This window comes from Tetrao urogallus, assembly GCF_951394365.1.
Source record: "Tetrao urogallus genome assembly, chromosome: 6".
Lineage (NCBI taxonomy): Eukaryota > Metazoa > Chordata > Aves > Galliformes > Phasianidae > Tetrao > Tetrao urogallus.
The window spans coordinates 15,057,372-15,201,550 of record NC_136819.1 but is presented as its reverse complement, the minus strand read 5'-3'; the positions used below and the strand labels follow the sequence as shown (position 1 = coordinate 15,201,550).

The window sequence follows — 144,179 nt, the reverse complement described above, 5'->3', positions numbered from 1 at the left end:
TGACTGAGATTACAAGTATCTTCTATTTTACTAAACGATAAAGTTGGATAAATCAGGTATATTTTTGTCCTTCCCAGAAGTTTGGTTTTGCGATTTTAATCCTTGAACTGATGGTAAGTTTAATAAAAAGCAGGAACAAAAGTGTATTTGCATGAGAAATGCAATGAGGACTGACAGATAATTTACAACTTGCAGATGGAATTTGTTTCACTGGTTGAGGGGATGGAAAAATGCAGATGATTTTTCTGTTTGTGGTGGAGATACATAGTCTACCAATGACACATAAATAAGTTCTAGTATTCCAACAAATATTGTGAAAACTTAATTATTGAATGTTCATTATTGAATGCATATCCATATTTTTCATGAAGGGATTCTTGATATGGTGATCACACTTTAATATCTGTAGAAAAATCAGTATGTTTGTGTTCTGATTTAACCTGGCAGGCAGCTCAGCAACTACATAGTTGTTCATTCACTGCACTCTGGAAGAGAGAATTGGGGAAAAAAAGTGAAACTTGTTGATTGAGATTAAAACCTTTTACTAAGACAGAAAACAGGAAGAGAAATAATAGTGATGATAATGTGTGTGTGTATTTACAAAATGAGTGATGCACAGTGCAGTTTTTCACCACCCACTGATCCATACCCAGCCAGTCCCTGAGCAGTGGCAGCCCTGCCCTGGCCAAATCCCCTCATTTGTATGATGTATTCAGATGAGCTCGTATGGTATGGAATATCCCTTTGGTCAGTCCAGGTCATCTGTCCTGGAGCTCTTCACTCCCAGCTTCTTGTGCATCTCTGCCACTTCACTGGCAGGACAGTAGATGAAGCTTCAACAGCCTTGGCTCTGTTCAGTACTGCTGAGCAACAACTAAAACATCAGTTTATTATCAACATTGTTATTCTCCTGACGGCAAAACTAGCATCATATCATACACTGTGAAGTAAGACTACTCTGTCCCAGCTGAAACCAGGACAGTTTTTTTGTGTGTGTGTGTTGAAATTACTGGTTTCCCATACATCATAAAGGTTGCTGCAGTATTTTAAACTAAGAAAAAATATTTCTTGGTTTTCATGAGTAAATTCTTATTTAGTTCTCTCAGTATTATCAATGAGGATTGCTTAAGCCTTTTGAAGAAGCTGAGTGTCCAAGGATTGGTTTTGATTCAGAATTTTTGATCTCTTTAACTATTCCTGGCTCAGTGAGAATCGTTTACTTTCAGAGGATACCCTGCTATTTAGTTAACTCCTCATACTTTTCTTCACTCTGTATTCTGTGCTACTTGCCATTAACAGGTTGCTATCCCAGATGCCCTCATGAAAAGCCCGTTTATAATGAAGAGACAAAAGAATGTGTGGCTGCAGATGAATGCTGGTGTTACCACAACGGTAATCCTGTTATCATTGGTGGAGAAATACCAACAGAAGAGAACTGTACAAAATGGTATGTAAAAATGCAAAAACATTTGAAATAATTCAGGAAATAATTTGTGAATGCTGAGCCCCTCATTTACTTTATTGAGCCTCAAGCGTGTTTTTTAGTAAGTAGAGATGCAACTTATATATTCTGTACAATCTATACAAATATATTGTATAGAATATAATATATTCTATATTATACAATATGTATATGTATGTGTGTGTATATATATATATATATATATATACATATTCCATATATATATATATGGAAGTTCTACTTCCAAATGGAAGTTCTACTTCTACTACATACAAGTTCAAAATTTTTCATCTATAGCTTTACAGATCCATAATAATCCGTATTTCAAGATGATTGTGTCTTTCTGATAGGTTTGTTAGTAGAGTCATTAAATATACTCTTGAAAGTGTCATAAATGATGCAGTGGCAGAAAGCCTAATTGTGTTTCTGGAACAGTCTTTTGATTCTCATGACTTTTTGGAAAGAGGGGGGCTTCTCTGCCCTGTATTCTCATTTAAGACAAAGATTTTGAAGTCACAGTGGTCTGAAATAATCTCTATTATCCTTGAAGGAGGTAATTGACTCCTAATTGTTCATTTCCAGAACCTTACTAATGGTGGAATTGACATTTATGAATCCACATCGTGCTCAGAGACAAAAATAAATACATAAATAAAACACAACTACTCGTAAGAGCAGCTGTTATTACTGTGATATTGCATCTTGCAATACAAAACAGCTCATGATAATTTAAGATGTTGCACTTAAGGAATACAAATGGTGACTTAGTTTGAATGAGGTAATGATAGGCAATATTAGAAGCCGTTACAATCAGAAACATATCCAGTAGTATAAATGAAGATCAAGTGACAAAATTTTACATTTCTGTGCTCTTGGCTCTGCTAGCCATTAAACATTAATCTATAACATTTTAACTTTTGAAATTTTTGCTTTTAGTGTCTGTCGCCCCTCAGGATCCATTGAATGTTCACCAATTCCAGGTAAATAATGTTTTTAGTTTTTTTTAATTAAGAAAGTGGAGGGGGGCAGATTGTGGAGAAACCATGGAACCACTATATCTATCTCTACAAAGGCTTTCTGGAAAAGAAATTTTGACAGCAATTTTGTTGAACCCTGATGCTGGTACTTCTTGTTCAGTCTTTTAATCACACACTATATTTCTTCTTCCTATGTCTCACATCCAAACTTGAGGATTTCACTACAAGAGTTTACAAGACAAATTAATGTGACACTAGATCTAAGCTCCAAGTATAGCACTCAAAGGAGCATGCATGGTACATTTAAATATTTGTATCCTTGGCAAATCCTTCAGTTGGTTTTTTTTTTTTTTTTTTTCCTTTGTCTTCTACTCCTGTTTTGCTTTTTTTGTCTTCTCCAAATAGTCATGGTAGAGAGAGAACATGCATGCTGAACTCTTTCTTGCAGGATGTCCTTGTGTTATCAATGGAACAAGTTATGATGTGGGAGAAACTGTTGCAACAATAAAGGATGGCGACATATGCACAATATATGTTTGTGCAGAAAATGGATCTGTAATTCCTGGAGGTTCTTATCCTTGTCCATTAACTACCTCACCTTCAACCATTACAACCTCTCCTGGTACAAGTACTATTACCACCATAGGTAAGTTTTCAAGAGAGATGCAGATTTTAAAATAACTTTACTTAAGGAAAATACTTTAAAGATTGAATGTACAAGTGTGCAGAGTTATTATAGTTGACAAAGATTGAGTGATACTTGCAAATAATTTTGTTGCGTTTCTCTGAGGAAGATTTTAATGCCCTGAGTTTATTTGCCCCGCATGGAATAAATTGTGACTATAAATGTATAGGATTCTATCTCTTGAGTATTCTGTGGGGATAATAGAAGTTGTCTCAGCAGTCACAGAAAAATTGTAATTAGGATGTTTAAAACTACCATTATATGTTTTTCTGAAACTTGCAGATGATGCAGTAATTTTTTTTCTTTTCTATTTCAGTTACCACAAATCCTCCAGTAACTACAAGTAAGTTTTAAATATAAAAACTAGTTGACCATAAGATGTCAAATGATGAGTAAATTAAAGGTGGCCACTACTGAAAAACATTTTTGAAATAAACCAAAAAAATACTTTGAAAATCTGAAATTGCAAAAAATTGAGATGTATAAAGAGGCTTCAGATTGGTGATTCTGTTTTTATACAAAGCTTCTTGTTGAAGAAACTGATCATATTTAACCAATTTTAGAATTCTTTTCTCTTGCAAAAATGGCAAATTGAAATGCATTATTTCGGTCATTAATGGATCTGAATACAAAATTAACCTTTTCAGAATGTCTTCTGTAAGCTCTGCCACTGAACCTATGTCTTTTTTTGCAGCTCCATGCCTTGGATTAATCTGTGATTGGTCTGAGTGGTTTGATGTTAGTAACCCTGAAGAAGATGGTGGTGACTATGAAACCTATGAAGAAATAAGAAAAGAACATGGAAACAAAATATGTACAGCTCCTGAAAATATTGAATGCAGGGCTAAAGACAGTCCTGATAAAACCTTAGAGGAACTTGGGCAAAAAGTGGAATGCAATGTTACGTATGGACTCATCTGTAAAAATGAGGAGCAAGATGCAAGTATATGGCATCTTTGCTATAATTATGAAATCAGGGTGGACTGTTGTGAATGGCATGAAATTCCTTGTGGGACTGCAAGTACACCAAGTTCAACACCAACTGCATCTTCAGTCACCACTGGAACAACTGTGCCCACTACTACAACCCGGCAGTCAACGACTATTACCACCATACCAACACCCACTGCAACTACCACAAGCCAACCCACATCTTCAGTAACCACACCAGTAACTTCAGCCTCCACGGGTATTTAGCAGACCAATTTTCTCTTTCCTTACCTTGCCGTAAGATAAATAACAGACTGTCAGCTACTTAAAGCAGATATTTAGCAAGCACTTTGCTGATTTTGAGCTCTGTCCTTTTCCTGGAGAGAACATTCTCAGAAAGATAAGTGTGAAATTGGAGTAGGCCTTGATTTGGTATATCATCATTTTAGGTATTGTCTGGCAGAACTGTGCAGAATTTCTTCATTCCACTTTCTCTCTGTCAGTTCTGATACTTGTCTGTGGATGTAGATCTAGGAAGAAAGGATTCCCTTAGAGCCTTTGTGGAATGGTTTCAGCCTTCTAAAAGCCACTTGCCGTGAACCTCTCCCTCAGGCTTCCATTGCAGTATGGAGAGGTGACATAAACTTTAGATAAAAACGTATCCCTGTGCGTATTTCATTCCTTGACCACAGCTTCCTCTCCCAGTTCTTACTCTCTGAGACAGCAAGGTGTTATGAGTGATAGAGCTGAGATGGGAAGAACCATAGGGCTTTTTTTCTCCACCTTATCCACTGGTGGGGGATTTTTCATTTAGTGAGAATCCCTGCAAGGCAATGTAACAAACCTCTTCAGTAGAAAAGAGTGTGTCTTAACCATATCTGTTCAGATTTGGCCCTAGTCTGCTTTCTGGAACTGGGAAGGAAAGGCAAATAATACAGGCCTTTGCTGCAGAAAAACTGGGCTGAGCCAGCTGTGAATTTGTGGCAGTTAACTCCTGTTGTGTCCCACTCATACATATGCTTGCATCTTTACCTGTTGTTTCTGTCCCTGTTGTTCATAATTATTCCTCTTGTTGATGTTTCCCAGTATCAACCGCTGCTCCCACGCCAACTCCATCAGAGTCTGCAACCAGTACTGCCACCACGACACCCTTCAGCAGCAGCACCCAGGGAACTACTCCGACTGTTACTGGCGTATCCTCATCCACTCCGACAGTTACAAGCACAGTCCCACCAACAATAGTAACTCAAACCCACTCTCCTCCACCTTCACTGCCAGGTAATTAATTGCTCTGCGCTGTCATGTCTTGCCTTGGTATGGGAGAAATTGTCTATTGGCACCTTAATGTATGCCTTCACTGCAGTACTCTGAAGAAAACAGTTTATGCAGATGAAAAAAAAAGAATAAAGAAGTCTCCAGAACTGTAGGGTACTGAGCTCTCCATTTAGCAGAGAGAGTGCAGAACATGTTTCTGGATGTCAATTCCTATTCTTTGATTATCCTGAGCGCGAGGATGGTACTTCTGCCTATCTTAGGCCAGTGATGCTGATGGAAAGTCTTAATTATGCTGCTTTTTGGGCTTTGTCCTTCAGCTGGATAGAAAAAACGTACATAGGAGAACATACGGTGTGACATGGCTTGTTTTTTGTGGCAATGTCATTTCATTTCAGGTGCTGTTAGGTCATGGCTTTATTCTATTCCTTCTCTTGTGACTACTTGGGCTGTTTTACAATTCATCTGCAGTTCTAGCTCTCTGAAGGCTGATTTTCCCTAGCAGGGTCTGGGGAAAGATTTCAGCCAATGGCTTACCTCTTGCTATGGAGTGAGACTCTCAGCAGCAAGGTCCTGCCAGAGTTGCTCTCCAGCTTTCTCCAATCTGCTGGAAAGCAGCCCACGATTTTGGCTACAGTGTGCATCAAGTGCCTACTTGCTTTGTGATTGTGATTCTTTCCTGAATTTGGATTTGCCCAAGCGAAAGTTGTGAGAGTCCTTACTTGATTCTGCTCTACCTCATGTGCTGCCCTTAAGGAAGTTTTTTTGCACACAGCAAGCCCCAAACAGAACTTGATATTGTTCTGGGGGGGGAGACACACATAGCTCAACAATGCCTGGGTCCAGATGTTGTCCTGGTTTACTCCATAAGGAAAAGAAAGGGAGGCCTGACCACACTATTGAGCTTTGTTATGGCCAGGGTTGCCTGACTAGTGTAGGTGAGTAGCAGATATCAGGGTGCACCTTTGCTGCAGTGGAGGCCAAGAAAACCACCAGTAACAGTGCTGGAACTAACACTGGTTGTCTCTGTCTCTAATGTTCCTGAATGTTACTCTTGTTGATGTCTCTCAGTGACAAGTTGTGAATGCATCTGGACAGACTGGATTGATTCGAGTCAGCCAGATAGATCTGATGTGAACAGTGGAGACTATGAAATAATTGACAAAATAAACAACTCCTCCTTGGTATGCGTGAAAGCTGAGAACATTACATGCAGAGCAAAGGATTACCCTAACATTTCCCTTGAAGACTTAGGGCAGAAGGTTGAATGCAATGTAAACACTGGGCTTATATGTAACAATAAGGATCAAGAAAACAACAGCAATATTTCATACTGCCATAACTATGAGATCAGTATCTGCTGCACACCAAACAAACCAGAGTGTATACCAACTCCGGAATTTACCACGGCAATCAGCACAACAGTGTCACACCCTACCACTACAACCGTAGTTTTCACTTCAACTGTGTCAAGCACAACTGCCCCGCCCACACCAACCACATCTGCCCCCACTACCACCTCTGGCACGACGCTCTCCAGCAGCACCACCGGCAGCACCGTGAGCACCACATCTGTTGTCCCGTCCACATCCGGCCCGACTTCAGTCAGCACATCCACACCCAGGCCAACACCCACCACCTCCCTAACACCTCCACCCACGACAACGGAAGGTAATTGTCTGGCCATGGCTGTCACGTGTTGCCTTGTAGAGGGAGAGGTGAAGGCGTGTGAGCGCCTGAACTTAGGCTTTGTGTATGGGCTGAGGGCCGGGAGTAATTGCTGAACGTTCGTCAGTGGAGCAGAAGCCCACAGGTAGTCCTGAATCTTGCTGTTTGGAGGCAAGGCGAGTGCGTTTGTCCCGGTCCGAAGGTCCCTTGTTCCCTGACACCGCGTGTCCTAGGGAAAGGTTTTCTCAGCTAGGGGCAGCGGGTTGTCTTAGGCCGCCAGTGGTCGGACTGGAAGTCTTCCTTTTGCTGCTGTGACATCTTGTCCTCAATCTAGAGGGAGCATTCCCTTACGAGGCGTCTCGTGTACGGGCTGTGGGCTTTTGTTTTGGGCACTCTGGTTTCTGGTGCTTGTAGGTCACAGACATTCCGACCTTCTGCCCTTTCTTCCGCTGCGCGGGTGTTCAATTCTTTTTAGTTGCTGCAGGGATTCTCTGTCAGTCATGTGTATGTTCACGTCCTGCTGATGGAGCATAAGCATTTGATTGGAAGGCAGACGTTTCTGTACCATGGGGCGTTTCTAAAATGCTTGTTGAGAGCAGATAGAAGGAGGCAGCCTTTTGACCTGAGGCATGGGCAGCCAAGAAGCGTAGCAAAGCAGTTGGAGATAAATGGCATGGCAAGGAGAAATGCGGTAGAATGGCTTTCAAGACGTGAGAGGGGTATAGAGAAGAGTTTCAGTAGTTGTACTGGAGCCCCAGATGTGCTGGCAGGAAATTAGTTGTGGAGGGAAAACGGGCCTGATAGTTTCCTGCATTGGGAACGGTGGTCTTTCCATGGAATAGAGCGTGACAGCAGAAGGTAAGGAAGAATGAAGCCCAAGGATGATCGGAATGCATTCAGCTGGTTGAAGGGCTGCGGAGTTCTTGTAGCCCGAGCTACAAGCTTTCACTGTGCACACGGTGGTTAGATGCTGCATTGGTGGTAGACGTAGTGTTTGCATGTGTCTCCGAAGCAGGTTTTCGGAAACCTTGGTGTATGATTCCTGAATGACACAAATACTTCTAATGAGACTGTCTCTTCCCCTACACTCGGACCTTCCCGGGCTTGTGGTTGTGGGGCTTGATGAACTCAGTAGAGAAGTGAGGAATGAAAGAGGAAATGCAGTTTGCCTGCTTGCAATGATGAAACCCTGTGTTTCCCCAGGTCCCACTTCCCAGAGCACCACGAGTACAAGCGTGTCGAGTACAAGCGTGTCGAGTAGCAGTGCCCCGCCCACACCAACTGAGTCTGCCCCCACTACCACCTCTGGCACGACGCTCTCCAGCAGCACCGCCGGCAGCACCGTGAGCACCACGCCTGTTACTGGCTCGTCCACATCCGGCCCGACTTCAGTCAGCACATCCACACCCAGGCCAACACCCACCACCTCCCTAACAACTCCATCCACAGCAACGGAAGGTAATGTCTGGTCATCGCGTTATGTTTTTTCTTGTAGCTTTCCCAGCTGCACCTTTGCTTAATTAACGTGTGCCCCACGCCAGTTCTCATGCTTTCTATTTTACCGTGAGAAGAATTTGCTTGTCTTGGGCAGGAAGACCTGCAGATGTAGATAAATGGCATGGCAAGAAAAAATGCGGTAGAATGGTTTTCAAGTCATGAGAGGGTACGGAGTGGAGTTTGCTTACTTGTTCTAGGGCCATATAGCTTGGAAGGATTTAGTTGTGGTGGGAGCGGATTTCCTGCATTGGGAACGGTGGTGTCTCCATGGAATAGAATGTGACAGCAGTAGTGAGGGAGGAGTGAAGCCTAAGGAGGATTGGAATGCATTCAGCTGGCTTAGGGGCTGTGGAGTTCTTGTAGCCTGAGGATTGTTCTCACTGTGCAAACGGTGTTTTGATGCAGTATTGGTCTTAGGTATAGTGTTTACACGTGTCTCCCATGGAGGTTGTACGAAACCTTGGTGTGTAATTGCTGAACGAAAGTAATACCGCTAGTAAGATGTTCTGCTTTCCAATTCTCTGAGCTTGGTGGGTTTCAGGTGGTGGATTTTGATGAAGTCAGTAGAGGAACAGGGAGTTAAGGAGGAATTACGAGGAAATGTTTTTCTGCAATGATGAATCCCTGTGTTACCCCAGGTCCCACTTCCCAGAGCACCACGAGTACAGTTGTGTCAAGCACAACTGCCCCGCCAACACCAACCACGTCTGCCCCCACTACCACCTCTGGCACGACGCTCTCCAGCAGCACCACCGGCAGCACCGTGAGCACCACGCCTGTTACTGGCTCGTCCACATCCGGCCCGACTTCAGTCAGCACATCCACACCCAGGCCAACACCCACCACCTCCCTAACACCTCCACCCACGACAACGGAAGGTAATTGTCTGGCCATGGCTGTCACGTGTTGCCTTGTAGAGGGAGAGGTGAAGGCGTGTGAGCGCCTGAACTTAGGCTTTGTGTATGGGCTGAGGGCCGGGAGTAATTGCTGAACGTTCGTCAGTGGAGCAGAAGCCCACAGGTAGTCCTGAATCTTGCTGTTTGGAGGCAAGGCGAGTGCGTTTGTCCCGGTCCGAAGGTCCCTTGTTCCCTGACACCGCGTGTCCTAGGGAAAGGTTTTCTCAGCTAGGGGCAGCGGGTTGTCTTAGGCCGCCAGTGGTCGGACTGGAAGTCTTTCTTTTGCTGCTGTGACATCTTGTCCTCAATCTAGAGGGAGCATTCCCTTACGAGGCGTCTCGTGTACGGGCTGTGGGCTTTTGTTTTGGGCACTCTGGTTTCTGGTGCTTGTAGGTCACAGACATTCCGACCTTCTGCCCTTTCTTCCGCTGCGCGGGTGTTCAATTCTTTTTAGTTGCTGCAGGGATTCTCTGTCAGTCATGTGTATGTTCACGTCCTGCTGATGGAGCATAAGCATTTGATTGGAAGGCAGACGTTTCTGTACCATGGGGCGTTTCTAAAATGCTTGTTGAGAGCAGATAGAAGGAGGCAGCCTTTTGACCTGAGGCATGGGCAGCCAAGAAGCGTAGCAAAGCAGTTGGAGATAAATGGCATGGCAAGGAGAAATGCGGTAGAATGGCTTTCAAGACGTGAGAGGGGTATAGAGAAGAGTTTCAGTAGTTGTACTGGAGCCCCAGATGTGCTGGCAGGAAATTAGTTGTGGAGGGAAAACGGGCCTGATAGTTTCCTGCATTGGGAACGGTGGTCTTTCCATGGAATAGAGCGTGACAGCAGAAGGTAAGGAAGAATGAAGCCCAAGGATGATCGGAATGCATTCAGCTGGTTGAAGGGCTGCGGAGTTCTTGTAGCCCGAGCTACAAGCTTTCACTGTGCACACGGTGGTTAGATGCTGCATTGGTGGTAGACGTAGTGTTTGCATGTGTCTCCGAAGCAGGTTTTCGGAAACCTTGGTGTATGATTCCTGAATGACACAAATACTTCTAATGAGACTGTCTCTTCCCCTACACTCGGACCTTCCCGGGCTTGTGGTTGTGGGGCTTGATGAACTCAGTAGAGAAGTGAGGAATGAAAGAGGAAATGCAGTTTGCCTGCTTGCAATGATGAAACCCTGTGTTTCCCCAGGTCCCACTTCCCAGAGCACCACGAGTACAAGCGTGTCGAGTACAAGCGTGTCGAGTAGCAGTGCCCCGCCCACACCAACTGAGTCTGCCCCCACTACCACCTCTGGCACGACGCTCTCCAGCAGCACCGCCGGCAGCACCGTGAGCACCACGCCTGTTACTGGCTCGTCCACATCCGGCCCGACTTCAGTCAGCACATCCACACCCAGGCCAACACCCACCACCTCCCTAACAACTCCATCCACAGCAACGGAAGGTAATGTCTGGTCATCGCGTTATGTTTTTTCTTGTAGCTTTCCCAGCTGCACCTTTGCTTAATTAACGTGTGCCCCACGCCAGTTCTCATGCTTTCTATTTTACCGTGAGAAGAATTTGCTTGTCTTGGGCAGGAAGACCTGCAGATGTAGATAAATGGCATGGCAAGAAAAAATGCGGTAGAATGGTTTTCAAGTCATGAGAGGGTACGGAGTGGAGTTTGCTTACTTGTTCTAGGGCCATATAGCTTGGAAGGATTTAGTTGTGGTGGGAGCGGATTTCCTGCATTGGGAACGGTGGTGTCTCCATGGAATAGAATGTGACAGCAGTAGTGAGGGAGGAGTGAAGCCTAAGGAGGATTGGAATGCATTCAGCTGGCTTAGGGGCTGTGGAGTTCTTGTAGCCTGAGGATTGTTCTCACTGTGCAAACGGTGTTTTGATGCAGTATTGGTCTTAGGTATAGTGTTTACACGTGTCTCCCATGGAGGTTGTACGAAACCTTGGTGTGTAATTGCTGAACGAAAGTAATACCGCTAGTAAGATGTTCTGCCTTCCAATTCTCTGAGCTTGGTGGGTTTCAGGTGGTGGATTTTGATGAAGTCAGTAGAGGAACAGGGAGTTAAGGAGGAATTACGAGGAAATGTTTTTCTGCAATGATGAATCCCTGTGTTACCCCAGGTCCCACTTCCCAGAGCACCACGAGTACAGTTGTGTCAAGCACAACTGCCCCGCCCACACCAACCACGTCTGCCCCCACTACCACCTCTGGCACGACGCTCTCCAGCAGCACCACCGGCAGCACCGTGAGCACCACGCCTGTTACTGGCTCGTCCACATCCGGCCCGACTTCAGTCAGCACATCCACACCCAGGCCAACACCCACCACCTCCCTAACGCCTCCACCCACGACAACGGAAGGTAATGTCTGGTCATCGCGTTATGTTTTTTCTTGTAGCTTTCCCAGCTGCACCTTTGTTGAATTAGCGTGTGCCCCATGCTAGTTCTCATGCTTTCTATTTTACTGTGAGAAGAATTTGTTTGTCTTGGGCAGGAAGTCCCTTGGTCCTTTTCTCTGCACAGCTCTTTAGGACTTGTTTAATCCTGTTGCCTGCTACAAGGACTTTGATCAGACAGGATGTCCTTGTTTTGCTGCTTTGAGTTGCTTTCCTTCAGCTGTTGAGGTCCTTCTCTGTGCGAACCCGGTTTCGATATGGCACGGAGCTTATTTTTGTGACACTTTTATTTCAGGTCCTTTTGGGCCATGGCTTTTCTGACCTTCTTCCCTTTTTTCTGCTGCTTGCCTTCGGTGCTTTTCGGGCACTGGCATGCCCTTTTTCTGCTGGGAGAAGCATTTTTTCCCGTTGTGGGTTTCATGGGCTAGTCCTCAGATGGAAGCGTGGCACTTATCGCCATCAACACGTGCGTGATCCTCCCATCTGTTATCATCTCCTCCAAGTGATTGTGTCGTTCCTAACTGTTTACATTTACTGATGTCCAACCGCAGTAGACTGCAGCGTTCCGGAGGACTGCATCTGGACTGACTGGATCGATGTGAGTTACCCACAGTATGGCCCAGGGAATGGTGATGATGAGACGTTCGAAACAATTCAGAATAAGATCCCGTCGTGGAACTGTACGAAGGCTGAGAATATTTCCTGCAGAGCTGAGAAATTTCCAGACACTCCTATAGAAGATTTAGGGCAGAAAGTGGAATGTGATGTTAACACAGGGCTCATCTGTAAAAATGACGATCAGACCGCAGGGGGTGTGATTCCAATGCCAGTCTGCCTGAATTATCAGATCAAAGTGTGCTGTACACCACCATTAAGACCAGAGTGCACAACAGCTATCACGACTACAACCAGAGGAGAAACCAGCACAACGGTGTCCCTCTCACCGACAACAAGCACAATTTACACTCCGAGTGTGTCAAGCACAACTGCCCCGCCAACACCAACCACGTCTGCCCCCACTACCACCTCTGGCACGACGCTCTCCAGCAGCACCACCGGCAGCACCGTGAGCACCACGCCTGTTACTGGCTCGTCCACATCCGGCCCGACTTCAGTCAGCACATCCACACCCAGGCCAACACCCACCACCTCCCTAACACCTCCACCCACGACAACGGAAGGTAATTGTCTGGCCATGGCTGTCACGTGTTGCCTTGTAGAGGGAGAGGTGAAGGCGTGTGAGCGCCTGAACTTAGGCTTTGTGTATGGGCTGAGGGCCGGGAGTAATTGCTGAACGTTCGTCAGTGGAGCAGAAGCCCACAGGTAGTCCTGAATCTTGCTGTTTGGAGGCAAGGCGAGTGCGTTTGTCCCGGTCCGAAGGTCCCTTGTTCCCTGACACCGCGTGTCCTAGGGAAAGGTTTTCTCAGCTAGGGGCAGCGGGTTGTCTTAGGCCGCCAGTGGTCGGACTGGAAGTCTTCCTTTTGCTGCTGTGACATCTTGTCCTCAATCTAGAGGGAGCATTCCCTTACGAGGCGTCTCGTGTACGGGCTGTGGGCTTTTGTTTTGGGCACTCTGGTTTCTGGTGCTTGTAGGTCACAGACATTCCGACCTTCTGCCCTTTCTTCCGCTGCGCGGGTGTTCAATTCTTTTTAGTTGCTGCAGGGATTCTCTGTCAGTCATGTGTATGTTCACGTCCTGCTGATGGAGCATAAGCATTTGATTGGAAGGCAGACGTTTCTGTACCATGGGGCGTTTCTAAAATGCTTGTTGAGAGCAGATAGAAGGAGGCAGCCTTTTGACCTGAGGCATGGGCAGCCAAGAAGCGTAGCAAAGCAGTTGGAGATAAATGGCATGGCAAGGAGAAATGCGGTAGAATGGCTTTCAAGACGTGAGAGGGGTATAGAGAAGAGTTTCAGTAGTTGTACTGGAGCCCCAGATGTGCTGGCAGGAAATTAGTTGTGGAGGGAAAACGGGCCTGATAGTTTCCTGCATTGGGAACGGTGGTCTTTCCATGGAATAGAGCGTGACAGCAGAAGGTAAGGAAGAATGAAGCCCAAGGATGATCGGAATGCATTCAGCTGGTTGAAGGGCTGCGGAGTTCTTGTAGCCCGAGCTACAAGCTTTCACTGTGCACACGGTGGTTAGATGCTGCATTGGTGGTAGACGTAGTGTTTGCATGTGTCTCCGAAGCAGGTTTTCGGAAACCTTGGTGTATGATTCCTGAATGACACAAATACTTCTAATGAGACTGTCTCTTCCCCTACACTCGGACCTTCCCGGGCTTGTGGTTGTGGGGCTTGATGAACTCAGTAGAGAAGTGAGGAATGAAAGAGGAAATGCAGTTTGCCTGCTTGCAATGATGAAACCCTGTGTTTCCCCAGGTCCCACTTCCCAGAGCACCACGAGTACAAGCGTGTCGAGTACAAGCGTGTCGAGTAGCAGTGCCCCGCCCACACCAACTGAGTCTGCCCCCACTACCACCTCTGGCACGACGCTCTCCAGCAGCACCGCCGGCAGCACCGTGAGCACCACGCCTGTTACTGGCTCGTCCACATCCGGCCCGACTTCAGTCAGCACATCCACACCCAGGCCAACACCCACCACCTCCCTAACAACTCCATCCACAGCAACGGAAGGTAATGTCTGGTCATCGCGTTATGTTTTTTCTTGTAGCTTTCCCAGCTGCACCTTTGCTTAATTAACGTGTGCCCCACGCCAGTTCTCATGCTTTCTATTTTACCGTGAGAAGAATTTGCTTGTCTTGGGCAGGAAGACCTGCAGATGTAGATAAATGGCATGGCAAGAAAAAATGCGGTAGAATGGTTTTCAAGTCATGAGAGGGTACGGAGTGGAGTTTGCTTACTTGTTCTAGGGCCATATAGCTTGGAAGGATTTAGTTGTGGTGGGAGCGGATTTCCTGCATTGGGAACGGTGGTGTCTCCATGGAATAGAATGTGACAGCAGTAGTGAGGGAGGAGTGAAGCCTAAGGAGGATTGGAATGCATTCAGCTGGCTTAGGGGCTGTGGAGTTCTTGTAGCCTGAGGATTGTTCTCACTGTGCAAACGGTGTTTTGATGCAGTATTGGTCTTAGGTATAGTGTTTACACGTGTCTCCCATGGAGGTTGTACGAAACCTTGGTGTGTAATTGCTGAACGAAAGTAATACCGCTAGTAAGATGTTCTGCCTTCCAATTCTCTGAGCTTGGTGGGTTTCAGGTGGTGGATTTTGATGAAGTCAGTAGAGGAACAGGGAGTTAAGGAGGAATTACGAGGAAATGTTTTTCTGCAATGATGAATCCCTGTGTTACCCCAGGTCCCACTTCCCAGAGCACCACGAGTACAGTTGTGTCAAGCACAACTGCCCCGCCCACACCAACTGAGTCTGCCCCCACTACCACCTCTGGCACGACGCTCTCCAGCAGCACCACCGGCAGCACCGTGAGCACCACGCCTGTTACTGGCTCGTCCACATCCGGCCCGACTTCAGTCAGCACATCCACACCCAGGCCAACACCCACCACCTCCCTAACGCCTCCACCCACGACAACGGAAGGTAATGTCTGGTCATCGCGTTATGTTTTTTCTTGTAGCTTTCCCAGCTGCACCTTTGTTGAATTAGCGTGTGCCCCATGCTAGTTCTCATGCTTTCTATTTTACTGTGAGAAGAATTTGTTTGTCTTGGGCAGGAAGTCCCTTGGTCCTTTTCTCTGCACAGCTCTTTAGGACTTGTTTAATCCTGTTGCCTGCTACAAGGACTTTGATCAGACAGGATGTCCTTGTTTTGCTGCTTTGAGTTGCTTTCCTTCAGCTGTTGAGGTCCTTCTCTGTGCGAACCCGGTTTCGATATGGCACGGAGCTTATTTTTGTGACACTTTTATTTCAGGTCCTTTTGGGCCATGGCTTTTCTGACCTTCTTCCCTTTTTTCTGCTGCTTGCCTTCGGTGCTTTTCGGGCACTGGCATGCCCTTTTTCTGCTGGGAGAAGCATTTTTTCCCGTTGTGGGTTTCATGGGCTAGTCCTCAGATGGAAGCGTGGCACTTATCGCCATCAACACGTGCGTGATCCTCCCATCTGTTATCATCTCCTCCAAGTGATTGTGTCGTTCCTAACTGTTTACATTTACTGATGTCCAACCGCAGTAGACTGCAGCGTTCCGGAGGACTGCATCTGGACTGACTGGATCGATGTGAGTTACCCACAGTATGGCCCAGGGAATGGTGATGATGAGACGTTCGAAACAATTCAGAATAAGATCCCGTCGTGGAACTGTACGAAGGCTGAGAATATTTCCTGCAGAGCTGAGAAATTTCCAGACACTCCTATAGAAGATTTAGGGCAGAAAGTGGAATGTGATGTTAACACAGGGCTCATCTGTAAAAATGACGATCAGACCGCAGGGGGTGTGATTCCAATGCCAGTCTGCCTGAATTATCAGATCAAAGTGTGCTGTACACCACCATTAAGACCAGAGTGCACAACAGCTATCACGACTACAACCAGAGGAGAAACCAGCACAACGGTGTCCCTCTCACCGACAACAAGCACAATTTACACTCCGAGTGTGTCAAGCACAACTGCCCCGCCAACACCAACCACGTCTGCCCCCACTACCACCTCTGGCACGACGCTCTCCAGCAGCACCACCGGCAGCACCGTGAGCACCACGCCTGTTACTGGCTCGTCCACATCCGGCCCGACTTCAGTCAGCACATCCACACCCAGGCCAACACCCACCACCTCCCTAACACCTCCACCCACGACAACGGAAGGTAATTGTCTGGCCATGGCTGTCACGTGTTGCCTTGTAGAGGGAGAGGTGAAGGCGTGTGAGCGCCTGAACTTAGGCTTTGTGTATGGGCTGAGGGCCGGGAGTAATTGCTGAACGTTCGTCAGTGGAGCAGAAGCCCACAGGTAGTCCTGAATCTTGCTGTTTGGAGGCAAGGCGAGTGCGTTTGTCCCGGTCCGAAGGTCCCTTGTTCCCTGACACCGCGTGTCCTAGGGAAAGGTTTTCTCAGCTAGGGGCAGCGGGTTGTCTTAGGCCGCCAGTGGTCAGACTGGAAGTCTTCCTTTTGCTGCTGTGACATCTTGTCCTCAATCTAGAGGGAGCATTCCCTTACGAGGCGTCTCGTGTACGGGCTGTGGGCTTTTGTTTTGGGCACTCTGGTTTCTGGTGCTTGTAGGTCACAGACATTCCGACCTTCTGCCCTTTCTTCCGCTGCGCGGGTGTTCAATTCTTTTTAGTTGCTGCAGGGATTCTCTGTCAGTCATGTGTATGTTCACGTCCTGCTGATGGAGCATAAGCATTTGATTGGAAGGCAGACGTTTCTGTACCATGGGGCGTTTCTAAAATGCTTGTTGAGAGCAGATAGAAGGAGGCAGCCTTTTGACCTGAGGCATGGGCAGCCAAGAAGCGTAGCAAAGCAGTTGGAGATAAATGGCATGGCAAGGAGAAATGCGGTAGAATGGCTTTCAAGACGTGAGAGGGGTATAGAGAAGAGTTTCAGTAGTTGTACTGGAGCCCCAGATGTGCTGGCAGGAAATTAGTTGTGGAGGGAAAACGGGCCTGATAGTTTCCTGCATTGGGAACGGTGGTCTTTCCATGGAATAGAGCGTGACAGCAGAAGGTAAGGAAGAATGAAGCCCAAGGATGATCGGAATGCATTCAGCTGGTTGAAGGGCTGCGGAGTTCTTGTAGCCCGAGCTACAAGCTTTCACTGTGCACACGGTGGTTAGATGCTGCATTGGTGGTAGACGTAGTGTTTGCATGTGTCTCCGAAGCAGGTTTTCGGAAACCTTGGTGTATGATTCCTGAATGACACAAATACTTCTAATGAGACTGTCTCTTCCCCTACACTCGGACCTTCCCGGGCTTGTGGTTGTGGGGCTTGATGAACTCAGTAGAGAAGTGAGGAATGAAAGAGGAAATGCAGTTTGCCTGCTTGCAATGATGAAACCCTGTGTTTCCCCAGGTCCCACTTCCCAGAGCACCACGAGTACAAGCGTGTCGAGTACAAGCGTGTCGAGTAGCAGTGCCCCGCCCACACCAACCGAGTCTGCCCCCACTACCACCTCTGGCACGACGCTCTCCAGCAGCACCGCCGGCAGCACCGTGAGCACCACGCCTGTTACTGGCTCGTCCACATCCGGCCCGACTTCAGTCAGCACATCCACACCCAGGCCAACACCCACCACCTCCCTAACAACTCCATCCACAGCAACGGAAGGTAATGTCTGGTCATCGCGTTATGTTTTTTCTTGTAGCTTTCCCAGCTGCACCTTTGCTTAATTAACGTGTGCCCCACGCCAGTTCTCATGCTTTCTATTTTACCGTGAGAAGAATTTGCTTGTCTTGGGCAGGAAGACCTGCAGATGTAGATAAATGGCATGGCAAGAAAAAATGCGGTAGAATGGTTTTCAAGTCATGAGAGGGTACGGAGTGGAGTTTGCTTACTTGTTCTAGGGCCATATAGCTTGGAAGGATTTAGTTGTGGTGGGAGCGGATTTCCTGCATTGGGAACGGTGGTGTCTCCATGGAATAGAATGTGACAGCAGTAGTGAGGGAGGAGTGAAGCCTAAGGAGGATTGGAATGCATTCAGCTGGCTTAGGGGCTGTGGAGTTCTTGTAGCCTGAGCCTTGTTCTCACTGTGCAAACGGTGTTTTGATGCAGTATTGGTCTTAGGTATAGTGTTTACACGTGTCTCCCATGGAGGTTGTACGAAACCTTGGTGTGTAATTGCTGAACGAAAGTAATACCGCTAGTAAGATGTTCTGCTTTCCAATTCTCTGAGCTTGGTGGGTTTCAGGTGGTGGATTTTGATGAAGTCAGTAGAGGAACAGGGAGTTAAGGAGGAATTACGAGGAAATGTTTTTCTGCAATGATGAATCCCTGTGTTACCCCAGGTCCCACTTCCCAGAGCACCACGAGTACAGTTGTGTCAAGCACAACTGCCCCGCCCACACCAACTGAGTCTGCCCCCACTACCACCTCTGGCACGACGCTCTCCAGCAGCACCACCGGCAGCACCGTGAGCACCACGCCTGTTACTGGCTCGTCCACATCCGGCCCGACTTCAGTCAGCACATCCACACCCAGGCCAACACCCACCACCTCCCTAACACCTCCACCCACGACAACGGAAGGTAATTGTCTGGCCATGGCTGTCACGTGTTGCCTTGTAGAGGGAGAGGTGAAGGCGTGTGAGCGCCTGAACTTAGGCTTTGTGTATGGGCTGAGGGCCGGGAGTAATTGCTGAACGTTCGTCAGTGGAGCAGAAGCCCACAGGTAGTCCTGAATCTTGCTGTTTGGAGGCAAGGCGAGTGCGTTTGTCCCGGTCCGAAGGTCCCTTGTTCCCTGACACCGCGTGTCCTAGGGAAAGGTTTTCTCAGCTAGGGGCAGCGGGTTGTCTTAGGCCGCCAGTGGTCGGACTGGAAGTCTTCCTTTTGCTGCTGTGACATCTTGTCCTCAATCTAGAGGGAGCATTCCCTTACGAGGCGTCTCGTGTACGGGCTGTGGGCTTTTGTTTTGGGCACTCTGGTTTCTGGTGCTTGTAGGTCACAGACATTCCGACCTTCTGCCCTTTCTTCCGCTGCGCGGGTGTTCAATTCTTTTTAGTTGCTGCAGGGATTCTCTGTCAGTCATGTGTATGTTCACGTCCTGCTGATGGAGCATAAGCATTTGATTGGAAGGCAGACGTTTCTGTACCATGGGGCGTTTCTAAAATGCTTGTTGAGAGCAGATAGAAGGAGGCAGCCTTTTGACCTGAGGCATGGGCAGCCAAGAAGCGTAGCAAAGCAGTTGGAGATAAATGGCATGGCAAGGAGAAATGCGGTAGAATGGCTTTCAAGACGTGAGAGGGGTATAGAGAAGAGTTTCAGTAGTTGTACTGGAGCCCCAGATGTGCTGGCAGGAAATTAGTTGTGGAGGGAAAACGGGCCTGATAGTTTCCTGCATTGGGAACGGTGGTCTTTCCATGGAATAGAGCGTGACAGCAGAAGGTAAGGAAGAATGAAGCCCAAGGATGATCGGAATGCATTCAGCTGGTTGAAGGGCTGCGGAGTTCTTGTAGCCCGAGCTACAAGCTTTCACTGTGCACACGGTGGTTAGATGCTGCATTGGTGGTAGACGTAGTGTTTGCATGTGTCTCCGAAGCAGGTTTTCGGAAACCTTGGTGTATGATTCCTGAATGACACAAATACTTCTAATGAGACTGTCTCTTCCCCTACACTCGGACCTTCCCGGGCTTGTGGTTGTGGGGCTTGATGAACTCAGTAGAGAAGTGAGGAATGAAAGAGGAAATGCAGTTTGCCTGCTTGCAATGATGAAACCCTGTGTTTCCCCAGGTCCCACTTCCCAGAGCACCACGAGTACAAGCGTGTCGAGTACAAGCGTGTCGAGTAGCAGTGCCCCGCCCACACCAACTGAGTCTGCCCCCACTACCACCTCTGGCACGACGCTCTCCAGCAGCACCGCCGGCAGCACCGTGAGCACCACGCCTGTTACTGGCTCGTCCACATCCGGCCCGACTTCAGTCAGCACATCCACACCCAGGCCAACACCCACCACCTCCCTAACAACTCCATCCACAGCAACGGAAGGTAATGTCTGGTCATCGCGTTATGTTTTTTCTTGTAGCTTTCCCAGCTGCACCTTTGCTTAATTAACGTGTGCCCCACGCCAGTTCTCATGCTTTCTATTTTACCGTGAGAAGAATTTGCTTGTCTTGGGCAGGAAGACCTGCAGATGTAGATAAATGGCATGGCAAGAAAAAATGCGGTAGAATGGTTTTCAAGTCATGAGAGGGTACGGAGTGGAGTTTGCTTACTTGTTCTAGGGCCATATAGCTTGGAAGGATTTAGTTGTGGTGGGAGCGGATTTCCTGCATTGGGAACGGTGGTGTCTCCATGGAATAGAATGTGACAGCAGTAGTGAGGGAGGAGTGAAGCCTAAGGAGGATTGGAATGCATTCAGCTGGCTTAGGGGCTGTGGAGTTCTTGTAGCCTGAGGATTGTTCTCACTGTGCAAACGGTGTTTTGATGCAGTATTGGTCTTAGGTATAGTGTTTACACGTGTCTCCCATGGAGGTTGTACGAAACCTTGGTGTGTAATTGCTGAACGAAAGTAATACCGCTAGTAAGATGTTCTGCCTTCCAATTCTCTGAGCTTGGTGGGTTTCAGGTGGTGGATTTTGATGAAGTCAGTAGAGGAACAGGGAGTTAAGGAGGAATTACGAGGAAATGTTTTTCTGCAATGATGAATCCCTGTGTTACCCCAGGTCCCACTTCCCAGAGCACCACGAGTACAGTTGTGTCAAGCACAACTGCCCCGCCCACACCAACTGAGTCTGCCCCCACTACCACCTCTGGCACGACGCTCTCCAGCAGCACCACCGGCAGCACCGTGAGCACCACGCCTGTTACTGGCTCGTCCACATCCGGCCCGACTTCAGTCAGCACATCCACACCCAGGCCAACACCCACCACCTCCCTAACGCCTCCACCCACGACAACGGAAGGTAATGTCTGGTCATCGCGTTATGTTTTTTCTTGTAGCTTTCCCAGCTGCACCTTTGTTGAATTAGCGTGTGCCCCATGCTAGTTCTCATGCTTTCTATTTTACTGTGAGAAGAATTTGTTTGTCTTGGGCAGGAAGTCCCTTGGTCCTTTTCTCTGCACAGCTCTTTAGGACTTGTTTAATCCTGTTGCCTGCTACAAGGACTTTGATCAGACAGGATGTCCTTGTTTTGCTGCTTTGAGTTGCTTTCCTTCAGCTGTTGAGGTCCTTCTCTGTGCGAACCCGGTTTCGATATGGCACGGAGCTTATTTTTGTGACACTTTTATTTCAGGTCCTTTTGGGCCATGGCTTTTCTGACCTTCTTCCCTTTTTTCTGCTGCTTGCCTTCGGTGCTTTTCGGGCACTGGCATGCCCTTTTTCTGCTGGGAGAAGCATTTTTTCCCGTTGTGGGTTTCATGGGCTAGTCCTCAGATGGAAGCGTGGCACTTATCGCCATCAACACGTGCGTGATCCTCCCATCTGTTATCATCTCCTCCAAGTGATTGTGTCGTTCCTAACTGTTTACATTTACTGATGTCCAACCGCAGTAGACTGCAGCGTTCCGGATGACTGCATCTGGACTGACTGGATCGATGTGAGTTACCCACAGTATGGCCCAGGGAATGGTGATGATGAGACGTTCGAAACAATTCAGAATAAGATCCCGTCGTGGAACTGTACGAAGGCTGAGAATATTTCCTGCAGAGCTGAGAAATTTCCAGACACTCCTATAGAAGATTTAGGGCAGAAAGTGGAATGTGATGTTAACACAGGGCTCATCTGTAAAAATGACGATCAGACCGCAGGGGGTGTGATTCCAATGCCAGTCTGCCTGAATTATCAGATCAAAGTGTGCTGTACACCACCATTAAGACCAGAGTGCACAACAGCTATCACGACTACAACCAGAGGAGAAACCAGCACAACGGTGTCCCTCTCACCGACAACAAGCACAATTTACACTCCGAGTGTGTCAAGCACAACTGCCCCGCCAACACCAACCACGTCTGCCCCCACTACCACCTCTGGCACGACGCTCTCCAGCAGCACCACCGGCAGCACCGTGAGCACCACGCCTGTTACTGGCTCGTCCACATCCGGCCCGACTTCAGTCAGCACATCCACACCCAGGCCAACACCCACCACCTCCCTAACACCTCCACCCACGACAACGGAAGGTAATTGTCTGGCCATGGCTGTCACGTGTTGCCTTGTAGAGGGAGAGGTGAAGGCGTGTGAGCGCCTGAACTTAGGCTTTGTGTATGGGCTGAGGGCCGGGAGTAATTGCTGAACGTTCGTCAGTGGAGCAGAAGCCCACAGGTAGTCCTGAATCTTGCTGTTTGGAGGCAAGGCGAGTGCGTTTGTCCCGGTCCGAAGGTCCCTTGTTCCCTGACACCGCGTGTCCTAGGGAAAGGTTTTCTCAGCTAGGGGCAGCGGGTTGTCTTAGGCCGCCAGTGGTCGGACTGGAAGTCTTCCTTTTGCTGCTGTGACATCTTGTCCTCAATCTAGAGGGAGCATTCCCTTACGAGGCGTCTCGTGTACGGGCTGTGGGCTTTTGTTTTGGGCACTCTGGTTTCTGGTGCTTGTAGGTCACAGACATTCCGACCTTCTGCCCTTTCTTCCGCTGCGCGGGTGTTCAATTCTTTTTAGTTGCTGCAGGGATTCTCTGTCAGTCATGTGTATGTTCACGTCCTGCTGATGGAGCATAAGCATTTGATTGGAAGGCAGACGTTTCTGTACCATGGGGCGTTTCTAAAATGCTTGTTGAGAGCAGATAGAAGGAGGCAGCCTTTTGACCTGAGGCATGGGCAGCCAAGAAGCGTAGCAAAGCAGTTGGAGATAAATGGCATGGCAAGGAGAAATGCGGTAGAATGGCTTTCAAGACGTGAGAGGGGTATAGAGAAGAGTTTCAGTAGTTGTACTGGAGCCCCAGATGTGCTGGCAGGAAATTAGTTGTGGAGGGAAAACGGGCCTGATAGTTTCCTGCATTGGGAACGGTGGTCTTTCCATGGAATAGAGCGTGACAGCAGAAGGTAAGGAAGAATGAAGCCCAAGGATGATCGGAATGCATTCAGCTGGTTGAAGGGCTGCGGAGTTCTTGTAGCCCGAGCTACAAGCTTTCACTGTGCACACGGTGGTTAGATGCTGCATTGGTGGTAGACGTAGTGTTTGCATGTGTCTCCGAAGCAGGTTTTCGGAAACCTTGGTGTATGATTCCTGAATGACACAAATACTTCTAATGAGACTGTCTCTTCCCCTACACTCGGACCTTCCCGGGCTTGTGGTTGTGGGGCTTGATGAACTCAGTAGAGAAGTGAGGAATGAAAGAGGAAATGCAGTTTGCCTGCTTGCAATGATGAAACCCTGTGTTTCCCCAGGTCCCACTTCCCAGAGCACCACGAGTACAAGCGTGTCGAGTACAAGCGTGTCGAGTAGCAGTGCCCCGCCCACACCAACTGAGTCTGCCCCCACTACCACCTCTGGCACGACGCTCTCCAGCAGCACCGCCGGCAGCACCGTGAGCACCACGCCTGTTACTGGCTCGTCCACATCCGGCCCGACTTCAGTCAGCACATCCACACCCAGGCCAACACCCACCACCTCCCTAACAACTCCATCCACAGCAACGGAAGGTAATGTCTGGTCATCGCGTTATGTTTTTTCTTGTAGCTTTCCCAGCTGCACCTTTGCTTAATTAACGTGTGCCCCACGCCAGTTCTCATGCTTTCTATTTTACCGTGAGAAGAATTTGCTTGTCTTGGGCAGGAAGACCTGCAGATGTAGATAAATGGCATGGCAAGAAAAAATGCGGTAGAATGGTTTTCAAGTCATGAGAGGGTACGGAGTGGAGTTTGCTTACTTGTTCTAGGGCCATATAGCTTGGAAGGATTTAGTTGTGGTGGGAGCGGATTTCCTGCATTGGGAACGGTGGTGTCTCCATGGAATAGAATGTGACAGCAGTAGTGAGGGAGGAGTGAAGCCTAAGGAGGATTGGAATGCATTCAGCTGGCTTAGGGGCTGTGGAGTTCTTGTAGCCTGAGGATTGTTCTCACTGTGCAAACGGTGTTTTGATGCAGTATTGGTCTTAGGTATAGTGTTTACACGTGTCTCCCATGGAGGTTGTACGAAACCTTGGTGTGTAATTGCTGAACGAAAGTAATACCGCTAGTAAGATGTTCTGCCTTCCAATTCTCTGAGCTTGGTGGGTTTCAGGTGGTGGATTTTGATGAAGTCAGTAGAGGAACAGGGAGTTAAGGAGGAATTACGAGGAAATGTTTTTCTGCAATGATGAATCCCTGTGTTACCCCAGGTCCCACTTCCCAGAGCACCACGAGTACAGTTGTGTCAAGCACAACTGCCCCGCCCACACCAACCACGTCTGCCCCCACTACCACCTCTGGCACGACGCTCTCCAGCAGCACCACCGGCAGCACCGTGAGCACCACGCCTGTTACTGGCTCGTCCACATCCGGCCCGACTTCAGTCAGCACATCCACACCCAGGCCAACACCCACCACCTCCCTAACACCTCCACCCACGACAACGGAAGGTAATTGTCTGGCCATGGCTGTCACGTGTTGCCTTGTAGAGGGAGAGGTGAAGGCGTGTGAGCGCCTGAACTTAGGCTTTGTGTATGGGCTGAGGGCCGGGAGTAATTGCTGAACGTTCGTCAGTGGAGCAGAAGCCCACAGGTAGTCCTGAATCTTGCTGTTTGGAGGCAAGGCGAGTGCGTTTGTCCCGGTCCGAAGGTCCCTTGTTCCCTGACACCGCGTGTCCTAGGGAAAGGTTTTCTCAGCTAGGGGCAGCGGGTTGTCTTAGGCCGCCAGTGGTCGGACTGGAAGTCTTCCTTTTGCTGCTGTGACATCTTGTCCTCAATCTAGAGGGAGCATTCCCTTACGAGGCGTCTCGTGTACGGGCTGTGGGCTTTTGTTTTGGGCACTCTGGTTTCTGGTGCTTGTAGGTCACAGACATTCCGACCTTCTGCCCTTTCTTCCGCTGCGCGGGTGTTCAATTCTTTTTAGTTGCTGCAGGGATTCTCTGTCAGTCATGTGTATGTTCACGTCCTGCTGATGGAGCATAAGCATTTGATTGGAAGGCAGACGTTTCTGTACCATGGGGCGTTTCTAAAATGCTTGTTGAGAGCAGATAGAAGGAGGCAGCCTTTTGACCTGAGGCATGGGCAGCCAAGAAGCGTAGCAAAGCAGTTGGAGATAAATGGCATGGCAAGGAGAAATGCGGTAGAATGGCTTTCAAGACGTGAGAGGGGTATAGAGAAGAGTTTCAGTAGTTGTACTGGAGCCCCAGATGTGCTGGCAGGAAATTAGTTGTGGAGGGAAAACGGGCCTGATAGTTTCCTGCATTGGGAACGGTGGTCTTTCCATGGAATAGAGCGTGACAGCAGAAGGTAAGGAAGAATGAAGCCCAAGGATGATCGGAATGCATTCAGCTGGTTGAAGGGCTGCGGAGTTCTTGTAGCCCGAGCTACAAGCTTTCACTGTGCACACGGTGGTTAGATGCTGCATTGGTGGTAGACGTAGTGTTTGCATGTGTCTCCGAAGCAGGTTTTCGGAAACCTTGGTGTATGATTCCTGAATGACACAAATACTTCTAATGAGACTGTCTCTTCCCCTACACTCGGACCTTCCCGGGCTTGTGGTTGTGGGGCTTGATGAACTCAGTAGAGAAGTGAGGAATGAAAGAGGAAATGCAGTTTGCCTGCTTGCAATGATGAAACCCTGTGTTTCCCCAGGTCCCACTTCCCAGAGCACCACGAGTACAAGCGTGTCGAGTACAAGCGTGTCGAGTAGCAGTGCCCCGCCCACACCAACTGAGTCTGCCCCCACTACCACCTCTGGCACGACGCTCTCCAGCAGCACCGCCGGCAGCACCGTGAGCACCACGCCTGTTACTGGCTCGTCCACATCCGGCCCGACTTCAGTCAGCACATCCACACCCAGGCCAACACCCACCACCTCCCTAACAACTCCATCCACAGCAACGGAAGGTAATGTCTGGTCATCGCGTTATGTTTTTTCTTGTAGCTTTCCCAGCTGCACCTTTGCTTAATTAACGTGTGCCCCACGCCAGTTCTCATGCTTTCTATTTTACCGTGAGAAGAATTTGCTTGTCTTGGGCAGGAAGACCTGCAGATGTAGATAAATGGCATGGCAAGAAAAAATGCGGTAGAATGGTTTTCAAGTCATGAGAGGGTACGGAGTGGAGTTTGCTTACTTGTTCTAGGGCCATATAGCTTGGAAGGATTTAGTTGTGGTGGGAGCGGATTTCCTGCATTGGGAACGGTGGTGTCTCCATGGAATAGAATGTGACAGCAGTAGTGAGGGAGGAGTGAAGCCTAAGGAGGATTGGAATGCATTCAGCTGGCTTAGGGGCTGTGGAGTTCTTGTAGCCTGAGGATTGTTCTCACTGTGCAAACGGTGTTTTGATGCAGTATTGGTCTTAGGTATAGTGTTTACACGTGTCTCCCATGGAGGTTGTACGAAACCTTGGTGTGTAATTGCTGAACGAAAGTAATACCGCTAGTAAGATGTTCTGCCTTCCAATTCTCTGAGCTTGGTGGGTTTCAGGTGGTGGATTTTGATGAAGTCAGTAGAGGAACAGGGAGTTAAGGAGGAATTACGAGGAAATGTTTTTCTGCAATGATGAATCCCTGTGTTACCCCAGGTCCCACTTCCCAGAGCACCACGAGTACAGTTGTGTCAAGCACAACTGCCCCGCCCACACCAACCACGTCTGCCCCCACTACCACCTCTGGCACGACGCTCTCCAGCAGCACCACCGGCAGCACCGTGAGCACCACGCCTGTTACTGGCTCGTCCACATCCGGCCCGACTTCAGTCAGCACATCCACACCCAGGCCAACACCCACCACCTCCCTAACACCTCCACCCACGACAACGGAAGGTAATTGTCTGGCCATGGCTGTCACGTGTTGCCTTGTAGAGGGAGAGGTGAAGGCGTGTGAGCGCCTGAACTTAGGCTTTGTGTATGGGCTGAGGGCCGGGAGTAATTGCTGAACGTTCGTCAGTGGAGCAGAAGCCCACAGGTAGTCCTGAATCTTGCTGTTTGGAGGCAAGGCGAGTGCGTTTGTCCCGGTCCGAAGGTCCCTTGTTCCCTGACACCGCGTGTCCTAGGGAAAGGTTTTCTCAGCTAGGGGCAGCGGGTTGTCTTAGGCCGCCAGTGGTCGGACTGGAAGTCTTCCTTTTGCTGCTGTGACATCTTGTCCTCAATCTAGAGGGAGCATTCCCTTACGAGGCGTCTCGTGTACGGGCTGTGGGCTTTTGTTTTGGGCACTCTGGTTTCTGGTGCTTGTAGGTCACAGACATTCCGACCTTCTGCCCTTTCTTCCGCTGCGCGGGTGTTCAATTCTTTTTAGTTGCTGCAGGGATTCTCTGTCAGTCATGTGTATGTTCACGTCCTGCTGATGGAGCATAAGCATTTGATTGGAAGGCAGACGTTTCTGTACCATGGGGCGTTTCTAAAATGCTTGTTGAGAGCAGATAGAAGGAGGCAGCCTTTTGACCTGAGGCATGGGCAGCCAAGAAGCGTAGCAAAGCAGTTGGAGATAAATGGCATGGCAAGGAGAAATGCGGTAGAATGGCTTTCAAGACGTGAGAGGGGTATAGAGAAGAGTTTCAGTAGTTGTACTGGAGCCCCAGATGTGCTGGCAGGAAATTAGTTGTGGAGGGAAAACGGGCCTGATAGTTTCCTGCATTGGGAACGGTGGTCTTTCCATGGAATAGAGCGTGACAGCAGAAGGTAAGGAAGAATGAAGCCCAAGGATGATCGGAATGCATTCAGCTGGTTGAAGGGCTGCGGAGTTCTTGTAGCCCGAGCTACAAGCTTTCACTGTGCACACGGTGGTTAGATGCTGCATTGGTGGTAGACGTAGTGTTTGCATGTGTCTCCGAAGCAGGTTTTCGGAAACCTTGGTGTATGATTCCTGAATGACACAAATACTTCTAATGAGACTGTCTCTTCCCCTACACTCGGACCTTCCCGGGCTTGTGGTTGTGGGGCTTGATGAACTCAGTAGAGAAGTGAGGAATGAAAGAGGAAATGCAGTTTGCCTGCTTGCAATGATGAAACCCTGTGTTTCCCCAGGTCCCACTTCCCAGAGCACCACGAGTACAAGCGTGTCGAGTACAAGCGTGTCGAGTAGCAGTGCCCCGCCCACACCAACTGAGTCTGCCCCCACTACCACCTCTGGCACGACGCTCTCCAGCAGCACCGCCGGCAGCACCGTGAGCACCACGCCTGTTACTGGCTCGTCCACATCCGGCCCGACTTCAGTCAGCACATCCACACCCAGGCCAACACCCACCACCTCCCTAACAACTCCATCCACAGCAACGGAAGGTAATGTCTGGTCATCGCGTTATGTTTTTTCTTGTAGCTTTCCCAGCTGCACCTTTGCTTAATTAACGTGTGCCCCACGCCAGTTCTCATGCTTTCTATTTTACCGTGAGAAGAATTTGCTTGTCTTGGGCAGGAAGACCTGCAGATGTAGATAAATGGCATGGCAAGAAAAAATGCGGTAGAATGGTTTTCAAGTCATGAGAGGGTACGGAGTGGAGTTTGCTTACTTGTTCTAGGGCCATATAGCTTGGAAGGATTTAGTTGTGGTGGGAGCGGATTTCCTGCATTGGGAACGGTGGTGTCTCCATGGAATAGAATGTGACAGCAGTAGTGAGGGAGGAGTGAAGCCTAAGGAGGATTGGAATGCATTCAGCTGGCTTAGGGGCTGTGGAGTTCTTGTAGCCTGAGGATTGTTCTCACTGTGCAAACGGTGTTTTGATGCAGTATTGGTCTTAGGTATAGTGTTTACACGTGTCTCCCATGGAGGTTGTACGAAACCTTGGTGTGTAATTGCTGAACGAAAGTAATACCGCTAGTAAGATGTTCTGCTTTCCAATTCTCTGAGCTTGGTGGGTTTCAGGTGGTGGATTTTGATGAAGTCAGTAGAGGAACAGGGAGTTAAGGAGGAATTACGAGGAAATGTTTTTCTGCAATGATGAATCCCTGTGTTACCCCAGGTCCCACTTCCCAGAGCACCACGAGTACAGTTGTGTCAAGCACAACTGCCCCGCCAACACCAACCACGTCTGCCCCCACTACCACCTCTGGCACGACGCTCTCCAGCAGCACCACCGGCAGCACCGTGAGCACCACGCCTGTTACTGGCTCGTCCACATCCGGCCCGACTTCAGTCAGCACATCCACACCCAGGCCAACACCCACCACCTCCCTAACACCTCCACCCACGACAACGGAAGGTAATTGTCTGGCCATGGCTGTCACGTGTTGCCTTGTAGAGGGAGAGGTGAAGGCGTGTGAGCGCCTGAACTTAGGCTTTGTGTATGGGCTGAGGGCCGGGAGTAATTGCTGAACGTTCGTCAGTGGAGCAGAAGCCCACAGGTAGTCCTGAATCTTGCTGTTTGGAGGCAAGGCGAGTGCGTTTGTCCCGGTCCGAAGGTCCCTTGTTCCCTGACACCGCGTGTCCTAGGGAAAGGTTTTCTCAGCTAGGGGCAGCGGGTTGTCTTAGGCCGCCAGTGGTCGGACTGGAAGTCTTCCTTTTGCTGCTGTGACATCTTGTCCTCAATCTAGAGGGAGCATTCCCTTACGAGGCGTCTCGTGTACGGGCTGTGGGCTTTTGTTTTGGGCACTCTGGTTTCTGGTGCTTGTAGGTCACAGACATTCCGACCTTCTGCCCTTTCTTCCGCTGCGCGGGTGTTCAATTCTTTTTAGTTGCTGCAGGGATTCTCTGTCAGTCATGTGTATGTTCACGTCCTGCTGATGGAGCATAAGCATTTGATTGGAAGGCAGACGTTTCTGTACCATGGGGCGTTTCTAAAATGCTTGTTGAGAGCAGATAGAAGGAGGCAGCCTTTTGACCTGAGGCATGGGCAGCCAAGAAGCGTAGCAAAGCAGTTGGAGATAAATGGCATGGCAAGGAGAAATGCGGTAGAATGGCTTTCAAGACGTGAGAGGGGTATAGAGAAGAGTTTCAGTAGTTGTACTGGAGCCCCAGATGTGCTGGCAGGAAATTAGTTGTGGAGGGAAAACGGGCCTGATAGTTTCCTGCATTGGGAACGGTGGTCTTTCCATGGAATAGAGCGTGACAGCAAAAGGTAAGGAAGAATGAAGCCCAAGGATGATCGGAATGCATTCAGCTGGTTGAAGGGCTGCGGAGTTCTTGTAGCCCGAGCTACAAGCTTTCACTGTGCACACGGTGGTTAGATGCTGCATTGGTGGTAGACGTAGTGTTTGCATGTGTCTCCGAAGCAGGTTTTCGGAAACCTTGGTGTATGATTCCTGAATGACACAAATACTTCTAATGAGACTGTCTCTTCCCCTACACTCGGACCTTCCCGGGCTTGTGGTTGTGGGGCTTGATGAACTCAGTAGAGAAGTGAGGAATGAAAGAGGAAATGCAGTTTGCCTGCTTGCAATGATGAAACCCTGTGTTTCCCCAGGTCCCACTTCCCAGAGCACCACGAGTACAAGCGTGTCGAGTACAAGCGTGTCGAGTAGCAGTGCCCCGCCCACACCAACTGAGTCTGCCCCCACTACCACCTCTGGCACGACGCTCTCCAGCAGCACCGCCGGCAGCACCGTGAGCACCACGCCTGTTACTGGCTCGTCCACATCCGGCCCGACTTCAGTCAGCACATCCACACCCAGGCCAACACCCACCACCTCCCTAACAACTCCATCCACAGCAACGGAAGGTAATGTCTGGTCATCGCGTTATGTTTTTTCTTGTAGCTTTCCCAGCTGCACCTTTGCTTAATTAACGTGTGCCCCACGCCAGTTCTCATGCTTTCTATTTTACCGTGAGAAGAATTTGCTTGTCTTGGGCAGGAAGACCTGCAGATGTAGATAAATGGCATGGCAAGAAAAAATGCGGTAGAATGGTTTTCAAGTCATGAGAGGGTACGGAGTGGAGTTTGCTTACTTGTTCTAGGGCCATATAGCTTGGAAGGATTTAGTTGTGGTGGGAGCGGATTTCCTGCATTGGGAACGGTGGTGTCTCCATGGAATAGAATGTGACAGCAGTAGTGAGGGAGGAGTGAAGCCTAAGGAGGATTGGAATGCATTCAGCTGGCTTAGGGGCTGTGGAGTTCTTGTAGCCTGAGGATTGTTCTCACTGTGCAAACGGTGTTTTGATGCAGTATTGGTCTTAGGTATAGTGTTTACACGTGTCTCCCATGGAGGTTGTACGAAACCTTGGTGTGTAATTGCTGAACGAAAGTAATACCGCTAGTAAGATGTTCTGCTTTCCAATTCTCTGAGCTTGGTGGGTTTCAGGTGGTGGATTTTGATGAAGTCAGTAGAGGAACAGGGAGTTAAGGAGGAATTACGAGGAAATGTTTTTCTGCAATGATGAATCCCTGTGTTACCCCAGGTCCCACTTCCCAGAGCACCACGAGTACAGTTGTGTCAAGCACAACTGCCCCGCCCACACCAACCACGTCTGCCCCCACTACCACCTCTGGCACGACGCTCTCCAGCAGCACCACCGGCAGCACCGTGAGCACCACGCCTGTTACTGGCTCGTCCACATCCGGCCCGACTTCAGTCAGCACATCCACACCCAGGCCAACACCCACCACCTCCCTAACACCTCCACCCACGACAACGGAAGGTAATTGTCTGGCCATGGCTGTCACGTGTTGCCTTGTAGAGGGAGAGGTGAAGGCGTGTGAGCGCCTGAACTTAGGCTTTGTGTATGGGCTGAGGGCCGGGAGTAATTGCTGAACGTTCGTCAGTGGAGCAGAAGCCCACAGGTAGTCCTGAATCTTGCTGTTTGGAGGCAAGGCGAGTGCGTTTGTCCCGGTCCGAAGGTCCCTTGTTCCCTGACACCGCGTGTCCTAGGGAAAGGTTTTCTCAGCTAGGGGCAGCGGGTTGTCTTAGGCCGCCAGTGGTCGGACTGGAAGTCTTCCTTTTGCTGCTGTGACATCTTGTCCTCAATCTAGAGGGAGCATTCCCTTACGAGGCGTCTCGTGTACGGGCTGTGGGCTTTTGTTTTGGGCACTCTGGTTTCTGGTGCTTGTAGGTCACAGACATTCCGACCTTCTGCCCTTTCTTCCGCTGCGCGGGTGTTCAATTCTTTTTAGTTGCTGCAGGGATTCTCTGTCAGTCATGTGTATGTTCACGTCCTGCTGATGGAGCATAAGCATTTGATTGGAAGGCAGACGTTTCTGTACCATGGGGCGTTTCTAAAATGCTTGTTGAGAGCAGATAGAAGGAGGCAGCCTTTTGACCTGAGGCATGGGCAGCCAAGAAGCGTAGCAAAGCAGTTGGAGATAAATGGCATGGCAAGGAGAAATGCGGTAGAATGGCTTTCAAGACGTGAGAGGGGTATAGAGAAGAGTTTCAGTAGTTGTACTGGAGCCCCAGATGTGCTGGCAGGAAATTAGTTGTGGAGGGAAAACGGGCCTGATAGTTTCCTGCATTGGGAACGGTGGTCTTTCCATGGAATAGAGCGTGACAGCAGAAGGTAAGGAAGAATGAAGCCCAAGGATGATCGGAATGCATTCAGCTGGTTGAAGGGCTGCGGAGTTCTTGTAGCCCGAGCTACAAGCTTTCACTGTGCACACGGTGGTTAGATGCTGCATTGGTGGTAGACGTAGTGTTTGCATGTGTCTCCGAAGCAGGTTTTCGGAAACCTTGGTGTATGATTCCTGAATGACACAAATACTTCTAATGAGACTGTCTCTTCCCCTACACTCGGACCTTCCCGGGCTTGTGGTTGTGGGGCTTGATGAACTCAGTAGAGAAGTGAGGAATGAAAGAGGAAATGCAGTTTGCCTGCTTGCAATGATGAAACCCTGTGTTTCCCCAGGTCCCACTTCCCAGAGCACCACGAGTACAAGCGTGTCGAGTACAAGCGTGTCGAGTAGCAGTGCCCCGCCCACACCAACTGAGTCTGCCCCCACTACCACCTCTGGCACGACGCTCTCCAGCAGCACCGCCGGCAGCACCGTGAGCACCACGCCTGTTACTGGCTCGTCCACATCCGGCCCGACTTCAGTCAGCACATCCACACCCAGGCCAACACCCACCACCTCCCTAACAACTCCATCCACAGCAACGGAAGGTGATGTCTGGTCATCGCGTTATGTTTTTTCTTGTAGCTTTCCCAGCTGCACCTTTGCTTAATTAACGTGTGCCCCACGCCAGTTCTCATGCTTTCTATTTTACCGTGAGAAGAATTTGCTTGTCTTGGGCAGGAAGACCTGCAGATGTAGATAAATGGCATGGCAAGAAAAAATGCGGTAGAATGGTTTTCAAGTCATGAGAGGGTACGGAGTGGAGTTTGCTTACTTGTTCTAGGGCCATATAGCTTGGAAGGATTTAGTTGTGGTGGGAGCGGATTTCCTGCATTGGGAACGGTGGTGTCTCCATGGAATAGAATGTGACAGCAGTAGTGAGGGAGGAGTGAAGCCTAAGGAGGATTGGAATGCATTCAGCTGGCTTAGGGGCTGTGGAGTTCTTGTAGCCTGAGGATTGTTCTCACTGTGCAAACGGTGTTTTGATGCAGTATTGGTCTTAGGTATAGTGTTTACACGTGTCTCCCATGGAGGTTGTACGAAACCTTGGTGTGTAATTGCTGAACGAAAGTAATACCGCTAGTAAGATGTTCTGCTTTCCAATTCTCTGAGCTTGGTGGGTTTCAGGTGGTGGATTTTGATGAAGTCAGTAGAGGAACAGGGAGTTAAGGAGGAATTACGAGGAAATGTTTTTCTGCAATGATGAATCCCTGTGTTACCCCAGGTCCCACTTCCCAGAGCACCACGAGTACAGTTGTGTCAAGCACAACTGCCCCGCCAACACCAACCACGTCTGCCCCCACTACCACCTCTGGCACGACGCTCTCCAGCAGCACCACCGGCAGCACCGTGAGCACCACGCCTGTTACTGGCTCGTCCACATCCGGCCCGACCTCAGTCAGCACATCCACACCCAGGCCAACACCCACCACCTCCCTAACACCTCCACCCACGACAACGGAAGGTAATTGTCTGGCCATGGCTGTCACGTGTTGCCTTGTAGAGGGAGAGGTGAAGGCGTGTGAGCGCCTGAACTTAGGCTTTGTGTATGGGCTGAGGGCCGGGAGTAATTGCTGAACGTTCGTCAGTGGAGCAGAAGCCCACAGGTAGTCCTGAATCTTGCTGTTTGGAGGCAAGGCGAGTGCGTTTGTCCCGGTCCGAAGGTCCCTTGTTCCCTGACACCGCGTGTCCTAGGGAAAGGTTTTCTCAGCTAGGGGCAGCGGGTTGTCTTAGGCCGCCAGTGGTCGGACTGGAAGTCTTCCTTTTGCTGCTGTGACATCTTGTCCTCAATCTAGAGGGAGCATTCCCTTACGAGGCGTCTCGTGTACGGGCTGTGGGCTTTTGTTTTGGGCACTCTGGTTTCTGGTGCTTGTAGGTCACAGACATTCCGACCTTCTGCCCTTTCTTCCGCTGCGCGGGTGTTCAATTCTTTTTAGTTGCTGCAGGGATTCTCTGTCAGTCATGTGTATGTTCACGTCCTGCTGATGGAGCATAAGCATTTGATTGGAAGGCAGACGTTTCTGTACCATGGGGCGTTTCTAAAATGCTTGTTGAGAGCAGATAGAAGGAGGCAGCCTTTTGACCTGAGGCATGGGCAGCCAAGAAGCGTAGCAAAGCAGTTGGAGATAAATGGCATGGCAAGGAGAAATGCGGTAGAATGGCTTTCAAGACGTGAGAGGGGTATAGAGAAGAGTTTCAGTAGTTGTACTGGAGCCCCAGATGTGCTGGCAGGAAATTAGTTGTGGAGGGAAAACGGGCCTGATAGTTTCCTGCATTGGGAACGGTGGTCTTTCCATGGAATAGAGCGTGACAGCAGAAGGTAAGGAAGAATGAAGCCCAAGGATGATCGGAATGCATTCAGCTGGTTGAAGGGCTGCGGAGTTCTTGTAGCCCGAGCTACAAGCTTTCACTGTGCACACGGTGGTTAGATGCTGCATTGGTGGTAGACGTAGTGTTTGCATGTGTCTCCGAAGCAGGTTTTCGGAAACCTTGGTGTATGATTCCTGAATGACACAAATACTTCTAATGAGACTGTCTCTTCCCCTACACTCGGACCTTCCCGGGCTTGTGGTTGTGGGGCTTGATGAACTCAGTAGAGAAGTGAGGAATGAAAGAGGAAATGCAGTTTGCCTGCTTGCAATGATGAAACCCTGTGTTTCCCCAGGTCCCACTTCCCAGAGCACCACGAGTACAAGCGTGTCGAGTACAAGCGTGTCGAGTAGCAGTGCCCCGCCCACACCAACTGAGTCTGCCCCCACTACCACCTCTGGCACGACGCTCTCCAGCAGCACCGCCGGCAGCACCGTGAGCACCACGCCTGTTACTGGCTCGTCCACATCCGGCCCGACTTCAGTCAGCACATCCACACCCAGGCCAACACCCACCACCTCCCTAACAACTCCATCCACAGCAACGGAAGGTAATGTCTGGTCATCGCGTTATGTTTTTTCTTGTAGCTTTCCCAGCTGCACCTTTGCTTAATTAACGTGTGCCCCACGCCAGTTCTCATGCTTTCTATTTTACCGTGAGAAGAATTTGCTTGTCTTGGGCAGGAAGACCTGCAGATGTAGATAAATGGCATGGCAAGAAAAAATGCGGTAGAATGGTTTTCAAGTCATGAGAGGGTACGGAGTGGAGTTTGCTTACTTGTTCTAGGGCCATATAGCTTGGAAGGATTTAGTTGTGGTGGGAGCGGATTTCCTGCATTGGGAACGGTGGTGTCTCCATGGAATAGAATGTGACAGCAGTAGTGAGGGAGGAGTGAAGCCTAAGGAGGATTGGAATGCATTCAGCTGGCTTAGGGGCTGTGGAGTTCTTGTAGCCTGAGGATTGTTCTCACTGTGCAAACGGTGTTTTGATGCAGTATTGGTCTTAGGTATAGTGTTTACACGTGTCTCCCATGGAGGTTGTACGAAACCTTGGTGTGTAATTGCTGAACGAAAGTAATACCGCTAGTAAGATGTTCTGCCTTCCAATTCTCTGAGCTTGGTGGGTTTCAGGTGGTGGATTTTGATGAAGTCAGTAGAGGAACAGGGAGTTAAGGAGGAATTACGAGGAAATGTTTTTCTGCAATGATGAATCCCTGTGTTACCCCAGGTCCCACTTCCCAGAGCACCACGAGTACAGTTGTGTCAAGCACAACTGCCCCGCCCACACCAACTGAGTCTGCCCCCACTACCACCTCTGGCACGACGCTCTCCAGCAGCACCACCGGCAGCACCGTGAGCACCACGCCTGTTACTGGCTCGTCCACATCCGGCCCGACTTCAGTCAGCACATCCACACCCAGGCCAACACCCACCACCTCCCTAACGCCTCCACCCACGACAACGGAAGGTAATGTCTGGTCATCGCGTTATGTTTTTTCTTGTAGCTTTCCCAGCTGCACCTTTGTTGAATTAGCGTGTGCCCCATGCTAGTTCTCATGCTTTCTATTTTACTGTGAGAAGAATTTGTTTGTCTTGGGCAGGAAGTCCCTTGGTCCTTTTCTCTGCACAGCTCTTTAGGACTTGTTTAATCCTGTTGCCTGCTACAAGGACTTTGATCAGACAGGATGTCCTTGTTTTGCTGCTTTGAGTTGCTTTCCTTCAGCTGTTGAGGTCCTTCTCTGTGCGAACCCGGTTTCGATATGGCACGGAGCTTATTTTTGTGACACTTTTATTTCAGGTCCTTTTGGGCCATGGCTTTTCTGACCTTCTTCCCTTTTTTCTGCTGCTTGCCTTCGGTGCTTTTCGGGCACTGGCATGCCCTTTTTCTGCTGGGAGAAGCATTTTTTCCCGTTGTGGGTTTCATGGGCTAGTCCTCAGATGGAAGCGTGGCACTTATCGCCATCAACACGTGCGTGATCCTCCCATCTGTTATCATCTCCTCCAAGTGATTGTGTCGTTCCTAACTGTTTACATTTACTGATGTCCAACCGCAGTAGACTGCAGCGTTCCGGAGGACTGCATCTGGACTGACTGGATCGATGTGAGTTACCCACAGTATGGCCCAGGGAATGGTGATGATGAGACGTTCGAAACAATTCAGAATAAGATCCCGTCGTGGAACTGTACGAAGGCTGAGAATATTTCCTGCAGAGCTGAGAAATTTCCAGACACTCCTATAGAAGATTTAGGGCAGAAAGTGGAATGTGATGTTAACACAGGGCTCATCTGTAAAAATGACGATCAGACCGCAGGGGGTGTGATTCCAATGCCAGTCTGCCTGAATTATCAGATCAAAGTGTGCTGTACACCACCATTAAGACCAGAGTGCACAACAGCTATCACGACTACAACCAGAGGAGAAACCAGCACAACGGTGTCCCTCTCACCGACAACAAGCACAATTTACACTCCGAGTGTGTCAAGCACAACTGCCCCGCCAACACCAACCACGTCTGCCCCCACTACCACCTCTGGCACGACGCTCTCCAGCAGCACCACCGGCAGCACCGTGAGCACCACGCCTGTTACTGGCTCGTCCACATCCGGCCCGACTTCAGTCAGCACATCCACACCCAGGCCAACACCCACCACCTCCCTAACGCCTCCACCCACGACAACGGAAGGTAATGTCTGGTCATCGCGTTATGTTTTTTCTTGTAGCTTTCCCAGCTGCACCTTTGTTGAATTAGCGTGTGCCCCATGCTAGTTCTCATGCTTTCTATTTTACTGTGAGAAGAATTTGTTTGTCTTGGGCAGGAAGTCCCTTGGTCCTTTTCTCTGCACAGCTCTTTAGGACTTGTTTAATCCTGTTGCCTGCTACAAGGACTTTGATCAGACAGGATGTCCTTGTTTTGCTGCTTTGAGTTGCTTTCCTTCAGCTGTTGAGGTCCTTCTCTGTGCGAACCCGGTTTCGATATGGCACGGAGCTTATTTTTGTGACACTTTTATTTCAGGTCCTTTTGGGCCATGGCTTTTCTGACCTTCTTCCCTTTTTTCTGCTGCTTGCCTTCGGTGCTTTTCGGGCACTGGCATGCCCTTTTTCTGCTGGGAGAAGCATTTTTTCCCGTTGTGGGTTTCATGGGCTAGTCCTCAGATGGAAGCGTGGCACTTATCGCCATCAACACGTGCGTGATCCTCCCATCTGTTATCATCTCCTCCAAGTGATTGTGTCGTTCCTAACTGTTTACATTTACTGATGTCCAACCGCAGTAGACTGCAGCGTTCCGGAGGACTGCATCTGGACTGACTGGATCGATGTGAGTTACCCACAGTATGGCCCAGGGAATGGTGATGATGAGACGTTCGAAACAATTCAGAATAAGATCCCGTCGTGGAACTGTACGAAGGCTGAGAATATTTCCTGCAGAGCTGAGAAATTTCCAGACACTCCTATAGAAGATTTAGGGCAGAAAGTGGAATGTGATGTTAACACAGGGCTCATCTGTAAAAATGACGATCAGACCGCAGGGGGTGTGATTCCAATGCCAGTCTGCCTGAATTATCAGATCAAAGTGTGCTGTACACCACCATTAAGACCAGAGTGCACAACAGCTATCACGACTACAACCAGAGGAGAAACCAGCACAACGGTGTCCCTCTCACCGACAACAAGCACAATTTACACTCCGAGTGTGTCAAGCACAACTGCCCCGCCAACACCAACCACGTCTGCCCCCACTACCACCTCTGGCACGACGCTCTCCAGCAGCACCACCGGCAGCACCGTGAGCACCACGCCTGTTACTGGCTCGTCCACATCCGGCCCGACTTCAGTCAGCACATCCACACCCAGGCCAACACCCACCACCTCCCTAACACCTCCACCCACGACAACGGAAGGTAATTGTCTGGCCATGGCTGTCACGTGTTGCCTTGTAGAGGGAGAGGTGAAGGCGTGTGAGCGCCTGAACTTAGGCTTTGTGTATGGGCTGAGGGCCGGGAGTAATTGCTGAACGTTCGTCAGTGGAGCAGAAGCCCACAGGTAGTCCTGAATCTTGCTGTTTGGAGGCAAGGCGAGTGCGTTTGTCCCGGTCCGAAGGTCCCTTGTTCCCTGACACCGCGTGTCCTAGGGAAAGGTTTTCTCAGCTAGGGGCAGCGGGTTGTCTTAGGCCGCCAGTGGTCGGACTGGAAGTCTTCCTTTTGCTGCTGTGACATCTTGTCCTCAATCTAGAGGGAGCATTCCCTTACGAGGCGTCTCGTGTACGGGCTGTGGGCTTTTGTTTTGGGCACTCTGGTTTCTGGTGCTTGTAGGTCACAGACATTCCGACCTTCTGCCCTTTCTTCCGCTGCGCGGGTGTTCAATTCTTTTTAGTTGCTGCAGGGATTCTCTGTCAGTCATGTGTATGTTCACGTCCTGCTGATGGAGCATAAGCATTTGATTGGAAGGCAGACGTTTCTGTACCATGGGGCGTTTCTAAAATGCTTGTTGAGAGCAGATAGAAGGAGGCAGCCTTTTGACCTGAGGCATGGGCAGCCAAGAAGCGTAGCAAAGCAGTTGGAGATAAATGGCATGGCAAGGAGAAATGCGGTAGAATGGCTTTCAAGACGTGAGAGGGGTATAGAGAAGAGTTTCAGTAGTTGTACTGGAGCCCCAGATGTGCTGGCAGGAAATTAGTTGTGGAGGGAAAACGGGCCTGATAGTTTCCTGCATTGGGAACGGTGGTCTTTCCATGGAATAGAGCGTGACAGCAGAAGGTAAGGAAGAATGAAGCCCAAGGATGATCGGAATGCATTCAGCTGGTTGAAGGGCTGCGGAGTTCTTGTAGCCCGAGCTACAAGCTTTCACTGTGCACACGGTGGTTAGATGCTGCATTGGTGGTAGACGTAGTGTTTGCATGTGTCTCCGAAGCAGGTTTTCGGAAACCTTGGTGTATGATTCCTGAATGACACAAATACTTCTAATGAGACTGTCTCTTCCCCTACACTCGGACCTTCCCGGGCTTGTGGTTGTGGGGCTTGATGAACTCAGTAGAGAAGTGAGGAATGAAAGAGGAAATGCAGTTTGCCTGCTTGCAATGATGAAACCCTGTGTTTCCCCAGGTCCCACTTCCCAGAGCACCACGAGTACAAGCGTGTCGAGTACAAGCGTGTCGAGTAGCAGTGCCCCGCCCACACCAACTGAGTCTGCCCCCACTACCACCTCTGGCACGACGCTCTCCAGCAGCACCGCCGGCAGCACCGTGAGCACCACGCCTGTTACTGGCTCGTCCACATCCGGCCCGACTTCAGTCAGCACATCCACACCCAGGCCAACACCCACCACCTCCCTAACAACTCCATCCACAGCAACGGAAGGTGATGTCTGGTCATCGCGTTATGTTTTTTCTTGTAGCTTTCCCAGCTGCACCTTTGCTTAATTAACGTGTGCCCCACGCCAGTTCTCATGCTTTCTATTTTACCGTGAGAAGAATTTGCTTGTCTTGGGCAGGAAGACCTGCAGATGTAGATAAATGGCATGGCAAGAAAAAATGCGGTAGAATGGTTTTCAAGTCATGAGAGGGTACGGAGTGGAGTTTGCTTACTTGTTCTAGGGCCATATAGCTTGGAAGGATTTAGTTGTGGTGGGAGCGGATTTCCTGCATTGGGAACGGTGGTGTCTCCATGGAATAGAATGTGACAGCAGTAGTGAGGGAGGAGTGAAGCCTAAGGAGGATTGGAATGCATTCAGCTGGCTTAGGGGCTGTGGAGTTCTTGTAGCCTGAGGATTGTTCTCACTGTGCAAACGGTGTTTTGATGCAGTATTGGTCTTAGGTATAGTGTTTACACGTGTCTCCCATGGAGGTTGTACGAAACCTTGGTGTGTAATTGCTGAACGAAAGTAATACCGCTAGTAAGATGTTCTGCTTTCCAATTCTCTGAGCTTGGTGGGTTTCAGGTGGTGGATTTTGATGAAGTCAGTAGAGGAACAGGGAGTTAAGGAGGAATTACGAGGAAATGTTTTTCTGCAATGATGAATCCCTGTGTTACCCCAGGTCCCACTTCCCAGAGCACCACGAGTACAGTTGTGTCAAGCACAACTGCCCCGCCAACACCAACCACGTCTGCCCCCACTACCACCTCTGGCACGACGCTCTCCAGCAGCACCACCGGCAGCACCGTGAGCACCACGCCTGTTACTGGCTCGTCCACATCCGGCCCGACCTCAGTCAGCACATCCACACCCAGGCCAACACCCACCACCTCCCTAACACCTCCACCCACGACAACGGAAGGTAATTGTCTGGCCATGGCTGTCACGTGTTGCCTTGTAGAGGGAGAGGTGAAGGCGTGTGAGCGCCTGAACTTAGGCTTTGTGTATGGGCTGAGGGCCGGGAGTAATTGCTGAACGTTCGTCAGTGGAGCAGAAGCCCACAGGTAGTCCTGAATCTTGCTGTTTGGAGGCAAGGCGAGTGCGTTTGTCCCGGTCCGAAGGTCCCTTGTTCCCTGACACCGCGTGTCCTAGGGAAAGGTTTTCTCAGCTAGGGGCAGCGGGTTGTCTTAGGCCGCCAGTGGTCGGACTGGAAGTCTTCCTTTTGCTGCTGTGACATCTTGTCCTCAATCTAGAGGGAGCATTCCCTTACGAGGCGTCTCGTGTACGGGCTGTGGGCTTTTGTTTTGGGCACTCTGGTTTCTGGTGCTTGTAGGTCACAGACATTCCGACCTTCTGCCCTTTCTTCCGCTGCGCGGGTGTTCAATTCTTTTTAGTTGCTGCAGGGATTCTCTGTCAGTCATGTGTATGTTCACGTCCTGCTGATGGAGCATAAGCATTTGATTGGAAGGCAGACGTTTCTGTACCATGGGGCGTTTCTAAAATGCTTGTTGAGAGCAGATAGAAGGAGGCAGCCTTTTGACCTGAGGCATGGGCAGCCAAGAAGCGTAGCAAAGCAGTTGGAGATAAATGGCATGGCAAGGAGAAATGCGGTAGAATGGCTTTCAAGACGTGAGAGGGGTATAGAGAAGAGTTTCAGTAGTTGTACTGGAGCCCCAGATGTGCTGGCAGGAAATTAGTTGTGGAGGGAAAACGGGCCTGATAGTTTCCTGCATTGGGAACGGTGGTCTTTCCATGGAATAGAGCGTGACAGCAGAAGGTAAGGAAGAATGAAGCCCAAGGATGATCGGAATGCATTCAGCTGGTTGAAGGGCTGCGGAGTTCTTGTAGCCCGAGCTACAAGCTTTCACTGTGCACACGGTGGTTAGATGCTGCATTGGTGGTAGACGTAGTGTTTGCATGTGTCTCCGAAGCAGGTTTTCGGAAACCTTGGTGTATGATTCCTGAATGACACAAATACTTCTAATGAGACTGTCTCTTCCCCTACACTCGGACCTTCCCGGGCTTGTGGTTGTGGGGCTTGATGAACTCAGTAGAGAAGTGAGGAATGAAAGAGGAAATGCAGTTTGCCTGCTTGCAATGATGAAACCCTGTGTTTCCCCAGGTCCCACTTCCCAGAGCACCACGAGTACAAGCGTGTCGAGTACAAGCGTGTCGAGTAGCAGTGCCCCGCCCACACCAACTGAGTCTGCCCCCACTACCACCTCTGGCACGACGCTCTCCAGCAGCACCGCCGGCAGCACCGTGAGCACCACGCCTGTTACTGGCTCGTCCACATCCGGCCCGACTTCAGTCAGCACATCCACACCCAGGCCAACACCCACCACCTCCCTAACAACTCCATCCACAGCAACGGAAGGTAATGTCTGGTCATCGCGTTATGTTTTTTCTTGTAGCTTTCCCAGCTGCACCTTTGCTTAATTAACGTGTGCCCCACGCCAGTTCTCATGCTTTCTATTTTACCGTGAGAAGAATTTGCTTGTCTTGGGCAGGAAGACCTGCAGATGTAGATAAATGGCATGGCAAGAAAAAATGCGGTAGAATGGTTTTCAAGTCATGAGAGGGTACGGAGTGGAGTTTGCTTACTTGTTCTAGGGCCATATAGCTTGGAAGGATTTAGTTGTGGTGGGAGCGGATTTCCTGCATTGGGAACGGTGGTGTCTCCATGGAATAGAATGTGACAGCAGTAGTGAGGGAGGAGTGAAGCCTAAGGAGGATTGGAATGCATTCAGCTGGCTTAGGGGCTGTGGAGTTCTTGTAGCCTGAGGATTGTTCTCACTGTGCAAACGGTGTTTTGATGCAGTATTGGTCTTAGGTATAGTGTTTACACGTGTCTCCCATGGAGGTTGTACGAAACCTTGGTGTGTAATTGCTGAACGAAAGTAATACCGCTAGTAAGATGTTCTGCTTTCCAATTCTCTGAGCTTGGTGGGTTTCAGGTGGTGGATTTTGATGAAGTCAGTAGAGGAACAGGGAGTTAAGGAGGAATTACGAGGAAATGTTTTTCTGCAATGATGAATCCCTGTGTTACCCCAGGTCCCACTTCCCAGAGCACCACGAGTACAGTTGTGTCAAGCACAACTGCCCCGCCCACACCAACCACGTCTGCCCCCACTACCACCTCTGGCACGACGCTCTCCAGCAGCACCACCGGCAGCACCGTGAGCACCACGCCTGTTACTGGCTCGTCCACATCCGGCCCGACTTCAGTCAGCACATCCACACCCAGGCCAACACCCACCACCTCCCTAACACCTCCACCCACGACAACGGAAGGTAATTGTCTGGCCATGGCTGTCACGTGTTGCCTTGTAGAGGGAGAGGTGAAGGCGTGTGAGCGCCTGAACTTAGGCTTTGTGTATGGGCTGAGGGCCGGGAGTAATTGCTGAACGTTCGTCAGTGGAGCAGAAGCCCACAGGTAGTCCTGAATCTTGCTGTTTGGAGGCAAGGCGAGTGCGTTTGTCCCGGTCCGAAGGTCCCTTGTTCCCTGACACCGCGTGTCCTAGGGAAAGGTTTTCTCAGCTAGGGGCAGCGGGTTGTCTTAGGCCGCCAGTGGTCGGACTGGAAGTCTTCCTTTTGCTGCTGTGACATCTTGTCCTCAATCTAGAGGGAGCATTCCCTTACGAGGCGTCTCGTGTACGGGCTGTGGGCTTTTGTTTTGGGCACTCTGGTTTCTGGTGCTTGTAGGTCACAGACATTCCGACCTTCTGCCCTTTCTTCCGCTGCGCGGGTGTTCAATTCTTTTTAGTTGCTGCAGGGATTCTCTGTCAGTCATGTGTATGTTCACGTCCTGCTGATGGAGCATAAGCATTTGATTGGAAGGCAGACGTTTCTGTACCATGGGGCGTTTCTAAAATGCTTGTTGAGAGCAGATAGAAGGAGGCAGCCTTTTGACCTGAGGCATGGGCAGCCAAGAAGCGTAGCAAAGCAGTTGGAGATAAATGGCATGGCAAGGAGAAATGCGGTAGAATGGCTTTCAAGACGTGAGAGGGGTATAGAGAAGAGTTTCAGTAGTTGTACTGGAGCCCCAGATGTGCTGGCAGGAAATTAGTTGTGGAGGGAAAACGGGCCTGATAGTTTCCTGCATTGGGAACGGTGGTCTTTCCATGGAATAGAGCGTGACAGCAGAAGGTAAGGAAGAATGAAGCCCAAGGATGATCGGAATGCATTCGCTGGTTGAAGGGCTGCGGAGTTCTTGTAGCCCGAGCTACAAGCTTTCACTGTGCACACGGTGGTTAGATGCTGCATTGGTGGTAGACGTAGTGTTTGCATGTGTCTCCGAAGCAGGTTTTCGGAAACCTTGGTGTATGATTCCTGAATGACACAAATACTTCTAATGAGACTGTCTCTTCCCCTACACTCGGACCTTCCCGGGCTTGTGGTTGTGGGGCTTGATGAACTCAGTAGAGAAGTGAGGAATGAAAGAGGAAATGCAGTTTGCCTGCTTGCAATGATGAAACCCTGTGTTTCCCCAGGTCCCACTTCCCAGAGCACCACGAGTACAAGCGTGTCGAGTACAAGCGTGTCGAGTAGCAGTGCCCCGCCCACACCAACTGAGTCTGCCCCCACTACCACCTCTGGCACGACGCTCTCCAGCAGCACCGCCGGCAGCACCGTGAGCACCACGCCTGTTACTGGCTCGTCCACATCCGGCCCGACTTCAGTCAGCACATCCACACCCAGGCCAACACCCACCACCTCCCTAACAACTCCATCCACAGCAACGGAAGGTAATGTCTGGTCATCGCGTTATGTTTTTTCTTGTAGCTTTCCCAGCTGCACCTTTGCTTAATTAACGTGTGCCCCACGCCAGTTCTCATGCTTTCTATTTTACCGTGAGAAGAATTTGCTTGTCTTGGGCAGGAAGACCTGCAGATGTAGATAAATGGCATGGCAAGAAAAAATGCGGTAGAATGGTTTTCAAGTCATGAGAGGGTACGGAGTGGAGTTTGCTTACTTGTTCTAGGGCCATATAGCTTGGAAGGATTTAGTTGTGGTGGGAGCGGATTTCCTGCATTGGGAACGGTGGTGTCTCCATGGAATAGAATGTGACAGCAGTAGTGAGGGAGGAGTGAAGCCTAAGGAGGATTGGAATGCATTCAGCTGGCTTAGGGGCTGTGGAGTTCTTGTAGCCTGAGGATTGTTCTCACTGTGCAAACGGTGTTTTGATGCAGTATTGGTCTTAGGTATAGTGTTTACACGTGTCTCCCATGGAGGTTGTACGAAACCTTGGTGTGTAATTGCTGAACGAAAGTAATACCGCTAGTAAGATGTTCTGCCTTCCAATTCTCTGAGCTTGGTGGGTTTCAGGTGGTGGATTTTGATGAAGTCAGTAGAGGAACAGGGAGTTAAGGAGGAATTACGAGGAAATGTTTTTCTGCAATGATGAATCCCTGTGTTACCCCAGGTCCCACTTCCCAGAGCACCACGAGTACAGTTGTGTCAAGCACAACTGCCCCGCCCACACCAACCACGTCTGCCCCCACTACCACCTCTGGCACGACGCTCTCCAGCAGCACCACCGGCAGCACCGTGAGCACCACGCCTGTTACTGGCTCGTCCACATCCGGCCCGACTTCAGTCAGCACATCCACACCCAGGCCAACACCCACCACCTCCCTAACACCTCCACCCACGACAACGGAAGGTAATTGTCTGGCCATGGCTGTCACGTGTTGCCTTGTAGAGGGAGAGGTGAAGGCGTGTGAGCGCCTGAACTTAGGCTTTGTGTATGGGCTGAGGGCCGGGAGTAATTGCTGAACGTTCGTCAGTGGAGCAGAAGCCCACAGGTAGTCCTGAATCTTGCTGTTTGGAGGCAAGGCGAGTGCGTTTGTCCCGGTCTGAAGGTCCCTTGTTCCCTGACACCGCGTGTCCTAGGGAAAGGTTTTCTCAGCTAGGGGCAGCGGGTTGTCTTAGGCCGCCAGTGGTCGGACTGGAAGTCTTCCTTTTGCTGCTGTGACATCTTGTCCTCAATCTAGAGGGAGCATTCCCTTACGAGGCGTCTCGTGTACGGGCTGTGGGCTTTTGTTTTGGGCACTCTGGTTTCTGGTGCTTGTAGGTCACAGACATTCCGACCTTCTGCCCTTTCTTCCGCTGCGCGGGTGTTCAATTCTTTTTAGTTGCTGCAGGGATTCTCTGTCAGTCATGTGTATGTTCACGTCCTGCTGATGGAGCATAAGCATTTGATTGGAAGGCAGACGTTTCTGTACCATGGGGCGTTTCTAAAATGCTTGTTGAGAGCAGATAGAAGGAGGCAGCCTTTTGACCTGAGGCATGGGCAGCCAAGAAGCGTAGCAAAGCAGTTGGAGATAAATGGCATGGCAAGGAGAAATGCGGTAGAATGGCTTTCAAGACGTGAGAGGGGTATAGAGAAGAGTTTCAGTAGTTGTACTGGAGCCCCAGATGTGCTGGCAGGAAATTAGTTGTGGAGGGAAAACGGGCCTGATAGTTTCCTGCATTGGGAACGGTGGTCTTTCCATGGAATAGAGCGTGACAGCAGAAGGTAAGGAAGAATGAAGCCCAAGGATGATCGGAATGCATTCAGCTGGTTGAAGGGCTGCGGAGTTCTTGTAGCCCGAGCTACAAGCTTTCACTGTGCACACGGTGGTTAGATGCTGCATTGGTGGTAGACGTAGTGTTTGCATGTGTCTCCGAAGCAGGTTTTCGGAAACCTTGGTGTATGATTCCTGAATGACACAAATACTTCTAATGAGACTGTCTCTTCCCCTACACTCGGACCTTCCCGGGCTTGTGGTTGTGGGGCTTGATGAACTCAGTAGAGAAGTGAGGAATGAAAGAGGAAATGCAGTTTGCCTGCTTGCAATGATGAAACCCTGTGTTTCCCCAGGTCCCACTTCCCAGAGCACCACGAGTACAAGCGTGTCGAGTACAAGCGTGTCGAGTAGCAGTGCCCCGCCCACACCAACTGAGTCTGCCCCCACTACCACCTCTGGCACGACGCTCTCCAGCAGCACCGCCGGCAGCACCGTGAGCACCACGCCTGTTACTGGCTCGTCCACATCCGGCCCGACTTCAGTCAGCACATCCACACCCAGGCCAACACCCACCACCTCCCTAACAACTCCATCCACAGCAACGGAAGGTGATGTCTGGTCATCGCGTTATGTTTTTTCTTGTAGCTTTCCCAGCTGCACCTTTGCTTAATTAACGTGTGCCCCACGCCAGTTCTCATGCTTTCTATTTTACCGTGAGAAGAATTTGCTTGTCTTGGGCAGGAAGACCTGCAGATGTAGATAAATGGCATGGCAAGAAAAAATGCGGTAGAATGGTTTTCAAGTCATGAGAGGGTACGGAGTGGAGTTTGCTTACTTGTTCTAGGGCCATATAGCTTGGAAGGATTTAGTTGTGGTGGGAGCGGATTTCCTGCATTGGGAACGGTGGTGTCTCCATGGAATAGAATGTGACAGCAGTAGTGAGGGAGGAGTGAAGCCTAAGGAGGATTGGAATGCATTCAGCTGGCTTAGGGGCTGTGGAGTTCTTGTAGCCTGAGGATTGTTCTCACTGTGCAAACGGTGTTTTGATGCAGTATTGGTCTTAGGTATAGTGTTTACACGTGTCTCCCATGGAGGTTGTACGAAACCTTGGTGTGTAATTGCTGAACGAAAGTAATACCGCTAGTAAGATGTTCTGCTTTCCAATTCTCTGAGCTTGGTGGGTTTCAGGTGGTGGATTTTGATGAAGTCAGTAGAGGAACAGGGAGTTAAGGAGGAATTACGAGGAAATGTTTTTCTGCAATGATGAATCCCTGTGTTACCCCAGGTCCCACTTCCCAGAGCACCACGAGTACAGTTGTGTCAAGCACAACTGCCCCGCCAACACCAACCACGTCTGCCCCCACTACCACCTCTGGCACGACGCTCTCCAGCAGCACCACCGGCAGCACCGTGAGCACCACGCCTGTTACTGGCTCGTCCACATCCGGCCCGACTTCAGTCAGCACATCCACACCCAGGCCAACACCCACCACCTCCCTAACACCTCCACCCACGACAACGGAAGGTAATTGTCTGGCCATGGCTGTCACGTGTTGCCTTGTAGAGGGAGAGGTGAAGGCGTGTGAGCGCCTGAACTTAGGCTTTGTGTATGGGCTGAGGGCCGGGAGTAATTGCTGAACGTTCGTCAGTGGAGCAGAAGCCCACAGGTAGTCCTGAATCTTGCTGTTTGGAGGCAAGGCGAGTGCGTTTGTCCCGGTCCGAAGGTCCCTTGTTCCCTGACACCGCGTGTCCTAGGGAAAGGTTTTCTCAGCTAGGGGCAGCGGGTTGTCTTAGGCCGCCAGTGGTCGGACTGGAAGTCTTCCTTTTGCTGCTGTGACATCTTGTCCTCAATCTAGAGGGAGCATTCCCTTACGAGGCGTCTCGTGTACGGGCTGTGGGCTTTTGTTTTGGGCACTCTGGTTTCTGGTGCTTGTAGGTCACAGACATTCCGACCTTCTGCCCTTTCTTCCGCTGCGCGGGTGTTCAATTCTTTTTAGTTGCTGCAGGGATTCTCTGTCAGTCATGTGTATGTTCACGTCCTGCTGATGGAGCATAAGCATTTGATTGGAAGGCAGACGTTTCTGTACCATGGGGCGTTTCTAAAATGCTTGTTGAGAGCAGATAGAAGGAGGCAGCCTTTTGACCTGAGGCATGGGCAGCCAAGAAGCGTAGCAAAGCAGTTGGAGATAAATGGCATGGCAAGGAGAAATGCGGTAGAATGGCTTTCAAGACGTGAGAGGGGTATAGAGAAGAGTTTCAGTAGTTGTACTGGAGCCCCAGATGTGCTGGCAGGAAATTAGTTGTGGAGGGAAAACGGGCCTGATAGTTTCCTGCATTGGGAACGGTGGTCTTTCCATGGAATAGAGCGTGACAGCAGAAGGTAAGGAAGAATGAAGCCCAAGGATGATCGGAATGCATTCAGCTGGTTGAAGGGCTGCGGAGTTCTTGTAGCCCGAGCTACAAGCTTTCACTGTGCACACGGTGGTTAGATGCTGCATTGGTGGTAGACGTAGTGTTTGCATGTGTCTCCGAAGCAGGTTTTCGGAAACCTTGGTGTATGATTCCTGAATGACACAAATACTTCTAATGAGACTGTCTCTTCCCCTACACTCGGACCTTCCCGGGCTTGTGGTTGTGGGGCTTGATGAACTCAGTAGAGAAGTGAGGAATGAAAGAGGAAATGCAGTTTGCCTGCTTGCAATGATGAAACCCTGTGTTTCCCCAGGTCCCACTTCCCAGAGCACCACGAGTACAAGCGTGTCGAGTACAAGCGTGTCGAGTAGCAGTGCCCCGCCCACACCAACTGAGTCTGCCCCCACTACCACCTCTGGCACGACGCTCTCCAGCAGCACCGCCGGCAGCACCGTGAGCACCACGCCTGTTACTGGCTCGTCCACATCCGGCCCGACTTCAGTCAGCACATCCACACCCAGGCCAACACCCACCACCTCCCTAACAACTCCATCCACAGCAACGGAAGGTAATGTCTGGTCATCGCGTTATGTTTTTTCTTGTAGCTTTCCCAGCTGCACCTTTGCTTAATTAACGTGTGCCCCACGCCAGTTCTCATGCTTTCTATTTTACCGTGAGAAGAATTTGCTTGTCTTGGGCAGGAAGACCTGCAGATGTAGATAAATGGCATGGCAAGAAAAAATGCGGTAGAATGGTTTTCAAGTCATGAGAGGGTACGGAGTGGAGTTTGCTTACTTGTTCTAGGGCCATATAGCTTGGAAGGATTTAGTTGTGGTGGGAGCGGATTTCCTGCATTGGGAACGGTGGTGTCTCCATGGAATAGAATGTGACAGCAGTAGTGAGGGAGGAGTGAAGCCTAAGGAGGATTGGAATGCATTCAGCTGGCTTAGGGGCTGTGGAGTTCTTGTAGCCTGAGGATTGTTCTCACTGTGCAAACGGTGTTTTGATGCAGTATTGGTCTTAGGTATAGTGTTTACACGTGTCTCCCATGGAGGTTGTACGAAACCTTGGTGTGTAATTGCTGAACGAAAGTAATACCGCTAGTAAGATGTTCTGCTTTCCAATTCTCTGAGCTTGGTGGGTTTCAGGTGGTGGATTTTGATGAAGTCAGTAGAGGAACAGGGAGTTAAGGAGGAATTACGAGGAAATGTTTTTCTGCAATGATGAATCCCTGTGTTACCCCAGGTCCCACTTCCCAGAGCACCACGAGTACAGTTGTGTCAAGCACAACTGCCCCGCCAACACCAACCACGTCTGCCCCCACTACCACCTCTGGCACGACGCTCTCCAGCAGCACCACCGGCAGCACCGTGAGCACCACGCCTGTTACTGGCTCGTCCACATCCGGCCCGACTTCAGTCAGCACATCCACACCCAGGCCAACACCCACCACCTCCCTAACACCTCCACCCACGACAACGGAAGGTAATTGTCTGGCCATGGCTGTCACGTGTTGCCTTGTAGAGGGAGAGGTGAAGGCGTGTGAGCGCCTGAACTTAGGCTTTGTGTATGGGCTGAGGGCCGGGAGTAATTGCTGAACGTTCGTCAGTGGAGCAGAAGCCCACAGGTAGTCCTGAATCTTGCTGTTTGGAGGCAAGGCGAGTGCGTTTGTCCCGGTCCGAAGGTCCCTTGTTCCCTGACACCGCGTGTCCTAGGGAAAGGTTTTCTCAGCTAGGGGCAGCGGGTTGTCTTAGGCCGCCAGTGGTCGGACTGGAAGTCTTCCTTTTGCTGCTGTGACATCTTGTCCTCAATCTAGAGGGAGCATTCCCTTACGAGGCGTCTCGTGTACGGGCTGTGGGCTTTTGTTTTGGGCACTCTGGTTTCTGGTGCTTGTAGGTCACAGACATTCCGACCTTCTGCCCTTTCTTCCGCTGCGCGGGTGTTCAATTCTTTTTAGTTGCTGCAGGGATTCTCTGTCAGTCATGTGTATGTTCACGTCCTGCTGATGGAGCATAAGCATTTGATTGGAAGGCAGACGTTTCTGTACCATGGGGCGTTTCTAAAATGCTTGTTGAGAGCAGATAGAAGGAGGCAGCCTTTTGACCTGAGGCATGGGCAGCCAAGAAGCGTAGCAAAGCAGTTGGAGATAAATGGCATGGCAAGGAGAAATGCGGTAGAATGGCTTTCAAGACGTGAGAGGGGTATAGAGAAGAGTTTCAGTAGTTGTACTGGAGCCCCAGATGTGCTGGCAGGAAATTAGTTGTGGAGGGAAAACGGGCCTGATAGTTTCCTGCATTGGGAACGGTGGTCTTTCCATGGAATAGAGCGTGACAGCAGAAGGTAAGGAAGAATGAAGCCCAAGGATGATCGGAATGCATTCAGCTGGTTGAAGGGCTGCGGAGTTCTTGTAGCCCGAGCTACAAGCTTTCACTGTGCACACGGTGGTTAGATGCTGCATTGGTGGTAGACGTAGTGTTTGCATGTGTCTCCGAAGCAGGTTTTCGGAAACCTTGGTGTATGATTCCTGAATGACACAAATACTTCTAATGAGACTGTCTCTTCCCCTACACTCGGACCTTCCCGGGCTTGTGGTTGTGGGGCTTGATGAACTCAGTAGAGAAGTGAGGAATGAAAGAGGAAATGCAGTTTGCCTGCTTGCAATGATGAAACCCTGTGTTTCCCCAGGTCCCACTTCCCAGAGCACCACGAGTACAAGCGTGTCGAGTACAAGCGTGTCGAGTAGCAGTGCCCCGCCCACACCAACTGAGTCTGCCCCCACTACCACCTCTGGCACGACGCTCTCCAGCAGCACCGCCGGCAGCACCGTGAGCACCACGCCTGTTACTGGCTCGTCCACATCCGGCCCGACTTCAGTCAGCACATCCACACCCAGGCCAACACCCACCACCTCCCTAACAACTCCATCCACAGCAACGGAAGGTAATGTCTGGTCATCGCGTTATGTTTTTTCTTGTAGCTTTCCCAGCTGCACCTTTGCTTAATTAACGTGTGCCCCACGCCAGTTCTCATGCTTTCTATTTTACCGTGAGAAGAATTTGCTTGTCTTGGGCAGGAAGACCTGCAGATGTAGATAAATGGCATGGCAAGAAAAAATGCGGTAGAATGGTTTTCAAGTCATGAGAGGGTACGGAGTGGAGTTTGCTTACTTGTTCTAGGGCCATATAGCTTGGAAGGATTTAGTTGTGGTGGGAGCGGATTTCCTGCATTGGGAACGGTGGTGTCTCCATGGAATAGAATGTGACAGCAGTAGTGAGGGAGGAGTGAAGCCTAAGGAGGATTGGAATGCATTCAGCTGGCTTAGGGGCTGTGGAGTTCTTGTAGCCTGAGGATTGTTCTCACTGTGCAAACGGTGTTTTGATGCAGTATTGGTCTTAGGTATAGTGTTTACACGTGTCTCCCATGGAGGTTGTACGAAACCTTGGTGTGTAATTGCTGAACGAAAGTAATACCGCTAGTAAGATGTTCTGCTTTCCAATTCTCTGAGCTTGGTGGGTTTCAGGTGGTGGATTTTGATGAAGTCAGTAGAGGAACAGGGAGTTAAGGAGGAATTACGAGGAAATGTTTTTCTGCAATGATGAATCCCTGTGTTACCCCAGGTCCCACTTCCCAGAGCACCACGAGTACAGTTGTGTCAAGCACAACTGCCCCGCCAACACCAACCACGTCTGCCCCCACTACCACCTCTGGCACGACGCTCTCCAGCAGCACCACCGGCAGCACCGTGAGCACCACGCCTGTTACTGGCTCGTCCACATCCGGCCCGACTTCAGTCAGCACATCCACACCCAGGCCAACACCCACCACCTCCCTAACACCTCCACCCACGACAACGGAAGGTAATTGTCTGGCCATGGCTGTCACGTGTTGCCTTGTAGAGGGAGAGGTGAAGGCGTGTGAGCGCCTGAACTTAGGCTTTGTGTATGGGCTGAGGGCCGGGAGTAATTGCTGAACGTTCGTCAGTGGAGCAGAAGCCCACAGGTAGTCCTGAATCTTGCTGTTTGGAGGCAAGGCGAGTGCGTTTGTCCCGGTCCGAAGGTCCCTTGTTCCCTGACACCGCGTGTCCTAGGGAAAGGTTTTCTCAGCTAGGGGCAGCGGGTTGTCTTAGGCCGCCAGTGGTCGGACTGGAAGTCTTCCTTTTGCTGCTGTGACATCTTGTCCTCAATCTAGAGGGAGCATTCCCTTACGAGGCGTCTCGTGTACGGGCTGTGGGCTTTTGTTTTGGGCACTCTGGTTTCTGGTGCTTGTAGGTCACAGACATTCCGACCTTCTGCCCTTTCTTCCGCTGCGCGGGTGTTCAATTCTTTTTAGTTGCTGCAGGGATTCTCTGTCAGTCATGTGTATGTTCACGTCCTGCTGATGGAGCATAAGCATTTGATTGGAAGGCAGACGTTTCTGTACCATGGGGCGTTTCTAAAATGCTTGTTGAGAGCAGATAGAAGGAGGCAGCCTTTTGACCTGAGGCATGGGCAGCCAAGAAGCGTAGCAAAGCAGTTGGAGATAAATGGCATGGCAAGGAGAAATGCGGTAGAATGGCTTTCAAGACGTGAGAGGGGTATAGAGAAGAGTTTCAGTAGTTGTACTGGAGCCCCAGATGTGCTGGCAGGAAATTAGTTGTGGAGGGAAAACGGGCCTGATAGTTTCCTGCATTGGGAACGGTGGTCTTTCCATGGAATAGAGCGTGACAGCAGAAGGTAAGGAAGAATGAAGCCCAAGGATGATCGGAATGCATTCAGCTGGTTGAAGGGCTGCGGAGTTCTTGTAGCCCGAGCTACAAGCTTTCACTGTGCACACGGTGGTTAGATGCTGCATTGGTGGTAGACGTAGTGTTTGCATGTGTCTCCGAAGCAGGTTTTCGGAAACCTTGGTGTATGATTCCTGAATGACACAAATACTTCTAATGAGACTGTCTCTTCCCCTACACTCGGACCTTCCCGGGCTTGTGGTTGTGGGGCTTGATGAACTCAGTAGAGAAGTGAGGAATGAAAGAGGAAATGCAGTTTGCCTGCTTGCAATGATGAAACCCTGTGTTTCCCCAGGTCCCACTTCCCAGAGCACCACGAGTACAAGCGTGTCGAGTACAAGCGTGTCGAGTAGCAGTGCCCCGCCCACACCAACTGAGTCTGCCCCCACTACCACCTCTGGCACGACGCTCTCCAGCAGCACCGCCGGCAGCACCGTGAGCACCACGCCTGTTACTGGCTCGTCCACATCCGGCCCGACTTCAGTCAGCACATCCACACCCAGGCCAACACCCACCACCTCCCTGACAACTCCATCCACAGCAACGGAAGGTAATGTCTGGTCATCGCGTTATGTTTTTTCTTGTAGCTTTCCCAGCTGCACCTTTGCTTAATTAACGTGTGCCCCACGCCAGTTCTCATGCTTTCTATTTTACCGTGAGAAGAATTTGCTTGTCTTGGGCAGGAAGACCTGCAGATGTAGATAAATGGCATGGCAAGAAAAAATGCGGTAGAATGGTTTTCAAGTCATGAGAGGGTACGGAGTGGAGTTTGCTTACTTGTTCTAGGGCCATATAGCTTGGAAGGATTTAGTTGTGGTGGGAGCGGATTTCCTGCATTGGGAACGGTGGTGTCTCCATGGAATAGAATGTGACAGCAGTAGTGAGGGAGGAGTGAAGCCTAAGGAGGATTGGAATGCATTCAGCTGGCTTAGGGGCTGTGGAGTTCTTGTAGCCTGAGGATTGTTCTCACTGTGCAAACGGTGTTTTGATGCAGTATTGGTCTTAGGTATAGTGTTTACACGTGTCTCCCATGGAGGTTGTACGAAACCTTGGTGTGTAATTGCTGAACGAAAGTAATACCGCTAGTAAGATGTTCTGCCTTCCAATTCTCTGAGCTTGGTGGGTTTCAGGTGGTGGATTTTGATGAAGTCAGTAGAGGAACAGGGAGTTAAGGAGGAATTACGAGGAAATGTTTTTCTGCAATGATGAATCCCTGTGTTACCCCAGGTCCCACTTCCCAGAGCACCACGAGTACAGTTGTGTCAAGCACAACTGCCCCGCCCACACCAACTGAGTCTGCCCCCACTACCACCTCTGGCACGACGCTCTCCAGCAGCACCACCGGCAGCACCGTGAGCACCACGCCTGTTACTGGCTCGTCCACATCCGGCCCGACTTCAGTCAGCACATCCACACCCAGGCCAACACCCACCACCTCCCTAACACCTCCACCCACGACAACGGAAGGTAATTGTCTGGCCATGGCTGTCACGTGTTGCCTTGTAGAGGGAGAGGTGAAGGCGTGTGAGCGCCTGAACTTAGGCTTTGTGTATGGGCTGAGGGCCGGGAGTAATTGCTGAACGTTCGTCAGTGGAGCAGAAGCCCACAGGTAGTCCTGAATCTTGCTGTTTGGAGGCAAGGCGAGTGCGTTTGTCCCGGTCCGAAGGTCCCTTGTTCCCTGACACCGCGTGTCCTGTCGCCTTTGTTTCTGCGACCCTGATTGAAGTCTCCTTGTGAAAGTGTTCCGACAGCCCCGGTCAGTTTTGCACGCTTCTCATGACACCAATATGATGAGCGGCAAAATGGCGTTAATTGCAAGGAGTACACCCTTCTTAAATCTTTCCCCATGCCTTAGGGCTACTACCCTTGTCTCTGACCAATGGACATGTGGCATGTCTTGTTTCCTCCTTATTTGGTCTAACCTGTACTTCTCTCTTATCTTCAGGTCATTTGTTGCCATGGTTTCCCAGGGGCCAAGGGGCCCCTGGCGACCCTGGCGACTGCCCCAGACTATTCTGTTAACTGCATTTCCCCCTCCCTAAGCACAGGCCGATCTACTATAGCCTGAGAGGACCCTAATCGTGTACACCCCGAAATCCCCGCATTGCGCCTATACATGCCATTGTCCTCTCAGTTAATTGTTGCCCCGTTACATCATAATGCGCCAAATAATCCTACCCTAATAACCCTATAACCTATTAATCTAATAATCCTAATGTCTTAAGCGTGAGTTCTACATAAAGCTATATACTGCTGATTCGTTTGTCTTAGCACACACTATACTTATATATGTAATATACGTATATATCTATATAACTAATATAATATGACTATAAGTGTAAAGCATATTAATGTTAGTCCTAATACAACTATAACTGAATACAGAATAGAGTTAAACATAGTTAAACATCCGTTACAATACGTATGTGAACCCTGTTACAATCTTTCGAGAAGCCTATGGTATTCCAAATGTTGATTGCTTAAACGTTATTGCAGACAGTATTGCAGACATTGCAGACACAAATTAGACGCAGGCTTCACACCACTGAGTAGGGGGAGGTCCTATCCCGTCACATCCCGAGTCCTCGCCTTCTTCGCCTGCCACAAAATCTCTCCCATGCTCAGTGAAACCCTGCTCTGTTATATCGCAAAGCGCCTGATAGTTCTACCCTAACAGTCTAGAATAATGCTAAACATAACACAAATACAACCAGATGCAGTACAGAGTTAAATATCCCTGTCGCTATGGGGGACCATCCAAGAAGTACTTCCCACCAGTGGTGTTCTCCGTCCTTCTTTACTCTCTCTAGGACACGATGTATCTCTTCTGTGTCATGGTGAACGGTGATCAAGGTTTTCTGTCCATTGTCTCTGAAGCGTTTCAGCAATTGGTGCAGGTCATCATGTTGCAAAAGCTTCCTTACCAAGTTCCTTCCTTGGTAAGCCAAAGCGAGATTCATCCCACTTGGAGTAGGTGATAGGTCTTTAATCACTGCGTAATTATCCTGCAAGAACTGATGTGATGTCGCCGACACTTAATAATTAAAGCCACATCCTACAATACTAGTAAGGTTATAGACAGAGAGATTAGAGATTAGACTGACTGCTGATAGCTCTAGTGGCACTATCTGTGCCCAATATATACCAACATTGTCTCAGGTACCTGTTGGAATGTACCTCAAGAATAACAAACGTCTGTTTAATATCAAGGCAGATGTCTCAAGCCTTGAGAGCATTGCTCTCACAAACCAGCCGTATGGAATTGCTTGTTCTCCAGGCCTCAATCTGGCCACCTGTCCATGAAGGGAACCCATTCTGATACCCACAGTGCATACTGCACTGGCTTAAGCACCATGCACATCAGATTTGTTACATGCTGAAAGAGAAGGCCTAATGATGTCAGGACTTCTAATGCATTTAAAGCGAGGAGTGATTTCAATTCCTGTTTCTCTGCACAATCTATCAGGTGTGTGATGTCTTTCGGATCAAGGAGTACCCTCTCTGGGTCTCTGTTATCATTCCCTACTATCGGGAAGGTCTCTAGTGCTCTTCCTTCCTTTATCAGGCTAGATTTAAACTTCCCACAATCTGTTAGTGCATCACTCTTAACTCCCAAATGTGAATTCACCTCTCTCCTTTTGCTATCCTTTTCAGACACAGCTGGAAGCTGCGGGCTCCGCACCGCTCCCACTGTGCCCATCTCCCTTTGATCATGCACTGACTGTTGTAGAGGCTTCTGATTGGTTGCATGCGCACTCAATCTTGTAAAAGGATATGTGGGTCGAGTCAATGGGTCTGAACACTGTGGCAAAGAGTAGGTCCGGAGACTATCGTTATTTCTTTCTCCATCGGGTGCAGCCTGAGCAGAGGGCGCCGGCCGGACGCCACCTACACCTTCAGGTGCAGTCAGGTTGGACAGTGCCGGCCATACACTATCATCTGAGCACCTGTAAGTTACATCGCTTCCCTTTCTCTCTGCTGTTTTTTCTTCTACCACCTCCTTAACTTTTGACCAATCCATACCCGAGCCATGCCCGCAGTTCCCACCCCCCTGGGTGTTACTGCATTCCACCTCCTGAGAGGAGACAGCAAGTGTCCCATCCCCGCTCACTTCTCCCCCTGCCCCCGCAGGGGGCAGATTAAACGGAGACAGCGGTTGTTGTGGATACAGCGGAGGGGTTTCAACGACCTTGCATTCCTGCACTTTAGCCGTTTTGCAAGATAAAAGCGCAGACAGTTGAACGCCTTCTTCTACTTGTTCATGAGATGCTGAAGCCGAGGGGAGGGTGAAGTGGGATGCAGAAGGTGCAGATGAGATGTTAGTCGCTATAGCTGAGGGCATATTTACGGTGTTCTCTTCCTCAGGGGACCTGCAAGAAAGTACGCTCCCCACACACATAAGCATGACCCTGCCCAAGGGGCGCTCTCCCATTCTCATGGTTAACGCCACTGTGGGTGAGGGGCTCACTGAGGTACGGGACCCCGACCTTGGGTAGGCAGAGCCGCATTGTCTGGCCCATCTGGTGTTCTGGGGGAGGGGCCCTGGGCCTAAGGCACCCTCCCATCCTCGTTTCCCTGAGGCACTATGACAAACTTCCGACATTGGCGCGCGGCGTGCCCTGATCTCCCGCAGGCTTGGCAAGTCTGGTCTGGCCCTGCTTCCCCTTTCTGTCTCCCAGGGGCTCGGCATTGGGCTCTGAAGTGACCAAAGTGTCCGCACTTAAAACACAGTCCCCTACTCTGATCCTGTCTCATGGCCATCGCTGCTACTAACGCTGCTGCTAATCCCTCATTGGTGAGGGGTGTTGTTCTCTGTTTCTCCAGTACATACCTAATGATATCTCCTGGAGTATTGAGGTCGTCGGGAGCGGCTCGAATAAGATCCTTAACATTTTTGTGTGATTTCTGTTTAAGACAATCCATGATTACTGCATTATGGGCAATCTTTGGCAGATCTGAGCCTTCTACTGCCCGAATCAATCGATTGGCAAAATCTGAGAATTACTCAGATGGACCCTGGGCTATCTCTGCCCAGGGAGCAGAAGGTTCAGCTGTCCTGGAGAACCTTCTGAAGGCTGTCAGAGCTGCTTCTGTGGCCGCTATCAGCTCTCCTGGGCGAAGGCATCTGAACTGGCCCTTAGGGGACCCTATCATGCCTTCCCCATACCCTAACAACCGTGTCAGATTAGTTACCTCTCCCTGTTCCCTACCATTTGCTGGGTGTTGTGGGTTACGTGTCGCTGCTGCGACTACAGCCCTGAGCTGTGCCAACCACTCTTCCTTCCATAACATATACTGCGCTGGCTCAAGTATCACCTGCATGAGGCTCTCTATATCGTATGGAAGCAAAGGTCCCGGCACCATAATTGCCTCCAGTGCAGAAAGTGTAGCGGGCGATCATAAACCCTTCTTCCCTATTGTCTCAGCGAGGCGAGTTACTACCTTTGGATCTAAAGGAATCCAAACAGGTCCCTGTCCCCTGATCTCTACAGGGAATGCCTTATAATCATCCAAGAGCTCCGCTGCTCTCATCTCCTCCCTTACCTGGCCCCAATCAATAAATAAGGCCCCTTTTCCCAAGTTAGCTGGGACCCTGGCCGTTTGGAAGGGCGGAACGGGTAGCGGGGGCAGAGCCGCAACCATCAATCGCTCAGCCCCTGAGGGCGGAGCCGCAGCCAGCAATACCTCGGCCCCTGCCCCTACCCGTGTAGGATCCTCCCCCTGACGAAAGCCATGCAAAGAGGGGTACTGGAGAGGATACGGTGGCGGAGCTGTCGGTGATGATGGCGACTCTTCCTCCTTCTTTTCCGGTGTTGGTGTTTCTGGCATGGTCGGTGCCTCCGGTGCCATCTTGTCTTGGGGCAGATCCTCGAAGGGGTTAGAGTCTCTCGGCCGCGGTGACCCCCCCCCGCCCGGATCCAAACCCAACAGATCTCTGGCAAGGTTTTTGGCAGTCTTTTCTTCCCTCGCTGCCTTTAAAGCCCCCCGAATCAAACCCCAAAATTTAAGCACCGACGCCCCTTGGGATGACATAGCTCTCTGAGTGATCACTAATGTCAAAGAGTCCCACTTGCTGGAGTCATAAATCTCATAAGGAAAAGAGAGAAGTCCCTCCTTTTCAAGAAAAGAAAGAACGGTGGCCACCTCCTTCTTACAAGGGGCGGTTTTCCCGCAGTACGTTTTACAGGCTTGATATAATACCTTAATGACGGATTCCATCATCGCCCAGGGAAATCAAACCCTCCGCGACCTTCCACCAGCTACCAGCGCTGCTCTTAGCCCCAGGGGATCAGCCCCTCCAGCTCTTCCGCCGCCTTACCACGGCAGGCTCCTGCGTCCGTCCCGCAGCCGGCTGTCACACTTCCACAGGTGAGACTTCCTCACACGGGGCACCATTTGTCGCCTTTGTTTCGGCGACCCTGATTGAAGTCTCCTTGTGAAAGTGTTCCGACAGCCCCGGTCAGTTTTGCACGCTTCTCATGACACCAATATGATGAGCGGCAAAATGGCGTTAATTGCAAGGAGTACACCCTTCTTAAAACTTTCCCCATGCCTTAGGGCTACTACCCTTGTCTCTGACCAATGGACATGTGGCATGTCTTGTTTCCTCCTTATTTGGTCTAACCTGTACTTCTCTCTTATCTTCAGGTCATTTGTTGCCATGGTTTCCCAGGGGCCAAGGGGACCCTGGCGACTGCCCCAGACTATTCAGTTAACTACAGTGTCCTAGGGAAAAGTTTTCTCGGCTAGGGGCAGCGGGTTGTCTTAGGCCGCCAGTGGTCGGACTGGAAGTCTTCCTTTTGCTGCTGTGACATCTTGTCCTCAATCTAGAGGGAGCATTCCCTTACGAGGCGTCTCGTGTACGGGCTGTGGGCTTTTGTTTTGGGCACTCTGGTTTCTGGTGCTTGTAGGTCACAGACATTCCGACCTTCTGCCCTTTCTTCCGCTGCGCGGGTGTTCAATTCTTTTTAGTTGCTGCAGGGATTCTCTGTCAGTCATGTGTATGTTCACGTCCTGCTGATGGAGCATAAGCATTTGATTGGAAGGCAGACGTTTCTGTACCATGGGGCGTTTCTAAAATGCTTGTTGAGAGCAGATAGAAGGAGGCAGCCTTTTGACCTGAGGCATGGGCAGCCAAGAAGCGTAGCAAAGCAGTTGGAGATAAATGGCATGGCAAGGAGAAATGCGGTAGAATGGCTTTCAAGACGTGAGAGGGGTATAGAGAAGAGTTTCAGTAGTTGTACTGGAGCCCCAGATGTGCTGGCAGGAAATTAGTTGTGGAGGGAAAACGGGCCTGATAGTTTCCTGCATTGGGAACGGTGGTCTTTCCATGGAATAGAGCGTGACAGCAGAAGGTAAGGAAGAATGAAGCCCAAGGATGATCGGAATGCATTCAGCTGGTTGAAGGGCTGCGGAGTTCTTGTAGCCCGAGCTACAAGCTTTCACTGTGCACACGGTGGTTAGATGCTGCATTGGTGGTAGACGTAGTGTTTGCATGTGTCTCCGAAGCAGGTTTTCGGAAACCTTGGTGTATGATTCCTGAATGACACAAATACTTCTAATGAGACTGTCTCTTCCCCTACACTCGGACCTTCCCGGGCTTGTGGTTGTGGGGCTTGATGAACTCAGTAGAGAAGTGAGGAATGAAAGAGGAAATGCAGTTTGCCTGCTTGCAATGATGAAACCCTGTGTTTCCCCAGGTCCCACTTCCCAGAGCACCACGAGTACAAGCGTGTCGAGTACAAGCGTGTCGAGTAGCAGTGCCCCGCCCACACCAACTGAGTCTGCCCCCACTACCACCTCTGGCACGACGCTCTCCAGCAGCACCGCCGGCAGCACCGTGAGCACCACGCCTGTTACTGGCTCGTCCACATCCGGCCCGACTTCAGTCAGCACATCCACACCCAGGCCAACACCCACCACCTCCCTGACAACTCCATCCACAGCAACGGAAGGTAATGTCTGGTCATCGCGTTATGTTTTTTCTTGTAGCTTTCCCAGCTGCACCTTTGCTTAATTAACGTGTGCCCCACGCCAGTTCTCATGCTTTCTATTTTACCGTGAGAAGAATTTGCTTGTCTTGGGCAGGAAGACCTGCAGATGTAGATAAATGGCATGGCAAGAAAAAATGCGGTAGAATGGTTTTCAAGTCATGAGAGGGTACGGAGTGGAGTTTGCTTACTTGTTCTAGGGCCATATAGCTTGGAAGGATTTAGTTGTGGTGGGAGCGGATTTCCTGCATTGGGAACGGTGGTGTCTCCATGGAATAGAATGTGACAGCAGTAGTGAGGGAGGAGTGAAGCCTAAGGAGGATTGGAATGCATTCAGCTGGCTTAGGGGCTGTGGAGTTCTTGTAGCCTGAGGATTGTTCTCACTGTGCAAACGGTGTTTTGATGCAGTATTGGTCTTAGGTATAGTGTTTACACGTGTCTCCCATGGAGGTTGTACGAAACCTTGGTGTGTAATTGCTGAACGAAAGTAATACCGCTAGTAAGATGTTCTGCTTTCCAATTCTCTGAGCTTGGTGGGTTTCAGGTGGTGGATTTTGATGAAGTCAGTAGAGGAACAGGGAGTTAAGGAGGAATTACGAGGAAATGTTTTTCTGCAATGATGAATCCCTGTGTTACCCCAGGTCCCACTTCCCAGAGCACCACGAGTACAGTTGTGTCAAGCACAACTGCCCCGCCCACACCAACCACGTCTGCCCCCACTACCACCTCTGGCACGACGCTCTCCAGCAGCACCACCGGCAGCACCGTGAGCACCACGCCTGTTACTGGCTCGTCCACATCCGGCCCGACTTCAGTCAGCACATCCACACCCAGGCCAACACCCACCACCTCCCTAACACCTCCACCCACGACAACGGAAGGTAATTGTCTGGCCATGGCTGTCACGTGTTGCCTTGTAGAGGGAGAGGTGAAGGCGTGTGAGCGCCTGAACTTAGGCTTTGTGTATGGGCTGAGGGCCGGGAGTAATTGCTGAACGTTCGTCAGTGGAGCAGAAGCCCACAGGTAGTCCTGAATCTTGCTGTTTGGAGGCAAGGCGAGTGCGTTTGTCCCGGTCCGAAGGTCCCTTGTTCCCTGACACCGCGTGTCCTAGGGAAAGGTTTTCTCAGCTAGGGGCAGCGGGTTGTCTTAGGCCGCCAGTGGTCGGACTGGAAGTCTTCCTTTTGCTGCTGTGACATCTTGTCCTCAATCTAGAGGGAGCATTCCCTTACGAGGCGTCTCGTGTACGGGCTGTGGGCTTTTGTTTTGGGCACTCTGGTTTCTGGTGCTTGTAGGTCACAGACATTCCGACCTTCTGCCCTTTCTTCCGCTGCGCGGGTGTTCAATTCTTTTTAGTTGCTGCAGGGATTCTCTGTCAGTCATGTGTATGTTCACGTCCTGCTGATGGAGCATAAGCATTTGATTGGAAGGCAGACGTTTCTGTACCATGGGGCGTTTCTAAAATGCTTGTTGAGAGCAGATAGAAGGAGGCAGCCTTTTGACCTGAGGCATGGGCAGCCAAGAAGCGTAGCAAAGCAGTTGGAGATAAATGGCATGGCAAGGAGAAATGCGGTAGAATGGCTTTCAAGACGTGAGAGGGGTATAGAGAAGAGTTTCAGTAGTTGTACTGGAGCCCCAGATGTGCTGGCAGGAAATTAGTTGTGGAGGGAAAACGGGCCTGATAGTTTCCTGCATTGGGAACGGTGGTCTTTCCATGGAATAGAGCGTGACAGCAGAAGGTAAGGAAGAATGAAGCCCAAGGATGATCGGAATGCATTCAGCTGGTTGAAGGGCTGCGGAGTTCTTGTAGCCCGAGCTACAAGCTTTCACTGTGCACACGGTGGTTAGATGCTGCATTGGTGGTAGACGTAGTGTTTGCATGTGTCTCCGAAGCAGGTTTTCGGAAACCTTGGTGTATGATTCCTGAATGACACAAATACTTCTAATGAGACTGTCTCTTCCCCTACACTCGGACCTTCCCGGGCTTGTGGTTGTGGGGCTTGATGAACTCAGTAGAGAAGTGAGGAATGAAAGAGGAAATGCAGTTTGCCTGCTTGCAATGATGAAACCCTGTGTTTCCCCAGGTCCCACTTCCCAGAGCACCACGAGTACAAGCGTGTCGAGTACAAGCGTGTCGAGTAGCAGTGCCCCGCCCACACCAACTGAGTCTGCCCCCACTACCACCTCTGGCACGACGCTCTCCAGCAGCACCGCCGGCAGCACCGTGAGCACCACGCCTGTTACTGGCTCGTCCACATCCGGCCCGACTTCAGTCAGCACATCCACACCCAGGCCAACACCCACCACCTCCCTAACAACTCCATCCACAGCAACGGAAGGTAATGTCTGGTCATCGCGTTATGTTTTTTCTTGTAGCTTTCCCAGCTGCACCTTTGCTTAATTAACGTGTGCCCCACGCCAGTTCTCATGCTTTCTATTTTACCGTGAGAAGAATTTGCTTGTCTTGGGCAGGAAGACCTGCAGATGTAGATAAATGGCATGGCAAGAAAAAATGCGGTAGAATGGTTTTCAAGTCATGAGAGGGTACGGAGTGGAGTTTGCTTACTTGTTCTAGGGCCATATAGCTTGGAAGGATTTAGTTGTGGTGGGAGCGGATTTCCTGCATTGGGAACGGTGGTGTCTCCATGGAATAGAATGTGACAGCAGTAGTGAGGGAGGAGTGAAGCCTAAGGAGGATTGGAATGCATTCAGCTGGCTTAGGGGCTGTGGAGTTCTTGTAGCCTGAGGATTGTTCTCACTGTGCAAACGGTGTTTTGATGCAGTATTGGTCTTAGGTATAGTGTTTACACGTGTCTCCCATGGAGGTTGTACGAAACCTTGGTGTGTAATTGCTGAACGAAAGTAATACCGCTAGTAAGATGTTCTGCTTTCCAATTCTCTGAGCTTGGTGGGTTTCAGGTGGTGGATTTTGATGAAGTCAGTAGAGGAACAGGGAGTTAAGGAGGAATTACGAGGAAATGTTTTTCTGCAATGATGAATCCCTGTGTTACCCCAGGTCCCACTTCCCAGAGCACCACGAGTACAGTTGTGTCAAGCACAACTGCCCCGCCCACACCAACCACGTCTGCCCCCACTACCACCTCTGGCACGACGCTCTCCAGCAGCACCACCGGCAGCACCGTGAGCACCACGCCTGTTACTGGCTCGTCCACATCCGGCCCGACTTCAGTCAGCACATCCACACCCAGGCCAACACCCACCACCTCCCTAACACCTCCACCCACGACAACGGAAGGTAATTGTCTGGCCATGGCTGTCACGTGTTGCCTTGTAGAGGGAGAGGTGAAGGCGTGTGAGCGCCTGAACTTAGGCTTTGTGTATGGGCTGAGGGCCGGGAGTAATTGCTGAACGTTCGTCAGTGGAGCAGAAGCCCACAGGTAGTCCTGAATCTTGCTGTTTGGAGGCAAGGCGAGTGCAAGGAGAAATGCGGTAGAATGGCTTTCAAGACATTGAGAGGGGTATAGAGGAGAGTTTCAGTAGTTGTACTGCAGCCCCAGATGTTCTGGCAGGATATTAGTTGTGGAGGGAAAATGAGCCTGATGGTTTCCTGCATTGGGAACGGTGGTCTTTCCATGGAATAGAGCGTGTCAGCAAAAGGTAAGGAAGAATCTCCCTTGCTTCTTCATTGGCAACTACTGCAGGTAATGTTTTGGTCTTTTTTTCAGGCATTGCATTTTGTTGTTAACAGTGTTTCCATCTGTTAGCCTTTGATTTTATTCTTTCCGTGTGATTCGAGGTTTGTTAAGTCTATCTTTTTGTATTCCTTAAAAGACTGGGTCTTCAGGTGTTGTTTGCAGACTTGGTGTTTTAAGGGTAGGAGCGTGCGTTAGTTAACAGGAGAATGATTATTGTTCATTTATCCAGATGTGGTGGAAATTTTTTGTCAGTCGGAGTCAGCTGATTCATTGATGTATGTAGTGATAATATGTGGAGTATTACTGTTCGTACTGTGAGATCTCATCCTTTAGCTGGAGAGAATATCTTGATTTGTAGGCCTCTTGCATAAAGGAATGGTTCTTGTGACACTTACTTCAAGTTCTGCTAGACCTGGGCTTTTTAGGTCTTCTGTCCTTTTTTCACAGCTTTATTCCTGTACTCTTATGTGCAGGTATTGAATTTTTTATCTGCCATGTGTACCTTCTCTTCATGGTGTTGGAGAGCATACAAGATGTTTCTGATTATGGTCTCTGTCTATCATGGAGAAATTTTAATATTATGCTTGTTGACAACGGTTCTAAAGGTCCTTCCTTAAGGCCTATGGCTTGATCACCTTCAAAGCAGGAAGGCATTTAGGCATTTAATTTTAATGACTATGAAAAGAATGAGAGGGTGGTTTTGGAGACCTGAGTGTTTTATAGAGCAGAGTTTGCTCTTTGATGTTCTCGCTGCCAGTCAGGCCAGTAGCTTGGATCACAGGCATTTCTGTTGGATACAGGCCCTGTGATTTCATGCAGTGTGAACTGTGATCCCTCTTCTTTCACTCTAATGTACTCCACCTCCAAAATTCTTAACATTTCTGTCCAAGCTACCTGAATTTTGTTGTCTAGACATGCTGTCTCCTGTTTCCTTTCAGGGTGAGATGGCTTACGTTGTGCTCTTTGTATGACATCAGGGTGGGTACTAACTGTTCAACTGTCTGTTTTCTCAGGAACTTCTTCGTACAGCACTACAGGTTCTTTTAGCAGTGAAGGTATGACCACAGTGTCTGAGAGCTCTTCAACAGCTTCAGTTTCTACACCCATTAGTACACAAACTACAGCAGCATCCTCTCCATTGTTGACTCCATCTGGCAGTACGTCACCACCTTCAGTTTCAACAGTTCCATCAACAGTCACAACATCTGGAACAACTCCTACGAAGCCCTTTACCACCACTTCAGGAACAACCTCTAGTTCTTCTAGTACTGTCACTGCAACCTCCATTACCACCTCAGAAATTGTTTCTTCTGGTTCAGCAACTACTTCTGGGACAACTCCTATATCAAGTACAGTCACCGTTTCAGGAAGCTCTACATACAGTACAGTTACTACACTCAGTACTTTAAGTTCAACTACCAGTGCCAGCTCTAATTGTACGATTTCACCTGATGAATCTTATGCGGTTAGTGAATTTAATTATGTTTATTTTTATCATTGTGCTTCGGTAGGAGTCTAGGTGAACGTTCAGAGTGCATGTATTAATCTGGATAGAAATTAACTATCAGTCCATTTTGTTTGTCCCCTTTCTGTTGGGTATCAGCCTGACTTCTGGTGAATTCTTATTTTATAGTGTTTATGCTGGCATTAGTTCTTTAATAATAGTTTTAAAAAATCTTTCTTCAAGGTGTTAGATTGCAGCTCAATCCTTCTCTTTCTCATCAAAAAGTTTTCTGAGGAGGTAACCAAGGGCTAAAAGGCAGTAAACTCTCTTTGCTTTTTTCTGCTTTTGAATAGGTCTAGTGTGTGATGAGAAGTTTGTTGTATTCATAGTACAGCCCAAGAAAATTAAGGGCTGAACTAAGTCTGTCTTGGTTGTAGACTGATTTCAAGAGTTAACTTTGGAACAGAACACCACATTCAGTGATTTTTTCACTCCAATTCTAAGGTTTTTGGAAAGTTCTAGTTATGCAGGGATAAAAATTATTGAATGGCTGAGAAACCCAAGCAAGATGGAAAAAAATGCCTACGTTCACAATGTATGCATATAGTGATATAATACATTACACTCCAAGTGGCTTGTTTTCACTGTAGCTTCCATAGACATCTGTGAACAGAGTTGATCATATTCTCTCTTTCCCTGTCTAGGTGGTGAAATTAGATACCTAACTTTTAGACAAATTAAACTTGAAAAAAGCAATTCCCCTTTTTGTTTACTGGCTTAGCGGTTATAATTATGCCTTTCACTCAGCAACTTTGAATAAATCTAGCTTTCAGGCCTTAATGGTGCTGAATGCTGTTCTTCTTTCCCAGTTTCAGACTTCTGGTGGGAAGAAAATTGCCAATAAACACATGGCGTTTTAAAACTTTGTAGAAGATATTCAGGCATAAGTGTTAGTAGTCTGATTCAAACTGACTGCTTCATAAGGCTTTTTTTTTTTTTTAAACTTCTTTCCAAATACAGCCAGGCGAGTCGTGGTGGCTGTGTAACTGCACCAAGGCTATATGTGTAGAAAACAATACTGTTGTGATTGTTCCAGTAATCTGTGAGCCACCTCCTAAACCCACCTGTTCCAATGGGCTCGCTCCTGTGCAAGTCATTGATGATGATCAGTGCTGTTGGCATTGGGAGTGTGATTGTAAGTATAATATTCTGTGTAATATTTTATTTCCTGTGGGAACAGTACAACTGTAAAGAGCAGCACTATTTATTGGGAACAAACATTGTGCAAGATGTGCTCTAAGACTTCCAATGTTGGTCTGTTTAGAGTGCTTCATTGGTTCTTTTTGGCTAACTGGGGGACTTTACTTTGATTTCCATCATTTCTACATAACAGTTTTGCCAGTAGAACAGATTGTTCTCCTAAGGGGTTTTAAATGTCCAGATGCAAACATCTATAGACTGCAAATCTGCATATAGTTGTTTAGGCAATCTGTAATAGTACTTCTAGGGCACGATTAGTCCTATTCTCTTTTGTCATTCAGAAATAAGTTGGATAAACAGTGCCTTGCAAGTCCCTGGATTCTTTTCTATTTTGGGTAAGTTCTAGAAAAGTGCTCGTGCATTGACAGATATACTTTAAATATTTAAATTCTTTCAGTTAGAGTAGGTGAATCTCACACCTACAGATTTTATTTGTAGTCTGATTGGATTCTGGATGTTTCCATAAGTCGCTAACCTGGCTGTATGTTTTCGCAGGTTACTGCACTGGCTGGGGAGACCCACATTATTTGACTTTTGATGGATTGTACTACAGCTATCAAGGGAATTGCACATATGTTCTTGTGGAAGAGATTGAAAAAACAGTTGACAACTTTGGTGTCTACATCGATAACTACCATTGTGACGCAGAAGATGTAGTTTCCTGTCCACGAGCACTCATTGTGAGACATGAGACTCAGGAAGTGCGCATTGAAACACTGAAACCAAATACCCTGGAAGTAGAGGTATTGGAGGAAGTTACCTTTTATTTCTTGACAGAAATATTAATAAGTCATCAACCTCGTAATTATATTCACAGCATTAGGAGAAAATTAGAAACTGAATGTGTGTTTCAGATTTTAAAACGTTTTGGATTATTAACTAGTACTGCATTGAAGGGATCCTTTTCTGAATCTGAATGCTGGGAAAAGTTTCAACAACTCCTTTCCTTTTTTATTACAAATCTTTGCAGTGTGTTCTCTCTCACAAGTGCGTAAATATGGATGAATGGCTAAGAGTTAAGGTTATAAAATAAATTAATTTACAATTGATATTTGTGTAAGAAGGGAAAAGATTAGATTTTGATTGGGAGGATACAATGTAAACTAGACATTGGAATTAAAGAACTGGGCTTACCCATTTTAAAAAACAATTATTACTAGCTTTGATTGGTATTCTTAAATTTTTCAGAGAAAGGACTCTTATGTGTTTAACTGATAAATATCATTCCCAATTTTGGGGATTCAAAATTGAGAGAGAAATGTTTGTTTTTAGACTTGACTTGTCCAGTTTTCATTGAACATTACTGTATAGGAGTATTATGAATTAGTTTGATATAAATGCATCACAGAAGACGGTTGTAAGTATCCTGGATGCATTAGGCAGTACTTAATGCCCTAGTCATCCCAAGAAATCTGTAGAGTGTTTAAACTCCTAAGTATATTCTAATTTATTAATGACTGATAGGACTTTCCGGCTTGGAGAAGGCAAGTTTGGCTTTCCAGTATCATATAAGGAAAAACAGGGACATATCTTATAAACCAAAAGTGTTTACAAATTTATCTCCAATGCAAAGTAATGAACAGTTGATTGTTTTCTAAAGTCAAATGAAATGTATGTCTCTTTTTTGTTTTCTTTTATTTACTAGGTGACTGTAAACAAACAGGCTGTGGCTTTGCCTTATAAGAAATTTGGCTTGAAGATCTATGAGTCAGGCATAAATAGTGTAGTGGAAATTCCTGAGCTTAAAATGAATGTGACCTTCAATGGCTTGTCATTTTCTATCAGAATGCCCTACAGCCTGTTTGGAAACAACACTCAAGGACAGTGTGGTAAGGCTTATTCTTATGTTTTTTTGTACTTTCAGAAAACTACAAACAGGTAAATCACAGCCCTTCCGTAAAGATGAATGGCGTTTGATAATGAATCTGTGAGTGAATTCTTTTTCCTCTTATCCATTTTAGGCACTTGCAATAACAACACAGCAGATGACTGCAGGTTGCCAAACGGAAATATTGCAGAAAACTGTGAAACCGTGGCAGATCACTGGCAAGTTGTTGATCCGTCCAAACCACAGTGCTCTCCAGGCCTAATTCCTACCAAAGCACCTAGCACAACAACAGGGCAGCCTTGCAAAGAATCTTCCCTCTGTGAGCTTCTTTGGGGAAGGTAGGCATGCATTCCTCTGGTGTTTATATAAGCATTTGATTTTCAAGTGTGATGACAGTTTTGGGGTTCATTTCTCAATAAAAATGTTTCTAACTACTCTCCTATCTTCTGCAGTTCTGTGGGTTTCTCGGCTTTCTTCTGTTTCTTTTGCCATTTTAAGATGTCATCCTTTGCTGATAGATTTTACTCACAACCCTCTGGCTGCTACATTAGCCTTACTTGATGCTCTTACATTCTTTTGTGCTGCCTTCCACTCTGGTGGAGTGGTCTTTGTCCATGTTCTCTGAGCAGCAAAGAGACCAACTGAAAAAAAATTTTAGCTTTTTGAACCTAGTGTCAGAATTAAAAAGTGAAAACTAGCTAATGACTGTACTTCATAATATTCATGTAGCTCCTAGAGTGAAAATATTGGTGCATGGGTTTATTGTGGATGAGAGGAGAATATTGTAAAATATGTTGGAAGGTTGCAGTCTAGTCAGATGCTCTTAGTGGAAATCTGTCAATAATAATCCTGGTTCACATCTCCTGAAGTGTCACTTTTACTACAATATAACATGCTTAGCACATTGGAGAAATTATGTATAATTCAGTAACTAATAATGATGTACGTTTCTATTTTTAGTGTGTTTGAGAAGTGCCATGGAGTTGTTAAGCCTGATAAGTACTACGCAGCTTGTGTTTTTGATAGCTGTATGCTTCCCGACTTAGACCTGGAATGCTCAAGTCTGCAGATCTATGCAGCTGTCTGTGCCGATCAAAACGTCTGCATTGACTGGAGAAGTCATACCAACGGTGTTTGCTGTAAGTGTTTGGCCATTTAGCTTGAACTGTTAAGGGAATCTTGTATTGAACTTTTATTTCAGCTATTTCAGTTTAAACCACAGGAATCTGGTGCTAGCAGCAACAGTAGCTGCTGATGCTTGCAGGATGCGTGGAGGGCATCTGAGGAGCTTTCCAAGTCACTGCCCTCCTCGGGCTGTGTGTGTGGAGGGGCTGGCTGGCACACAGCAGGTCTAAGGAGAGGGCCAAGTGAGAGTGTGGGAGTGCTGGCTGCCCCAGCTATCAGTTCACAGGGATCTGCATAGAACCAGCCACTATGGAGCTCCAGCAACCAAGGCTTTGCAACAATGAGTGGCATCTTTTGGGATGAATTCTTCTTATTGAACTGTTATGCAAATAGGAAATGCATAGGCAGTGAAACTGATGTCATGTGTCCTGGGAAGAATACAGGGACAGTGTCTAGATGGAATCAGGAAAGCTAATGGATAATTAGAGCTGAATTTAGCAAGGAATGTGAAAAATGATAAGATGGGCTTCTACAGGTATTGCTAGTCAGAAAAGCCTCACTTTTCTTTGGTAATCATCCTTGCCACAGATCTCAAGTCCAGTCAAGCAGGGACTGGGATATCAAAGTCCTTCCCATTGTGATGGGAAGAACATCAGATGGTCTCACATCTGCTCAACTGGAACATACACAAGTCCATGAGACCTGACAAAGAGTATCCCAAAGGGAACTCGCTGATGGAGCTGCTAAACCACACTCCATCAGATTTGAAAAGTCATGGTAGTTAGGAAAAGGACCAATGCTAATCGATGGCATCAATAGTGGGATTGAGTGCACCCTCAGTAAGTTTGCAGGTGATACCAAGTGAGTGATGCAGTTGATATGCCATCCAGATAGACCCTAACCTGCTTGAGATGTGGGCCCATGAAATCTACTGAGGCCAAGTGCAATGTCCTGTACCTTGGTCAGAACAAAATTGCCAATATCACTAGACTGGGTGATGGAATGCTGCACCTGCAGTACTGCGTCCAGTCCTGGAGTGCTTGTATGTGAAAGATATGGGTGTGGTAGAGTGCATCCGAGGGAAGCTGCAAAAATGATCAGAGGGTTGGAGCACCTCTTTTGTGTAGAGAGTCTGAGAGAACTGGGGTTGTTCAGCCAGAAGAAGAAGGCAGTGGGGAGACCTTATTGCAGCCTTTCAATAAATAAAGACATTGAATAAGAAAGATGGGGAAAGACTTTCTACCAATGCCTGTAGTAACACAATAATTGGCAAGAATAAAAGGCACAATAATTTTAAACTGAAAGAGGGTAACTGTAGAGTGTATACAGTGTATAGACTGTATAGAGTGTATAGAGTGTAAAGAGGGAAGAAATGTTTAATGATTAGTATGGTGAGACAGTGGATCAGAAAAGTTGTGGTTGCACTATCGTTGAAAGTGTTCAAAGCTGTGTTTAACAGGACAGTGTGATCTAGTGAAAAATGTACCTGCCCATGTCAGGGAATTGGACTACATAATCTTAACGAGTCCCTCCAACCCAAACCATTCTATAATAATGCCTTAATGATAGGTTATATTTCTTTCTGAGCAATTAAGACATGAATAAATCACACCAATAAATAATTTCTTCAAGTTATTTTCAGGTGTATTTTTAACAATAGAAGTAATAAATGAGCCTGCAAAAATACACATCCATTTACTGTGTCTGAAAGATCTGTATTAGTAGATATGTCTTTTTTTCACAGTCAACTGTGTATTTTGCAGATATTGGCAGATGACTCATTTATTTAGTGTAATCAAAAGAGAATGGGAGGGTAGGAATACATGTCCCTTTAAGAACTTATACAAAAGAGATCTCAATTATGACAAAATTGTAATCAAGATGTAGTTTCCTGGCTTTATCTCCTTGAATGTAAACAATGGTGCTGTGTGGTAAAATTGCTTGAGTCTGATATCTATTTAACCTCTTTGCTTCTTAAGGTTGTCAAGCGTACAAAGGAAAATGAGTACTTAATGTTTAATTCCTTGCCATAAGGTCATGAGAACTTTGTATGATATTCTTATTGAGCTCTTCCTCTTTTTTATTCTCCCATTCCAGCTTATGAATGTTCCAAACATAAGGAATATAGAGCATGTGGTCCTATTCAAGAGACAACCTGCAAATCAAGGTAAAGAATTCCTCCACTGTTAGTTACATCTCATACAAGTGTTCAGCCATATTTGAAGCATATGTTGCTGAGAGAAATCAACCAACCTCCTGTCACTGACTGTTTCATTTGTTACCACTATTCTCTTGATCCTAAATATAGATGCCTGTACTTTTTATGTTGTTCAACTAAACCAAATGCAAACAATGGCAACTTCTAAATCTCAGAAGTACAAATTATTTGCACCTGTATTTTCAGTTAATAGTTATTCAGCTTAACCTTCCTCTGTGTGCCTGTAATAGTAAAGGTTTTCTTCTGAACATTTTGTCTCATACAGTACACATAATGAAACTTCAGTTAAACAAGTGGAAGGCTGTTTCTGTCCTAATGGTACAATGCTGTATGACTCTGGTGTGGATGTCTGTGTAAATACCTGTGGTGAGTTTTACTACTTCAGTTGGGTACTTATTTGTTTCCTCTTTATTTTGTTCTGATGCATTCAACATAGATCTGACTGTATGTGGTATTCACACACTGTATTCATACAACATATAGTGAAGATGTCTACTGCTATTTGAGTAGTAATCAAATTTATTTTGATATTTTCACAGGTTGTGTTGGATTGGATCTGATACCAAGAGAGGTATGCTGCCATTTGCTTTTGTATTTCAAGGCGAGGTTGGGTATGGGGAGAAGAAAGTAGTCTGGTGCAGTTTTGTGGTTCCCCAGCTTTTCATTGCTGTTTTTATTGTTGTTCTCTATGCAATCATTCACTTTATTTTCTTTAATGACAGTTTGGAGAAAAGTTTATAGTAGACTGCCAGGACTGTGTTTGCCTGGAAGGTGGAAATGGCATTGTATGTGAACCTCACAAATGTCCTGAACAAAATATCAGGAGTTGTTCTGGGAAAGGCTTCTATGAAGTCACTGAAGTCAACTCTGAAGATTCCTGCTGCCCCATTGTCACTTGCAGTGAGTTAATGCTTTTGTTTCTAGTCTTTCTCTATTCTTTAGGAACAGAAAGGAAAAGAGCTAGGTAAGCATTGAAGACATGAAGTAGGGAGCCAAGAAATATGTTTTCTTAAATCTGTTTGTCTAGTGTTAAATAAAATAAATAAATAAAGAATTTAATAATGCTGTGACACAACATGGAATTTTCTATTCTGGGATTCAACATAACTGCATCTACAGTTCTTGAATTTAGAATCAGATTTTTTTTCAAGTAAAATTCAGCCGGATCGCAGAATTCTCTGTGGCTGTATGGTTTTCATTTTGCAACAATTGCCTACACTCTTGGAGAGAGAGAGTGTAGTGTAATAGTCACCCACGATTTCTTAGCAAAGAGTTGTGATACTTTTCTTACACTTGGTAATTGTGTACTGGGGGGAAAAAAAAAAAAAAAAAAAAGAGTGTAGTTCCCCATCCAGTGCCTGATGCCTGGATTCACTAGGAAAAATGCATCTTCCATGTGTAATTTGTTTCTTTGGGGAGGGTCTGGAATATTTCTTAGCAAGGAAATATTGCTTAAATGGGGATTCTGAGAGATACCTTTTCTTACCTGTGGTTTAATGTAATTTCTGAGTTATTCCTTTTTTTTTTTTTTCAGAATGCAACACAAGTTTGTGCACAACTGAACCCCCCAAGTGTACGCTGGGATTTGAAGTTCAGTCTTATATTCCCAGTGATGAGTGCTGTCCTGTGTACCAGTGTGGTAAGTCCTTTGGAAATATGTTTTAAATGACTAGCATTATATATTATATAATTTGGTATTAGATTTAATGAGACTGCATGCAGTACCCTAATGAAAGCAGTCAGATTCCATGAATTGGTTACTATTAACTTTTTTTTAGTAATATTGTGGTATTACAACTGTGAAATTAGATAGAGTTCAACTGAAGTGCATTTTTCCTGCTTGTAGGTGCCTGTAGAAACTGCTATAGAATTAACTGAGATTGTGGTCTCAGCTTAACCTAGCAAAATGTGTTTTTTGTTAATGCATCTAGGAGAAGATAGATTGTTGATAATTGATACAGGGAACTTCTTGTAACTGTTACATGGACATTCTTGGCTAGGAACTGGACTATGTGTATTGGGTTAAAGCTTCCTCCCTTGTTGCTCATTAAGTATTTATTCTTTTACTTTACGTACACCACATCTGCTACCAGAAATGTGGAATAACCAATGTATTTGAACATGAGCGTTGCAATTCACTGTGGAAGAAATGAGTGTGACTAGAGTGGAGTAAGGACTTTTTTTCTCTGATGTAACTGCCTATCTCCTTTCTTGTTAACAGTTCCCAAGAGTGTTTGTGTACATCAGAATGCTGAGTTCTTGGTAAGTTAAGACTATTTCAGTAGCCTTCTGAAAATGCTTAAAAGACCATTCAGCATACTTTAACAGAAGTGCTATAAGGAAGTTTATCCAGCAATATTTTAGAAATTTTCAATTTTCTTCAGGGATTTTTCAGCTCAATAGTGTTTAAATATTTTTTTGAAAAGGTTGCTGTGAATAGAGAGTTGTTTTTAAATGTCAGTATCCGAGCTAGATTTGGCTTTAGAGTGAAGTGTTTATGCATTTTAGAAAGCCAATCCATGCTTACTGTCAGTACTTCTTTTCAATTTTAATTTTAATGCTTCCAGAAATTATTTGTAAAGAAAGATTACTCTGAGCAGACATAGATCCCTAATAATTTCTTTATGGTCTAGTAACTATTTTCTTAGATATGTTTATATGACTCCTTAGCTTTTAATATCTGAGTTTATCTTTGCTATATAGGAGTTCAGTAAACATATATGAAGTTTAATTCAATATTATTTATACTGTCTTCATAAACAACTAGACAAATATATTTCCAGTGATGTTCATGATAAATTCCTATTCCATGGTTTGGTTTAGAGGTTTTTTGAGAATTAAAAAACGTCTGTTACATGCCATATCTCATTAATATATGAAACTTTGTTTCTTTAAATTTATAGCCAAATTCCTCAGTCTTTGTTGATAAGTGTCACGATTGCTTCTGCACTAATGAAGTTAACATCAGCACTCAACTGAATGTCATCTCCTGTGAACACATTCCATGCAACACATACTGTGAACCAGTAAGTGATGAATGTAAAACTAACAAAATTAAGAAACATAATATCCACGTCCATAAAAAACATTGTGATCAATGAGTTGCATCTATTATGTATGGGGGGCAGAAAGTGAGAATCCAGACACAGCATGGACACTGACTGTTCTTGAGCTATCTATTTTGTGTAGCTTGATAGTATAACCAACAGTTCACCTTGGGAGGATTAGCTAAGAAATGTCTGTAGCAGTGCATTTAATGGAATGATACTTAGTTTTTAGGCATACTTACCAAAGTCTTTAGTTTATTCCATCTGTAGCCTTTTAACCATTGTAACCATTCTAGAGTATGCTTCAAGGCATAAGCAATTCATGGGTTGGTATGTTTTCAATTATTTTTCCACAGTACATCTATCAGTGCTGTTATTTCAATCTAATTTTACTATGTAGGGATATGAATGGAAACAAGTAGAAGGTGAATGTTGTGGAAAATGTGTGCAGACAAAGTGTATTGTACATACATCACATGGTTCCAGTCTCATATTGAATGTAAGTATGCTCTACATGTTACTTCTCTACCAAATTTGTGAATGTTCTTTTTTCAAAGATAAGGCTTTATGTAACTTCACATCTGAAATATCAACAACATACCTAAAGCAAAGACAATCTACAGTATCTTGGCCTGAAGGATTAATGAAATCAAATTTTCTGAAAGGCTTTTTGTGGAATGACAAGACAGTAATATCATGGAAAGGTTTTTGTATTGTTTGTTTATTTATTTATTTATTTGTGATTAGAAGCTTGAAATTCTCTCTATTATTTAGTTTCTGTGTACTGAAGAATGTTAGAAAAGCCTGTATATGAAACAATCTTATTGTCCCTATTTAGGTTTCCCTAAGCAAAATTCATAGGCATGAATGACTTTGTCAGTATTGTTAATGTACTTTAAGTGCTGTAAGTGCTGTTTTTTTCATGTAAAACTGAAGATTCTCTCCACTTGTGGCATACTGAAATGTACACAAAATTCTGTATTCAAAATTGCTGTTAACCTAACCGAGAAACAGTATGAAAGTCATTTTCAGAGGAGAGAAACATTTCATTCTGAGCTCCCTTCACCTTTTCCTGTTACATTTTGTATTTCACTTGCAGCCTGGAGAGTTTACAAATGACCCTTACAACAACTGCACCATTTACAGCTGTACAGATCTCAAGAACCAGCTTATCTCTTCCGCATCTGAAATTACGTGTCCTGCATTCAGTGAGGAGAGCTGCAAACCTGTAAGTACATATGGAAAACGTACCCTCAATGCATAAATTGCTTCAGTTGAGTTCATTCACCTAATTAAACAATGTCTTATTGATTCTGATGATCATTCTCCAAAGTTTCTCTGTCCCAATGGCACAGATTTCTGCTTCATCTATGTGCAGACCTACAGAGTGTATTAAATAAGATGTGTGACTGAGAGTTTAAGATTCTTCTGTCAACTCTCTTAGTAGCCAAAAAAACTGCTCGTGTCTAAAAAAGAACCACGTTTTTTGAATGTCACAGAAATACAAGCTGTCCAGTCAGTAGGCAGTAACACCATGTACCATACAAATATAGAAAAGAAGTCTCTGAGAAAATATTTTGTGATTTTTTTGAGCGGTTTGATGGTTATTGTAGACTTCCTTCAAAACTTCATCTGTATTTCTGCAGTAAAAATTGATAGATTTCAAGTCTGTTATAGACCATTTTGTTTGTTTATTCTCATAAGTGCTAGAGTTCTAGCTAGTAATTTCTAGCCATTGAAGAATAGCTCTCCTCTTTTATTGAACTAAAAACGTCTTTAATACAGGAAAATAAAATAATACTATTTTTCCTGTCTTTTTTTGTTTTTAGGGAACTGTTACACTCTTACCTAATGGTTGTTGCAAAACCTGTAAGTATGTCGGTGTACCTGAATTAACAGTACAGAAAATGAATTTTCTTCTTAAATCAGCCCATTTTATTATGCAGAGGCTGATATGTTTGTATTTACATAGATGCACCTGTGTTTATGTTTGTTACTCCAAGCATCCAGTGCCCAATCTGTATGGGAGGGTTTAAACTGAAGCAGAAAGACCTCTCAAGACAGTTCTTCCAGTGCACTAGCAAAGCCAAGTGTACTGAACTTCAGGGAAAAAATGGAGCTATTTCACTGAAAGCATTTTCTGATCTTTTCCTTTAGGTGTACCTCTGGATAGCCCCACACCATGCTCTGTCCGTGAGAGAGAAGACTTCATTGTCTATAAGAACTGCCGTTCTGTGGAGAGAGTTGTCCTGACTGAATGTGAAGGAACATGTGAAACTTTTTCACTGTAAGTAAACTGATTGGACAATGAGATATGAATTCTGCAACTGACATTGTTTATGTAAAAGGAACAAAAAATTGATGGACTACAGAGTAGCAGAAGACTAAAACTATCAACTCCCAAACTCATGGGCACAAAATCATGAAATCTCTGACTCAGCAGTTGATTCACAACACAAAGCAGAAAAGGGTACTGGATTGCATTGGGATTAGGACAGCTGTGGCAAGTTCCATTTATGTTAAGAGGTGACTCGTCTTTCATTTGTGTCAGACTGTCTTGGACAGAAGTCACTGCAAGAGAATATGGATTATTTCCTGTAATGTGAATAAGACCAGAGAGTAGCCAGTCTTGATATTCATAAGCTGAAAAGCTGCCTTTCAAGAGTTAGCATATAAACATATGCATTAACATAGAAAATGAAATAGGCATGTATCTTTTCAAACATGCACAATTTTTATACAGTAAAGAACTGAGAAAACAAATGCCTTAGGAGTTGCATTGGTAATTTCATTATATGTTACTCCCTGAAAATCTACAAGAAAGTGGCTAGTGTGACACACGATATCAAGCTATTAAAACACATCAGAATAATATAATTCTAGATTCCCAAATAAACTGTCACTTGCTGCCTGTTGCTGCATGTACCACTGGGTACCTTACATGAAAGAAAACTGGTTTTACTCTGAGATTGAACACCAGTTAGCCAGATGGTTTCATTAGCAGTTTCAAATACCTCACAGTCTTAGAGTCCTGCTGGAGCTGCCTCTGCATGCAAGCATAAGAAAAAGATGGCTCTTGACAGAGTTCATGGTGAAGTCTGATATTAACAGATTCTGCATGTCAGCATTGGTGATGGACAAAATGCTGCAAAAAAAGACCCTACTGTGAGACAGCAACAGAAGGAGCTACTGGTTCCTTTCTTGTTAACACTGCTTGTTTTGGAATACACACTTGGATTCATCTGATACAACTGTACCTCTTGCAGCCAATTGATATGATGTCTTCATAGGTGGCATTGTAGCCACAAGGCTCAGCAGTTTTCTTTCTCAGCTCAGGGCTGCATCTGCCCTTAGTTATTTGATCCAGCATGTTTAAAATCTATCATGCTGGGATGATGAGAGGAATATGAGGAAACTGAACTCCTAGAACTCATTGCATTTCTTTAGTAGGAGCTAGACAATATTTTTTTTTACAAGAAAATCTCATCCAAATGCGCAGAATTTTAAATGCATATTGTTATAACCACTGCCCTGTGGTTCAGGACAATTCATCAGCCCCAAATATGGCTCTTTTGCATACAGAACAAAACTTCTTGCAGGAATTCTGCACTCTCTCCTTTGTATTCCGGTTTCTAGCACAAAATGATGTTCCCTTTCTCCATCTTAACAGGTACTCTGTTGAGGCCAGTTCTATGGAGCACAGTTGTTCCTGCTGCAAGGAAGTAGAAACTAGCACGAAGGAAGTGGAACTGCAATGTCCCTCTGGGAAGTCAATTACATATAAATATGTGTATGTCGAAAGCTGTGGCTGTCAGGACACTCAGTGCGTAGTCTCAGAATCTAGTGAGTCTCAAAGCACAGAAGAAAATGATGAGAGCACTCGAAATCACAGGAGAAGAGCCATCAGCTTAACATCAAAATGAAGCAGAAAAAAGCTAACAGCACTCAAGTAAAGGAACTATGCACCACTCTGATCTTCCTTGACAGTTTTTGAACTTAGCTTTTCCCCCTACTGTATCCTGTATGTTCTCTAGTTATTTTTAACAATGCTCTATTTATTTGTGTACAAAATTACACTGAACTTTCTTCCAAGTTGCATACCCCTCTGGATCATTTTATAATCAACTTATTTTCTCTGAATGATTAAAAAGCACATTTAAAAAAACATGGGTCTTGTGCTTATTCATATACCACCTAGATGAGCTTGAGTTTTAAAAGAGGAGGAAAGTTTTTGTATTTTTTTTTTTCAAGTCAGAGGTAGTTTGTTGATCTATTTCTCAAACTTTTGCAGTATCAATTTTGCATTTCACTAAAAACTGAACTATTAGAAGATCTTGCCTGGAGGATACTGTCTGGGGCCAAAAATTGATTATGCCTGCTGAATCTGAAAAAGAATAATGCATCATAAAATGATTCAAGTGACTCAGAAACTTTCAATCAAGGTCTCATTTTAGCATTGTTAGAACAGTCTCAGTTCACAGTTTTCAATAGATAGCAGTCCTTTGGCTTTGAGAATATGAAATCTGTTCACATTGTTTGAACTTTGAGAGATGAATAATTAGTGCTATAGCAGGAGATCTTCAAATTTCAACTTTCACAAAAAAGATGCCCATATCTAGGCTTTCCCTACAGGAGATGGAGTGGCACAGCCATTTTCAACATTCATTCATCCCATACCAAAGGAGATATCCAAAGGAGATTAACTGAACTGTGTTCTGAAGTGCCTCTTTATCTGATCTCATTGCAAAGATAGCTGAAGGGCATTAGCTGAGAGCCAGAAGACTCTCCTGAAAACAGCTGAAGTACAATTAGAGTAATACATGCTTGCTGTGTGCAAACATTTTATTTTGTGTTATTTTTGCCTCTGTTGATAAACATAGTTGTCTTAACTTTCTGAGAGCTAAAAGTAACTCTTCCTGTGCCATCAACTTGAATACATGCATTTTTGCTACCTGAAGTACTAGAACTTTTGAGTTCATTCTATGCTGCTATGAGCCCTGCCAAATGCGTTACAGCTTGAAAGACAGAAACCAGTAGAAATGTACAGAAAGTAAAACACCAGACATTTTTCATCTTCAGAATACTATTTTTAGAGAGCTGGGGGGGAAGAGATAGCAGATCTAAGAATGAAGTTCACTTTAAGTAGCAAGCTCCAAGACTAATGAAGCCTGATTTCTAATTCAGCATGGGATTCTGATGATTTCTGGCTGTTGGTTCATCGTGAGATATGACTGAGACTTTTGTTCTGGGGCATTTATCAGTTCACTTTCTCTGTTTGTTTCTTTGTTTTCTAGCAGCTTCTGTGCTGAAAATACATGCATTCTCTTCCATTAGTTGTTTTTAAGACCATTTAAAAAAAAATCTGATGATGTCTGGCCATCTTTGAGATCTTCATTTTTGCAGCTAAATTTGCTTGGAGTCAGCCAAAAGTTTTTGGAGACAAACAGATGATGGCATGAACAGATTTGTCTTATTTCCTATGAAAAAGATAAACTATGTCATTTTGATGCCACTGCAGGGTTTTCTTTCTGTCCCTCCTAGTAATGGGCAAACTAGTACTAATTACAGAAGTTAAAACATCCTGTGTAAACAGTATCCCTGCAGATTTTAGCTTTGCCACTACAGGGCAGTGTAAGGCTAAGAATGTAAAATGACTCTAGAGGCAATAAAAAGCCTGCTGCCTACAACAGGGAGTTTGTATTTTACCAGGTAGAGTTTTACTTCTGAAAATAGCAGATGCTGTTATTTCCCCACAGGATTTGTATGCTTTTAGTAAGCATTAAAATAAATTCTTCTGGCAGGAATTGATACATATGCAAACATGGTGTTGTTCACAGTGCTTAGGAATACAGCAGCCCCTTTGGTTTTGCTCTATAGAAGTAGGTTCCCAAAAGGAGGCATTGTCAGAGAATTCTTACTTACAAGTGCTTTGCAGTTCCAGGTCAAACTGTACATGTCAAACCTCCCTTCTGCATTCTTCATCACCTTGGAACTTTGTGGTTCAGTTCACACCTGTGTTGAACTGGATGACAAAATCAAATCTTGAACAGTTAAAACCTTTTCTAGCAGAGAAATCCACAAATAGTCTCTGAGGGAGAGGAAGGAATGAAGCATTAATTTTGCATACCTTCAAAGAGTACAGTAGTGGCAGTGAGCAGAGGTTTTGGTCCTTCCCACACTCCCCTTGAAAGCAAATGGAGACTTTCCCTTGCTGACCCACAAAGTATTTAACTTCTTAAGCAAGAACTGTTGTATCTGCAGGATACAATCTCAGACTTATTTGGAAAATGCAGGAGACTAACTGAAGAGATCTTTCACAAAGCTTTAATAGCCCCTTAAGGGGCTAAAGAGGAGGTAGTGGAATCTTCTGATCCCAAGCAAGACGTAAAAGGGAACTGACTTCACCAAAGCATTGGTACTGGAAGAGGATGAGCTGGCCTCCAAGAATTTCTCAGTTCTCCAGGAACTTTGTAGTCCTCCAGTGTCTAGCAAAAAGGAGCAGCAGCAAAAGCTCCAGCAGAGTTCATCTGGCTGGCAGATTGGCTGAAGCACTGGCGTGTCTCCATACCTGAGACTCATATTCCTCTCCTCTTATACTTTCTGTCTAGTTTTCCACTTCAGTTGCTGGCAAAGAGGTTCCATTAGGTTTGTTTCTTACTTTTATTAATCTCCAGTTGCTTTGCAGTTTTGCCTTGAAAAAGGAGGAAGCATTCTTGGTATGCAAGTGGAACTTCTAGCTACATCACCTTTGAAGGCACCAAAAGCAGAGCCTTAGCTCTTGCTCTACAAGAGCTGCTTGGTTTGGCCTCATTTTGGCATACCATCCCTAAGCCAGAGACAAACAAAATGCCTTTAAGCATGGGGTTTGAATTTGTACCCAAAGCCTTCATTACAGCGCTTGAGCCTGCACGGCCACTCTGGTGAACAAAACAGAAAAAGCATAACTCTATTGTTGCCTTCCCTAATCACAGAATCAGTCATAGAATCATAGAATGGCCTGGGTTGGAAAGGACTTCAAGGATCATCAAGTTCAACCCCCCCTGCCACATACAGTCTGAGGAAAGGAAGAACAGGTAGTGGCAGGCTGAAATACCCAAGATCATTGCCTTGCTCTCTAGAGGTTGTGGTTTTGAATCCCTGCCTCAGATGAAGGCTCCTCTGAGGTGATCTAAAGCTCAAGCAAATCCTTCCTGGCAGCAGCAGTCTTACAGCCCAGCAAAGGAGACCAGTGCAGTATGCTGAAGTGGGTTGACTGTAGCTCAGAGAAGGTACCATTGTTACACGAATAAAGAGCACTGCAGCTGGGGACCAGCTCTGAAATGCTTGGCTACTCTAATAAGCTGAGGTTGCACACAAGTATTCCCTGAGATGCACCCCAAGTCTTCTTTCACCGATAGGTTACATGCTTCCCTGGAAGCAAGGTGATTGTGGTATGCACCACGTCTGGAAGTACATGGTTTTTATTCTCATGCAGTGTTTTTTCTGAGGTAGTTTCAGTCTTGGACAGCCTCTTCCCAATTATCTGGAGCTGCTCTGGAAACTCACTGCTGTTCATATGAATCTACCATTAATAGGGGGAGAACTTCTCAGAATATTTTCTCTTAGATTTGTCGTGAATCATTGCTGGACAACTGTTTCCAGAGCTCCAAGGCCAGAAAGGCAAATGCTTGATAGTAGCATGTCAAAAATCACTGCTACTATCTCAGGTGAGGTGAATAAAATTCAGAAGTGGAAGAAAAAAACCCCATGCAAAAGAAGAACAACCCCTCGCAAAGGAACACAAGGAAGAGATTTCTGATCTAATTGCTATCTTGTTTAATGATGTAATTTAATTTTAGGAGATCATCCTTTTATGCTATGGGAGAGGAACGGCAAGGTAGAATTTTCCGTATGTTTACTGTTGAACTGTACTTTGCTAAACCAAACTTCATCGAACTAAGCACATGAAACTCTGCACATAAACCCCAATCAAAGGACTTCTGCAAAGGCAAAGCCCTGAGTAAATAATCATGTAGTTACGGTGCTTGTTATACACTGTTTGAGCTTGTGTAGCAAAGCAAACTCAGATACTGTGAAAAGAGAAGGCAGAGATAGATTGACAAACTCTAAAGTCATAGGAAAGAAAACTGTAGTGAACTTTAGGTCCCACAAAAAGCTGAAATACTGTTGAACAGTTTCTTATATTTCATCTTTTGGCAGCAGTTTTGGAGAGTGGGAGGTATTTTAATGGAAAACAAGTTCTAATTAATCAGCCCCCTTCCTAAGCCTGATTTCCTAAATTAACTCAGTCTTTTCGGACTACTGTAAAACTTCGTGCTCTTAACTGGCAGCCTCACAGCTTACCTTCCAATCTGGTAATCATATAAGCCATATTCCCATCAGTAATATAGAAAATCATGATAATTTTTTTTTTCAGCATTGCCTTTTAAAATTTGGCATGGACTTCAAACTGGACTTCCTATAACGTTTCAGTTTTTCAGCATTCATATGTAAGAATACTTGAATTCCATTTACAAACTTGTCTCTAGAATAGCAAAAAAAACCCTACTTGCACTTTTTTCTTATTTCAAAACTTGAACTTTGATAAAAATCACAAAAAATAGTAGAACTCAATGTATTTTTGATATTTCTTCAGTGCAACAACTTCCATATCGAAACATGTTTCTGTTGCAGATTGATATAAAGACAGAAAGCAATGTATGTCACATTTTGCTATGCTTCTGGCTAGCTCCCCTCTCCACGTTTGATAAAGAAATGTGTTCTCCCAAACGCTGCCAATTTTCCTTAGTTCCATGAGATTAGAGATTTTCCAGTGAGAAGAAATTCCTCTTCAACATAAATTATTTCTGACAGGATTCTGTTTTCATTTATGTGGTAGACAAAGAATACCTTCTAAGAATCATCCTGGAAATTTATTCCTGGACATACTGTAGAATCATAGAATCCTTAAGGTTGGAAAACCCCTCTAAGTCCACTTTTAAGGTTGGAAAACACCTCATCTAGTCCAACTGTGCACCTACCACTAATATTGCCCACTAAATCTTGTCCTTAAGTATCACATCTACATGTTTCTTGAACTCTGTGGTATATTTGGCAGGTAGAACATTCTCATTTGCTTTGAAGGCTAAAAGGAAGGACTAGTCATCAGTCAGCCACACATATGCTGGTTTCACTCACAGAAGCAGAAGTGAAACAGACCATCTCCAGGCAGCTAATCTCTGTCTGACTTAATGACAAGAGAAGCATCATGGATTTTCACATTCTGGCAAGTATTGCAAGCATGTGGGGAGAGGGGTGGAGAAGAAATCTCTTTCTTCTTACATAAGTGAAGCAATATATATCTAACTACTCGGCAGCAATCAAGTATAGCTGGGGTTGATGTTGCTTCACACAGCTCTCTTTTAAGCAGTAACAAAAGCAACAGAAACTTTGATTGAGGAATACAGCTTTGCACAGTGCCTGTGCCCTGGCACAGCAATGACATTTCAATAGCCTGTCTCTTTGGACTAGTGTAGCTGCTCTTTGCAGTATCTGTGTGAGCTGCACACTCCTGCTCCCTTTTAAAAACATACGCAGCCTGAGGGCCTTGAATAGGAATGCAGTAAGTCAAATCCTGTGTTTCTTTGGGTTTCTAGTAACTTTCAGTGTGGTGGAGATGGTGACAGCATGTGTAATTTCATGTAATTTCATGTAATTTCACAGTTATACTGACTTCAGTATTAAATATGCAGTGGCCTTTTCTGCATTGCCTTGGCATCCATGAAGGAAGAAACTGCTTTTACAAAAGGGAGGGGGTAGTGTCTGCTCTAGCCTGAAACCCATGAAGCTGTAATTTATAAAGCAGAATTTTCATATCCTCCCTCAAATGGGGTCAGGGTTTCCTTTATTCTGCTACTCCACATTTTTCACTAGGAAGGTTATTTAAAGAAAAATCTTCTGGGTAGAGCAAGCCCAAGGGCTCCTGATGGCTTTCTGTGCAGGGAGTCTTTCTTATGTGAGGAAGTGCCAATAGGTCAATGAGACCTGTGTGTGCAAACACCAGTCGGCCATGTCGTTGCAATCCATGGGTTTGGATTTTGAAAGATCTACATCTTCTTGAAAAAAACAGAAAAGGAACAGCTGAACTGATTCCCTGCAAATGGGAGTAACTGATGTCCTTGATTAGTTCTGGAAAGGTCAAGGAACCCTAAGACGAAATGAGAGGTTACGGAGTTCTTTTTGTTTGTAAATGTAAGAAAACACCCACTCATTTCCTGCGAAAATTGAAATACCAAAGGCATTCTTCATGTGCTTTGATAGACAATCAACTTTGCCTGATAGAGCTCACCTTATGCCCCCAGCTAATTCAAATTGTATGGCGGATACAAACTTAATGAACCAAATAAATCTTTGAAGTAAATTCCCTGAATTTTATGGGATAAGAACATAATCCATGCTGAATTATTTTGGCAATTAGGAGGGTGCAAAACAGTGTTGTAATCATCGGTTATGCAAAATAGTTTGCCAAATTTATTTCAGATGTTACCATGTCAGCACAACAGGGCTTGATACCAATTCCTAACTAGTTGTTTTCCTAGCTAACTTTACCTTTTTAATGAAGTAAATAGCATTTCTCTAGTTATCATTTAGGCCATGCTGGTAAAACATGATTTCTCAGTGGATATACATTGTAAGAAATAGTATAGTTACTTTTGCCTGAAAAGGTCTGGAATACTAGAGAATTTCCAGTCCAAACCCTCCAGCACTTGTGTTCACCCAGGACAGAGAATTACAAACGTCTTGGTAGCTTGGACAGTTACAGTACATATGGGATTACCCTTTGACAGAGGTTGCAATTCAAATGCAACTGCCAGACTTGTTGCTGGGTATGAGCAGTGTTGACCCCTAAGATGCCTCCAGTTTGATTGCCCCTTTACCAAGCTTGCATGGGATGTGAGTCACTGATGTATTACATTACCTTCATGACGGTTTATCTCCAGTGAGTCAGTGGCGATAAAGAAGCTGAGTTAATATTTGCCAATTGCATTTACTAAAATCACATACCCCTTAGTGGCAAATGATCCATGAAATGGGCTGTAAATGGGCCAAAAGGAATTGTTCTTTTTGATAGTACAGCTGCAGCTGTGTGAAGGCCTTGTGAGCTGGAGGGCCCAATAAGGGAAAGAGATATTTTCCCAGTGTTTCACTACAGGGGGATTAGTTATAACTTGCATGCCTGCCTTTGCAACAATTCCATGGTAACAGACCAACATATCCATAAATTACCTGTTGGTCTGAATTTCCTTCCAAAAAGCTACCACGTATTCCTTCTGAAACCCTCAGTGTTGCCACATTTGCCTACAAAAATTTTGTTTGAAAAACCTATCAGTCACTCTGAAATGATTACAGTGTACTGGAGCATCCCGTGATTTTCAAGAAATGTAGCTCATGTTCTCTGCAGAGAACCTGGCAGCAGGAGCCCTGGTTAGTCACAGGCAGGATCTGCGCTCACCAAGAAATGGCAGAGGAATGGCAAATTTGACAGAGCAGACAAGCAGAGGTAAGAAATGATACATGGCAAAAGGATTGGGTCTCCTGACTCCCCTTTTTGTTTTGCAGGAGAGATCAGCCAGGTGTCTGATGCTACTTTCTCTTCTGAATGGAGCAGAAGCGGATGGTAGTTCTATGAATTGTTTTATTCTGTCTGTCCCTTGGTCACCATTTTAACTGTGCTGCTCATGTTCCTCATAGGTCCGTATGTGCTAACTGGGGCTTGCAGGGCAAAGTCATGCTTTAGCTCATCCCTCCCGTTCACTCTGTCATGCCCCGAACCACATGCAAGAGACAAAGGGCTGGGAGTTGTGGTGGTCAGTCTCACTATGTCTTCGTCATGTAAGGGCCACTGTAATCTGTATCTTTGGCAGTTGTTTCATATGTGGCTCCTGCTGCTTTTGTGCTACCCATCAGGGACAAAGGCATTTTGTTCTGAAGTCAGGAATCAGATCTCTGGGTTCTTGGTTTCTTTTTTCTGCTGTCACATCAATGTGAATGAAATAGATGTATTGATTGCCTGTGTGGGAATTAGAAAGGAAGAGGACCATGATTTAAAAAAGAAGAGCTATATCTTAACAGAGTTCTACATTCAGATTTTGCATCTATCCTTGATGTGGGAAAATCGAGAAGGAGGCTCCATCAATCAAAACTCAATCTAAAAGTTATGGTGAGAGTCTGCTGACACTGAGTGTTACTGTTGCACTGTGTGGGATTTCAGATCATCCTCATAACTACAGTGTCACATTCTCACGATTTATGTTATTTTCTAGATATCCTGCAGTTCTACATCATAACTGTTAGGGTGGAGAAGAGTGGGGAGGACGATTAAAAGGAAAAGAAGCAGAAATCTATTACTTCCATCTCTGGTGCTGTGAAATCTATCAGTTTGTACAGCAGCCAAAATGGCATGGCTTCAAGAACAGACTTTACCTTCCAGTAGTGCCCTGCCTCGAGTGCGACTGACAATGGAATTAATGAGGCACAGACAGTGGGAAAGGGGTAACGTGAACTCATGTTTCATGCACTGCACAATGCTCTCACCTGCTACTGCGGGACGTTCTTAAGAGCAGCAGCAGCCGCAAATCTTTGTCTGGCAGATGTTTGCACCTGAGTAAGTGGCTCAGAAATGTGTGAGGGAACAACTGCAAGAACTGGGGGGCAGTTTTAGGACATTTAACTTTGTTCACACTAGAAAGCTTGGTGCAGTGGTGAGCTAGGCACAATCCTCAAGGCTGGCTCACTGCCTGCCAACAAGAAAAAAGTCCGTGGGCTGCTCTGGCCTGAAGACTCAGATCATAGAATCATAGAATTGTTTGAGCTGGAAGGGATCCTTAAAGGCCATCTGGTCCAACTCCCCTGCAATGAACGGGGACACCTACACCAGATTAGGTGCTCAGAGCCCCGTCCTGCCTGACCTGGGGTGTCTCCAGGGACGGGGTATCCACCACCTCTCTGGGCAACCTGTGCCCATGCTTCACCACCTTTTTTGTAAAAAACCTCTTCCTTATATCCAATCTAAATCTTCTAGTTTGAAATCATTTCTCCTTGACATGTTCCCTTCTTCAGGGAGACCTGATAGCGTTATTCAGTACCTAAAGGGAGGGCTGTAAGAAAGAAGGGGACAGAATCCTTAGCAGGATCTTTGTGACAGGACAAGGGGAAATAGTTTCAAACTAAAAGAGGGAAGATTTTGATTTAGATATCATGACCGAATCCTCTGAATGTTTTATGCTTATGACTCTTTATAACTGTACATAATGCCTGATCTTACAGTATTTTTAGTTGTAACCTTTAGAAATACAGCCATCAAGACAGCAGAAGTGGCAAACACTTCCTTGAGCTGGAGGACTGTGTTGATGTGCAAGAAAGAGGAAAACTATAAAAAATGGCAATGATTGCTTGTTTCTAACCCAGTGCTATGAAAAAAAAAAAAAAAAGAAAAAGCTATTAATCAAAGAAAAAGCAACACAGTAATGAAAGTGAAAACAAGCATTTTAAAGAAAGGAGATAAGAAAAGCACAATTCTCCATCCCCATAGAGAGAAATAGATACTTGTCTTTTCCAAAAGACAGAGGGTTGTTGGGTGCTGAACATGGACAACTGAGAAAAATGAATGAAGCTCCACCTTTCAGGTACTCTGCCATCAATGTTTTGTTCTCACGCCAAATTCCTGGACTATAAAAATCTGCCTTATAAGCCAAGAAAAAAACACTTCCCTAGAAGGATTTTCAAGTTACCACTTCATGGCAAGATGGAAATAAAAAAGGGGAGGTCATTTTGGATCTTCTGCCTCATTTGGAGTTTTTGCAAGGGGAAAGAACCAGTTCAGATAGGTAAGAAAAAAATCCAAATTCTTTCTTCACATATTGATGTCCATAGTTGATAACTGGAGTTGTTAAATGAAAGGATGTAACATATTCAAGCTGTAGGCATGCCAGATACTGCATTTTGCCTTCTCATCTTTAATTTAAGTCATTTAAATCATTTATTGCTGTTTCTTTTTTTTTTTTTTTTTTTTTTTTTTTTCCTCCAGCACTGGCTGGCTTATCAATTGCTTTATGTCCTATGTGACTAATCTTAAAAAAGCAGACTCTCTGCATGTAATTTGCATCATAAAAAAGTGACGCCCTATTTAACACATGTTGCATACATTTTTTATATAATGCCTGCTAGACTTGGTTGGCCAGTGTGAGTTACTCCATTGGGAGTAACCACATTGTTGTGTTCTCTTGCACTGTTACCTCCTGGTTTGGCTTTGAATGTCTTACACTTTTCTAATCACTTGATGCACAAACAATTCATGTGGCTGCTACTGCTGTCTTAGTAATTCTAGCAATTACACTTCCAAGAAAGAGTGAAAATTTCTCATTTCCCCTCATTATTGTGTAAAAAAAGTGCTAAATTAAACCATTCCACTTCACTGCTGTGAACTCCAATAGCAAATTACAGTCTCTTCAACAAGTTATTCCTGTAAGAGCCTTTTGGCACTTGAGCTTTTGTTGCATAGTTCTGACTTCAAGATGCTGCTTCTTAGATTTGAACATCTCATAACACTCTGAATATACCAGTGGCTGATTCTGATTTGATCTTGAAGGACGTTGTGTGTTGATATTCCTAAATGTGATGTGTCAACAATGCAAAGAAAGTTGTTCATTTTCTTTGCTATTCAGATAGGACCAAAAGAGATGCCAAAAGCACAATGTAGCAAGAATATCTTATTTAATTCTATACGTAGCTTTCTTTGCTTCCTATTCGCCTTATGCTTCAACGGTATAGAAATTACTTTCTTAAGAGATGTCTTACATGCACTTCAAGTATCCAGCTTCCTCTAAAAGCAATTCTTCCTATTTTTTTCCACATTCAGTGGCACATCTTTGCTTCATAGGCACTTCCATGTCAGATGCCATTTTGTCAGACTGCCCGTTTGCTGCCATCTGTTACACAGCAATAAAATGTAACATGGGAATATTGGTGGGACTACTACTGTACTACTACTGTAGTACAATACTACTGCACCATCAACATCCTCCTCTGACATTGTGGGCCAACATAATCAAATAAGAGGCATTATTTTTGGAGCAGCCTTCCTATCAACACCATTGACGGAGATACAACTCAGCTCCAAGAAATAAGTTTGTCTGAGATGAAAAACAAGCAGGTGTGAGCTGATTTCTGAAGCTGGTGCAACCTCAGCTGCTGAGACTGAAGGCTGCCATTTTGCTAACAACTTGGGTGACCTGTGTTGCATCCTGGCATCTTCCAGGATTTTACATCTTCTGAATTCAGAAATCTTTCCATTTACAATTTTAAACAGCAGCAACAGAAAAAAACAAAGCAGTTCATGCAAGGTGAATCATTAACCTCAATGCTCTGAATCTTTCTTTAGTCCAGGTCTCCACTGTTGGTAGGAGCGAGTGTACCACCTGGGGCAATTTCCACTTTCACACATTTGACCACGTTAAATTCACTTTTCCTGGAACCTGCACATATGTCTTTGCTTCTCACTGCAATGACAGCTACCAGGACTTCAACATCAAAATCAGACGCAGTGACAAAAACAGTCACCTGATCTACTTCACTGTCACTACTGATGGAGTGATCTTGGAGGTGAAAGAGACAGGCATCACAGTGAATGGGAACCAGTAAGTAAAGATACTGCTGCTGCTTTCTTTTTTTTAATTGCTAGGTATTAGCAAGGTGTGATCTGTCTGAAAAGGTATCCCACCATTCAAAGAGCTGTGTGTGTTAACAGCACACTGAACAGTGTATTGTGAAGAGTCAGTCCATTGTAGTGGAGATGGCAAGAAGAACATAAATGACAGCCCCCAGAGGTCACAGAATCACAGGGTTGGAAGGGACCTCAAGGATCATGAATCTCCAACCCCCCGCCACAGGCAGGGCCACCACCTCCACATTTAATACTAGACCAGGCTGCCCAGGGCCCCATCCAATCTGGCCTTGAACACCTCCAGGGACAGGGTATACGATCTCTCTGGGCAGCCTGTTCCAGAACCTCACCACTCTCTCTGTGAAGAATTTCCCCCTGACATCCAACAACAACGTGTTTAGAAAGGGCAATGTGTATGTAACAAAGCATAAAGTGTAGATTTCCTTGATGCTGCTTTATTCAAGGGTAGGAGAGGGGAAAGTTAAAGTCAACGCTTTAATTATAAAATGGATTTTGTAGAAAATCTGTATTTTTTTTCCAAAGCATTATTTCTGTGGTACTAAACTTAGCATTGTTTGTTGCTACTCAGGAACAGATCATCCTTTCAGAAAAAGTTTACCATTTCCAGACTGTGCAGAAATGGCCCTCCTTTGCAGATCACAGCTTGCCATGGGGTCAAAGAGCATGAAGGGCAGAATTTCCAGAAATCAATATTCATATCTTTAATTTCAATCTGAAATAAACCAGAAAGTGATCTGAAAATAAAATAAAATAAAAAAGGTTAAAAATACTCCATGAGTATTACAGTGTCCTACTCCCAGCATTTGGGTATGATGGGCTGAGGCAGGCATTGGCTCTGGGAAGGACCCTCACAATATTGTAGGAGAGAAGATCACACACATTATGTACTGCCTTCTATTTATATCCATCCTGAAACAACCAGATAACATCACTCAGATGTATCTCCTAAATTGAAGGGGCAAAAATCTCACATGTTCTAGTCATTTTCTGATCTATTTTTCAGGCTTCAGGAAAGTGAGAATTAATTGTCTTGATAAGATCAAAAAGTAACACAGGTCTGAGTCACATCTATGCATTGGTAGCAAAACGGACAAAAATATCACTGTAACTTCCAAGTGACAAGGAAAAGCCTGGAGAGATTGTGAGAACCTGTGGATCCTCTCATGGAGAGCAATATCCCAGTATTGGGATCTTACTCCCTGTAACACTCTGCGTTAGATCCTCAATTCACATAAAGCAGAGAAGCTACTTCGGTGTCAGTAGAGTGGCTAATGTAATACATTACTGTATGAGCATGTAATGACATGCTCATGACCAAAATTGTGTTGTGGGTTATTAGAATGTCACAGTAGACAAGGTGATAATACTAACACTTAATGCATTAGAGTGGATGCAGACTGACCTTCATGGCTTATATGCCTCCTTTTGACTCTCATTCTTTTTTCCTGTATCCCTGGGAAGCTTTGATTTTTTAAAAAACAATCATTTTGTTCTTTTTTCCCAATGTAATCTGTTTTGTTCCCTCCAATTTCCAGGATCCCTCTGCCCTTCAGCTTGAAGAGTGTCCTGATTGAGGACACCTGTACTTACTTCCAAGTCACCTCCAAGCTGGGTCTGACGCTGAAGTGGAACTGGGCTGACACTCTCCTAGTATGAACAGCCAGTTAGTTGTTTTTCTCTTAGTGAAGCTCATCAATGATGAAAGGCAGGCACCATGTTAATATAAGAAACTGAGGGATAGTGGTGGTGGGGAAGTATCACAGTATTCCATGTTGACAGGGCCTACCACAGTAGGTAATGATTTCAGAAGACAAGAGAGTGGGGTTGCAATGCCCAGGCCTCTCTAAGCAGTTTTACACGACAAAAGATACCACTGTTAATGCTGGAGACAGCACTTGTCTGCTTCCTATATGGGGTACAGCTGGTGATCCCAGCTCTTTCCCAATGCACATCTTTTATGGGAAACTAATCTGTGTGGTCATTTGAGAAGACCTTGGCATCTCTCATTCCAAGGCATTGCTATGGGGCAATTCCCCAATACACTTTCAGTCCAAAATACCCTCTGCAGTGGTGGTGTATTTAAACTTTTGTGTGTGAGCATTTGTCCTCCTCAGTCAGGAGTGAGATTAAATAAGCAGAAGTTGTTTTGCAGTCCTGAGAGACAGAAAATAAGTGGAAGGTGAACAGAGTGGGAAAAAAAAGTATATATCAGGAAGCAATCGGGAGGTAATTCAGGATCTAATTTAATGAAGTATTTATCATCCCCCATCCCATCTTGTACTATTTTATATCTGAGACATCATAGGCACCACCTGTGGAGTAGACAGTTTTAGCTTGAGACACACCTGTGGGAAAGGTATTGCCATTTATAGCTAGACCTGAGCAATGCCAGTATTACCCTCCAAGTATGTAAGAGGGATAAGTTGCAAAAGTTCTATCTAGAAAAGCCATACTGTGTTAACCAGTCCCTGCTGCCTCTATGTATTGGCAGAACAAGTTATACTGGGCACATCCCTTCATAGAGATTCTATGAAGTTTTCCGTTTAGCCTATGAACTAGAAAAAGAATCAGATACTGCTAAAAGCTGACCAGAAACTGATTCTTTGTAGCTTTCAGCATCAGGATACACTTATCTATCCAGTAGTCTGTACTGGCAGACAATGAACCAAGGATCAGTCCAGTATTCAGAATGCTTCAGTTGGCTGTTTGATAGGTAGGACTGCCAGTTGTTGAAAAATCATCTTCCTGTTTAAATTCAGCCTGTCTGTCAGTAGGTTTTATGGCAGGATTGTAATGGAAAATGTAACTGCTACAAACAGGTGACGAGAATTTCTGCCACTATGCTTTTCTGTGGCGAGACATATGGTAATATGCTGCTGATGGGAGAAGAAACCTTTAAACCCTGAGTTTCCTCTTTGCTTTTCTTTCTTAGCTGGACCTGGAAGAAACATATAAAGAGAAAATATGTGGTCTGTGTGGGAACTATGATGGCAATAAGAAGAATGATTTAATTTTGGACGGTAGGCCATGAACACAGCATGCTGAATGTAGGAGTGTGTTATACATCACATGAAACTTGGCATCTGTTTCTTCTATGTGGGGTTTCAGATTTCTGGACAGACATCTTGAAATACCCAAACATTTCCATAGATGGAGCAATTTAAAGGTTTGTGGAATGATTTGAGATTCTCTGCTGCTTGCAAGTGTCTCTCAAACCTCACTGACCCAATTTAATTGCCCACTCATCATGCAGCAGCATTGCCAAGTTTCCCACTGATTGTACCAAACTTTAAGGCATTTGCAGTCTCAAATGAGGCATGGTTGCATTTCTGCCCTTCTGCTTTCATCACTTTCCAGTTGGGTATCAGGTGTGATTAGTTTTGGCTATGTAATGAAACGAAAGTGCCATGGGTGACCCAGGCAGATTTCACTGAGCATCTCTGCAGAAACCACAGTGCCATCCACTGACATCTTTAGATGCAGTTCTGAGCTGGAAGGAAGGCAGCAAAGCTTGCATTCTATTGTATTTGCTGCAGGACTGAAGCCAAAATTTTAACATCATCCTTTTGTGTAATATCTGGGCTTTTCAAGTCCCAAAAAATATACTGTCACCTGCCATTTGGAAAGAATAATTAAATTTCAAACTTTGTCAGAAAGATTTTTCAGATCTAGGATCAAGTGTCTGGTAATGCTTTGGGAAAATATGTCCCTGTACTCAATGCTGTGTGCCTGTTTTCCCATCTTCCTTATCCTATACAAAGCAGCAAGTTACTGGATGACTGCACATGCTTTAGGTTGCAGCAGTACAATGCAAAGTGATCTGTATGACCATTACACATACAAATACAAAATTCTGTAAGATCATATGTGCTCATAAAGAACCAAAGTCTTTGAAAGTGATGAGATGAAATAGAAAAATCAAGTCTCATGTGATTATTGTTGCCATGACTGTCAGCAGTTCTTGATAGAAATATGCCAGATTCCTGATCCTAACCCGAATGGAAGTTACACCAGGAAATTATATACTGTGTTATGGTTAAATTGAGGCATTTGGTAAAGATGAGGTACATATCTATAGCAAAATAACTGATCTAAAGGATTGTAGGCAGTTATCCAGATGAATCTGGGTATTTTGCAGGATATAAAATGCACCCAAGGCAGTTTGGGAACTTTCACAAAGTTGAGGATCCATCAGAAAAGTGTCCTGATGTGAGGCCAGATGACCACAGTGGAAGACATCCTACAGAGGATGACAATAGATGCAGTAAATATGTAAGTATGCGTGGCTAAGAAGTATAAACTTTACTGGACTATTAAAGTCCTGGAGTGACTGTGTTGAAACAAGGGCTATTTAGAGAACAGAATGATATCTTGTACTTGAAGGACTGTCCTACTATAGTGATAAAGAAATAGATAAGTGGGGAAAGATGCAATTTTATGACTGCGTCCAATCAGAGAAAAAGAACCTAACAGAAAGTTAGACTGGATGACCTCTGGAGGTCCATGTGATCATGGACTTGTATCATCAGAGGTTAGGATTCACATCCATCAGCCTGAAAGTTGCTAAAATGTCAATTATTGCTTTTCTTTTCCTCCTCTTTTTTTTTTTCCCCCTCAGAAAAAGATGTGCAAGAAACTTCTGTCTCGATTTGGAAACTGCCCCAAAGTGGTTGCTTTTGATGATTATGTAGCTACCTGCACTGAGGATATGTGCAACTGTGAGGTTAATTCTTCTCATTCTGATTTGGTTTCCAGCTGCATATGCAGCACTTTAAACCAATACTCTCGAGACTGTGTCCTCAGCAAAGGAGACCCTGGGGAATGGAGAACCAAAGAGCTTTGCTGTAAGTAGTATTGCTGTGGATGTTGGGATGTTGGACATATGTGCATGAATCCTAATACCAGCAGAGCAAAGATAATTTCCTCCTTCAACTACACTGACTCAATCTGTAGAAGTACTTGGACAGAAATGTTGTTAATGGAAAAGCTTCAACAAGTTTAACTTGATTTTGCTCAACAATTAGTAACTGTATCTTAGCATCTTCTCTCTTCTTTTTTTCAGTTCTTCTTTGAGTTTTGCCACGCTCATTTAATTCATAACTAGCCTTGTTTAAAATTTTGATGTCTAGTCCACAGAAGTAACACAGAAGTATAACATACCTGTTCTTAGCTGCTCCTTTCCTTCCTACTCAGTAGTTGCAGCTACTGAGCAGGAAATCTCTGTCAGTCTGGGGTGAAGACTAAAGGTAGTTCCTCCAAACAGCTGTTGTGGACTAGGGTGGAAGATTAATGCCAGAATGAGAGTTACTTGAAGCCTAAATAAAAATAAGTTATTGCAACTCCTGGTGTCTTTTGTTGGTATCATGACTTCAGCCAACCTTGAGTTAGTTAAATAATGTTTAATAGCTAATATTTCCCAACATTATTATTATTTTCTCCAAAGATGAAGTAAAAGCAATCATAAGACATTCCTTTAGAGGGTAACAAGACATGACACATCTGGATAGAAAGTTTTGCAACCAAGATTTGGGAGAAGGGAGGAAAAAGGAGTTGGGCAGTGATGCAATGATTTTTAAGTGTTCATAAATTCATCATTAACATACCACATTTTTCTTTGGTTTTGCAGATCAGGAATGCCCAAGCAACATGGAGTACATGGAATGTGGAAACTCCTGTGCTGACACCTGCGCTGACCCAGAAAGGAGCAAGATATGCAAAGCCCCTTGTACAGATGGTTGCTTCTGTCCTCCTGGTAAGGCAGTTTGCTTCTTCCAATAGGCCACACAACAAGGGACAAGGAAAGAATATTTCTTTTCAGTTAGTGAGTTGTTTTTTGTTTTTTTCCTTTAAGATTTTACACTCAAATCAGTGAATAAACTGCTTCTTCTAGTATAATTTAACAACTTCCTTCTTCTCAGAATCACAGAACCATGGAATCATAGGGATTGAAAGGGACCTCCAGCAATCATTGAGTCCAAATCCTTGCTAAAGCAAGTTCCCATAGGAAAGTATCCAGCTGGATTTGGAAGAACAAATCTCTAAAGATTCAAGATCCTGATGCTGGAGAAGGGGGCAGAAAGGACATTTTTTCAAAAGATGTGGAAAAAGGAGAGGAGTTTTCTAGTTGGTAGAGGTATAGGTGAGGATGTCTGATGAAGTGCCTCCCAGTTACAAGTCTAGATGTATATGTAGCCTAGTGGAGAATAAGGCTTGTTGTAGGTTGTGTCATATATAAAATAAATGCATTGGCATGTTCATTCATGAGCAGTCTTGCACATGAAGAAGTTGAGGTTTGATCTGTTAGTTTCACTATTAGAAATGGATGGAAACTGGCTGGCACTTGGTAATCCTGCTCATTGTGTAGAACTCCAGTAACGCACAGGGATATTCTTTGGGATATTTTATCTTATGTTGCTTTCATCTGAGCCCCAGTGAGAATTCTTTCACATCAGTTAATGCCTGAGAGAGCCTGGTGTGTTACTTTTGATAAAATATGCCCCACTCATTTATCTGTAGAAATGATACAAGGTTTTTTTCTTTGTTTTGACCTTCCTTCATGGTGTTCCCCAGACTTACTAAGAAGTATTAACCAACCAATGTGTCTGAACAGGAACTATCCTTGATGACCTCAGTGGCAAAAAATGTGTTCCCAGAGACAGCTGTCCCTGTATGTTTCAAGGCAAAGTCTACTCATCTGGAGGGACTTACTCCACTCCTTGCCAAAACTGGTACTGTTGTGAACTTGATTGCACTAACAAGATAGAGGCAGCTATTGGAAAGCATAGATTAGTTGCATTCTGTTCTTTAATCCTTTTTACTGTTCCTAACATCCTAAGTAATCATGACTGTTCCTAACATCCTAAGTAACCATGGCACTAATGCAAAAAACTGGGGTCTGAATAGCAACAACGTTTGGAAAAACTTTGAGGCAACTCTCAACCACACATTGCTATCACCCTCACTTGGAGTTGCCAGCAAGTATTAAGCCTGGGATACCAAAACGCAGAAAAATGAGACTCTTTGCCATTAGTTTAGAAGCATTGGCCTCTATAAAGTGTAGCAATTCCATGCTAGTAATTTTCCAACCACTGCTAGATCTCTAAAGGGCTGTTCCAAAGCTTGGATCTCAAAGAATTACTCTGTGGTGCATGGCTGGGTAGAGCAGAAGTTCTGCAAATCCCTTTGGATTAACTATTTCCTGCCCCATTCCCAAAGACAGGAAATACTCCCAAAAACCCGAATTTTGAACGGCTCTGAGTGGTTCCCATATAGCTGTAGGCTCAGCCTTTGCAAAACCTGAACATGGCCTGGCTGTTCTCCTCTTGCATTAACAGCTCTAATTTTCACATCTGCTCATTAATTCAGCCTCTGAAAATTTGCAACAGCAACTTGCTGAATCATCAATAGCATGAAGTGATACAAGATCCTGTTTGAAGAGGCTATTTCTTTTAAAAAGTTAAGTAAGCGATTTAGGCCTTGGAAAATATTTCTTATTTGACCAACTCAGTGTCTCTGAACGATATAGCATGAAAGCCCAGTGCAATTAACTCATACTGACAGACAAGTAGGGTTTTAATATAAAATCTTTCTCCCTCAGGGATTTAATAAGCAGCTGAAAAACAAGCAGATGATGAGACAAAAAAAAAAAAAGAGGAACTGATCAGATATAGATCTCAACCTTTGCTCTTTTGCAGCTGTATTTATTCTAACTACTCATTTTTGTGTTTTGTACAGTACTTGCAAAGGGGGCCACTGGAGCTGTATCTCTCTGCCTTGTTCTGGAAGCTGCAGTATAGATGGAGGATTCCACATAACAACATTTGATAATAAGAGGTTCAGTCTTCATGGTAACTGCCATTATGTCTTAGCTAAGGTATGAACAATCTCCCATTTCACTCCTGGATCTCTAGAGTAACATGAAGCATTAAGCTGTGCTGGAGCTCTGTATGACTTTGTTTGATTAAATGGCCTCAGTCCAGCAATGCACTTCAATACACACTCAGTGTTAAACCACATACATTTTTCTATTTGCAGTGGACTGCAGTTCAACTGTGATGCTAAGCATCAAGCTTTTGCATTTTCAACACAGTTCTACATCCCTTTTTTTTTGACGAATTCGTTTTCTTACTGGATATATTAATGTAGATTAAAGCATTTCTCCTGAAGCTTTCTTCATGTGTGACTGTAGAAATGAAGTGGATAAGCTGATTCCGTCACAAAAAGTTGAGTATTATGTGACTCTGCACATACACTATCCACACAGCTTGATGCAAGGAAAGAGTAAAGGGGAAAGGCAGTGAACGTCATTGGGTTTGGAAGTGAAATTCAGCAACTTGCAGTTAGAAATTAAATGCCCCAGATCTTTCATTCTTACATTTTAGCCTTTCAGAGATGTTTTTTTTTTCCCTTTTATTATAGCATGCTAATGATTTCTGCACATCCCTTTTCTCACCTGTTTTCAGAACACCAATGACACATTTGTGGTGATTGGGGAGATCATCCAGTGTGGGACGTCAAAGACAATGACTTGCTTAAAGAATGTCTTAGTCACACTAGGAAGAACAGTAAGTAACTTGCTTTAGCTGGCACACAGAATGTCACTTTTATTTAGGTCCACAGAGTTCATTTATGTTCTCTAATACCGTGGACTCTTTCTGGTCTGGTGCAGTCCTGGGACTGCAAGATTAATGGCAGCGGATGATGCAGCGCACGTGTTTATTAGTTTTGTTCTACAGAAGTTATTTTCTTCCCAGTTTTTTTTAGATTCTGGCTTTTCCATTTTCTTTAGAGGTGAATGGCTCAAAATTGTCCTTGTCAGTTTTTCCCGTCTTTTCCACAACTTCAAACTTTTCATTCACTTCTTTTTGAAGGATGGAGATTTCTACAGGACCCAAGTATTTTTTACAAAAATTTTGATTCCTGAGGTTTTCCCCAATGAAAAAAATGAAGTATTAGGTATGTCACATATCCAGTGGGATGGATCCGAACCCATAAGTAGCAACTCGAGAGCAATTCTCAAAAAGATAGCTAACTTCCTAGATATGCAAGAGCAATTATCCAAGGCTGTTACCTGTGGAGAGGGTTTTTCATTTTGTTATAGTCTACAAATTTGTTCTGTGCCATTGCATGGAATCCAGACATTGAGTTATATTTGCCCCAGAGGAAACCATATTCTGAAGACATTGCTTCTTAATGCTTAAGGAAGCTTGTCAGTTGTTACTGTCTGTCTCATGTGCATTCATTTCCACGGGCTTTTTTCTTTTTCTCTACAGACTATAAAAATCTGTTCCTGTGGAAATATCTACATGAACAATTTCATTGTGAAGCTTCCAGTAAGCAAAGGTAAATGTCTTCTTCCACAACTCTCTCAGAACAGCCTACATCAATTTGCAGTTTGATTCCTGCTCCGGTCTCTGAAGAACCCGATCCTGCCCATTATAAGGTCACTGATTTAGGTGGATACAGTCTGGGACTCCCTGGGGGATTCCTGTGTTACACTGAATGTGCTGGTAAAACGGAGTTCCTGTTTTCTCAGCCTCATAAAGGTTTGTGAAGTACTTTTTTTCCTTTCACTTTTTTCCTCTCTAGATGGCATCACCATCTTCAGACCCTCAACATTTTTCATCAAAATCTTGAGCTCAGCTGGAGTACAGATTCAAGTGCAAATGAAACCTTTGATGCAGCTCTCCATAACAGTTGATCATTCTTATCAGAATGGCACATCTGGTAGGAACTATCATATCCTTTCAGTTCACTCTTTAACAACTTGTAGCTGCTTATCTATAACTTTAAGTGAACAAAATATTTGATTTTATATTGACTTTTTTTTATGTTAGAACCCGTGATTAAATCTATACCTTTCTGCAACAAAAGATTGGCCAAAACCTTCAATTTGCTGAAAATAAACTCTGTGATGTTTAGTGTGTGCAGATCTTTTGGACTCTATCTGTAAAAGCGTGCTACCATCAGAGTCTTGTAAGATGCAGGCAGTGTTCTCAGTTTTGCCCCCGATCTCCTGTTAACATCATTTAAGCTTTTTGTGTCTCTGTTTCCTATCTGTGTGATTGGATAACATCTGATGCCTCCAACTCATTTTGGTTTGCTTTTGCCATTTTCTTTGACTGTAAATTTTGGAGAAGGGACTTCTCTGCCTGCTAGTGATTACTGAATCATATTTATGCAGCTTCCAATTTCTGTGCTCTCACTAATACAGGAAATAACAATTATTCACTAAAGACATGGTCCTGTCTGATTTGTGGGGACATCAGGAAAATGAGCTTCTTTCAGGCAAGCACCATTATAGAGATAAGGGTGTTTATCTTGAAGTCATTGCTTTTCCCACTTGTATTATGATTTCTTCTTCTTCCTCCTCTTCTTCCTCTTTTTTTTATCCCTACTGCCATCCACTCAAGGTCTTTGCGGCAATTTCAATAACATCCAGACTGACGATTTCAGAACAGCCACTGGAGCTGTAGAAGATTCAGCTGCTGCTTTTGGTAACTCTTGGAAAACCAGAGCCAGCTGTTTTGATGTCGAGGACAGCTTTGAAGATCCTTGTTCAAACAGTGTGGATAAAGGTAGCAGGCTTTTCATCCCTGAGTTATCAGTGCTAAATAATTTTCATGTGATAAATAACTGAAAAAGCTTTAGAAGTCTCATAAACATCAACTGTCTCTGCCTTTGAGGCTATTTCTAGAGAGAACACGTTGCTTTCTGTGAGCCTCTATGGTGACAGCTTTGGTTTTTTTAAAAAGCAAAACAAAGCAAAACAAAATATACAGTTCTGGAAAAAGGGCCAGCACCTTCTTTGCTGATGACTTGAAAAGCACACACAGCATCAATGAGAGCAATTTAGGCTTAAGGCAGAGCATTATTGGTTGTCAGTATTTAGGCCCAATCTTCCAACCCAGGTTGCTACAGCTGTGCTGGGCTTAATAAGTTATCATCACTACTGACTTCAGCAGGCACTGTACTGTACCAGGTGCCTGTCCAGATTCTCATTTTGACTGGATTTGAATATATAGGAGATTTACAGTGTAGTCTCCTAGGTATTATCATATATAGTAACATCTCACTTATTATGATATGCTTTGTGTAATTCCTTGACCATATTTCATGAGGAATTAGACAAGTTTAATGGAAAACAATGAAAATGGGGAGGTTTCTTGTCAGATACTTCGTAAATCCAGCCATTGTAGTAGTGTTAGTATTAGAAGGATTAAACCTTTATTTCAGGAAAATGACTGTTCACTCTGTTTATGCCCACTATTTCCTTCCGCATTATTGGAACACTTCAGGACTTTCTAGAAGTGTGTGATAACTTGTAAGAAAACAAATTCAAGTAGTAATTTGGTTTAAGTAACTGTGGACAATATTTTTTCCCATTCAGAAAAATTTGCCCAACATTGGTGTGCTCTTCTGTCTAATACAAGCAGTACATTTGCTGCCTGCCATTCTGTTGTAGACCCTTCTGTGTACATCAAGGTAAGCCAGTAGTCTAAATCAGTGGTTTGTTCTCATCCAGAAGCTGATCTGCCACGGAGGTGGTCTGGTCTTTGGGAGTTAAATGGATTATAGTAATGTGAGTTTGCAAAGAAGTTCACTGATGCTGATGAGAAAAATAAAATGAGAATTTATGCAAGACACAGTGGGTCTTTTTGCCTGCTGTCCTGAAAGTACTGATTAAGTGACTGTCTTCCATGAGCAGCACTGCCATCACCGACAGTCCTGTTGCATGATCCTGAAGAAAAATAAGTAAAATGGGGTTTGCTGCTTTTGAAAACTGTTCAGTCTTTAAAAAGATAAATCAGTGTTTCTGTTTGGAATCGAGCCAAGAGGTTTTGATCTCATGATTTCATTTAAAATTGACATCCAGTGGGAGAATATACACTACTTTTACAGTGTTCATATTTATTACTGTGGAAGGACGTTACTCTATTTGTATTTAAAATGCAGGAAGCTGCCCATAACAGCTCATGGTGCTCCGCTGTATAACATCACTGATGAGCTAGCAAATTCCCACATTTCTGTGCATAGTAAAGCAGCTCCTGCAAAAACTGCAGAAAATTCATGTAGGGTTTGTGTGAGATCCAGCTTTCTTAGAAAATACCCGAGCCTGAAATTTTGCGTAAGATTTTATGTGTTTTCAGATACCTATTAGTCAGATAACTGTGGCTTACCCTTTACCCCATTAAATTGCTGAATATTTCCCTGCTCTTTCTGTGAACCAGGCCTAATACCCATGTCCTTTTCTGTCCCCTAGAGATGTATGTACGATACCTGCAATGCTGAGAAGAGTGAAGTTGCACTGTGTAGTGTGCTCTCTACTTACTCCAGAGACTGTGCTGCAGCAGGCATGACCCTTCAGGGCTGGAGGCAGGGGATCTGTGGTATGCATCCTATAATGTCTTGAGTGGGGATGTAGGGGAACATCTTCAGACTGCAGTCTGTGGCAGCTTGTAGCTTCTGAGCTCAGTCAAGCTCATAGATCTTTGAAAAATAGAATAAGCATATATAAGCTCTTTAAAAACCTCTACCTGCCAATATCACTTCATGAAGAGGTTCTTAGGATGCATGCTCCTTGCGTATCACATCAGGTGAGTTCTGTATTGAATCACAACAAGGAGTCACAGATTAATTTAGGATCCATGGCCTCCCAGTGCATTGTAATCCTGACAGGTTTTTTACAGTACTTCTCAACTTTTCTGTCTCAGGCATTGGCCATGCACACAGTATTGTTCTCATTCATTGCCTTTTTCAAGCTATAACTTGACTTTTAATAAATAAGTGTTGCTTTTTTTTCTGAGAACATGGAAGTGTTGAAAAGTATATTCATCTCAGGACTATCTAAGAATAAATAAAAGTTTCTTGGAATGTAAGTGTATATTTGAGCATATACATAGTCAGTAAATCCTACGTTAGGAGTCCACAAATAAGTATCTATTTATATGCTACTGCCAGAATTTATTATGGGATGCTATCGGAGCTGAGAGTAAAATTCATGAGTTGTAGTTTCTGAATTTTAGTACGAAATTTTCCATTTTTCAATTAATTACCAGGTAGTTCAAGTGAGATTTACCTGCTTCAACACGAAAATAAATGTATGGGCTTCTTAATAACTTATCTGAATAAGAAAGATAACAAGGATGATTTTTATGCAGGTATGATATATTTTATTACCTGAGCTAGAGGCCAAATGGAATGTTTAATAGAAACGATGCAGCTGGTGCTTTGTAGAAGGCATGGAAGGTTGGAGTAAGAACAATTTAACAAGTCTGTGCTGAAATAATTATAAGGGAACACAGTGCAGTCTATAGCCTGTTATTCTAGAGTCATGCAGATTTACGCACTAGCCAGTCCCTGTCTATGGAGAGATTTGTTGTCAGGATAGAATTACTGACACACTGCACACCAAAGCAAGACAATTCTGCTGCATGGGTCTGAAAAACTGACTCATGACACAATAGGCAATATTGACTCAAACAGTGCAGTAACCTTGAGAAAAGTTCTAATGGCTTAATTATCATGATCATTTTAGCCTTTTTTTTTTTTTTTAAGAGGAAATAATCTTTTGGGAACATGCCTGTGATAAGATTGAAGGTTGTGCTATTCAGGAGTGAAGAAGTAAATGGGCCAGAACAACTGCACTCTCAGTGCTCTGTCCCCTGGTGGCAGGTGGGAAGGGTCTTTCAGCTCCTGCAGCTGTGTGCAGCTCTGCTGCACTGCAGGCACAATCTGAGACAGGTTATGTTGCACAGGGTGCCTGCAGTGCAGTCAGTAGAGTGTATGAAAAAGAAAACCCCACTAGCTAATGGAAGGCAGTTCGTATGTATGGCAGTCCTTAGTGGAAATACAAACCATTAGCTGAGCTACTCGTTTCTGGGATTAGTAGTCTCTTCTAAATCACATCACTGTTCTCCTTGTGCAAGCTGCCTTGAAACTATCTTTGGTGTGCTCCTGTGCTATGCACTTATGCCTCCGTTGTGATACCCACATAATCTAAGATTACAAATCTGTGACTGTGGGTACTGTGACCAAATAACCTTTTTCTTACCAGATCTAGCTTTACCAAAATTGGTTTTTTCCCACCAAATAATTGAAGGGAGAAAGGAGACACATTTGTTAGCAATTATATTATTAATAATTAATAATTGAAACACCCATTCAGTGAAATCTTTTGGTATATTAGATGGATTGTGATATAAACTAGAGTTCAAGGACTTTATTAATATCTTTCTTACTTGACCTATTGTGATTTCTGTATACCAGTTGCTGCATCCTCATAACACTCCTATGAAATATGAAAATATGGCCAGCCTAACTGACCCATGGGATATCATGCCTGCTCCAGCTGAGAGCAGGAAACCAACTGGCTTTTGTTGGTGGAGGTGGTTTTCCATCTGTACACACACCTAGCACACAAACTAATCTAAGAAAGCATACAATGGTCATTGACTGGAAAACCATACAGAGCTTTGTTTAAGCATGGAGAGCCTATGGCTGATATGGTGATAATACTGCTGCAAAGATTAGCGCAGTTCCCCATAAGCAACCCTCCTGTACCTTCTGGTACCTTCGTGCATGTCTGAAAAACAAAGCAATGGGTCTTATCTGTGGGGATCTGAGTCAAAAAGAGGTCCAAGAGGACTAGGTCCCTAGTTCTAATTGAATTTCAGAAGAATCTGGATGCCAGCCTTTCTTGAAAGTCGCATTCCTGATATTTCCTTACACAACATGATCCTACTGATCCCTACTGCAGATTTTATGGCAGAGTTTTTAAGTTAATATTTTTTGTTAGCGCATAAAGATTAATCAGCTTTTCATTGTCTTACAGGTTTAGTTGAGATCTATAGATTTTTAGTATTTAACTGTTTGATCCACCCAACAGGGTGCTTAAAAATTTGGTTTCTCATTTCTTTAAAGGATAAAAAGAAGAGGTACCATCAAATGATTAGCAAGTTCCTTATCACTGCCCATTTAATGCCCAAAGTTAACCCTATAAAATAGCTCAATTCTTCCTTTTTCTTTTTTTTTCCTACCCAAATAAATCATTAGTTAGGGATAGAAAATTCATTTTTATCTACATGGAGAAGCGAGAAGTTACTGGCTTCAATTCTTGACATAAGATGGAATTGTAAATTTTACAAATACGAAATGACACTGACTCTTATTCAGTCAAGATACACCCTCTTGGGTATTTCAGAATTCAACCTCACCTAGTTTTAGGCAGGCTTATGTGAGCAGGCTTCTCCCAGACCACTGGGAGACAAGGTGTTCTGGTTAGGAAAATGTACTTTTATGGATCTCAACTTGCAGAGAGCTGCTTTAACAGCATGAATGATGATTGAACAGAGAATGCCATACATTCATTTTATTTCTCTTGCAAAGATCCCTCAGAGGAGTGTCCTGAGACTATGATTTATAACTATAGTGTGAAGTACTGCAACCAGTCTTGCCGCTCGCTGGATGAAGCTGATCCACTGTGTAAAGTTCAGATTGCTCCTATGGAGGGCTGTGGTTGCCCTGAAGGGACCTACCTCAATGATGAGGAGGAATGTGTGACTCCAGATGACTGTCCTTGCTACTACAAAGGCAAGATTGTTCAGCCTGGCAACTCTTTTCAGGAAGACAAGCTGTTGTGGTAAGCTGCACTAATGATACAAAGGTTGAATACCTGGGCTTGCTGGGGAAGTCCCTGCTCTAATCCTTGAATGTGGTCATTTTACTGTAAGGAATCATGATTAATTTCTGCTTGATTTTACAAAAGCAAATGATCTCCTGGCAGGACTGGCAGCCACAGTGAAGATTAAGATCCTACATTGCTGCTGACAAACAAGAACTTTAAAACATGTAGTGTTTGTGACCTGTCTCTATGCAACGTTCACTGTTGTGTAAAAAAATATTCACTTACAGCAGGAGCAAGATAGGGGCTTTGAGAGGGGAGTTTCTGGCTTTGTGATGAAAAGGAGTCCAAAACATCCCCCTACCATTATCCTGCAGGCTGTTAAAAAAAATGTTGCTCAAGGGAAAAAAGCAAAATCTCAGTTTTTAAACATAAGGAGAAAACTAGGGAGGTGAATACTAAAGGTAAGGTAATTCTCTTGCATCTCCAGTGCAAAACAACTGCCTTTTCCTCATTTTCAGCCAGCTCATGGTAGCAAATAAATGCAAACAAATATCACAAGAGGGCTGAATTATGCAAACAGGGTATTTTTATTTTTAGATGTGTTTTCTCTTTCTCTCTTCCAACTCTTGGATTTCTCTCTGAAAATTTTTTGACTGCTTTGTAGATGCAAATTCGCTCAGTAATTTAGGAGGCCTCTTACTTAAGAAGGTATTACTCCCATCTCACAGAGTGGAAGAGAAATGCTGAGGAAACTCTTGATTTAGGAAAGGCATACACTAAACTAGTGGCAGATGAAAGGAAAGAATTTCATGTTTAGATCTTCCTTCTGGGGATGGCAATTCACATCTGTACCAAATATTAATTTTGCTGGGAATTTGTTATTTGTGTTACTAGCAAAGCTTCGCAGAGGCTTTCTCTCTAGTGAGAGAGACAAATGTGAAGAGCTGATGTGTTTCATTTTATGGAATCTCTTTAGCAAATGCATTCAAGGAAGATTAGACTGCATTGGAGAAACTGTCCTGGTAAAAGGTGAGATTTTGTTAAATAATAGCATTATAGTGTCAGCTAGTATTTATAATGTTTCTCTGTACATCTCTTGCTTTCTGTAGCATTTTAGTCTTTTGCACATTTTTACTTTCTCCCTGTAATTTGTGAGTTATTGGTAACAGTTGTCTCTATAAGAATGTCCCCAGAGTTGCTGAATTCTTTAAAAGATGATACTTCCCCAAGCTCAGAGGTTGTTTGCCTCCTTCTGTTGGTAGACAGAATGGAAATCTAATGGAAACTGTAAATGAGAGACATATGCTGCCCTCTGAAATGCCCAATTCAGTCACACAGAGGGGCTGATGACATCCTTATCACTTTCACCAAATGACCCTCCTACAATGTTCTTCATCCCATAGATTGCCCAGCTCCTATGTACTACTTCAACTGCAGCTCAGCGGGTCCTGGTGCCATTGGATCAGAGTGTCAGAAGAGCTGTAAGACACAGGACATGCACTGTGTAAGGGCTTCACCTTCTGTCACGAGAGTGGGACAACATGATTGTGCATGTGTGATTGTCCTGAACAAATGCCAGCAGTAACAGATTACACTGTTCACAAGACCAGTCGCCCCACTGATAACACTGCAGCTGCAGCTGCTCACCTAGCTGTGACGCCTGTAGCCTGATTGTTATTAACTTACTGGCACGTAAGATTTTGAAAAGGCAATCCAAAAAGTTTGAAGTGCAGCACTAACACTTCTGGTTCCCTGTACGTTCTGTGCATTAATATATTGCCTTGTATCGTGTTTTTATATTTGCAGTATGTCACAGAATGTGTCTCTGGCTGCATGTGTCCAGATGGGCTGGTGTTGGATGGCAATGGGGGATGTATTCCCAAAGACCAATGCCCATGTGTCCATGGAGGGCACTTTTATAAACCTGGCGAAACCATCAGAGTTGACTGCAACACATGGTATGTTATTCCAGGGAGTCTCATTTTGTGACAAAGGCTGTTAAAAATAGTGCATAGTACACCCATGGGGCAGGATGCCTTTGAAACCTTTCTCTTCACCATCAGAATCATTAAACATCTAGTAAAAATTAAAAAAAGGGAGCATTCCCTCTCTGCACCACAATGCATGAGCCTGTATTTAAGGGAATGGGTACCAAATGTCAAAGAATTTCTATCATTTTACAAACTGCTTCCACTCCAGCTTTAGAAATCCCAGACACATCCAGGCTGGTTTGTGGCTGCTCACTGTATAAGGAAGAATGGAGTCTGTCACTGTGGGACTCAGCTCACCCCCAGAAAAGGGCTGAATGTAGAGGAAGGAGGAACCACAGTGATCTTGCAGCAACCTGCAATTCTTCTGGGTGCACAGATCTCCCAGTAAGACAGATGAATGCTCCAGTTGTTCCAACTGCTGGTACAACGCTGCTGTAGTTCTCATAGATATTATTTATCATGGTGGGTAAAATTCTTTGAATCCTTACCCATTATTTAGTGAGAAAATAAGAGAAGATAACAGCCAGAAACACTGCTTTGATTATCACTAGTACAAGCAATACGTTTAACATGTGAGGCCAAACCCTGATAAGCAGTTGTTCTCCCAGAGGCCATTAAGAGGTTTTATTGCAGTGAGGTCTTTGTTTTCTTATGAGAACAGATCGCACACAGGGAAAATAACTGCAGAGTATCTGTGCTAAGGGAACAACAACAAAAATTTTCTGTCTGTGCTGCCCCTCAGCTGGAGGTGAAGTCTGCCAGGGGAGGGTGGGAGGTAGTGTTGGTTTGCACACCATGATAAGGAACTGAACTGGCTGCAAGGTATGTTAAATATGGTTGAATTATTATTATAGTATTATTAGTTCTTCATCTTGAACTTAGGTCTTAAATCCCTACTGTCTGCTGTCAGGCCTTAATGATTACAGTGCCATTTAGAAAAAAAAAATCAAAATACACATTGTGTCTTGGTAGAAAAAATGAATTTTGTAATTAGCAGTCCATTATATGGTGTGGTCTCAGAGTAGATTACTTTGAAGCATTGCAGAGGATTCAACTTTCAGTTATTCAGCCTATGTTTGGTGTTAAGGAAAAAACACACCTCATACAAAGATGGTGAACCTTTACATTTCAACCCCCAGCACCTGTAACAAAAGGCAGTGGAACTGCACAGACAATCCCTGCAAAGGAACCTGCACTGTGTATGGCAACGGACACTACATGAGCTTTGATGGGGAGAAGTTTGATTTCCTGGGAGACTGTGACTATATCTTAGCTCAGGTATCCCACTTTTTGTATTCTTATCCACGTGCTCTTCACAGCTTACACTGCAAGGTTCCATTTGAGAAATGATTTGATAAGACAAGGAAAAATGGTTTCAAACTAAAGGAGGGGAGGTCTAGACTGGATTTGAGGAAGAAGTGTTTTACAGTAAGGGCAGTGAGACACTGGAACAGATCGTCCAGAGAGGCAGTGGATGCCCCATCCCTGGAGGCACCCAAGGTCAGGCTGGAGGGGCTCTGAGAACCTGATCTAGTGCAGATGTCCCTGTTCATTGCAGGGTAGTTGAACCAGATAGACTTTAAGGGTCCCTTCCAGCTCAAATGACTCTATGATTCTATAAAGGCTGTCTCATGTAAAGTAATGAACACCGGTGAGCTGAGCTGAGCCCCCCCTGCTCTTGTACTCAGAGCAGATACATATCTTCCATACAGAACCAAAGCAATTAACCCTCAGAAATGACACAAGAGGGCACTGTGTGATCCTAAATGATTAACTTCTGGGCTGGGCTGCCCTTTCCTGGTGTAATTCCACCATCTGCAAAGGAGGGGATTGATGTGGCACTGAAAATTAATGTTTCTCTGGATCATTCAAGAGTGACAGTAGGGACAGCAGGTTGACAGAGCATCCTGATCTAGCTGTAGGTGTCCCTGTTCACTGCAGGGGAGTTGGACCAGATGGCCTTTAAGGTCCCTTCCAATTCAAATGGTTCTATGATTCTATTTTATTTATTTATTTATTTATTTTCATCAAAAGCATGTAGAAGTTAGCGTATGGATCTCAACTCATGTACCACAATTACATGTAATAAGGTAGTACTGAATGAGAGACTTTCTCATCTCCAAATCACAGTTGTTTTTGCTAATATTGAGAAAGAAGTATTTAAAAACGTGTTGGCTATGCAGGACTGGTGTTATGAGAGGCTCCTTTTTTTACCTCAGCTTTTCTCTTTGAAATTCCTGGCCAAATAAGTATGAGCAGTTCAGCAGCTGTTTCTTCTAACATGCCTGGAATTTTGGTGAACTCATGATAAAAAAGCAGAAGTCAGGTTGATGTATTTAGAGCTCTTGAAAATGTTAAAGACTGGAGTAATTACATGAAAAGATCTAATTCAATGTTATCTTATTTTTCTAAGGATTTTTGTCCCAATAACATGAATGCTGGCACCTTCCGAATTGTAATTCAGAACAATGCCTGTGGGAAGTCACTCTCCATCTGCTCCCTAAAGATCACACTGATTTTTGAGGTTTGTCTAGAATCATTCCTAACTGAGGAGCTGTAGGCTTGATTTTGAGGCAGTTAAATATACTTTCTCCTTATATTCCAGCTCAGTTGTTGCTATAGAGTACCTATGTTAATCAAATAGCTGGAAAGCAAAGGCAAGCAAGCTGAAAAAGGTAGTTGGCATTAGCAGGGCTGGGTACTTCTGCAGGGAAGGGGGCAGGGGGTCAACAGCACTCTGCGTACGTATGTGTGTATGCGTGCATCTGTGATATTAGTGGTGCATGGGTGGGAAAAAGAATTAGAGACCATATTGCATATTTCTGTGCCATGGTTTGTGCACAGGGCAGATGTCAAGCATGGAGGGAAGAGTTTCTTCCTTCCAGCTCAGCTTTAGCATTTCCCCAAAGCGAACACAAAAGAACAAAGAAATGTATCCCAGAGTGGGGGGTGAGGGTAGGGTGAAACAAAGTGGCGTGACAAGGAGTGTTCCGGCATGCCCAATTACCCTTGCACTCGGGAGCTGTTGTGCCAGCAAAATTGATTTCATCTAGAATGAGGACAATTTATGTGACCGTGAAGTAAGACTTGTCATGCATGGGCAGATGTTTCCCATTGAGCTCAGTGGGTCTTGTCTTTCGCTCACGTGTCCTGGGATAGGCCAAGATGTAGTGCAAGAACTACAGAAAAATGAAATGAAGGACAAAAGACAGAATACCAGAGCCGTTACTCTATTTGGTTTCCTTCCATGCAATATATTTGTTCTTTGTAGAGCAGTGAAATCAGGCTTTTAGAAGGAAGAATTCAGGAGATAGCCACTGATCCAGGAGCTGAGAAGAATTATAAGGTGGATCTCAGAGGAGGTTATATTGTGATTGAAACAACTCAAGGGATGAGCTTCATGTGGGACCAGAAGACGACAGTTGTTGTTCATGTGACACCATCTTTCCAGGTAGGTGCAGAACAGACTGAGTTACAATTTCAAACTCAAAGTCATACACCCAGAACTGAAACCCCAGTTTGAAATTCAGGGCTTGGAGAAGTGTTGAGTCCCGTGGGCAAGAAGCAGTGAGTGGGCCGTGCTTCGTGTTTCATTGTCCAGTTGGTATGGAATGCTCCAAAAATTTGGGAGCTGGAAGTAAAGCCAGATATTTTGAGTACTGGTGGGCTAAAAGAGTGATCTTGTCACTTCTAGTACAGCTTTTTCTGAAACATATTTTGATGGCTGTTTAGAAATCCGCAGCTATTTTTCCTTGGCTTGTTCTGTAGTTTATTTCTGTCAAAGAGTGGGCTACACTTAAAATAACCAAACCACTTACTGCGCCTACACAAATTACTCAGGGAAAAGTCTGCGGCCTTTGTGGGGACTTTGATGGCCGCTCAAGGAATGACTTCACAACCAGAGGGCAGTCTGTGGAGATGAGCATCCAGGAGTTTGGAAACAGCTGGAAAATAACAAGCACCTGCTCCAATATCAACATGACAGACCTGTGTGCTGATCAGCCTTTCAAATCTGCCTTGGGACAGAAGCACTGCAGCATCATTAAGAGTAGTGTCTTTGAAGCATGCCACAGTAAGGTAATCCTATTCTCCCACCATCAGTACTTTCACACCAGGCATTAGTTGCTATTATACAGCACATTTGTGCACAAATTGTTACTATTAAAGGCTATTACACAACATCCTTGAGAACAGGGGCTACCTCTCTCAATACCTTTCCTTACTGCTATGGCAGATAAATCCTGCTGTTTGGCACTGGGGAAGCAGTGGTGCCTGTTTTGAGTAACCAAGGACAAAGAGGATAATAGTTGGCTACCAGACGTTAAAAGCTGGGTATCAGTTTGTAACATCAGGAGATAACAGCATAGGGCTGTTTTTATGCGTATCCTTGGGAAAGTTTATTCAAATTACCGAAAGAAAAAAGTTACTTTGTTTATTTTAGACACATCAAATTAATTTAAACTGAAACAGAGCTGCTAATTCTTAATGAAAATGCCTATGTGAGGCTTCAGTGCAATTTAGTAAGTCACTTAAGGAGTGAACTTGGCCTAATTTCCTTGGATAGCTCATGCTGATATAGGTTATAATGCAAGAAATGTGAAATTCAGTGGAAAATACAATTTCATTTTATATTCCATCACTATCCATCAATTAGAAAGCACACACACTATATAGTTGTGCTAACCCAAAGCCAGGTAGTTTAATTCTGCAGAAATTATGCTTGGAAAGATACTTAATTGTAAATGCCAGTACACAAATAAGAAAGAAAAGATTTAAAGTCACATCTACCAGACAGGTGAAAATAGAAAAGTACCTCTTGTAAAACATCCTAGCTCTGTCTGACAAGCCCAGACTGTCACAGACAGTTCTGCTGAAGAAACTGCTAGGGATGGCAGAAATTCAGAGCCCTTTCATTAAAATGTAGAGCAAGAGTTACAGCTGTGATAACAGCTCTGTTGGTGTTTTGATAGGTGAATCCAATACCATATTATGAATCCTGTGTTTCTGACTTCTGTGGCTGTGACAGTGTGGGAGACTGTGAGTGCTTTTGTACCTCGGTGGCTGCTTATGCAAGAAGCTGTAGCACAGCTGGTGTCTGTATCAACTGGAGAACGCCAGCCATCTGCCGTAAGTATTGCACTGGAAATGCACACAGGAAAGAGGTGCTCCATGTGTTTGGGCACATGGGGGAGAAAGAAGAGCAGAATTCTGGTATCTCAACATGTTTGTGACTTAATAGGATCTTGTTTGCAAGAACTAGAAAACAAATCCTTCCCAACGTCTGAGACTTGGAGGATTTCTTGTTTTTGTTTTTCCTTCTGTCCCAGCTGTGTTCTGTGATTACTACAATTCACCTGACAAACATGAGTGGTTCTATAAACCCTGTGGAGCACCTTGTCTAAAGACCTGCAGGAACCCACAAGGAAAATGTGGAAACATACTGTACAGTTTAGAAGGTAATTCTTCCTTGACTTTGACGCAATTTGTTGAAGACTTGTCTGATTTTAAATGCTTTAAGCAGCAAGATTGCTGTCTTACCTTGGAGGAATATCTCATTTGCTCTAGAAACTCACTGACCGTGCCTCGCCTGAGGCTAATTCTCTGTGCCATAGTACCATTGGAAGCAGAATTTGCATGTTATTTTTAAACTGGGCAGAGATAAAAAGTCACTGAGTCTAAATTTGTGAAGAATTATCGTGTTGACAGAGTTCATTAAAACTTTCAGAGGAGAGGGAAAAAGAGGATATGGAAAATGGGAAAATGAATAACATTTATACTGGATCATATTCATACTGGGATGAAATCTGCATCTGATAGAGGTGTTTATGATTGCCTTGAATCTTCGTAAAGCAGGCTAAAGACATTTTGTTTACTTTAACTTTCCAGGCTGTTACCCAGAATGTAGCCCTGACAAGCCCTATTTTGATGAGGAGAGGAGGGAGTGCGTCTCCCTCCCTGACTGCACTTCATGGTAGGTCAGTTGATGGTAAGGAAGATACAATAGCACTAGAGAGCTGTGCCCTGTATAGTTTATGTTCACAGGAATTGCTGGCAGCAACAACCATTAAAACCTGAAGGAGCAGGCTTTTTTGTTGAAATAGTTATGTCTGCAGACAGATATCATTGCACACATATTTCCACATACTGATTCAAGTCAGTAAAAACAAGTTTTCTCTCCTCCTCTTTGTCTTCAGCAATCCTGAAGAGAAGCTGTGTACCGAAGACTCCAAAGGTAACGTTTGATCACTTTTCATTGAGACTGGAACACCCAACATCACATGTTGAGAAATCTTCTAGAGGTGCTATTTTCTGTCCTCTAACTACATAAGATACCTAGACAGTTAGGCTTAAGAGCAGCCTGATGTGCTTCAGGGACACACTTGCTTGTTAATTGCCATTATATAGGAGAAGCCACATCCTCAAAATGCAGGGTGACTCAGTCAACAACACTTCTTCAATTGTGCTGATTTTTTTTACAGTAATATAGATACATCTTTTTGTGTTTCCTGAGTACACATTCTCAAAAAACTACAGCACTTCTTATATACTTACAGGAAGCTGTTCATTGCTGCACATTCATCACTAGTGGTAATGGAAGCTCCAGGGTCTTAACAGTTATCAAAGCAGTAGTCCCAGCCATATGCCCTGCCAAGAGGGAATATCCCTGTGCTCTATACTGGACAAGGACAGTGCCAGTTCTGATACTTTCACCAGCCAATAAGCTGACTCTAAGAAGAACCAGCAACAAAAAAATTCCAACTCATTTAAAAAAAAATGAGGTAGACTCCCAGTGCAACTTCTCAAGTAGAAACTGATCATGTTTTTCAGATTGGTAATTCATTTTTGCATACATGAATTGTAAATCCAGAGTTTGATTTTCTTCTCATTTATATTTATATTATGAGGCAGTGTTCTCTGGTACCATGGTATTTACTCTTTTATTGCCTCAGATTGCCTTTGTTGCTACAATGGGAAGACCTACTCATTAAATGAAACTATATACAGCCAGACCGATGGGACTAAGTGTGGTAACGCTTTCTGTGGCCCTAATGGAGTGATCATTAAAACATTCATTCCTTGCAGTACACCATTCGCACCAGCACAAGGTACTATCAAGTCTGTAATTTTGTGTAATTTTTGAAATCCTTATGGTCAATGTAAAGATCGCATAGTTTTAGCCATTTTTCAACATGGCTACAAGAAAATAAAGCTACCTTGTGGTTTAATCTCTTCATAAAATAGAAGCTGCAGGAAAAAGATCAAAAGAAAAGATGAAGCTGTGCCATGATTATAGGAAAAAAAAATCAGTGATTTAAAAATATGTCCTTTGGTAGCTAATTGTACAAAATAAAGCAATCAAAACTAACATCTTCTCCATTCAAGTGAGTGGATGAACTGAAGACTTGATGGTAAGCTTATTTGTTTCCTGTTTACTACATTTGGTAACAGCTGGAATAAGACATATAATGCTGTAATAGCTAGGAAAGCTAGGAAAGGAGAGGCTATTTAAAGCAGAGTATAGGGTGGCCTCATTAAATTTCTAAATGACCCATCTGTATTTAAATCAACAAATTCTTTACAACTAGCCTTTACAGAATAAAATGGCTTGCCACTGGAAGTCACCTCTCCAAGATCAGGAGAAGTCCTATGGGATTAGAAAGACAAGAAGACCTTAGTTGGGAATAAAATAAGAGACAGTGTAAGGGGGACTTGCTCTCTTCTGTATAAAAATACCTGATGCACACACCTGGAGGAGTGTGTACAGCAATGAACCTGTACAGAATGTGGTGGCATGTAATAATGACTTTGTTCCTCTTCTTGTAAATGTAGAGAATGTGATAGATGTCATCGAGCTTGAATATAGATATATATAATATAGATAGAGTAGCAGAAGCTTTGGATATTAACTGGTTTAATTTTCTGCAGAACAACTTATGCAACCTGTAACATCCACACCACCGTTATCAACAGTAGCCACTCCCTGTTTCTGCACTGACAATGGACAATTGATACAAATGGGTGAGAAACCAAGCTATTTACTTTTTCTGCACCACTGATGTGGGAAGATGTACTGTTAGATAAATGTGCTCCAGCAAGTGATGATTCAGACTGCTGCAATTACACATTACCAGAAGTTGTTACATCTCTGAACTGTAACTAACACCTCCAAAACTGCTTTTCACCTGCATCCTGTAACATAGTCCTGGTTTGTATATCCCCGGTATAAGAAAGCTTATATTAGATGTTAACTTTAGTGTAATGCAGCACAACCCCTGAATCCCATAACGTAACACAGTTTTGTAATCCACATTCCTATTCCAAAGTTATAGGAGAGAAGGCTTTTCTTTTTATCTCTTAGTAGCTCCTGAACATGTATATCATGGTCTTTGTGAAGCACTCAGTGATACACTCAGTTTTCTCTTCTTTTGGACTCAAAATCAATTCTCTCCAGTGTACTTACGGATGAGCTGACGAAATGCAGATTTGCCACCTGTAGCTCTCTCTCCCTGAGCACTTTTCATTTAGATGAATTGAGACCTGATTCAGTCATTAGATTCAACAATCAGCAGGCAGACACACTGAATGTATGGTGCAGGCAGACCCAGTTACTTCCATGCAGGGCTGAGTATGTGTCTGATCTATGATGCATAGTCCTTGAGAGTTCACAGCAAACATTTACCAGTTCCAGGGGAAATTCAGTACTAACTGTTTGGTTTTGGCCTTCCAGGAGAAAATGTTTCTCTGCCAATGAATATATCAGGTCATTGTGCTTACTCCATTTGCAATGCATCGTGCCAGATTGAATTAATCTGGGCAGAGTGTAAAGTTGCTCAAACTGAGGCCCTTGAGACCTGTGAACCAAACTCTGAAGCCTGTCCACCAACAGCTGCTCCCAATGCAACAAGCCTAATTCCTGCTACCACGTTGGTTCCTGTGAGCGACTGTCTTGGGCTCATTCCTCCTAGAAAGGTGAGAGACTTGAATGAAGATATAGTTCTTTAGCTAGAGCATTGTAGGCAGGCAGAGTTACCTGAGCTGAAGAATAGCTAGGAAACCACATCTAGTCATGTCACACCTGCAGAAGCAGTCAAGACCTTATTCCTGAGACGTGCACAAAATGTAGAACAGAAGAAGATATCATAGCTGCATTGATAGCTACATACGTCATATTTTCTGGGTTACAGACACTAGATAGTAAATAATGCCATACCAGATAGGGATCTGAGTGGAGTGTGGTTGGTACATACGTTTGTTACATTACTTTGCTATGTTCTTCTCCATCTCTTTCAATCTGTCAATAGTTCAATGAATCATGGAACTTTGGAAACTGCCAGATTGCCACTTGCCTGGGAGAAGAAAATAATATTAAACTGTCCAGCATCACTTGTCCTCCTCAGCAGCTGAAACTCTGTGTCAGTGGTTTCCCATTCATGAAACACCGTGATGAAGCTGGTTGCTGTGAAGTCTTTGAGTGCCAGTGTAAGTACTGTGGCAAGTGAATTTGTGAAATTTTTGCTATGAATCTTTGTGGACAACATTTGTATTATGTTTGTATTGATTCAGTAAGGTGAAATAGAGCAGAATTCCCACATAAAACATTAGGCATTAAGAGCAGATAAAAATGTGTTTGCCAAGTTAGCTTTTCTTCACCAAACTAGTATTTTCAGATCTCACTGAAAAAGATTAAAAGAATTAAAACCAGCTTGAGGCTGAGAAACTAAACTTGAAGTGTGTCTTCCAGGTATTTGCAGTGGGTGGGGAAATGAGCATTATGTGACTTTTGATGGAACATATTATCACTTCAAAGAAAACTGCACGTATGTCCTCGTGGAGTTAATTCAGCCCAGCTCTCAAAAGTTCTGGATTCACATAGATAACTACTACTGTGGTGCCACCGAGGGAGCAATTTGTTCAATGTCCCTACTCATTTTTCACTCCAATTCTCTTGTTATTCTGACACAAGCAAAGGAACATGGAAAAGAAACAAACTTGGTAAAGTATTTTGTTAAAATGAGCTCTCATTACTTTGCTGTAGTTACATTACTCTACTGCCAAATGTCTTGCCATGTCAAAGGATGAAGCTTGAGAAAAATAGAACTGTGGGAAATGCAGTTACATTGCTTCCTTGTTCTTTCTTTTTTCTCTGTATCAGCAAAACTTAGTATATTCCAAAAGCTTGAAATTGTCACACAATTTATGGTGTTTTTTTCTTAACATAAGTATTTAGGTGTAAATTACAGCATATTAAAAAGGAATAATCAGGAACTGTCTAAATGACTGCCTTTTTCAGATTTCATTTTGTGTACCTGAGAGCTGAGAAGTAGCTCTTCTGAGTTACATGAATTGTATATACTATTGAACAGAAAAATGTCCATAAAGACCTTTTGTTTCTCTTCTTTTTAGGTTTTGTTTAATGATAAGAAAGTTGTTCCAGACATCTCCAAGAATGGAATCAGGATAACCAGTTCTGGCCTTTACATTATTGTTGAAATACCTGAGTTAGAAGTTTATGTCTCTTACAGTCGACTTGCATTTTACATAAAACTGCCTTTTGGAAAGTATTATAATAATACCATGGGACTGTGTGGTGAGTGTGCTCATCAGCTGACAGTAAAGAACACAGTAATTTTTCCTCCTTCTTTCTCATTTCCAAATTCTTGCAACTTCAATGATTGCTATGTTACAGAAATCTTAACAAATGTATCTCTTTTTGATAGGAAGACACTCTCAGAAGATAATGTTTTGAGCCACTTCCTTCCACTCTATACATTTGCTGGAGACAAGCTCTTTCTAAGCTCTTACTTTTGATCATACCTACTCTTTATGTAGGGTCTTCAACAAGTCAGAGCCATCTCAGTTGCTTTAGCCATCCAGAGAAATGCACTAGGCAACACCTTAGCTCTGAACTTCATGGCAAACTATTCCCTCTAGCCTTCTACAAAGCTCTTTTGAGCCCATTCAGGATTCTGTGTGTCATTTCTTTCCCACAAGAACTTCCCACCAGGTATTGCTCTGTTATGTAAAAACAGCTTTATCAGTATCAAACAGCCCTGAATTGTCTCTTTGTTTATATTTTGCAACCAGGTACATGTACCAACCAGAAGTCTGATGATGCTAGAAAGAGGAATGGTGAAGTCATCGAGTCCTTCAAAGAGATGGCTTTGGATTGGAAAGTCCCCGTTTCTACCAACAGATACTGTAACCCAGGCATCTCAGAACCAGCTAAGATTGAAAATTATCAGCACTGTGAGCCTTCTGAGCTGTGTAAAGTCATCTGGTAAGATAACTTCCACGGAGGCCAAATAATAAGTCCACAAGACAATTTTGTGCTTAACTATATTACTTGGGTGAGTTGCTTATACGACACAGTAAAAATATGAGCTCTAGCATACCTTCCAAAACTGAGCAGTGAACTGATGTAAGAATGTTCCCAAGTTTGGCAGGTGTTATTCAGCTGCAGCAGCATCAGACCTCCCTTAACTGTGTGTGCTCCCTCTGCCTGTGGTTTCTTGATAAGTTTAGCAGAAACCAGCAATCACTCAGCACCTGTCTGAATGCTGTGGATGAAAAAGAATACAGTCAGAATATAGCAAGCAAATGTGTATGTCTGTTTTTTAAATAATGTTGTTTAAAATATGATTGCAAACCATGTTGATACAATGTCAATGTATAAAATTACAGACATGAACTGCTCAGAAGCCTTGTCTTTGCACATGTCATTCCAATGTAAAATTGCTTTGTTTCAAAGCATTGTAAAGAATGGGAGGTAAAGCTCATTCTTAATTGAATCATAGAATCATTAAGTTTGGAAATGATCTCTAAGATCATCAGTTCCAACCATCTACCTACTGCCAACATTGCTCACTGGGCCACGTCCCTCAGTGCCACATCTCCACAGTTCTTGAACTCCTCCAGGGATGATGATCCACCACTTCCCTGGACAGCCTGTGCCAGCACCCCAATACACTCAGTGGGTGTACTGCCAATCACAGCAACTTCTCTTTGTACTTTTGCCTTGATGCTTTCTCTGAGTGGGGATCGGTTCAGCTGTGAGTTGAATTCTAACCCAAGTAGCCCAAGGAAGTAAAATGCTCTGTTTCCTTGTTTCCTTCCTTTGCAAAGGAACCTGACTGAGTGCCACCATGTGGTCCCCCCGCACCCCTACTATGAGGCATGTGTAGCCAGCAGGTGCTCACAGCAGCACCCCAGCACTGAGTGTCAGAGCATGCAGACATATGCAGCCTTGTGTGGGCTCCACGGGGTCTGTGTGGACTGGAGGGGGCAGACGAGGGGGCAGTGCGGTAAGCCTGGCAAACACCTGCTGCAGAAGTGGCTCTGATCAGCTTTTTCATAATGTACTCACGCATTTCTATTCCTCTGCATCAATACTTCTTTAGCTGCTCAGGACCTAAGAAAAATGGGAACAAATTTAAAAAAAAAAAAAAAATTGCAGTCTAGAAATAGTGCAAAACAAGTGGGAAGCAGGTCCATGGGCTCTTCTGAGAAGCTTGCAGAGTGGGTTGGGACATTTCTCACTTTTCTCCCCTTTGTGTTAGCTACAACTTCATCACTAGATGGCAATGCATAGCTTCTCTTCTCACTGCCTGCGCAGGGGCCTTTGATTCTGGTTAAGCACTGCTGGTACTGCTGCAAGCACTTGCGGAACGTATGAAGTTCCTCTTGCTGAAGATGCAGGGACCCCTTGCTGGGCAGGAGCTTGGGCTGTGTTGGCTGCTTGTCCATCATGCACTGAAGGGTACAAGTGGTCCTGCGCTTTCTAATTCCTGTGTTGTGATGCTCTACAGAGGCCACCTGTGCTCGGGATCAGGTCTACAAGCCATGTGGGGAAGCAAAAAGAAACACTTGCTTCAGCAGGTGAGTCATTTCCTATGGCAAAGGCTCATAACTTGAGGAGTCCCAAGGAAGGCTCAAAGATAACATTCCCCTGGGTTTTAGGTGTCTGCTTGTCCCTAGTGCACGTTTCTGCCTCTCATTCGTTTCTGTTTGTATTCTAATTGTGCAGAGAAGTTGTTATGGACACCCTCCCCTCACAAAACAACACACCAGTGTTTGTTGAGGGATGTTACTGCCCTGATGGAAATATTCTGCTGAATGAACATGATGGCATCTGTGTTTCTGTCTGCGGTAAGAAATAATGTAAAAATTGGGATAAGGTGGGATGATAAGGCCCCATGTAGAAGTGCACATAAGGGAGATGTTCTGGGTACAGAGAAAATGAAGGGCCCTTTCTAGGTAGGCTGGAAATGCTTCTGATTGACAGTTTCCTCCTACTTTTGCATATAAAGTGAAACTTTTGCAAGATCAAAGATAGGCATATTTAAACTATTAAGCTAATATAAGATATTTTGGCTACATAACCTGTGAATTTTCACACTTTATCTTTCTGTTTGTGTCTGTTTCTCAGATTTCAAGAGCCTCCTATTTCTGTCCTGCTGCTTCTGCTGTTTTCCCCAGTTCAGTTATCACTAATGGAATCTAATTTGTTTTGTAGGTTGCACTGCACAAGATGGATCGGTGAAACAGGTAAGGCATCCATTAATCTAATGCTTCTAGTTTTTGTCTTCTAATGACTACCTCTACTGTTTTTACAGCCTAGGGAGGCTTGGGAGCATGACTGTCAATACTGTACTTGTGATGAAGAGACCTTCAATATCTCTTGCTTCCCCCGCCCTTGTGCTAAATCCCCACCAATCAACTGCACTAAAGAGGGCTTTGTACGTAAAATAAAACCACGTCTGGATGATCCATGCTGCACAGAGACAGTCTGTGGTAAGTCACTGATTCATGTGCCATCATGTCATCAAGTAGCATCATTTGCCTCATGGTGACCCAACAGCTAGCAGATTCAAACAAGCACACTGGAGTAGTAATTTATTCTTGCTGTCAAAAAAGTCCTCCTCTAATTCAATTTGTATTCTAAACTACTGCTATGACCTACTAGGCATCTTCTCCTCATAGTCTACTCAGGCCCCAGATATTTATTCCTAACGTCCATAGGACACTGCAGGGCAAGGTTATCCTGGCAGCATTGGGATGTTTTCATCTTCCTTATTCCTTCATATCCCCGAACAAAGATTCATTGGGCTCCTTTGGATGTCCGGTGGGCACTGCTCAGAGCAGAGTGCTCTGCCTTGCATCTCCCTACTTCTATGTCTCTGGCCCTCAACCACTACCTCTTCATTTTTTCCACTCTAACTCATTTGCTTTTAACCCAACACTTATCTCTGTCATTTCACTTTTTCTCTGATGAGCATGTATATTTTGTTAGAGATGACATCCAGTAGAGGAAACATGGGCTAGAACTATATGCTTTACAGTAAGAAAAAGAGCTTTGCAGCAGGCCAAGCTTCAAGAAACTTAATCTGAACAAAACCCAACCTCAAAAGATGTTTGGTTTGAGAATAATCTATTTTCTGGATGTTTGAGCCTTAGGCTGTGAGTAAAACAGCTGGACAGGATGATCTGATTTACTTTATCTCCATTTGTCCATTGCAGAATGTGATATAAAAACTTGCATTATCAACAAAACAGCGTGCGACTTAGGTTTCCAGCCAGTGGTAGCTATATCTGAGGATGGTTGTTGCCCTATCTTCTCCTGTAGTAAGTACCATGTTTCCCTAACATGCTCCTTTGAAGTCTTACACTGAGAGGGCGGTTAGGCCCAGGCACATGCTGCCCAGAGAAGCTGTGGATGCCACATCCCTGGAGGCACTTGGGGCCAGGCTGGATGAGGCCCTGGACAGCCTGATCTGGTGATCAGCAGCCCTGCCCACGGGAGCGGGTTGGAACTGCGTGATCTTTGAAGTTCCTTCCAACCCAAGCCATTCTAGGATTCTATGATACTATGATTTTTAATTCCTTTAACTATTTCAGTTTTTCTAAATGAGTCCCTCCCTGGTGCATTTTGTGGAACAAGAATAAGTGCTGTAAGTTTTCTGTAGATAATATTCAATGAAATATCAGTGTGTGATTGATCAAATACTGAATTTGTATTACAGTGAAGATATCTAGAAGTTCCGCTGCCAAATCTTGTTTCTGGAATTGCATACCTCACCCAGCTTCTCATTTACATAGTAACTAGCAAGGTGGCTAACAATAAAGAAAAGCTCATCTAATTTCAAGTACGGGTAAAACTAGGTGAAGTAAATTAGTTTTCCCATATGGAAAATACCAGGATAGAATGCATAACATTTGAGCAGATGTTGCCCATGGGTTTCAGAATGACCGTTAGCAATGTGTACTAGCTGTGCTTTTCCTTCCATTGTGCAAGCTATGGAAGCTTAGCAAATAAACCCAATTCTACTCTCTGTCTTCTCTAAAACACTAAGAATTCAGAGCTGAGTACTATAATGGTAATATCATTCCTAGCACATCCTTTTCATTTTCTTTTTCTTACAGTACCAAAAGGTGTATGTGTTTCTGAAGGAGTTGAATTTAAGGTAGGTCTTCTTCCAGATACTTCTTTCCACGGGTTAATGCAGCCTGAATCAGAATTTTATGAACTTGTTATTGTCAACAATCACGTAAGAAACAAGATTAAAGTGGTCCATAACTGTTTCCTGCCACTAACCTTATGTGTTACTGGAAATATTAATGAATAGGTAATCCTAGAGATTAGTAGCTTCATTAGAAATCAAAATAATTAGAGATCCTTAGGTTTTAGAGAGTACAAGTCAGAATTGTGATGGAACACAAATTTAAAAGCTTATTAGATGCTGTGAGATTAATAGATAGATCAAACTGAAGAAAAAATGAAGTATGGAGTTTATGAGATAATGTAACAACTCACACAATATGTTCAGTGCACTTGGGTGTGTCAACCTCATGCAAAACTTGTGATATCGACAGCGTCAGTTTCACAATTAAAGATCTGAGACATTCTTTCCAGGAAGTTCTGCCAAAAATAAATACTGAGTATGATCATTATTTTTCAATAGTCCGGGGGATGTATGTTTCTTCACACCCACCAATTTCTTGCCATTGCCTGTTTTCTCTCTGATTTCCTTTATCTTTTCAGCCTGGAGCAGTGGTGCCAAAAAGCTCTTGTGAAGACTGTGTGTGCACGGATGAGCAGGATGCTGTGACGCAAACCAACCGCATCCAATGCATCCCAGTGAAATGCCAAACCACCTGCCAGCAGGTCAGTGCTGCACGCAGTCCCCACCACCAACAATGGCTGTTGAGAGAGAGTACTGTAAATCTGGGGCAGTACAAGTGCTGTCTTGCTGAAGGGTAGCAGGATATAATCTTCTGTTCAAGTTTTGTAAAGTCCTTTTTACAGTGCTGGCCATTTTTGCTCTAGCAAACAGAAGAAATTACCCAAGGAGGGATGCCTTGAAGATGAATGGCTGCAGAGCTACTAAGGAGAAGTCTTACTGCTGAAAGATGATGTTTATGCCATTCTGTTGGTGTTGTTTTCGGCTCAAAAATTAAGATCACTGAGAAACCACATGGCTGTTTATGTGTTTCCAGACACTACTCAGTACTCATGAGTTGAGAGTCTGAACAAAAACTGCTCAGTCTATTTCTGAACATAAGCAAAGAATGGTTCCTTCTCTTTCTCATCCAGATAAGGCTAGGCTCTCTACCCATCCTAAAAAATTGATAAAACCATTATCCTTCATCTTGAAGCCAGCAGCACCCATGAAAAGACTGATGGATACCTAAAGCACAGGGAAGGAAATAACTGAATCATGATCTTCATGTGTTTGACAGTGACGACCCTGGTGAATAATCATATCATATCAAGCACTGGTGGTAGACTTTGCAAATAATCTTATGATGAATTAATTTATTGCAACTTGTGTGTTAGCAAAAAGAAGAGTAGCTTAAAGCAGGGTCTACACAGTAAGTGAAGCACCCCAAAGGTCACTATTAAAAACTGGAAAGAAATTGCCAGCTTTAGTTGTCAGGCTTAAAGTGGTTCCAACAGCTTTCTAAAGGAAAACAGAGGTGGGCTCATTTCCCCTGCTATCTCCAGTGTGGCTTTGATCCAGAGGTGTTTCATGAACAAGGTAGTGCAGCTAAATGGTGGCCTTATTCCCACAGGGTTTCCGCTACGTGGAAAAGGAAGGTCAGTGCTGCAGCCAGTGTCAGCAAGTGGCTTGTGTGGCAAACTTTCCATTTGGCAGTGTGACCATTGAGGTGAGCGCTCCCTTGCTTTGCATGCCAAGCTGAATTGACTTCAATGCTTTTAGAAGTAGTGCCATACATTTTGAGGCTGCAAAGACCTTTCAGAGATTAGAAATTATCTGTATTTGCAAAGTATACATCAGAGTTTATATGACTGCTCTCTTTGCTGTGAGCATCTTGCAGACACTGCTGTTTCGAAAATAATTTATCTCTGTCGGGAAAGGAAATCATGTCACTCCCTCTTCCTGGCATGCAGCAGAGAGAAGGAATTTGTAGGGGGTGGTGACATTGTGTAATACTGCAGAGATAAGTGAGCTGGCTTCACATTATATTGCTCCAGTACTGGAAACAGAGTCATTATCTTGCCCTGAAGATACAGGGCTGAATAGTTTGAGCAAGCCATATAACTGTACTAACACTTGTTACAAATTTGCTGGGCAGGAATTGAAAGTGTTACAGCTGCTATAGGGTATGTAGTGCACCTCAGTAACACAGCCAGGTAATACACTAGGTCTTCTCAGCTTAGTGTTGCGTAGATGTGAGCTGAGCCTCAGGCTGGCTGGCTGCTTTTATTACCTCCTGCTATTGCTGTGAACAGTTAATGACACTGTCTCACCCAGTGGCTATTGTTTTATGTGATATTTCTCCTCTGGTAGCTCTTGAGCTCTGCATCTTTTCTGTTTCATCCTTTCCTTCCTTGAAAATTTATGTTGCAATTGGCTTCTCTTGTGCCAATATAGAATTTTTATGCTTCCACTTAAAAGGTGGTTACCATGAGGAGGTTTTATCCATTAACCTCTATCATGAAGATTGTTTTCCTCTTTCAAACGATTTGCTTTTCTTCCATCTATTAAGAACCGTCTGAAATCCTGTAGAATTACTTTTGTTTATATTTCATTCAATCCATATTACCAGATATACATCATGGTATCTCTTAGCATTTCTGTTCATACCCCCATATTTATTCTGCCACCAGTTTGTGCTCCTTTCCATGTAAGTGACCAGAAAAGGGATTTTGTGGAGGCTGGTAGTGAATGAGCTTGGTAGATGTGAAATCAGCATCTCAGCACTATCAGATTGATTTGAACATCCCAGCCCTTCTGCCAGGGGCTGTATTACTATTGCATTATTCTGCTTGTATTGTCATACTATGTTATGACTTATTTATTCTTCCTGTTGTTTTTCAGGTTGGAAAGAGTTATAAAGCACCATATGATAACTGTACTCAGTACACATGCACCGAATCAGGGGGCCAGTTCTCCTTGACTAGTACAGTAAAGGTCTGCCTACCATTTGAAGAATCAAACTGTGTCCCAGTAAGTATTTTAGAACTAGGAAAAAAGCCTCTTGAAATGAGCCATGCCATTGCTCTGGGAGATTTCTTTACTCTTTTGAATGGGTCACTTCACTTTTTCTTGACCTTTCTGAGTCAATCATCCTATTCAAAGGAAATGTGCTTTTTCAACTCTGGATGAACTGTCCTAGGAAGCATAACAAAAGTATCTGTGAGCAGTGCACACACTTTTTGTGAAGTAAAGCACTAGAACTTGAAAGAGGAGAGTCATGGGACAATGACAAAGCAGGATTTTTCATCAACTGACAGCCACTGACTTGAATTACCTTTGGGGTAGGTTTTGTGTAAGTCAAGCTGTTCAATTTCAGAGGCAGGTGTCATTCTTTGGCTTTGAATTTGCCTCTTTTGTGCTGGCTTCAACAGAACCTAGGTAAAGTCAGGTATGTGTTACAGAACATCCCACCTGGCTTGAGAGTAGATTTAAAGAAAAGATACTCCCTGATGGATTTTTTTTTTTTTTTTTTAAAGCTGTTCTCCATAAAACTGGTACACAGTACACAAATGGGTGTAATGAGGAGTTGGTGTGTTGGTTAAGGATGAGGGCATCTTTTTGAACTCCCCTTGTTTCTACCAGCTGCTTAACAAGATGTGCAAGCTAGACTTGAGTATCCGAACTTCTCTGGTTTGCTTTCAATACAGGGGACTGTTGATGTGACTTCAGATGGCTGTTGCAAGACTTGTGAGTATGTTAAATCACTGATTCCCTACTCAAATATGGCTAGGTTCTCCACTGCTTGTAGCCCTCTGCATGCACTGAGAGCTTGCACTTTCCATAGAATGGAAGGCTGTTCATTTATCAGCAGAGCCTCATAGTTGAGGCTCAAAGCTTACTTTGCTCTTGCAATGAGAACACCATAGCATCCACCCTAAAACTAGAGGTGGTCATAGAATAAATGTTAACAGGCATCACTTATAGTAGTTATAATACAAACTAACTAACTAGCTAACAGAACACTTCATGTCTCCTTGTCTCCGTTCAGCAGCACCTTACATGAACTTCATCATAAGTCTTTATTTGAGCCAGTCACCAGAGAAGTGTCTAGACAAATGGGGAATTGCTTTGTTGAATTGGTGCTTCTTTGTATTCTGTCGTTTCTTGTGTTGTTTTTTGTTTTTGTGTGTGTGTGTTGCGTGTTGCATTTTGTTCTGTTATGTTTTGCATTTAAACTACAAGACATTTTAGTAGAATGATCTGCCCTTGGCTTCCCAGCAGATGTCTTTCCAAATTTCTTTTAGCCCACTGGTCTAACAGCAATGTTTTCCCCCACAGGTATTGACTTGCCACATAAATGCAAACGCAGCATGAAAGAGCAGTACATTGTTCACAAGCACTGTAAGTCTGCTGCTCCAGTCCCAGTGCCCTTCTGCGAAGGGACGTGCAGTACCTATTCTGTGTAAGTAGGAAACCTTTTTCTGTGTCTTCCTGGCTTCTTGTTTAAAGAAGTTTCCTGGTTGGGAAACTGGGTGTGCAGAGCAGCAGCTGTTAGCAACGTGATAAAATGTCCTTGGTGCGACAGCAGTGCCTTTATCTTAGTCACGAAAATAGGCCCCTCTAAAAAGGGACCATTTAATTTATTAATTTCCTGTCCTTACTCATTTTTTTTTCATGGCTCTGGGCTTTGATGGAGTTTTTTCCTGTTCTTTGGTCTCATCTGCATGAATTGTTCAAATGTTGCCACAATGTGTGTAAACCTCAAATCCCCCAAGTTTTTGGTATTTTCCTCCCTGATTTCAGAGGATCTGGCCCTGCATGGCTAGTAGTATCCTGGGGAAAGCTTGTTATGTATAAGCATAAAAATAAATAGTAAATTTTGTTCCTTTGCTCATTAGAAGCACTTCTGTTCAGAGTGGGAAATACAGACTGTTTTAGGAAAAAAACAACTGGTAGACTGATGTGCAAATCTCATTTCTGTAGGTATTCCTTTGAGAACAATGAAATGGAACATAAATGCATTTGCTGCCATGAAAAAAAGAGTCACGTAGAGAAGGTGGAACTGGTTTGCTCTGAGCATAAGACACTCAAATTCACATATGTGCACGTGGATGAATGTGGATGCGTGGAAACCAAGTGTCCAAAGAGGAGAACATGAGCATAAACTAAAGGATACATTTCAGCTCCTGTTTCACGCTTCTCTAGCAAGTGCGTAGTTTAGAAAACAGCTGTGAGTAACCTTCAAGTGATGGTACTTCTCTCCTGTGCCTTTTCTTTCTGATATTATATGCAGTTATGGAAATAAGCTGAAGATTTTGCTCTAAATGTCTGTGGAATAAACTGCATTTCAAAGGGAACTCATTCTCTTGTTTCAGTGATGCTGCTAAAGGGGCAAGGTAGCTAATGGCTTTAATCCCATAGTGCTGTATAAACCAAGGTTATCACAAAGCACTACAAAGAAAGCTCATGCCTTTCAAAAGTCCTGCCTGAAGAAAGTGGACATTACAAAATCATGATGAGATGCTTCAACTGATTTTCCTCAGAAGGGGAACATTAATTACTTCCACAAGGGTGGTTCAGTTGGAAATGCAGGTCTCAGTGCAGGGGCACATTGGTGATCTGCTCCCCCATGGTCCTGGGCCTACTTTGGCAACAAAATCAAGGTCACTGCAGAAAAGCAAGGTGCCTTTTAACTTCTACACAGCAAATACTACACCAGGAGTGTAAAAACATGCTTTAAGTGTACACTACAATATTAATACATTCACGTCCTCTCGCTGTTTTTTCATCATTAGCTAACATCAAAGTTCAAGCTGTGCGTCTGGTGTGAGAGGCCAATGTTCTGATCCACTGCTCCTTGCACAACTATGATTAGTGGTACAAGCAATTTACTCCCAGATAGCACGTTCCATGAGACAGGGTGTTTGTGACAGTATTTTATCTAGACAGGGGTCAAAATAGCTCAGCAATTCCTTCAGAGCGTGCAGGTAAGGCAGATGTTTCAGCTGCTTGAGCAATTTGGGCTTTTTGTGACCTCAAAGAGGACTAAGAACTGGGACTTAAGAGCACACTGACCTACAACCTGCTGAGCAGGGGTTTGGGAGCTGTTTTGGAGGGCATAGTTTTGAACTAACACAGCAGCTAACAAATGCACTAACTCTTAGTTTACCATTTTAAAATGCTGCAGCTACTGAGCTCCAAGTAATCTCTTATTTAATTCTTTTTCATAATAAATCATTGTAATCGATGTCAGGTTATTTTCAAGTATGCTGTCTCATCATGGTGTTAACCGATCTTAAAGCTACTGGAATTCTTGACTTTGAATAGGTGTAGGAATTGAATGATATAATTTTTTCTTCATCCCTATGTGATAGGTCCATGCTTATTTGATCGTTACAGTGATGCAACAGAGCAGCCCACATTATTTCTGTGGGATTCAGCACAGCTGGTTTTAAATAACTAGTTCTCCATCCTCTTTCTGGAATGATTTCTCTCCTCCTGAGAATGGTGTGTTAGAAGCCTTAGGGAAGGCACTCATTTTGCAGCACTGAGAGCCACTGTAGCTGAGCGAGACAGCTGAAGTCAGAGGAGGTCTATTTCATTCTTTGTCTTTATTTTGTTTCTTTAAAAACAGTGAAAGATAGGCTGGGTGTTCCTAATAATAGCAGTGGGAACAGTGGATTGCAATGGGAATAACACAGTGCAGGCATTTTTGGTAAACATCAGCAAAAAAATTCAGCAAGATGTTTGTGCTGGTAACAAATTGCAAGTAAACCTTCCATTCCCAACTTCTGTCATAGTCAATGGACCAGCTTGGGTATAAATGATAGAAATCCTCAAATAATTCAGATAAACATCAGTGCAATGCAACTCCCTTGGAAGGCATGTGTTGCACTTGCTTGCAACACATAATTTGCACGTTATGAATTACACATTAGCCCAGATAATGTTCTTACTGATACAAATCAAGCATAGGCCTGCTTTTGCAATGCAAAGAACATCAGCAAGGAAGAGGAAGGTTCCTTCCTTTCCATCTTTTTCTGAGGGGGAAGAAATCATCCTTGAATGTTTTTTGTCATCAGAAGACCAAACAGACTTGAAAGTCTTCAGATACAAACTCATTTAAGCCCTGGAAATCAATCATTCTCAATAGGACTGCTCAGCTAGAATATTAGTGGAAGCCCTTTCAATTTCTGCTTTATTTTCAGATGGGAGAAGGACATGAAACAAAAAAAAATCTTATCAGATGCACTTAGAAGTCCGTTCTCCCGTGTATTTTACTGGTGCTGAGGCTTTATCCAAAAACTGAGAATGCCATTGACTGAAAGGCTTATTTTCCTGTTCATTTTTTTGACATGCATTTTGCTTTTTAGACAAATGAAAGGCAAGTGAAATTATTTTAGCTTAGAGCTAGAACAGCTTATTCCCACCTGCTGTGTGCTTTCAAACAGAGGAACATGTGAAACCCTTCTCTCTTCAAACCATCCTTGGTACTTCACTTACTCAGTCAGTCTGGCATTTACCTGGCCTGTGCTGTACTGTCTACAGCGCCAGTGGCCAGGATCCTCTGTTAGCAGATATAGAGTCCTAGTTGGATAAGATGTAGGCAACAAGGTGAAGTCAATTTAACAAAACCTTTCAGGTTCCTCAGCTCAGAGACAGTCAATGGGCCAAACACCCTCCCTTGCCCCACATGCATGAAAATATAGGGACAAAAATCTGCCTGAAAGCCCCACTTGGCCTGTGGGGTATGACCAAGTTTACCAAGATACGACTACAGCCAGCTCTGCCAGGAAAAAACTGTGCAGCTATTTCTCATATGTGCATGTTCAACCACTCATTTGTAGCCTCAGAGAAACTCTTCCAGTCTGCAAGTCAGACATTCTCCAGCATAATGCAAGAAAGATCAGTGGCGTTGCTCCAAGTACTGTTTCTTCAGTTCTGTGTGGATTCTTTGCGTTGGCATCCACTTTACTAGGGTAGACTCAGGAGAACTACTTTTGGATGAGCCAGTCAAACCAGGGCTCAGCTGGTTTTAGCTCGTAGCTCTTCTTTTCTTATTATGAGAGGATGGTACTACTCCCACTTGCTGGGAGGTTCTGAGAAAAAAAATACCAGGAAGTATACTGTCCCCATATTACTAAAATAAATATTTGCCAGAGATACTGCCTTGTGTCAGCTGAGCAAGTCCAAAGACACATTATCATGTCACTGATGTGAACTGTGCTAGATTGCCATTACAATGTGAACTCTGATTTGCCTACTGGTTAGGTGGTTTGGAAAACTGAATTCCTGTTTTTACATAGTTTAGCTAATTTTTTTGTTTGTGTTTTGTTAACAATTCTTGGAATTTGCAAAGAGGACGAGAAAACTAATTGTCTGCTCTGAATATTTATTTGAGTAGAGGCACTGTTCTTTTACAGACTTTTCTATTGAGTGGCTCCCCTGCCTGTAGCATCAGACCACTAGTTTTATCTACAGTGTGCTGTATCAATATCAATCTATTCTAGTATCTGTAATCTTGGGTTGAAAACAAAGACCACAAACTGTACATGCTTTCTAATGCAGAAAGGATTGTTTAAAAGAATGCTGCAACTATTTTCTTTCAATGCAATAGCTTAAAAATTAGAATGAGAAATTTGTACTGTAAATATGAAAAAATTGTCTAAGTATGACTTGGGAAAGTAACCTGATTAGTAACAAACTAGAAAAAGAAGTGGCATGGCAAGTTCAGTGGATCATCTTGCAAGTAAGGGGCAGCCAAGCATTGGGCAAGACTTGTATCTGACTCTTCTACTGAATTCTGTGCTCAAGTGCGTGCTCTTGGCCTTGTTTTTATTTTCTTTCTGATCCCAGATAAGGATGAAGGTAATGGGCCCTCTTTTATGCAACTGTAACACTTCAGTTTATAAACTTTTTGCACTGGTATATACCATTTCATTTGTGAATCTGAAGGTGCCTCACTTGTTTCTGTCAGGCATTCCAAACATGGTCTATAAGAAAGAAGTGTGACAATTTTCCAAACACACCAAAACAAAGGTATCACTTGTGAAAATCTTTCTTTTTATACTTCAGAAGATCTGACTATATAATATCTTCAGGGCAACAATGAGTTTTAAGTATCAGTTTACCCTGTACAAGGCCATTCTCACATCAGTTTAATTCTTTGACAACATCAGTTCCTCTCTTAGTAAAGCAACACCCTCAGATGTTTGCCCAGTGAATTGGCTTTGTGTCAAAAGTGGATTAGATCAGGAAGCTGCAAAGTTTTAGTTTCTTATGCACTTCATGTTTCCCTAGCTATGAAGACAAACTTTTCATCTCTAGGATACTGGCTTTAATTAATTAATTAATTAATTAATTAATTTGAGGGACTTTGTCTGGTGGCATCCTGTAAATCTAAGTTTAGTGTTCTGTTTATAGATAGCCCCACTTCACCCAAGCTTGCTTTCTGTGAAGGACTGTTTTAAAAATAATCTTAAATTATTATATAAAATTTAAAAAAAAATAATTTTTTTTAAAAAAAATGGTTGGGAAGGAAATTATTTAACTGTGATCCTCCAGAGGAACAAATCCAGTGAAGTTCCCTACTGATATGACTGGGTAGAAGTAAGACAGGGTAGCTAGACTGTAGTTCATCTCATCTACCTTCAGGCAAAATAAATATGCATCTGAGACACTGTAAACTTTCAGTGTAGTTACTCACAATTAATATGCACTTCTCCTATGAGCTCAGCTGTCTCCTGGAAGTGCTCTCACCTAGCTCTTGTCTTCATATGCAGTTTAAGATAAGTATAGCTCTACACTGTCTGAATCCTTAAAAGCAATGTAAGAAGCTGATGCATATATACATCAACATATACATTTCTATTGAGAAGCGCCTCAGAAATTTACCTCAAATTCTTACAACTGTGTGCCCTACCTTGAATATCACAACCATCCTCAGGACATTTAGTGAATGATTCTTTCACCCATATGTCCAACAAGAATGATACCGAGAACAGTATCATCATATTCAGTACATTCTTTCAGGTAGGCTTCATCTCACTTACCTTTGATGTTTGTAGCGGTCATGTAAATGTTTTTTGTGTGTGTTTTATTTTAATGTAGTTTGTAGTAATTGTCCTTATTCTCACCCATGCTATAGAGAGAGTCATATTTTGAATGACTTCAGTATCTCTTAGCATCACTTCTGCAAATCAAAAGGAGATTAAAATTGGGATAACTTGACAGCCAAGGACTTTGTTGCCATTTCTATGTGTTTTATATGTCAGTTACATTTGGCTTGAATTTCCAAAGATCACTGAGGAAATGTTCACGCTCTGAAATGTCTTTTTTCTGTGTCAGCACCTCTCCCTACCCTGCTATTCAAAGATAGTTGTGAGGCAAGTCCCTTGCCACTCCTTTACAGCTTCTTGTCCTCATACCTTTGTGTATCCAGACATTTTTCTGTAGTGATCAATCCATTTCCTGCTATACCATAAAATTCTGGCTTAAAACCAGAGTTTAATCTGACCCTCGGGGAGCATTGTTCTACAAACAAAAGGCTACTGCAGTGCCATGTAGCCATGCCAGCAAATCATTGCTCTATGCTGCTACTTAATTGCATGGAATTGGCTTTTCCCTTAGATCTGTTTCTCTTCACTTCCCCAAGTGCCCCAACTTAATTCTAGGTCTCCAAGTTCCACTTCTTATTTTCTGTGTTCTCTAGCTTTCTAACATACGGCCATTTTAGGCTTAGGCATGGAAAAGATTTTCTGGGAATGTGGCATAAGTGTAAATTCATTTTTTTCTTACTGTTACGCAGGAAAGTTTTCAGGAGCTGCTACATTCATCATGCCCTTCCTATATAAATAGACTTGGGAAACCCTTCAAAAAATTGTTATAGTCTTCTACACTCACTCTGTATGATGAAGTGCACATCTAGAGGCCATTTGCTGAGAACCAGGTCTGCTCTGTCACATCACTGTGGGTGTTGTTTTCCAGTGTTAAGTGAACATGGTTGGACATCTGCACACTTCCAGCAACAAGTAGTTAATTTGGTGACATTTTCATAATCCGTGTTGTTCTGCTCATGCTGTATTGTAATAATGATCCTTTAAGCCTTCCTAAAATGAAAAGCGGTTTCAGGCACATTCTCACCCTACATGCACACTTGTATAATTGGATAATTAGGTATTCAATTACTGGTCGTACAAAGATTTCTGGCAGAAATAGGAGCTATGCCTATTAGTTCACCTTTTCCTCCTTCAAAATCAATGAGTGGAAAAACATCTGAGAAAAAAATGAAAAAAAATATTTTCCCAGCACTCATATTTTGCTTTCAGAGCAGTGCATGAGAGAATGCTCAACTTCCTGTCATTTTTATTAATAACAAATTAAGTGGCTTGCAATTGATGGTGATTTTTCACTTCAGAGTAAGACTCAGTGAAAGTAGGTTCTTTGCATCCCAGACATCAGTATCATAGGGTCGTATTACAACAGGATGTCCCAAGCTGGAAGGGACCCTCAAGCACCTTTGAGTCTAACTGCTGGCTCCACAGAGGACCATGGAAAATTCAAACTCTAGGTCTAGAGCAGTGTCCAAATGTCCTTGAACTCCAGCAGCTCATGGCCATGCCATGCACTGCCCTAGGGAGCCTTTTCCATGCCACTGGCTCTCTGGTGCGGAACATTTTTCTAACCCCTACCTGACAATCCCCTGTCCCCTCCTTGCTGTTCCCTTGGGTCCTGTCACCAGAGCAGAGATCAGTGCTAATGCCACATAGATCAACCTAGTGCGTATCATCATACTTGACAGCAAAATTGTTCTACAAAAATCCTAAAGAAATAAGTCAATATTTTGTTTGATGAATACATACATCACTGTGAAAGAGACTGGGAGTTCCACAAGATGCTTACATCTCACTGGTACTGAATCACTTTAAATTCTCCTTCCCAATATCTTCAGGATGTTTCTGTTCCTAGCTTCTAGTGTATAAATCTGGGATAATTTAGGATTATTATCTTTTAATTATTATTGTATTACAGGATTAAAAGTGAGCTACATTTTTAGTTTTTCATTTCTCTCATAGGGCAGGCTACTTTACACCAGCAGGATTCTCCTAACAAAACAATAAGTAAAAAAGTTTTCATTACTATCAGCAAAGACAGATTTTTTGTACACGGCACAAGTAAACCACTGCAGGCTCCAACTATGTGAACAAAATAGTCTGTCAATAATGCATGCAAAAGATTATTAGTAATTAAGAACCGTTTCTCCTTGTTCCCACAGTGAAAACAACAGAGTGAACACTGAAATATGTAATCTTTGTTGTTAATGGATCCTAACTGGACTAGCAAGTCGTGCTTCAGCTGCACAGGTTGCCTTGAAGGAAATAAAAATTCATTATGTGTTCAGTTCACATCATGAGAGATAGAGTGGCTCAGGACAATCCTTAGAGTGAAATTAATGCTTGCACCAGCCGGATCGCAGAGTGAGAAAAGCCCTTTCTCTCTTTGAGTCTAGAATTTGGTATGAGCTGACATGGAAAGCAGTGTGGTGAGGTGACAAACATGGTGTGACAGCATCCCCAGCTACCCAATTTGCTGAAGTGGAATGTTTTTAAAGCAAAAAGGGCTTTCTTATGCAAAAAAACCAACAAAAAAAAAAAAAAAATCAAACACCACCACCACCAAAAAAACAGAAACAGATGCTTCCAGTCCATGGAGCTGGAATTTAGTAAACTAACTAATAATCAACAGGATTGCTCTTAGAAGAGGAACTGCAAAGCCCTTGGGCTAAGCTGATTTTAAAAGGCTGAGTTCAATAAGTCCCCTTTCAGCTGCGTTGAGGAAGAATGAGTCCTTCCCTTAGCGCAGCTGTGGTGGCCAGCTCTCTGCATAGTCCTGGGGAGCCCTCCTCACCCTCACATCTGAAGTCAGCTTTGGGCCAACTCAAGGCCCCTGCACCTCCTCTCCCATCTGCACTCCCATTTCAAGATCACCCCATGTCTCTCACTCTCTAGCACGGTTTGCTTTCCCAAACCTTCTCCCTACCAAGGCTGTGCAGTTACTGTGAGGGAAGGAGGCATCTCCTCCTCCAGAGTGGGTTCTCTGCAGCCTGCAGCAAGTGCTCTTCCTCTCCATGGAGGCAGAGTCAAACTGAGGTGTTTGTTCAGCTGATTTTACACATATCTTAGTTTTCTTTGAGAAAAGGTTTGCAACACTGTCTCAGAAAATAACCTTCATCTGAACCATCTGCAGTATTTTTAAACGAGACAAATTGTCAAGGTGAAAAAAAAATTCCAGAAGTGATTTTCTTTAAAACTGTTTGACTTAGATTAGATTATTATATTGCTATATTCATAGTATTATTTGTGCTCTGGCTTTGAAATTGTACCATGGGTACTGTCAACATTCCAGAAATGAAACTTTATAAATTGCTATTTCATTCATTCTCGCAGTCTTGATCTTTCTTTTACAATATCAAGAGAGCGTAATTATAACAACACAATCAGCAGAGCAATTAAAAGCTAAAAATTCATATTACACTTCATAGTACCAAGATGCATTCTCATGTTTTTGATAGAGAGAGAGAGAAAACTGCAACCACGGGTGTGAAACTTTCAGGAAAAGATCCATAATTCAACCATGGAATCATCAGATCATAAAGGTTCAAAAGAATCCAAGATCACCAAGTTCAACTGTCAACCCACCCCACCATGCCCACTGAGGTGCACCCCTCAGTGCTACATCGCGGTTCTTGAATACCTCCAGGATGCTGACTCCACTCCCTGGGCAGCCTCTGCCACTGCATCACCATATTTTCTGAGGAATGTTTCCTGACAAGTAACTCAAACCTCTCCTGGTACAACTTGAGCCCATTCCCTCTTGTTCTATCGCTGTTACCTGGGAGTTGAGGCCAACCATATGTCAATCCCAGATAAATGTGTTTGTCATTTACCGGAAATTAGTTTTGGACGTAAGGATAACATAGAGAAAAATGACTTTTAAATCAGTCCTGAAGATAAAATACTCAAAAGCCTTCCATTTAATTAAATGTCAGAATGTTCAGGATGATGAGAATTTTATTGCAATTATTAAAGCTATACTAAATGACTCTTAAATATTTCTTCATTCTTTTAGACATAATTTCTGATTTCCTCATAGGTGGTGTATTTTTTTTCTTCTGTTTGCACCAGGGTCTAGTGATGTCACCAATGGCATTCTCCTAATGCATTTATATAATTAGTTATGGAATGTCTTATTATCTTTTCATGGATTTCTTTGCATCAGTTTTAGCACAGCATATGCATGTGGAGAGAAGAAGTACTGCACATTATTTTATCCTTAAAATTCCTTTGAAGTAATGTTATATTTCTACGACAGATGTTACTGGGTGCTTTTCTGTTTTTACTTAGGCCAACATACACTAGGACAAAATTAGCTCAAGTCAGTATAACTGTAATGAAGAAAAGAAATAAGAAAACAAACCCCACCTGTGTGAAGAGAGAACTAATCATCTGTTTACAATAAAGCACTGCATTCATTAGTAATACATCCATGTGATTGCATACCCATCATGTTATTTCATGCAGTCTTTTTCTACCTCTTCTAATTCCTACATACAACCATAATCCTCGTGACTGTAAATAATAATGTTTGTTGAGAACCAAAAACATCTGGTGTTGAGAGAGCTTTTTTTAGGTAAAGGATATGGAGCCAATTTGCATATTTTGGTGCACACACCATTTACACCCAGAAAGTCAACAACATGTGGGTGGAGTGATCAACAGCTTTTGCAAAGGTGTTTGCTTTTCTTTTTCCTTAATCTGGAAATCAGATATAGTTTGTATGCCATCAAAATGAAAGGCTCTGAAACAATTTTTCTTAGGGAACTGCAAAGGCAAAAAAGCTACTGGACTTAGGATGGAGATCAACAGGTTTTTGAGATATTACCTAGCATGATTCCTTCTGGATGACAAAAGGGGATCTGGTGGCTTGAGAGTTTGGTTTGTTTGAGGTTCTTAACAAAATTCACTTGTAGACCAGAGACAAGAGTTTTAGTGACATAATTCAGAAGGGCCATGTTGATGCTTATTAGGGCACATTCAAGTCCATCTTCCCGGTTTGAACAATATGTTCCTGACTGTTGACATATTTCTATATGATCAGCCAAGTTAAACTTCATCGCCTTGCCTTCTATATATGATTTGACATACACCATGGCTGCAAAAGGCACGTCCAGGACCTTTGCCAAACTGAACATTTAGCACAGCTTACATCCTGTGTTAGTGCTCCTTAACCAGCTGCCACATGTTTTTCCAGTGCTAGCTTTACAATTTGTACTCTAATTGAAGCAATGTTGCTGAATGTCCGCTTATCTTATCTGTGACATATTTTTCATCACAACACTGCAGATCTGAAGGCCTGAAGTTAAATCAAGTCACCTGGCCTTTTTTGCTGGGCCTGACAAGAAGATGTGGAGGCTTGTAAGACCATCTCTATTTTGTGGTTCATCTGCTATTTGAAATTCAGTCACAAAATCAGAGGCTCCCTTTGAGTATTCATACTGCAAAGGAGATGACTGCCTCTCCTTCATCCTAGATTGGGCTTATTTTTTTTTCAGGAGAGCACAGCCTGTGTGACCAAGTGCTCCTGCAGTGGTATTTTGACATGCTTTGGGAGGTGTCAGAGGAGAACATTAATGAAGCAAATTGCACTGTGCCACTAATGGTGTTCTTGCAATGGACTATGTTTGCTTTTCAAAACCTGCATTCAATAGATCTAATAAATCATTAAATTGTTTTTCACAGGTCTGCTGCAGCATAGCTAACCTCCTGCCTAACTGGTCAGGCAGACTACAGCAAACATTGTACATGGGACAGTTGAAAAGGGGCCCAAACATAATGGCAGGGGTGAATTTGTTTCTGTGTTGACCAAAACATCTATTTCTTCTTAAATCAAACATACCAGCACAATGGAATCACCCCCAAAACACAGTATATTGTGTTGTTATTAGGCTTTAACATGGGATTCTGTGCTCTCATTGTTCTTTCCACTATGCCAGTAAGCAGCAGTGTTTACTGTACAATTTCCATGGGCTCAGCTTCTGTGCTTGGTTAATTATAAGGAAGCAGCTAAGTTTGAAGTCACTGCATTTCTGAATTCAGGACAAAGTGCTACCAGACAAAACTTTTACGTTCTCTAACTCAACAAGTGCTTTTGAACAACTTTTATGGCACTAGAGTCTATCTTCTTCCTCTCCATATCCAATCCCAAATCAATTTCATCATGTGTGAATGAGCTTGACATCAAAGGTGAACAAATTTGGTTTAGTACATGTATGGTGTCAGTGTAAGTGACAGGAGCTACCTGGGAAGCAGCAGATGATCTGCATGAGGCTGGAAAATTCCTGTTCCTCAAAACACATACAGTGAAAGACAAGAAGGTATTTTTCCAAAAGAATTCTCCTCTGTTCCTTTGGATTGCTATCAAAGCACTAATGAGAAAAACTGATAAAGATGGCAATTCCTGTGAGAATGATCCAGACTTATGGAGTATCTTCACTGGAGACAACAGACACATCTCTTCCCTTTTGAACTGTGCCTCAGTTTCACAATCTGGAAAAGTTCCTGAACAACAAACTTTCTAAGGGATGGGCTTCGTCAAGCTGCCTCCACATACTCTCTTGGTGACCATACTAAGGATTCATTTTAGCATTACAAGAATTCAGTTTCTTTTGATGGTCAACCACATGTCATTATTGGGCTCTGCAGAGCCAAATGTTAGGATAGCTGCAGGATGGTTTGCCTCTAAGTTTGTCAGATGTATTGCACATCAACCATACTGATGTATTCAGGGTTTTTGACTGCGTTTATCAACAAATGCTGGCTTGTTAAAAGAGAAATGTTTCTGACGGAAATTAGTATGGGAGAACTTCTCTCATTTCACCTTAACTTAAATCAAACGTATATCATGGAAAATAAACTGAGCAGCAAAACTACACCTCCTGTTCTGCCTTCTCCACTCATATGGGTTGATTAGTAAACTTACTGAAAGCTTATCTCCTCACGGAAGTGAATTTGGATTAAGGGTGTGTGTACGAATTCAAACTCTGCTGCTTGTCACTGATTGGCTTCCTGGATGATTGCTCTTATCTGCAAATAAAGAGTGGTCTATGGACAAAGCTGACTCAGGAAAAGACACTCTTTCCAGCTTCAGAAAGCGTTTTTCTGACTTACTTCCATCTACAAGGGTACGCTTATTCTGTGGTAACACAGTCACAGAGGGAGTAAGGGTGAGTCACAGGATGAGATGCTCATAAGAGGCAGGAAAGGAAGGTGGGCAGGGGCTGTGCTATTGGCCCTATACAACATCGAGCATGAAACCTCCTACTTTTCCATAACCACAAGAACTGATAACAGTGGAGATATGTATTTGCTGCCGCTAAGTTTCTGCATGCCTTCTGTGAATAATATGGGATCTCAGGCAGCAGAATTTGCCTTGAATGCTTGATGTTACATCATTTAAGCATTTTTAACAGAGGTAGAAGTGTTAACAATTTGGCTTCCTGGATAGATGCCAGCGTTCATGCTTCCATTTTGCTTACCCGTGTAGATTCAGCTTCTGTAGCCAAAGTGTTCGCGTCTGATTGTCCTGAACTGCAGATAATAGCCACATTCTCAGTCTGTGGACTCACGGGGCAGGGTATTCATATGACTTGTACTGCTACTATATCAACCACACACAAAATGCTACAGCTGAAACCATTTTTTTTCCCTCATTCTTCGAACTACTTAAACATAACTAAGAAATAGGCATTCAAATTTCTTGGCACCAAAAGATTTGTGTTCTGGTTTGGTTTTGCTGGAGAGGTATTTTCTCAACTTGTTTTTCAAAATGCAATTTGACTTTATCCTTTAGCATTGATTTAACATCAGTCTTTGTCCTTTCCTTACTTTCTGATCTTTAGATTTAGTGAAGAAAGCCAATAAATTTAATTTGCATCCTAACCATAAGATGATTAATACATAAAAACGTACTTCAAGAAGTACAGAGATTGATTATATTTTATGCAAGCCTAAAAAACAGTGCCAACATTGATCACTTCTACTGTCTACCTTGGCAAGTGATGATATAATCACAGATTCTAAAAGGAAAAACACAAGTTCTCAGCACTCTCAGGCAGTAGCACAGATTCTGTACACTTACCCCTATTGCTCTGAGATGTTTCAGCATTAAACCAGGTTGGATGGGGTCCTGGCTAGTCCGATCTAGTGGCTTGCAACTCTTCTCATGGCAGGGGAGTTGGAACAAAAAGATCTTTGAGGTCCCTTCCAATCCAAGCCATTCTATGGTTGTATGATAAAGGCAGTGATGGGCACTCTTAATTCACCATTGCTAAGAAATGTCATACCTGGTGGAAAGGATTTCACTTCCCAGTTTCTAACTCCTCCAAAGCATCCTTGTTTAAAACCTTGAACCTATTAAGTTTGTTGCAGAAACTTTTTACTTTCGAATTTAAAGAAAGACCAAGCTCCTTTGAAC

The 144,179-nt window shown here is 44.4% G+C and overlaps 2 protein-coding genes across 2 annotated transcripts; both read left to right on the top strand.

The window, feature by feature from the left end:
• Positions 1-68,682: 68,682 nt before the first annotated feature.
• Positions 68,683-80,794, top strand: LOC306947950 (intestinal mucin-like protein; the record flags this gene model as incomplete). The annotated part of the gene is made up of 14 exons (XM_079537412.1): positions 68,683-68,707; positions 69,149-69,396; positions 70,299-70,482; positions 70,615-70,819; positions 71,442-71,620; positions 73,704-73,773; positions 74,090-74,190; positions 75,359-75,463; positions 76,046-76,086; positions 76,728-76,850; positions 77,971-78,099; positions 78,701-78,740; positions 79,029-79,158; positions 80,542-80,794. The coding sequence occupies 14 exons, from the start codon at positions 68,683-68,685 to the stop codon at positions 80,792-80,794; spliced, it is 1,833 nt and encodes a 610-aa protein (XP_079393538.1).
• Positions 80,795-90,654: 9,860 nt separating this feature from the next.
• On the top strand, positions 90,655-130,806 carry LOC306948074 (mucin-5B; the record flags this gene model as incomplete). The annotated part of the gene is made up of 47 exons (XM_079537551.1): positions 90,655-90,736; positions 92,290-92,545; positions 94,128-94,242; positions 95,525-95,612; positions 96,731-96,864; positions 97,211-97,436; positions 98,219-98,344; positions 99,203-99,320; positions 100,327-100,465; positions 101,055-101,156; positions 101,865-101,934; positions 102,181-102,318; positions 103,005-103,169; positions 103,982-104,076; positions 104,855-104,981; positions 107,980-108,232; positions 109,194-109,246; positions 109,621-109,721; positions 110,024-110,175; positions 111,348-111,486; positions 112,622-112,732; positions 113,480-113,659; positions 114,049-114,285; positions 115,179-115,335; positions 115,536-115,664; positions 116,095-116,179; positions 116,403-116,440; positions 117,159-117,314; positions 118,135-118,227; positions 118,937-119,178; positions 119,511-119,688; positions 119,951-120,201; positions 120,613-120,796; positions 121,294-121,486; positions 122,332-122,510; positions 123,015-123,084; positions 123,233-123,354; positions 123,722-123,753; positions 123,822-123,999; positions 124,726-124,830; positions 125,629-125,669; positions 126,248-126,370; positions 127,279-127,374; positions 128,550-128,678; positions 129,356-129,395; positions 129,987-130,110; positions 130,632-130,806. 47 exons carry the CDS (start codon positions 90,655-90,657, stop codon positions 130,804-130,806), a joined length of 6,327 nt encoding a protein of 2,108 aa, XP_079393677.1.
• Positions 130,807-144,179: the final 13,373 nt, after the last annotated feature.